The sequence below is a fragment of the Patella vulgata genome, chromosome 6 (assembly GCF_932274485.2).
Source record: "Patella vulgata chromosome 6, xgPatVulg1.2, whole genome shotgun sequence".
Taxonomy (NCBI): Eukaryota; Metazoa; Mollusca; class Gastropoda; family Patellidae; genus Patella; species Patella vulgata.
This window is the reverse complement of record NC_065884.2, coordinates 14,032,184-14,176,362: the sequence shown is the minus strand read 5'-3', so window position 1 is coordinate 14,176,362 and position 144,179 is coordinate 14,032,184. Positions and strand designations below refer to the sequence as shown.

General features: G+C 38.0%; 3 protein-coding genes and 1 long non-coding RNA gene across 6 annotated transcripts; 3 read left to right on the top strand and 1 right to left on the bottom strand.

Moving 5' to 3' along the window:
* Positions 1 to 10,682: 10,682 nt before the first annotated feature.
* Positions 10,683 to 52,012, top strand: LOC126823488 (potassium voltage-gated channel protein egl-36). 2 transcript variants are annotated; one of them, XM_050552361.2, is made up of 3 exons: positions 10,683 to 10,999; positions 11,839 to 13,652; positions 50,403 to 52,012. In XM_050552361.2, the coding sequence occupies exons 2-3, from the start codon at positions 13,140 to 13,142 to the stop codon at positions 51,264 to 51,266; spliced, it is 1,377 nt and encodes a 458-aa protein (XP_050408318.1). In that variant the 5' UTR covers positions 10,683 to 10,999; positions 11,839 to 13,139; the 3' UTR covers positions 51,267 to 52,012. The 2 variants fall into 2 exon arrangements, with proteins under 2 accessions (XP_050408318.1, XP_050408319.1); XM_050552362.2 differs by having other exon boundaries at positions 10,690 to 10,804.
* An 11,972-nt stretch (positions 52,013 to 63,984) lies between these two features.
* On the top strand, positions 63,985 to 78,553 carry LOC126823490 (uncharacterized). Its single transcript, XR_007681181.2, has 5 exons — positions 63,985 to 64,118; positions 71,759 to 71,918; positions 73,511 to 73,644; positions 74,073 to 74,227; positions 77,393 to 78,553. It is a non-coding gene; the product is annotated as an uncharacterized LOC126823490 (long non-coding RNA).
* Positions 78,554 to 86,600: 8,047 nt separating this feature from the next.
* LOC126823487 (toll-like receptor 2 type-1) lies at positions 86,601 to 88,751 on the top strand. The gene has a single exon (XM_050552360.2). It carries the CDS (start codon positions 86,669 to 86,671, stop codon positions 88,313 to 88,315), a length of 1,647 nt encoding a protein of 548 aa, XP_050408317.1. The 5' UTR covers positions 86,601 to 86,668; the 3' UTR covers positions 88,316 to 88,751.
* Positions 88,752 to 91,961: 3,210 nt separating this feature from the next.
* Positions 91,962 to 117,885, bottom strand: LOC126823489 (potassium voltage-gated channel protein egl-36). 2 transcript variants are annotated; one of them, XM_050552363.1, is made up of 5 exons: positions 117,767 to 117,885; positions 117,330 to 117,564; positions 102,111 to 102,350; positions 99,533 to 100,350; positions 91,962 to 93,657 (listed from the first exon to the last, which is right to left on the bottom strand). In XM_050552363.1, exons 4-5 carry the CDS (start codon positions 100,001 to 100,003, stop codon positions 92,821 to 92,823), a joined length of 1,308 nt encoding a protein of 435 aa, XP_050408320.1. In that variant the 5' UTR covers positions 100,004 to 100,350; positions 102,111 to 102,350; positions 117,330 to 117,564; positions 117,767 to 117,885; the 3' UTR covers positions 91,962 to 92,820. The 2 variants fall into 2 exon arrangements, with proteins under 2 accessions (XP_050408320.1, XP_055958052.1); XM_056102077.1 differs by lacking the exons at positions 102,111 to 102,350; positions 117,330 to 117,564; positions 117,767 to 117,885 and having other exon boundaries at positions 99,533 to 101,398.
* Between the last annotated feature and the right edge of the window lie 26,294 nt (positions 117,886 to 144,179).

The window sequence follows — 144,179 nt, the reverse complement described above, 5'->3', positions numbered from 1 at the left end:
TTCACTGATTTTCCCTGCCTTCACCTTGTTAACTTACATCTCGACCATTTGTCGCGGCTTTTTAGCTTCGCATTCGCACTGAAAGGTGGTCTTTGGGCGTACTAGAGAGAGAGAGAGAAATGGGGTTTAACGTCCACTCGACACAAACTAGGTCATTTCGGGACTAACATATGGTTTAATTTTATTTCAATAATTCGCTTGCGCGTAGGGGTCTTTAGCAGTGGGAGGAAACAGGAGGACCCGGAGAAAACCCACGAGGTTGGACAGGCGACCCTACTCCTTGTCGCGTACAACCGGGGATTCGAAACCACGCCAGTTGACTCAATGACAGGTCGTATGATACAGCACGCACGTGCTAACCATTCGGCCATCCAACCCCCCCTGGGCGTATTAACAGGATAACGGGAACCCCTATTTATAACTACGCATTTCTAGCATCCCTGATTTTATAGAATACTAATAAACCAATGCTGTCTGTCTAAAATTAGCTTCGCTAGAGAGCAGACAGTAAGCTGGATGACCGACATTTTAAGTGTAAAATCGACGATTTTATTCGAAAAGACTAAGTATACTTCGAGAATTTTGTGAAGTATTTATTCCACTTATTAATAAATTAATTGAAAATTTTTATTTATAGTTTTTGTGTGTATGACGGCCATTCTGGGTACATATCAATTCTCGAAATAAATAGTTCTCCGGGTGCAGAATACTTAATAATATTGTGACGTACAGTAACGTTTCCTCCAAGAAATGCAATGAAATGAAATGAAATGGGGTTTAAGGTCATACTGTTCTGGTCCTAACCTGGGCTAATGAAGACGGGCATACGCCATACAGTGTGCTATGAGGGAAATTTTGCCCTGGCAGCGGCGCTACGGCCTACTCTTATATCGAATTCCAACTGCCAAGGAATCTTTTCCGTCCCATCCGAACGACTAGACAGCTGTCCTTGTCACGTCCTTCGTCCTGTATCAATGACAAGGGGAATCCAGGCCGGAAAATCGGGATGAACCTTCTCGGCCAATGCAGGGATCGAACACCCGACCTGCAGGCTAGCGAGCCAGCGTCTCACCCACTTAGCCACGTGATCCCCTCCAAGAAATGCACTGTGGATTGAAAGTTTATAGGAGAATCCAGTGTTTCAGTACTGGACAATGCACTCGAGTTATATTCACTGTCTCAATATATCGTTTTTTATAGTGCATTTTGTATTTTTTTTAAAAAGAAGAAATTTAAACACCCAATTGTTGATACGAATAACCCTTTAATAATAAATTTAAATGTTGCGCTCAATTAAAAAAGCATCTGTACCGTCGTTTTCAAGGACAGCATATCTAATGATGATACTAATTAGAAAGAGAAATTTACGTAAACAAACCTCATCTCATTATTATTTTTTTTTTATTTAAAAAAAAAATCATTTCGATTCTTGAAACAACATTTTTATGCAAACAACATGAAGGAATATTAACTATTTTGAGAGTAATATTGTTTGTGTTTATGATTAGGTAAACTTTATGATCGGGGTTTCAATGACGATTGCCAATTGTATGGTCAATATTATCCACTGTCGACGAATCATATACACATCACTAGATTATATGTCATGCAAGAAGATCAATGTGTATTCGTTGGGGAGCCGCAGTGGCTCAGCGGGTAAGGCGCTGGCTCGCTACCCAGGAGGTCTTGGGGTCGCACCCACTGTTGGCCGAGAAAGAAAGTTCTTCATGATTTTCAGGCGTGGTTTCCCCTTGTCAGTGGTGCAAGACGGAGGGCCTGACAAGGAACAATATCTAGTCGTTCATAAAACTCAAAATACAATAGTGTAACAATAGTAACCTTTCATTAGGCGAGCACTAAACTCATATTGTTTTAGTTTCCTAAAATAAGGCTCCTTTTATGTCATTGTAATGTACACCGATCGATATATTTTGGTCACGAATACTAAACACGTCTCTTCTGATATCTTCAGAACCGAAAGAAGTCAAGTACCTTCGAGTATTTAAAGTAGCTAAGTCCGTAACTCAATATCATCCAAAATCTTCGACATTGAAAACACGATTTTTTTTGCAATTTAAATCTGCATTGGTGTTGTGATCTTACCTGGAAAAGATGGGCTTCTGATATCCAATATTTAAGACAAAATAAACATTTTACCATTGGTACACAAATCGTGTACCATAATGCGTTTCAGCGCCATTTGTAACAAGGTGCTCAAAGAATGAGGCTAGACATATTCCACAAGTCATGGCAAACGGTGATATCATGTTCATATTTGGAGAGCATGCGCAATAAATAATATCGGTGTTGACTGGAATAACCAGACGTCAGAAACTGACTTGCGGTTGAGACTTCTGGCGTATTTCGCTGAACATAACTGATGACAATTCACAGTAAAACGGACACGATTGAATGTAAAACAGTTTATATAAATTCATATTACATTATTATATGTGTTGCGACCCATTTGTGCCAATTTCTAGGTCCAAAATATTAGCGATTTAGCTCCTTTAAGTTAACTGTTAAAGTTAAGAAAGCAAAGCGATTATTGTGTAAAGACATCTGTATAGAAACGCGATACTTCTACTGTCTGATTAACCGGTTTCGTAAAGAATGGTGTGTCTCTGAATAAACGGCCAAGTGCCACAATTATAGTGTCAAGGCTGCTTTATAATAGTCAGTTCAGACGCTTATCGTTAAACCAGTTTAACTTTATCATCTGAACCGCAAATGTGGAGCAAATAAACCAGTTTAAAAACCCAGCTCGCGACCTGTCTTCGAGAAGGTTTTTTTTTATTTTAAACTGGTTCATCTTGGCCGTCTGAAGGGGTTGGTGTAAAAAAAACCGTCTCCAGCTTGCTTTGAGCATGCGCAGTACGCAGTAAGTTACATTCCTGGGAAATGAAATGAAATGAAATGGGGTTTAACGTCCTACTTTTCTGCACCTAACCTGGGCTAATTGAAGACGGGCATACGCCATACAGTGTGCTATGAGGGAAATTTTGCCCGGGCAGCGGCGCTACGGCCTACTCTTATATCGAATTCCAACTGCCAAGGGATCTTTTACGTGCACGCCAATGTGTACACGGGACCTCGGTTTTTCGTCCCATCCGAACGACTAGGCAGCTGTCCTTGTCAGGCCCTCCGTTCTGCATCACTGACATGGGGAAACCACGCCGGAAAATCGAGATGAACTTTCTCGGCCAATGCAGGGATCGAACACCCGACCTCCAGGCTAGCGAGCCAGCGCCTTACCCACTTAGCCACATTCCTGGGAAAATGGCGACGTAATGCAGTGCCAGTGTCATCGAAAGCGTGCCAGAACCAAATAAAGAATATGAAGCTACGCATGCGTACGTAGCTAACTCTAACCTCCGACGGAAGAGGTCAGAATAGTTAAACTGATGTGGCTTATAATATGCAACACCACCCTGTCTTAAAACTCCCGGCGATTTTGAACTGATTTAAAAATAAGCGTCTGAACGGTATATTAGTGTTTAACGTCCGTTTCCACCGATTGTGCTATTGCAGACACGTTGTCTTATTTCATTATGCTTAGTGCACTTGCAGGGGTCTTTCCTGTGGGAGGAAACCAGAGTACTCGGAGTAAACCCACGAGCTTGAGAAGGCGCAAACGCTTAGACCAGGGAGTGAGATCACGACCGCAAGCCAGCGGTGGCCGGCCAGCTAGAGTTGGAAGCTCGACACTCTAGACCACTAGACCATCCGACCCACCACCGGCGTCAAATATATTGTATTCTACAGACGTCTGTTCAGAAATCTTTGATAGAGCAATAAATAATAGAAAAAATAACTAATTATATAATAATATAAGAAACTTTAATGTCAAACACTTCCAGAAAAAACACCCAGGCTAATTACACAATTTTAACAGCTGTGTTCGACATTGATCAATTAATAACAAATCAATAATAAATTAATAACAAAGAACGGTAGAAGTGAAAATAGCCACGTGTGAATTATCCTTGAAAGCGCTGAACCGCTCAGAAAATTGGTTCTGTGTTTGACATATATACAAATCACGGTAAAGAGAACTGTGGCTGTGAGAATTACCAGTAATATATCCAAACTGGAATTATCCATGAAAGCTCTGAATCTCTAAGAAAATCTCTGTTCCGTTTGCTAACGCATTATCATTCTGCGCTTTCTGAATCACAATCAAAACTACATCACGCTAGAAGAGTGGAGGTAGTGCTATGATTTACCCTCCACTCAGTTAAAGAGATATTTTATTCCCTATAAATGAATAAGGAATGGAATAGGGTTTAACGTCCCACTTTTCAGCACCTTCTGAGCTTATTGACGATGACCATACACCCAACGGTGTGCAATGATGGAATTTTCCCAGGCCTACTTTATTTCGAATTCCCGCTGTAAACGAGAAAGAATTCTTTTATATACATGTCAATGTGTGCACAGGACCACGGTTTTTCGTCCCATTCGAACGAGTGGACACTGTCCTTGCCAGGGCATCCGCCCTGCACTCACTGACAAGGGGAATGTTCTCGGGCAACACCGGGATCGAACCTCGGGCCCTTTGTTTAATGAGCCAGAGTCTTACTCACTGAGCAACCATCGCTCCCTAAATGAATGTGTTTTGCCTAGTTGATCTTCATTACTTTCAATATTTTAATCATTTGATCGGGGGGGGGGGGGGGCTTATCGGTTCCGTGTCTAATTCTTGTACTTGCTTTGAATTAGTAAACCTTTGTAGCATACAACTCTGACAGTTTCATTCAAAGATACTTTTCCACGAGAATATACATAAGTTAGTTATGTCCAATAAAAGTACGACAATTTTGATAAAAATGGAAAGGAGACACACTAACCTTACTAGAAAAATACAGAATTCCCTACAAAACACCCACGGGGTGTGCACAAGACAATCCCTAAAAGACAGCCTGTCTCATAGAGTAACGTAAGGAACGCATCTTATGTGTTGATCTGATGGCTAATGGTTTCGGAAACAATGAGCGAGTTGAACTGAACAAAGCCAATGACCAAATTATTATCAAACTTATCAGAAGTTTTTCTGATATTCAGAGTTAATTCATTCCTGCTCCAGACGATACGTATTCGCTGGTAAGTTTTTGGACTTCTTGCTCGTCATACCGGGTTACAAGTAATACAGTTTTGATCGATCAGTAATGGTTATTGCCTCTGGGATAATAATTAACGAATGTAAGAAAATTATTGTCTAACATCTGCTTCATCACTAACTGGGTAATTTCAATATAATCTTGATTACCATATTTCACTTACACGCAGGTGTCTTTAACAGTCCGGGTAAACTGGGAATAACCCAAGAGGTTAAGCAAGTGACCCCGTTTCAAGCTAGTGACAGAAACCACGACACTCGCGTAAATCAAAGGCCCTATGATTACAAGAAAAAGAGATTACACGTTGGAAAATAAACTATTTATATTAAATTAATTATATCATGAGTAACAATTTATATTATTCCGATGAAACAATAACACGGGTTGTATTTTTTTATTTAACACAAAGTCACGATTTTAACCTCCGATAAATTTATATGTTGTTGTTGTTTATTACAAATTTAACGTCCAATACATAAGGCATGATATTATGGACAGGTTGATTTAATTAAATTATTTACATACGAATGGGTAATATATAGAAGATAGGCAAAATATTAAAAAATAAAAAGTTCTTGTATATCTAAAAGTCACTTTAAAACACAGTTTTAAAATCGCTGTTGTGAGAAAAGAGGGTGGGTCATCTTCTCACTTTGTCATAATGAAATCAAGAGAAATTTATTACTTTCTTTTAGTTTTTAACGCCTACATTTCTTTCGGCCAGTCTGCCTGCCAGCATTTGGCTTGTGAAAATGATAGAGGCCACGGTTTTTGGTGGATTCTTTTCAAATTGGATGTGAAGCATTGTGGTCACGAGAAGCGTTATCGATATTCAGCGTTCCGCGAAGTATGCTACTATATCAATAGTATGCTACTATATCAGAAAACGTTGTGTATGTGAAACAGGCTACAGCTTTTAACAAATTCTTTTCTACTTTATGGTCACGAGAGCACGAACTCTATAGATATTCTTTATTCCGTTCCAGAATTATATTCTTTGCTGAAAACCTTGTGAACGCAATCAAGACTATAATTTTTAGCTGATTTCTTTTTAGTCTCTTTCATCCAGAACAATATTCTACGAATATTAGTCTGGATGCGTTGTCACATTTCAGAAGAATAGGTCATTGGCTAGATTATCCAGTCTTTCACATTATCACAGACAAGGTCTAAGGGAGGTTACTAGTCCTAAACCAACATGTCGACGCCCATGAAATTAATTTAAGAATGCCATTCCCGAAAATCCATTTGATTGCATTGCCAGTTCAAAATCCAACACACTTAATTTTTTATTGTAAAATTTCTCTCTTCATGGGCCATATCTCTGTTTTTTTTAATCAACCCTTATTCGTCGTCACGATTCATGTTTATTTATACTCTCTAGAAAAAGTAGGCGATATTGAAATGCAAATACCTATGCAGGTTGCGATATGATAAATAGTCATGGACACTTGACATTCTTTGAGAGTATGTTCACAGATAAAGAACTTATCGCCCCAACAGAACCACTGAGCTGCACATACACGCAATAGCGCCATACACGTTGGATGGGTTCATTATCAAATTTGACACTTCAAGGAAGGGTTGATGAAAACTGCCGCGTGCTGGTTTATCTATCCATGTTAGCATTCCTATCGGTTCTTGCGTAAGATTTACTGTTTAGCGTATCTTTGCTTTAGTGTGTTACGTTTAATTTGATCGGGAAACGTGTTCGTCGACGTCAACGTCAACCGACAACACTGCAAGAATTGGCCGTGGCACTGCAAGAAGGTGGGTCAGATTGCACCAAATCGTGATTTGACGGTTGATTAGGAGTATGCCACGACGAATTGCTGACTGTCTGAGGATTGGTGGAGGAATTACTCATTATTAAGACAAAAATCAAAAACGTCAATTTTCACTTTTAACGGTGTATCTCTTTGCGAGTGAAATTGCGCCGTCAGATAAGCCGTCCATATGAAGCTGTTTATGTTTATGTGTAGGCAATTCGCCTGTTATTAACATACACTGGTTACCTCTAATAAAAACAGCAGTGCATTTCCACAGTTTTTAATTATTTTTGAATATCCCCTACTTTAATATAATAATGCAAGAATTGTGGGATTATCATTTATTGTGGCAAGGGACGCAACTCTTACTTGACTTGGCGAAAAATACTGGTTAATCAACCACATAAAAAACCAAACTCCCGGTTACGCATGGGCAATGGAACTTGGAGGGTCTGGGTGACCAAGACTAATTTCTTTTAAACATGGTGTGATGCACTTTGGCCTTTAGATATTCAGGAATCTGAGACGTCCAGTTCCGGACATAAACCCATTTTGCCGAAATATCAAATTTGTTCATCGTCAATGATTTCCTTTCGGATAAGCTGCTGTCGAAACATTTCTGCTTTGTGGGCGTTATTTCCACGCTTTGTGGGCGTATTTCCACGCATAAAATTCAACAAAAATACTTAGCAAAATGCTTGAAGTATTAGTGTTTTCGACTAAAATCGTCTATTTAGGACTGTCTGTTTTCAAGCCTAGCTAACTGTAGATAGATAGCCTAAGTTTAGTATGCTCACAATATCGAAGTCAATAGTGGGATCTAAGGCGTTATTTAATTTCCTTAAATGTTGTTACTGTTTCACCATAAAATGTTTAAAAATTAAATGAAATGGGCTTTTAGGTCCTACTGTTCAGCACCGACTGAGATAATGAACACGGGCATGTGTTATGAGGGACATTTTGCCCGAACAGCGGCCCTGCTGCCTACTCTAATATCGAATAGCAACTGTCAGGGGTTCTTTTGCATGCAGGCCAATGCGTACACCGGACCTCGGCTTTCCGTGCTGTCCATTGCCAGGCCCTCCTTCCTGCACTACGCCGGAAAATCCAGATGAACTTTCTCGGTCAATACAGGGATCGAACATGATACCTCTAGGTTAGCGAGCCAACGTCTTACTCACCGAACCACCGTGGCTAAATATAAAATACCGGATACATAGCTAATCGATCCTAAATGTAAAATAAATTTGCAACATTAATACCATGGTATATTGAGTTTAACTACGACGTGAAGTACAAAACGGTGAATGAACTATACAAACAGTAATAAAAAATAGATTAACATATTACAGTTTGCGTTGTTAAACTAAATCTGTTTATTTTGTGTCCATGCTACAGTGTAAAATAATTAATACTATTTAGTTCCGTCTATAATATTTGAATTAAACATAATGGATATCAAATAATATTGTGATGTAGTTAATGAGGCAAAACTGATAACAAATGGGATTTATTCATTTAATGCCAATGAAACTGTCACGTAAAGAATTCAGTGTCATGCAATGTGTCAAATGAGCTGTCCCAAATGACATGAATAGAGTTTAAAGTCCTACGTTTCTGGATCAACAGGGTTAAAGGGTTAATGTTGTAATGCTGTGAGGGATATTTTGAATTCTATCCGTCAAGGGTTCTTTGACGTGCACGCCAACGAGAACACGGGTCAACCTAGGATTTCCGTCGCTATGCAGGGCCCTTCCTTCTGCACCATTGATTAGAGAGGGAGAGAGAGAGAGGGGTATTTAACATCCACTCGACACAAACTAGGTCAATTCTATGTCAACAATTCGCTTGCGCGTTGCCGTCTTTAGCAGTGGGAGGAAACAGGAGGACCCGGAGAAACCCACGAGGTTGGACAGGCGACCATACCCGTTGTCACGTACAAGCGGAGAATCGAAACCACGCCAGTTGACTCAATGACAGACCTTATGATACAGCGCACACGTTCTAAGTGCTAATCATTCGGCCATCCAACTCCCAACCATTGATACGAGAAAGCAGGCCGGAAATTACAAAATAATGAACTTGCTCGGTCAATTCCAGATGGAATCAGGCACCACCACTTGCGTGAACCATCCCCACAGTAGGACCTTAAACCCCATCGTTCGTTCGTTCGTTCTAACAACCCCCCCCCACCCACCCCACCTAAAAAAAAAAACCCACCCACCCACCCCACCTAAAAAAAACCCAAAAACAAACAACAACATTTCATTTTATTTCATTTAATAGTGAGAGCTAATTATTTCGTTCTGATATCACCCCTCTCATCTCTTTCAGTGATAGTAGCGGCCAAACGATTATTTACTGCTGATCGGTTTGATGCTCGATAGCCTGGCTATATTCATGTCTTGATAAATATATCCATGATCTTGCTGAAATTACGAACTGTTCGTGACACATTTAAACAAATTTTAGGGTAAGGTATTAGGTCGTTCGCGAGGTGACAACAGTGGACATTTGTTGCTTAGCAACAAATCCCGTCCGAGTGGTAAACCAGCGAGCCTTAAATCCGCTGCGTGTAGAATTTATTTATTTATTTTCTTTGAACTCGTAAACACAGCATAATTCAGAGGCAAGGAATTAGACCCTTTCCTCTCTGTATGATTATTTCATTGGTCATTCTGTAAGATATAGCAAGCATTGCAATGAGATGAAGGCGGGGCAAGTTGAGGGGGCAGGGGGTATTTAGCGTTAATTAGCAACAAAAGCACAAAACGTTTCAACAATTAAACACATACAAATAAAAATAAATGGAGCTTTAAGTTTAACTTGCTACTGATATGCGCCAACCACACTAATGAAGACGAGCAGGGTGTTTGGTGGCCGAATGGTTAACGTGTGCGCCTTGGATCACAAGGTCTGTAATTGGCTTGGTTTTGATTTCCTGCTTGTACGTGACAAGGAGTAGGGTAGCCTGTCCAACGTCGGTTTTCTCCTGTCATGCGCTAGAGAATTATTGAAATTGAACCCATGTGTTAGTCCCGAAATGACCAAGTTTGTGTCGAGTGGACGTTAAACTCTGGCTAATAAAGATAGAGTGTGTGCTATAAGGATATTTTCTGCCTGAGCCATTATGGCCCTCAAAATAGATCTGTTATTTAACTTGAAGGGGGATTATGTATGATTAGATAAAGAGCTGACAGTTCTCGCTATAAGAGTTAATAGTTAAAAATAGATAATGAAAAGGGAATATGTTGACAATTTCAGTCAAATTACTTCGCTCTGAGACGAGTTATCGCCGAAACATACAGAGTAGCCTCGACTGTTATTGCTACCGTTGTTACCATAATGAACAGAGTCTCGATTATCCATTTTTACGTTAAATCATCAACCGCAAATCATATTTAAATCTATTGAAAATCTAGTGTATCCGATGTCATCGAGAGTTGATTATGGTCTTGGTAAGTTAATTAATAATTTCTATAACAGTTAAGGCATAAAGAAAGATCTGCCATGGGCAAATTTAGCTCTTGCATAATGCCTGTTTTATGTTTTCATAAATATAAAATAGATGAATTTTAAACTTACATATCAAGAAAGAAAAAAAAAGTTAGCATACCAAACAGAACACATACTGCGCAACACATACTGCACTACTATGGCATAAACAAATAATCTGTTTTCCAAATCAGGAAATGAATACAAATATATTCATAAAGCGACAACATGTTGTCGGATTTAATGATAACACAATATTACTTTCCACATATAAAATGATGCGAGGCTGGAATTGGTCTAAAAGAATTGCCTCTCAGCTACGAATATTCTCTATCAAATGTCAAACAGTTACCAGAAAATGGATAGACCACAAGTTAGACATATCGGCAGTTAATTATCAAAATATAAAACTATAAGAAGGTAAATATCAAAGTAGCTATATTTGTGAACGTTCTCAATAATCTAAAAATGGAAGCTGTTGTCCTAGAAAACGTGACCCATCACTCGTCATAGCTAAATGGAGCTTTGGTTCTGACATGGATCTACTGGAGAGAAAGAAGTTAACACGGTATCTCATTAACAAGCAGAATTGAATGTGCCACATCATGGTGAAAGGTAAACCATTGGGACTATATTTTGTATAAAGTGTGCTCATTTCAACGTTGACAACACGTTTGGACGAATGATGAATAAGAGAGATAGAAACCGGACTCAAAAAATAATAATCAATTGCCTCGAGTTATATCATAGTTAATAACAATGTACTACTATGTAATTAAATCAATCTAGTTGAATATCCTGCAGATATTCAATTCAAAATCGATTTAATTCTGTACATCATTTACAAAGATGCGATGAATTTGAAAATCCGCTGCGGTTTAACGTCCATTTCGGGATTAACATGGTTCAATTTTATTTCAATAATTCGCTTCTGCGTAGGGGTCTTTAGCAGTGGTAGGAAACCGGAGAACTCGGAGAAAACACGAAACACACGAGGAAGGGCAGGCAACCCTACTCCTTGTCACGTACAAGCGGGAATCGAAACCACGCCACTTGACTCAATGAGAGACCTTATATTGCAACGAACAGGCGTTAACCATTCGGCCACACTACCCCTTACCCCCCACCCACTGCAGACGATATGAACAAGCTAGGGTCACCTATACGTGTTGGGCGAAATAGGATTCCTTTTAATCGGATTGAATCAAAGCCGGGAGATTATCTATATCGGTTTAGTTTCTTAATTAAATGTTAAAAAATCGATTTGAGTCCATTTGTTTTTAGATCAAGTCGTTAGAATTGAGATATTATCCGAAAAATGCAAATGTCGTTCCGCGCCATTTGTTTCCTAGATACAAAATAAAACGTCACACATTTAAATGTATATATTATGACGATAAGTTCGGCTTCGCACCTTTATGTCTTTTAAATCTCATCTTTTCTGTAGTTTACAGGATTTTAAAATAGACTTGGCGATGAAAATGTGATGCTTGAGCACTATTTTATACACAGCAGACTAACAGTTTGATTTAGAATCCAGATTTGGGGAATATGATGCCAGCGAGGACATCGATTAGCCCACAATTTACTTCAAATTTATATATGTAAAATAATGTTAGTGGTTTAATGTATTCGTCGTGCACCATACACATGTCAATATAAATGACGCACAATGTTATTTATGAGACTATATATTGCAAGAAATCTATAAATTATATGAAACAGGACAAAATGGACCAATTCGAACATTACAGATACACAGATATTTGCATTAACGGCATAGATTTGTTTTCTTCGTGTAACACAATCGCCTGGGTTAGAACAGTATCAGTGTTTCAGTAGACGGTTAATACGAATACATATAGAAAGCGCCTCACACGTTGTAACTCTACTGGTTGAGATCTGGGATTAAGAAACTTCTGTATATCTACAGCTATTTATTTCAAACAGAAGGACTTCAAGTGTGTTTTATACAGAATTGAGTATATGAATACAGATTTGTGACGAGACAAATTTATTTCAAACTCTAGAAGTGAATTTTAGTGTACAGTACAGAATTAAGTTAGAACCGAGACTATTATTTTCAAACAGCAAAAGGACGCTAAGTGTGCATTGTACAGAATTGAGTATATGTATACAGATCTGAGACGAGACAAATTTATTTTAAACTGTAGAAGGACTTCAAGTGTAATTTTAGTATACAGTACAGAATTAAGTTAGAACCGAGACTTATTTTGATTCCAAACAGAAGAAGGACTTTGAGTATATATACGTATCTACTACAGAATTTAGTATATTCATTCAGATCTGAGACTACAAAAGTTGCGCGTATTCATAGCTACTTATTGCAGACAGTAGAAGGACATTAGTGTATCTAGTACCGAGTTGAGTATTTTAATTCTGATTCCAGACTAAGAAAGCTTCATAGCTATAGAAGTACTTCGAGTAGGTATATTTATTTGAACCAGTAGAAAGACATATATAGGTATATATATATAGAAGTTAATGTACTAATTCAGATCAATAGAGAATTGTGCCAGCGGTGAATTGAAACTGTGATTGGGAATAATAATCAACCCGATCATAACGTATATTATTCAGAGGAAACGCACGACAATTAACCGATTGCCTCTAACGGCTCGTTATTTATAACCGCTTCAAATACAATTGTCGCGCCTCACCGTGAAATCGCTTCATTGTTTTGAATCTGTCGTGGATTGAACATTATTGAAGCCGTGGTACTTGTAATATACCCATGAAATGGAGTAACAAGGGACAGGGAACCAACCTGCTTGCAAATTGGAACATGGATTTAATACAATTGAACATCGGTGGTAAAATATTTGTAACAACTCGATCAACATTATCAAGAATTCCGAACACAAAATTATCAGATCTAAAGGAAAGTTCTGTTCATTACCGAAGTGCCCACAAAGAATTTTTCTTTGATCGAGACCCCGAGGCCTTTGCGTGTATCCTGAATTATTACAGGACTTCCGAGTTACATTTGTCCCATAAACTCTGCGGAAATGCCATCCGAAGGGAATTGGAATTTTGGGGAATGGATATAAGCATAGTTTCAAGTTGTTGCTGGAAGCGCTTGTTCGAAGTTGACGAAGATGAAAAAGTTTTGAATAATTTAAAAGAAGGAATCGCGGATGAAAGTGGTCTGTTAGATAATAACAATTCTACTAAAAGTAAAAGACATCTTCTGAAACACAGAATCTGGTTACTGTTAGACAAGCCGAATTCATCAACCGCAGCTAAGGTAAGTTTATGAAGTGTTTAAACAGCGTTTAGTAATTGAACACGTTTTAAGAAAACACGGCAGCCGCGGTGACTCAGTGAGTAAGACGTTGTCTCGCTAGCCCGGAGGTTCCGTGTTCGGTCCCTGCGTTGGCCGAGAATGTTTATCTGGATTTTTCCTTGTCCGTGGGGTATATTCGTTCGGATGGGGCGAAAACCCAAGGTCCCGTGTAAACATTGGTGTGCGCGTTAAAGAACCCTTACCAGTCGGAATTGAAGATAAATAAGAGTAGGCCGTAGCACCGCTGTCCGGGCAAAAGTTCCCTCATAGTACACTGGATAGCGTGTGTCCGTCTTCATTAGCCCGGTCGAAGCAGATTAATAGGACGTTAAACCCCATTCGATTTTATTTCTATGAAAAACAATAATTTTAATCGGAGCTACTTTTCTACAATGATTCTCTTGTCGTGTTCTGGAGAATCATTGTAGTAACGTAGCTCCGATTACAATACAGTAATTTTTGTTCAAAGAACTGTTGTGTTTATTTTAAGTTTATGAGATCATTAATATAATTGCCATGTTATAAAAAGGGAAAGTGATTTAGTATCTCATCAACACTTGCGCAATTTTGAAATATAAAGATAGTTATTTTTGTATTTCCATGGCTACTTGTGCAATGTGAAGAAGGAGAATTTTGCCCGGACATTGGCATTTCCGCCCACTTTTATTCGAATTCTCACTATCAAGGATGCTTTAACATGTATCCAACGTGCACTCACTACCCCTGACAAGTGACGACCGGGTCTGAAAAATCTTGAAACCCGGAGACTCTTTATTTAAATTTAATTGAGCGAATGTAGATTTCATGCTGTTGTTTTAATGAATGATATTCGTTGTTTGTATTTTAAACCGAACTGAGTGCAATAAGGTGGACAAGTGCTGTTGATTTTAAAAATATCATTTGATTTTTTCAAATAAATCCATTTTTAGCAGATTTTCTTAACAACTTTGTATCATTTTATCATTTTTATCAAAGCATGTCAGTTTTAGTGTTCTGGTTTAAAAATATCCAAACATACTATTTTTGACAGATTTTATGAAATGAGACTGATCCACCTTATTGTACTAGCAGCCTAAATTGTGGAACAGCCACATCCTCTATAATCGTCTAGATTTTCATAGTTTAGATATGTCTTTAAAAAAAATAAAAACGATTTACAGACAAACAATCTGCCCATGGTGCCATAAAGTAGTTGATGGTTAAATTTATATTTTACAGTGTTTTATGAGTTAGATAATACAGTGTTTCATGAATTAGATAATACAGTGTTTCATGAGTTAGATAATGCAGTGTTTCATGAGTTAGATAATATAACGTTTCATGAGTTAGATAATACAGTGTTACATGAACTAGATAATACAATGTTTCATGAGTTAGATAATACAGTGTTTCACGAGTTAGATAATGCAATGTTTCACGAGTTAGATAATACAGTGTTTCATGGGTTAGATAATGCATTGTTTCATGAGTTAGATAATACCGTGTTTCATGAGTTAGATAATACAGTGTTTCATGAGTTAGATAATACAGTGTTTCATGGGTTAGATAATGCAATGTTTCATGAGTTAGATAATACCGTGTTTCATGAGTTAGATAATACAGTGTTTCATGAGTTAGATAATAGAGTGTTTCATGAGTTAGATAATAGAGTGTTTCATGAGTTAGATAAAACAGTGTTTCATGAGTTAGATAATACAGTGTTTCATGAGTTAGATGATACAATGTTTCATGGGTTAGATAAAACAGAGTTTCATGAGTATAACCATAGAAATATAAATTACCATTATAATTGCCACAAAATAACCAAATTATTCCGTTGACGATACCCAATATAGCACGCATAACCATAGAAATAAAAATTACCATTATTATTGTGACAAAATAACCAAATTATTCCGTTGGGGATACATTAACCACCCCACCCTTCCATACCTTTCCTATAGAATAACTGACTGTTTTATGCACTATTAGAAATGGCGTTGTAATCAATTTTCACATAGCATTAATTCCTTTTGTGTCTGTATTTTTTTATCCGCGTATAAATGCGCCTTTTTGCACCATTCTTTTAGATAATTGTTGCAATCACTTGTTTTTTTTTATTCTAGCGCCCTTTGTGAATCGTGTATTCTCATATAATTATGCATCTTTATTTTTTCTTTCTTTTAAATAATTGCCATTGCAATTAATTTTTTTTATATTCTAGTTCCCTTTGTTAATCGTTTATCCGCATAAAATACGCATTTTTGCGCCTTTTAAATATTGATCTAGAAATACAAATGTATGATTAATTCTAATATAATTATGTTACCTTGATCTAAAAAAATCGAACACCTTCCATATTTTTCATTCATAATACCGCTGTGTAGTTTTTAGTTTAGGTCAAAGTATATTGATCGCGGTTTGTATTATAACGATTAATTGAAAATCGTAATAGAAGTCAGTAACATAAAGAAGGAAAAACTAACACTTTCACGAAAAATTAACCCACTTTAGATTGAAAAGATATTGGATATCGATATACATATATAACGAAATGGCTAATTGTTATATATACCATTTCTTTCGGTAGCGTTAATATATTTTTTTATAAGGCAAAAAGTGATAGCGCTGAGGAAGAACATAATTATAGCCGTGTGTTTGACGTTGACACTGGCATGACTCTAATGACAAAATAATCCGCAGTATTCGCCAGACGGTAGAACTACTTAATGTCAATACATATAGGAGTAATTAAGAGAGAATAAGGTTAATGTAGAAACCCTATTTCCTGGTTCATACACTTTGAGCACTAAATCATGCCAGACTTCGAAACTGAACAAAATAGGGTTTAATGTTGGGTTCCCACTGTCGTGTGATGCATTACGATAGGATTGTCTCTATTGAGTTCACGATCTATACGCGCAGATACGTTCCGATACGGCCAACACGATTGTTACACTGAACTCAATATGTGATAAGACCTGATAGGATCACCACGATTACTCCAGAATTAAAACTACGATTTCAATTGTAGCACGAATTGTGATAGTGTGAACCTAACATTAGGTCCTAATTTTCTGCTCTGACTGGGATAATGAAGGCGGACGTACGCCATACGGAGCCGGTGGGGCCGATTGAATAACGCGTGCGTGTTGCATCATAAGGTCTGTCATTGAATCAAATGCCGTGGTTTCGACTCCCTGCTTGTACGTGACAAGGATTAGGGTCGTATGAAATGAAGTTGATCCATATATTAGTCCCGAAATGGAACTGGTTTGTGCGAGTGGACGTTAAACACCATTTCTCTCTATCTCTCGTACGCCACACAGTGCTTTGAGAGAAATTTGGCCCAGACAGCGGCTCTATGGCCTATTCTTATTTCGAAATCGATTATGTTCACGAGACCTCGGTTTTACTCCGCTGTGTTTAAAACGCGCCTTTTTCGTCTTCTAATCACCGGGTGGAGGGGTCTCAGAACTAGAATAGCCCCGGGCTTCTCTACACCTGTATCCGATACTGAGTGGAATAGGTATAAGTACGGGAAACCCTTTATGCATGTTCTCTTCGCATATATGCTCTTTTGGGGTCCATGTTCGTTCGTGGTGAAAGATGGGACCCATGTTCGTTGGCCGCTTCTTTCAGTAGACTAAACATGGTTTAACGTTCTACATTTCGGCACCGACTGGGCTAATTAAGACGGAAATACGCCATACAGTGTGCTATGGGGGACATTTTGCCCAGATCTGGGTTTTATGTCCCATTAGATGTTACCCCTGCAACACTGACACGGTGGTACCACGACGGAAAATCCCGATTAACTTTCTTAGCCAACACAGGGATCGAACACCGGGCCCCAGTTTCACAAAGCATTCTCATGGTTTAACGTTCTACATTTCTGCACCGACTGGGCTAATGAAGACGGAAATACGCCATACAGTGTGCTATGGGGGACATTTTGCCCAGATCTGGGTTTTATGTCCCATTAGATGTTACCCCTGCAACACTGACACGTTGGTACCACGACGGAAAATCCCGATTAACTTTCTTAGCCAACACAGGGATCGAACACCGGGCCCCAGTTTCACAAAGCATTCTCAGACTTAAGTTAAGAATTTACTCAACTTCAATCACTGTTTATGAAAAATATCTTTGATCCAGAAACACAAACATTTTCGCATAGTTTCTTATTCATGGATTTCAAACATTCAAACATTATATACCTCGTTGGCGTATATGCAAATACAATTTCAGAAATGCATAAATCAATATTGTGCTTCCGTAACAGGTTTAATTTAATCAATATAAATGAATTCCCAATAATGTTGAGAGTATACTCTTCCAAAAGTCGCCCAAATACATTAGTAATATTGTCCTTCCATAAGTATGTGTTCTAGTTTATTCATTCATAACCTTGTTGACAATATTGAATGAATGGATAAAATGGATGAATGAAATGAAGTTTTTCGTCCTAGTTTTCTGTTCCAACCTGCCAACTGTGTGACGCGTGACCTTCTCCATTAATCTTCTCCATTTCATTTCTTGATAAACCAAAGCCAGATATATTTTTTTTTATCTGTGCGAACCAACATCCAGATAAGTGCCCAGATGAGGTGTTGAGGTGAGGATACAAATATTCACGCCAATTAGATTATTTAGCAGAGAGTTTGGACAGAAAACATAATTCAAATTAACTTTTTATATGGCGAGATATGATAAAAATATTTCACATTTTAATAGTCACACCAATTAGATTATTTAGCAGAGAGTTTGGACAGAGAACATATTTCATACTAACCTTTAAACATATGGCGAGATATTTAAAAAATATTTCACATTTATATCTGGAAATGATTTGAAAATAAGAAAAAAATAACTACCATTCTCGTTTTATAGATGTGGGTGCGGCGTATCTGATCAGTTCGCGGATAATATATCATGTTTTGTTTTATTGATAAGGTCTGAAAAATTACATCTAGTCAATTTTTATATGTTCTGTGCTGATTCTGCATTTACTATTAACATTACTAGCGGATCCGGAGGATTCTATTTACCAAACTGCCCAATTACCAAGAATGTGTCTTTTTGATCGATATTGAAGCCTTCGTACATATTTAGTAAATTATTTTATTGCTTCGAGTCACGATATCTCTATGAGTATGGCACTGGCTCACTAGCCGGGGTTATCGGGTTCGATCCCGGTGGTGGTCGAGAAATTTATCAGCCTGGGTTCCCCTTTATCAGTGGCCCAGGTGAATCGGACAAAAAGGGGGTCCCGTGTGTATAATTGCCTATACCTTAAAGATACATTATGGGAGATAAGATAAAAGAGATGGCAGTTCTCGCTATAATAGTTAAAAACTAGATAGTGTAAAGGGAATTTGCTGAAAATTTCAGTCAAATTGATCCACTATGAGCCGAGAAAGAAGCGGGTGAAATTTTTGCATAGTCTCGGTCATCATTACTAAAATCATTAATATAAACAGCATAGTCTCGATTATCCACTTTTTAAAAATTTAATAATCAATGACCGTTAGCGGCATATAGGAATCTAATCCAGCCAACATCGAAGGCTATCCTTGACATCAAGAGTTTATTATGGTCTGGATAAGTTAATTAATGTCTAATTGATAATTTAGATAACATTTCAGGCCTAAAGAAAGACTTGTAATAAGCAGATTTTGCTCTTGCATAATGCATGTTTAATCACCTAAAAGTTGGAAATCGAAATAAGAATAGGCCCCAGCGCCACTGCCCGGGCAAAAGCCTCCCCACAGCAGGTTGCTTGCCATATGTCTGTCTTCAATAGCCCAATTGGTGTAAGATGTTAAACCTCATCTCTGTTCATTCCATTTTATCTCCTGATCTAAAAGAGAGAAAAAACATGTTACATGTACATAATTAGTTTCACAGTATGACATGATTTAGTACTGTATTAAGGAGCTATGTGTTAACCCTGATCTCTTTTAATTACAGTAAAATTGATTTACAGTTCGACGAATGCTGTAGTCCATAAACTCATAAACAATATATTGGACGCTATAATTGTTTTACAGGTTACAGAATACTACAGACCATAATATCATTAATAAAGAGAGAGAGAGAGAGAGAGAGAGAGAGAGAGGGCGTAACATCCACTCGACACAAACTAGTTTATTTCAGGACTAACACATGGTTCAATTTTGTTTCAATATTTCGCTGGCGTTAAGCGGTCTCTCTACTCCCCCCCCCCCTCTCTCTCTCGCTCGCTCTTAAAATTAGATAATATCATTAATAATGTGAGAGAGAGAGAGAGAGAGAGAGAGAGAGAGGGGCGTAACATCCACTCGACACAAACTAGTTTATTTCAGGACTAACACATGGTTCAATTTTGTTTCAATAATTTGCTTGCGTTTAGGGGTCTATCTACCCCCCCCCCTCTATCTCTCGGTCTTAAAATTAGATCAAATTCCGTTCGACATGACAGTGTTAAGCGTCAGTACCGAGTAGTGTTGAATGGTACTGAATGCTTGTGTTATCGAGTGTGTCTTTCTCTCTTCCGGTTCCTTCATTGACAATGCTGGGTTATTAAACATTCATCTTTAACTTGGTTGTTATTTGAGTGTTCGTGCAGCATTATTGGCTGGCGAAGTTTCATTTTTAAATTTTTCTAACTTAAAAGCATCGATATATGTCACTTTCTCTCTTCCGGTTCCTTTATTGACAATGCTGGGTTATTAAATATTTGTCTTTAACTTGGTTGTTCTTTAAGTGTTCGTGCAGCATTATTGACGGGTGAAGTTTCATTTTTAAATTTTCCTAACTTAAAAGCATTGAAATAGGTCACAGTGAAAAAAATAAAATGTAACTGATTGTCACCCACTTTAAAGGCTCAATACCACTCTTGTTGTAACTGAATAATATGTCCTAATCTTTATTCTGGTCAACAAATTGTACTATTTTACAATATTCCAATTAATTGATGATGCAAATTTCATCTTAACACACCTAATTTAAAAATTTGGAAAAATTCAATTAAATGATTTGAAAAGCCTGACGTAAAGCTTTTCAAATGTGACTTGGATTGAAAAATATTTTTGAAACCTTTGGACAAGTAAAATATGATTTAATGGATAATTTACACAACAGGTAGGACACTAACACATCTAGTACTTAGAATAAGGCTATGTTTTATTTTCTGGAGCTGTCAAGCCAGCAAGAGTGTTATTGTCCCTTTAAGATTAACACCAGTGCAAACTAAAAAGTAAATAACGCCCAGGACCAACGCGACACGTAACCCTGATTCTTGTTTTAACATCATCTAAGCTTAAACGTGTACACGTATTTCATAAATTTTAGGGTTTCATTTTTTTTTATAGTTTCCAATTTCCGAAGTTCTCTTACTATTTACTCTAACTTAATCCTGAACACATATTGTGTATAGTATTTGTGTTAATGAAGACGTACCACTGATCGCTTTACAAATAACGTTCACGTGTCAGTGTATGTTTACGTATACCAGAATTTGTAATATTCGCATTAGTGGGCGGATCTTACTATATTCTGCACCCAGAGAACTAACTACTTCGAGAATCGATCTCTGCCCTGAATGACCACCATATCGAAAGTTTGGTATGCTATTTTGTAATGCGAGTTTACTCCGTTTCACATCTGTCACTCACACACACAAAGACTAGGTAAGCCTTCTTTATTTTATTAAATGGAAACGAAATAAATACATCTCACAATTCGCAAAGTACTTCGTGTTTTCGACCAAAATCGTCGAGTTAGAAATTAGAGCGTCGGCCAACTAGCTTAGTTTCTGTTCTCAAGCGGAGCTAGTTGTAGACAGACAGCGTAAGTTTAGTATGATCAGATCATAATAACCTTGTCTGCCAGAGTCCTACATATTTGGCAGTCAAAATTCAAATGGTTTGGAATGTCATAAAATATGGTATGAACGTTACATCCGTTTCAGTCCATCGTCATGTATTCAAAATGGTCGCCAGATGATTTTGTTTCGACCGCTTAAATATTAATATTCCATTTGAAATCAGTGTTGGCCATTACAGAGGTGAGAACTCAAGTCTCACCATAAATATTTATTGTGATTCGAGGGAGACACAGTACTTGTCTTTACTACACTAGGACCTGGAAGAGTTGTTATCATTGACGTGTTCTGAATGGTGTGAGGAATTTGCCAATGAAACGGTCTGTTACGGCGAGCTTTAGGCGTGTTTTGCACGCAACTTTGGGTAATCCAATATAAACATCAATGCTGATTGGTTAATCAAATGTCTGATGTCATAGGGTCAAAAGTCGCCCGTATGACCTCAGATCTTCATGTAGTGTAGGCCATCGAAAGTAAAAAAAAAAAAAAAAAAACGAAATATAGATCTGTATTTTAATCAGATCAATCTGGTTAAAACACAGATCCTATTTCGTTTCGTTTTTATAGTTTAAAATTTCGTTTTACTTGTCTTTACTACACTTGGATCTGGAAGAGTTGTTATTTAACTCGCGTTCTGAATGGTGTCAGGGATAAGCCAATGAAACGGTCTGTGGGTAATCCACTAGTAACATCAATGCTGATTGGTTAATCAAATGTCTGACGTCATAGGGTCATAAGTCGGTCTTTTGACCCCTGACGTGACCTACCGCTATAACTTGTCAGATCTTCATGTAGTGTAGGCCATCGAAAGTATAAAAAAACGAAACGAAATATATAGATCTGTATTTTAATCAGATTGAACGACTAGACAGCTGTCCTTGTCAGGCCCTCCGTCCTGCATCACTGACAACCACGCCGGAAAATCTGGATGAACTTTCTCGGCTAATGCAGGGAGCGAACACCCGACCTCCAGGCTAGCGAGCCAGCGTCTTACCCACTCAACCACCGTGACCCCCTTTTAAATACGTGGCGTAAATTAAATGTGCTATTGATTTCTGAATATTGATAGTTTATGTTTGCCTCAAAATAAATTAAAATGCATTTGTTTAATAGTGTAATGTTATTATATACCGATAACATTAGTCACCAAGGCATAATTATTCCTTGCATTTCAATATTCCAATAAAAAAAATCTTAAATACGAGGCGTGCATTAAATGTGATATTGGTTTATCAATTTTAATAGTTTGTTTACTTAAAAGTAAATTAAAAATGCATTTGCTTAATGTCATTCTACACCATCAATCGTTATGTATGTGTATGTGTCTTTCATTTTCAAAAGAGGGTCACGGTGACCATTATGTATTTGTTTTCAAAAGGGTGTCACGGTGGCTTAGTGGGTAAGACGCTGGCTCGCTAGCCTGTAGGTCGGGTGTTCGATCCCTGCACTGGCCGAGAAAGTTCATCCAGTCTGGTATGGTTCCTCCTTGTCAGTGATGCAGGACGGAGGGATTGACAAGGGCAGCGAGAGAGAGAAATGGAGTTTAACGTCCACTCGACACAAACTAGGTCATTTCGGGACTAACATATGGTTTTTAATTTTATTTCAATAATTCGCTTGCGCGTAGGGGTCTTTAGCAGTGGGAGGAAACCGGATGACCCGGAGAAAACCCACGAGGTTGGACAGGCGACCCTACTCCTTGTCACGTACAACCGGGATTCGAAACCAAGCCAGTCGACTCAATGACAGACTTTATGATACAGCGCGCGCACGCTAACCATTCAGCCATCCAACCCCCCGACAAGGGCAGCTGTCTAGTCGTTCGGATGGGACCAAAACCCGAGGTCTTGTGTACACATTGTCCAGCACGTAAAGATCCCTTGTCAGTTGGAATTCGATATAATAGTAGGCCGTAGTGACGCTGCCCGGGTAAAATCTCCCTCATATCACACTGTATGGCGTATGTCCGTCTTCATTAGCCCTGTCGGAGCAGAACAGTAGGACGTTAAACCCCATTTCATTTCATTTTCAAAAAGTCGACCCTCCGCCCATATCAATGTTACAACGAGGTTGGTGAAGTAGAACCCAATATCTAAAATATTTATTCATATATAATTTAAAATTCTTATACTTTTGTTTATGTTTATCCAGTTGAGGTTGTACATGATGTGTTCTTCCAGCCCATATCTAATCAATATTGCAATATTACTCTTTATTATATTTGTAAATGGAAATGGGAATTCGATATTTTCAACAAAAGAATAATCCTGCGGGTACTTTTTTTTTCTAAACATATATCTGTGAAATATGCTATTAAATAAATAATTATAGCTTTACGAATTTCTATTACTGGTTTTATATGTATTTACATATTTATCAGAGAGTGAAATGGTGAAATGGGCTTTAACGTCCACTCGACGTCATTTCGAGAGCCACCTGTATAGGAAGTGTGTTTGAATATTAAATATGCACATAATATTACTGGAGTCTAATTAATATTGCCAGTTCATACAAAATTTTTAATGAAATAAAGACCCGGGTGATTAAATTGTTATATCAATCGGCTGTGTTAAAAAGAGATAGTGTTTAAGTTCCTCTTATCATTGCTAGGTTATTTCAGGACGTGGATCAGGTAGTAAGGCTTAGTGGTGCAGGACGGCGGGTCTGACATAGACTGCGTCTAGTCTTTCGGATGGGACAAAAATACCCGAGGTTCCGTGTGCACGTTCGCATTTAGGTATCAGAGCCCTTTGATGGTTGGTATTCAAATGTTGTCGGGGAAAAATTTCCATTATAGCACACTGTACGGCGCATGTCCGTCTTTATTTGCTCTGCAAGGTAAGTGTTAATTGAACGGCCACTAGAAATCTGTTTATACGCGATTACGTTACATTTGTCAATAGAAAACATCTTTAATTAATAAAAACGTGTTCGAGTTATTGATTTTTTACTACTTGTGTTTTGAAACACTTAAACGCAATATGAGACTGTCAGTTAAAGGAGCCAAATCTTTATTCTTTGGCAGCTAGAAATTGGCACAAATGGGTCGCAACGCATACAATAATGTAATATGAATGTATATAAACTGATTAACATTTAATCGTTTATGTTTTTACTGTAATACGCGCAGAGTCCAAATTGAATGGCGGTCTTTGGCGTCTGGTTATTCGAGTCTAGGTCGTTAGTATTTTCCCATGGTGCATGTTTAGCCTCGTTCAGTGATATCGCTTCATTACAAATGGCGCTCGAAAGCATTTTGGCACGCTAATCGTGTGAAAATTTGAAAATGTAAATTTCGTCTTACAAATAACAATTGTAACATCAATGTTGATTTAAATTGACCAATAAGTTATGTTTGCAATGTCGATGACTGGGGATGAGACTTTCCATCTTTAAATTTTAAAAAAAATCTGTATTTACAGACAAGTTTGAGTTGCCAGTTGGGGGCCCAGTTTCTCGAAGTCTTAACTAAAGATAAAATCCAAATTTTAGTAGATACTTCAATTTTGATTGGCTAAGCACTAAAATCAATCTAATAGTATCCAATCAAATTACCACCAAATAACCACACCCACCTCCACAACTGTTGTCACCAGCACTGAACAAGTGCTGGATTAACCGTTAAGCAAAATAATAACGTGCTTATGGCATTATGGGAAGGGAGGCATCACAGAATTTCTGCTTGTTAGATGATGAATTCAAAATATTTAATTTAAAAATTAAGACCTTTTAGTTAGTTTTTCATTGTTTTTTTGTCTTTTCTTGCTGCTATCCTTTTTCTCATAATAATGACGTATATAAAACTCCAGAAAAACGTGTTTGGCGGATTGTTTATGGTTTACATTTTGAATTGTATACTGTATGGGGCACCATAATCTTCTTAGTACTTAGAGGCTCTATAGGTCTTAATCCAGCCCTGCACCCTACACACAATCTGATTAAAATACAGACTTATATTTCGTTTCGTTTTTTTTTATACTTGCGATTCCCCCCACTACATGAAGATCTGACCGGCTGTAGTGGAAGATCACGTCAGGAGTCATACGAGGGGCTTTTGACCCTATGACGTCAGGCATTTGGTTAACCAATCAGTATTGACTTCTAGTGGGATACCCACAGTTCCGTGCACTGCACGCCAAGAACTCGCTTTATTGGCTAATCCCTCACATCAACCAGAATGCGGGTTACATAACAACTCTTCCAGAACTTAGTGTAGTAAAAAAAACGAAACGAAATAGGATCTGTGTTTCAATCAGATTACCCTAATTCATCAAATTCCAACTGTCAAGACGTTCTTTCCCAGGTCATGTCAAGGGAGAGAGAGAGAGAAATGGGGTTTAACGTCCACTCGACACAAACTAGGTCATTTCGCGACTAACATATGTTTTTTTAAATTTTATTTACATAATTCGCTTGCAGGGGTCTTTAGCAGTGGGAGGAAACCGGAGGCCCCGGAGAAAACCCACGAGGTTGGACAGGGGACCCTACTCCTTGCCACGTACAACCGGGGATTCGAAACCACGCCAGTCGACTCAATGACAGACTTTATGATACAGCGCGCGCACGCTAACCATTCAGTCATCCAACCCCCCTCATGTCAAGGGAACGTCGCGCTGAAAAATTCGAAGGAAATATCTGTTAACTGACGCCCCCCCCCCCCTACACACACCGCCACTTCTACTTGAAGGCTAAATATGAATATAATGACGTATGAATTCTAAGAATCACGTCAAATCTTTTATATCCTTTATCGATAGTTAGACGAGAAGGTAAATATAATTAACGACCTGCTTTTTACAAAAAGAAATATCACCTGCATTTAATCAATTAACTTTATCTTTGATCACCGGAACTTTTCCTAGATTAAAAACTAAGCCAGTATTACGATCTGTTTTATAAAGCTATTTTAGATGTCAAATAACACGCTTTACTAGAGTTAAAATGTAAAACGATCATTAGAGGCTCTCAAAGCTAAGACTGTGCTTAATAATTTATAGTTTGCGCCTGACAGATCCATTGAAAGAAACCAAAGGCGGAATAAACTGAAATGAGGTTGGATAAATATAGGTATACGCCATGCAGTGAGCTATGATGGAGATTTGGTCCGATGAGCGGCGGGGCTCACGGTGGCTAAGTGGGTAAGACGCTGGCTCGCTAGCCTGGAGGTCGGGTGTTCGATCCCTACATTTTCCGAGAAAGTTCATCCAGATTTTCCGGCGTGGTTCTCCCTCGTCAGTTATGCAGGACAGAGGGCCTGACAAGAACAGCTGTCTAGTCGTTCGGATGGTACGAAAAACATAAAAGATCCCTTGACAGTTGGAATTCGATATAAGAGTAGACCGTAGTCCCTCATAGCACACTGTATGGAGTATGCCCGTCTTCATTAGCCCAGTTCGGAGCAGAACAGTAGGACGTTAAACCCCATTTCATTTCATTACATTTCCGATCAGCGGCGTTACGACCTACTTATCATTATCCCGGTTGGTGCAGCACAATAGGAAAAAATGAAATGAAATGGGGTTTAACGACCTTCTGTTCTGCCCGACTATTGCTTATAAAACTGACCTTCTTATCAGGCTTTTTCATCTGTACATCACTACGACGTGAATGAGGAAAGTTCAGTCACGGAATCGCACGTGCACTGAAGGCAGCAAACATTCACGTGACAATATTCATTCATATTTTTTATCAATGAAAACATGATAAAAAATATTCTTCTTTACATGTTGGACTTTTTGAAAATTCGTTGTTACGAACTTGACTAAAACTCGGCGATTTTATTTCTAATTTAGTTGATAACCAATGACGTATATATTGTACCGGTTATAGGTTCAGAGTCAATTCATGTAGTTTCGTCCTTTTTTAAACTCCCTCTCGCCTCAACTTACCGACACGGCAAGACTGTGAAATTTACTTTTATTTAACCGTGAAACCCTCTGGTTAGTTGCCGCCTCGGTGAAATTAGAAGTTAGCTGTTGCAAGCTCTAAATACGCAGAAAAAGTCTGAGACTGGAAATTAAAGTAGCTAAGTCTCTAACTCAATATCATCCAAAGTCTTACACGTTGAAAACACGGATTATTTGTCAATTCAAATCAACATTGATGTTGTAATCTTACCGGGAAAAGGTAGGCCTCTGATATGCAATATTTAAGACAAAATAAACATTTTACCATTGGTACACGAATCGTGTACCATAGTGCGTTTCCTCGTCATCTGTAACAAGTGACCAGAAAGAGCGAGGCTAGACATATTCCACAACTCATGTCATACGGCGACGCCATAACTTGTCTGGAGAGAAGGCGCAATAGACTGGAATAACCAGACGCTAGAAATGTCTATGCGGTTGAGACTCATGCCGTATTTCCCTGGACCTAACTGATTTGAAATTAGAGGCAAAACGGAAACAATTGAATGTAAAACAGTTCATATACAATCAGATTACATTATTATATGCGTTGTTACCCAATTTCTAGGTCCCAAATATTAGTGATTTAGCTCCTTTAACTGGCCGAAATGTATTTTACGCAGATTGATTAAGCAAACTTATTAAAATAGAGTAAATAGTCACGGGACTCGAATTCTAATTAGTTTTTAGGGCGCCCCTTTTTGGACTCCGTGTGTTTGGTCAAAAATTTAGGGGCATCAAGGTCATTGATGGGGGTGGGGGGCAATTTTGAGGGGCAGGACATAGAGGTCAAAATGTTTGTTTTTTTTTTCTCACTGGCTTCAATCTAGGACCAGGATGTGGTGTACAAAAGGGCTATGGTACTAATCGTGTTTAGTATGCCTTTATGCATTCGCGCATAAAAACTGCATTTGCAATTTATAATTTTCTTGTTACGGCTTTTATTTTTCTTTAGATGTGTTTTTATTTTTATATTTGTCTGTGATAATTATTGGAAATATAATAGAAATGTTATAAAGGATATTTAACATCTACAATATGAGTACGGTAAGCACTTTCTGCACTTTCCACGTTTCCTCCCTCTCTCAAAAACTAAGGGTAGCGCATGCGTATAAACCTTAAATTCAATTGTCATTTGTACGTACGTAAAAAGCCAAAACATCCCGAATTAAGTATGTGTTTCAGAGCAAAGGTTAAAATTTTAATGTCATCAAGAACCATAACTTGGATGAGGGGAATTTTGCCCGGACTCTTATATCGAAGTCCATCTGACAAGGGATCTTTTACGTACACGTCATTGGGTTTTCGCCCCATCCGAACGACTATACGTTGACCCTTGTCAGGCCCACTGTCATGCTCCACTTACGTTGGGGAACCAAGCAGGAAAATCTCGATGAACTTTCTCGGTCATATAGGGATCGAACACGTGTTAACGAGCCAACTTCTTACTCACTGGGCCACCGTGGTGCCTGAGCAAACTAGAATGTTCAACCTCATTTGATTTTTTTAAATTAAACATCTATCATACACCTATTACATTTGTATTTCACTTGACGATGCTTCTGCACAAATTTGATTATTTTATACACCCACCGCTATTAAAACCAAGCGAGCGGGGAATTCGAAGAGATGAAGCCATTTCTTTATTTGCAGACATGTTCAAAGTCTCTAATGGATTTTGAATCCAGATAAAACGTGATAAAAGTGACATTAATTAATTAAGAGTTGAAGCTATTCCCTTGCTTTGTATATCAGATAAAGCGACAATATAGAGAATTGTACTCAGAGCCTCGGGTGTCGTACACTCGTACAGTTTAGAACAATACATAGAGGATATTTGTCGTTTTAGAGTGAATAACATATTTTATTTCATCGAGAAGCAAGAAAACTTATATTTTCACGAATGCGTAGCATGAGTGAAAATATAAACGTTTTCTTGCTTAGAGATGAAATAAAACATGTTATTCACGACAAAACGACAAATGTTCTATTTATTTTATGATTTTACAATCATTTTAGGTAAAAACAACTAGCCAGTGGAATAACACTTTTATTTCACTGATAAAACGCGGTATTCCACTACTGATCATAAAATAATCATGTATATTTCATACAGTGATCGAGACAATCATAAAAGCGAGATGGACTATATTTTGTCAATACATCTGAAAGTACACAAAACATATTAAATGTTCAAATAAGAGTTATTGTTTCTTTGACTGGGAAACAACCTTTAACGCCCTTTCTGCCATACCTCAACAAAGATACCGTATGGTCGTTGCCTTGAAACGCCATACTAATTCGGTTGCTTACAACAACATCAGGGTTTTCAGAATTTTGTTTTAAAGGAATTTAATCCCTAACTCAATATTTCTTATAATATTTAAAATTTAAAAACACGAATTAGAATACAATGTTGGTCTCTTTCAGTCAATATTAATGTTGTTATCCTGTCATGAAAATATTGGAACACAATTTTTAATATTTAAGAAAATAATTAGGAATGGCTGATTCACAAACGAAAAAAAAATCTGAGAATGGATCAATAAGGCATAAACAACTGCCGTTCGATTTGGTCACTTCAAGTATTTCACCCAACATAATAGATTAGAAATTACTCTTGTTTTTAAAAATGGAATATAAACACTTTATATATACATTCATATTACATTTATATGTGCATTTAGGACCATTTTCGTATATTTTAAAGTTACAATTTCATATTTTCTAAGAAAGTCAAAACATAATTATTTCTATGTCTTTTGCTTAATAGGTTGTCAACTCACTATTATACGATCATAGGTGTCATTCTCACACTTAAAACTCATTTACACCGGAAATAATAACACAATTAGCTCCCTTGTTTTCTATTCTCCACCATGGAGTAGCTAACTTCAAACGTTTGAATTTGTCGATGAAAATGATATTTTTGCCAATTTCTCAACTGGCAATAGTGAATTATAGGATTAATAAGATTATTCTTTAACAAGGTAGGACTGTTTATAGATACCATCTATTTTAAGGCTTTATTTTAATAAATTTTAAAAATATAATTTAAAAATATGAAATTGCAACTTTAAGCTTCCACAGAATAGAGCCATTTAAGATTGTTCGGCTGGTCACTGCACGTTATAGCAACAGAATGTGTTCAGGATTTTGTTTTCAGAATGTTCAGCTGGTCACATCCATTAATCTTTATACTATTACTGTTGACTGTCGAGATAATCGATTGAAGATATTGTATCTTAATGATTTCAGTACATAAAAAACCTAGAGAAATAATTATCAGGAAATGTCCTATCGTAATTTGTAGTGTTCCTACTTTTACTAAAAGTTAATGTGTTATACAATCTAAAAGTACGTGCACATGAAAGTACGGCCTTTCGGCCACATAGATCTATCTTAAACCGTAACCCGCTATCCCTAGAGTTATGCGATAGCTCAGTGGTAGATCTTAGAATGGGTGTCTCCATGATTGAAAGCGAGTACATATAGTTAGGACTACGTCTAATGTTTTCTGGCGGGTGGAGGGGTCTCTGAGGGTGGGGGGGGGGGGCTAGTAAAAACCTTCTCCCTCCTACGAAACCTCTATTTTTGTGTGTGATAGCTCAGCGGTAAAGTGTAGAAACGCCAACGGCGAGGCGAGTGGTTACTTCTGGGTGCAAGGGATTAGTTAGAAGACCCCCCTTTCTCTCTCTCTCTCTGTCTGTCTCTCTCTCATTAACCCTTTACCCATAGGGTTGCGCGATAGTTCAGTGATAGATTTTAGAACTGTAAACTAAGAGTGTTGTCACGAGTTCGAAGTCTTCTGGGTGCAAGATAATACACCCACGGTCAGTACATTTATGTGGAGGACTCTAGTACCCTTCCCTCCTACTCACCACTAACCCTAAATAGTTACCACCGATTTAACCTCTTTGGCATACATAATCCGTCTTCCATGTAATATGTTGATTATGTTGTAGAAACGCCAATTGCGAGGTGAAACGGTGCTGTCACGAGTTTGAAGTCTTCTGGGTGCAAGGTAATACACCACCCACGGCCAGTACTTTCTGTGGAGAACTCTAGTATGACCCCCTCTTCACCCCCCCCCCCCTCACACCACTAACCATAAATAATTAGCACCGATTTAACCTGTTTAGTCTGCATAATCCGTCTTCCATATAAGGTGCTGATTATGTTTTAGTTCTAAGATCTGCACAGAGCGTTACTTTATTAACTTGCACCTTCATGCAAACCAAAAATAATCCACTGCCGGCGTTGCATATTCTGAAAGAGTTTTAATGCGATATACATAATTATACATTTGAACATAAACTTTAAGTGGCATTTAGCGATCGGTAAACACATTAACAGAACACAGTTTTTTTATGGGATACAATCACTAGTTTTATTCTATAATTTAATATCCTTTACCTCTTAAGACTCTTTTTGTTACTGTTATTTTAATCCATGTTGATGGTTTCATTATGAATTTTGTTTATATTGACCTCGAGTTTACTAAATGTCATTGTACTTGATAACGATAAGAGGATACTTGTCCTCGTGCTTTTAAAATAAAACTAGTGATTGTATCCCATAAAAACCGTGTTCTGTTATACATTTGAAGATATATCAAATTCGCACAAGAAAAAACATTTAGATTTACGTTAATTTGTCCAAGTTGTAGATCTGTCAGTATTCAAAACGCGTTGATTCACTACCAATGGATGCTTTTAACGTCGCTAAACTGGATTATACCATAATGGAAGTATCATTCTCGGTATCTGAAATACGTTTGATCGATCTTGTTACATTCTGTCTGTGTCTTGGAGCTTTCAGTCGAGTTTCTGAGGAGATAAAGTGTCCAACAAATGATCACAGTACACATAAAAAGTTTTTTTTTATTTAAGACAGATAAGTAGCCGAAAGCGAAGGATTTCCATTCGATGCCCTAATAATAAGAATTCAGAAACAACTATGAATGGCAGATTCGACACAGAACTATGGCAGTTTATTAGATTCAAAATTCTAAAAATGTTATGTCGCGCTATCGTTTAATTTCTTAATTAATAATAGAAATAAGATGAAATAGTAGTAAAATTTACGCTGAACAAGTAAAGAAATGGGACTATACATAGTGTTAATGTGGAAATTACACGAATAGATGTTAGAAATCAGACAATAGTACGAAATTAACAAATTTAGAATTTGGACTCTACTATACCGCCATAAAGAACACCAGTCTGGTTAGAGTTTCGCTTCAGGCCGTAGTTAATAGAATCTGGTTATAACCCAAGATCACGGAATTGATGTAATATGAGAATTGTCTGTGCTAAAGACATTGTTAATGACTCGCTAATTTACGTCGATAAGAGACGTAACAGCCAATGTTAAAGGAATGGGGTATAACGTCCTACTTTTCAAAACGAAGCGGAGTAAAATTACTGTTCTTCAAAAGACAAGAGAGATAGAGAGAGAGAGAGAGAGAGAGTTTAATGTCCACTCGATACAAACTAACATATATGGTTCAATTTTATTTCAATAATTCGCTTGCGCCTAGGGGTCTTTAACAATGGGAGGAAACCTGAGGACCCGGAGAAAACCCACATGGTTGGACAGGCGATACTACTCATTATCACGTACTGCTGGGGAATCGAAACCATGACAGATCTTATGATACAGCGCGCACGCGCTAACCATTCGGCTATCCAACCCCAAAGCATGTGCCAACTTTCGGCCCATTGTCACTGTATGCAATAGGCGTCATGCCTTAGATATAGAGCAGGAGCCCAGGGGGTTAACCTAGCTGAAAAGTGTACCAATTTTCTCCTATATGGTATCAATGTATGTATATCTGGTATCATCAGAATGTAAGTCTGCCGGGTTTCTGGTGGTGGGTGGGGTATTCCACGCCCAAAATGTCGTGCCCCCCAACTAGTCTAGATTAGCTCAAAAGTGTACCACATGAAAAATCGCACAGCAATGTACCGTACATCTTCAGGTATTAGAAAAACACTCTGACAGACATTTCTAGTGGTGGGGTGCCCCTGACAGAGCTATGTAATTGCCAGACATTTGCAGTGATGGAGTATCCCTGACAAGAGTTATCTAATTTCCAGACCAAAGCTAGGCTAGATTAGCTCAAATCTGTACCACCTAAAAATGGGCCAGGATGCGTAGAATACTAATACCTAGCACATATGGAAGAGGCGATAAACTGCGGTTGCGGGAACAATTTTATTTTTCAAAAACGCATTTTTAGCCCCATAAAATGTTTTTTGCCCAAAAATCAATTTCTTGCAATCTCATTTTATCGCCTCTTCCATACGTGCTAGGTATTAGTATCCTACGCATCCTGGCTAAATATGTAATTTTTTAGAACACGGGAACAGTGCCTGCGAAGCTAGCCTTGTTGGGGGCGTGGCATTTTGGGGCGTGTCTGTTAGGGGTAACCCACCGCACAAACTGTCTGGCAGTGGTCATTCATGACTCCTGTGGTGGTACTGAACAACTCCAAAGCTGTTTTAGGTGGTACAGATTTCAGCTAATCTAGCCTAGCTTTGGTCTATATATTAGATAACTCTTGTCAGGGATACTCCACCACTACAAATGTCTGGCAATTACATAGCTCTGTCAGGGGTACCCCACCACTAGAAATGTCTGTCAGAGTGTTTTTATAATACCTGAAGATGTACGGTACACTGCAGTAAGATTTTCGTGTGGTACACTTTTGAGCTAATCTAGCCTAGTTGGGGATCATGGCATTTAGGGCGTGGAATACCACACCAACCACCAGAAACCCGGCAGACTTACATTCTGATGATACCAGATATACATACATTGATACCATATAGGAGAAAATTGGTACACTTTTCAGCTAGGTTGACCCCCTGGGCTCCCGGTCTAATAGGGCATGCGTACTCGGTCCGGAACACCTAATGCCACTTTACTTATCTATGAGACTCCGATTGTCTTGGGTTCAGCACTCTTCGGCCTTCTTGCAATCATTGGAACAATGGCTACAATAGTATTAATGTGTTGTTCGATCTGTGCATGCTTGACTGACCAGGTTTCCTGAAAAAAAGAAAAGGGTACCGTATTGTTACGTATTCATATTTGAAAGGGGAACAACCAGTATAGAAATGGATAATCAACGAAACATTTTAAATAATTAACTCAGTACTTATAACAGTAAACAAACAATGCGAATAATTATGACAACATTTTGAAAATACTGCAAGAAACCAAAAAAGGGTAGTGTTGTTATGTATTCATATTGGAAAGGAGAAGATCCGTTATAGAAAAGAGAAATCAACTATGAATTATTAATAATTGAATCAATACTTAGAACAGTGCGAATATGACAATATTTTGAAAATAAAGTAAGCAAGCTAAAAGAGAAACAGATAATTGTCTAACTAACTGTTAGACATCATAATAGAAGAATCAAACAGAATATCTGTGAACAATTTCCTTGGAGGATTGTTGTACAGGGTTTGAGAGCAATCAATTCAAATAAATAACTGGATTGTAGTTTAGCTAGTAGATGATCTGTTACTTAGTTCTACGCCGTTTTAAATTTATGGGCATCTATCCACAACTAAACATTGAATCAGCATTACAAAAATACTTTGTGGTTTATTGCTTACAATGTTAGGGTGTCCCACCATAAATAAATATCTCCAAATATCTTGACAATTACACCACAATATTTATATATATATACCAAGCCTTAAACCAGTTTCGCACATTTATAGTCACTAAATAAACGGCCATGTTGTACTTAATAAGCTATGACCATTTAACTATCCATAAATAATAGACTGAAAAATGGTTACAAGTGTCGGTCATAACATCCGGGTACTTTTGAGGAAAAAATAGGTTACGTGCTCTTGTTTAGAAAATAGTCTCGCTTAACCAGTATACCGACCATTCTCCACTGATTGACAGGTCGTGATAATCAAGACTACTTTTTACGAAACATACCAGAAAGCTGGGACAAGAAATGAAATTTAGAAATACGGCCCTGGAGAAATCCTGAAATTGTATATAGCTTGTTTTCTTGTAAAAGTCTCCAGAATAGAAACATATCTCCCACTACACATACAATATGGAAGGGTATCGCTGCCAATATTAAATGCTCTGCGACAATGTCGTTTCCATTGATTATATGTAAAAAGTACAATGTACAAAGTCCTAATACCGATATTGATAAAGTCAAAATACATCTAAGGCAAGAGTTGAATGTAAAACGTCAAATGTTAAGTGTTAAATGACAAATGTTTTGTGGGAAAATGCTTTTTTTGACGTGTCTACATTTTACATTTTTCTCATTACATTTTACATTTGCGCTCTGCCACATCCCATTTGTCCTTCACGCTTTCTACATAGCAACTTTCGCACAGCATCAATTTGCATATGCAAATGTAGGATATCACGTGACTTATTAACATATATGGAAACCCGGCACAGGCACACTATAAGGATATTCACCGCACGACAAAATAAATCAAGCTTGCACACCACAAGAAACTATCTAGACGACCGTGCGTAATTTTGAATGTGCCAGGAAATAATTGATAGATTCAAGCAGCCAAAGAAACATACTTTCCAGTAATTTATAACACAATAACTGGAATTTCGTATTAATACCCGTATTTTTATATTTTAAACACCCCCATACTTTCCGGTGTCTCTATAAACAGAGTTGAATAGCCTACTTTGATCCATTAAAAAACAGCAATATAAAAGCATTGTGCCCAACAAATAAATAATATATTTAAAGAGAGGAATGACTATACATCTTTTAGTATGGACATAGAAAATTTTTGATTAAGCCCTGTATCTTTATTTTAGTTTAGTTTAGCCCCCCCCCCCCCCCTCACTTCAACTTTAATCTTATTTTGTAAAGTTAAGCAAATATGAATGTGCCAGAAAATTATTTGCATATTTGAAAAGAGCAATCAGTTATACTTAAAGGAGCTAAATCGCTAATATTTGGGACGTAGAAATTGACACAAATGGGTCACAACGCATATAATAATGTAATATGAATGTATATAAACTGATTTACATTCAATCATTTCCGTCTTTACTCTCATTTCAAATCAGTTATGTTCGGCGAAATACGCCTGAAGTCTCAATCGAAAGTAAATCTCTAGCGTCTGGTTATTCTAGTCTACATAGCATGTATTGCGTATGCTCTCCTGGTAAGAATTATGCGTCACCGTCTAGCCTCGTTCTTCAAGTCCCTTGTTAAAAATGGGCCTGGTATTTTTTTTTATTTTGTCTTAAATATTGGATATTAGAAGCCCATCTTTTCCCGGTAATATCACAACATCAATGTTGATTTAAATTGACAAATAATTTGTATTTCATTGTCGAAGATTTTGGATGATATTGAGTTTGAGACTTAGCTCTTTTAACATGATATCTGGAATTTCGTATTTAGACCAGTATTTTTACTTGAATACCCCTTTAATAGTGTAATATTTATTGGATTTAGATTATGAAAATACGATTGTACCAGAAAACTATTTACATATTTACAAACAGAAATGAATGTGATTTTCTCTAATATGTAACATGATACCTGAAATTTCGTATTTGGACATTGCACAGCCCCCCCCCCCCGTAATCATCATAAAGTGCCATCCAAAGTGTCAAGGTGAGTAAATTTTTATTGTGTGCTAGGCTGATTTCCTGTTATAGTGTCGTGAATATCCTTGTTCTGGCTTATAGTGTGCCAGGTTTCCGTATTATGTTAATAAGTCACGTGATATCCTACATTTGCATATGCAAGGTGATGCTGTGCGAAACATGCTATGTAGAATGCGTGATGGACAAATGAGATGTGGTAGAGAGCAAATGTAAAATGTAATGAGAGAAAAAAAAGCAGTTTCCCTTAAAAACATTTGTCATTTAACACTTAACATTTGACGTTTTACATTTAACTCTTGCCTTAGATGTATTTTGACTTTATCATTACCGGTATTATGACTTTGTACATTGAACTTTTTACATATAATAAATAGAAAAGACATTGTAGCAGAGCATTTAATATTGGCAGCGATACCCTTCCATAATACAATGATGAAAATGCAATCACTTAAATGACGGGTCGATGGAAACGGGAATTAATATATCTGCTTTTACCTCTGTCCAATAACATGACATTTGTCGCGTGAACTTAAATTGAATCAGTACCCATGACTTCGTGTCGTGTCAGCAATTTTAATGGCCAAAACTGGGAGAAGTGAGAGGTTATATTTTCTGTGTTTAGTTTCGGCATGCTATTTTTTTTTTAAAAAAAGGAACTATATAATATGTATAAAAATAGAAATGCGAGCTACTGTTTCTAAAATAGTTGGGTACAAATTTAATACGCCCTTTCCACACGAAATAATATACACTATATATTTAAGTTCCTAAATTATTGTATAACCTGAAACCCGCCTTCATTAGCACAGTCGGAGCAGAACAGTCGGGCTTTAAAGCCCATTTCATTTCAATTCGTTTCGTATTACCTGATAAATAATGTAAATAAATAACAGGTAATGATAAATAAATAGTCATTTAAAATAATATAAAAAAAACTTTGGATAAACCCGAGAAAAGAATCAATAACACCCTTAATGGACATTATGTTAACATTAAAAGTGGTATATATTGAACTACACTGGTAAGCTGATAACGTTAAATTTTTGTCATTAAATGACACAAGTGATCATTGTTTTAAACTAATGTTTAGTGGTTAGAAATTATACAGTTGGCATTAATTAGCAGGTGTGTAACTATAGCTGTAAAAGATGTCGCTCTTAGTAGCAGATACGTGACTATTTATAACACCCATCACTATCGAATACACAAACCTGGCCAATAGTCATTCAATGGTCACAGTTTTAACGCCTTAGTGACATAACACCTACTTAATGACTACTGCCTGCTCACTAACACTTTTAATGACCTAATAAACATTATGCATATAAAATGACGTCTTTGATCTGCTAGTGTTGTATAGATTCATTTATAAAAGTTATTTTTTGCTTAGTCAACGATATCAACTTTTGAATAACCCGCCCTTATCTGTAGACGTAAGTAGGGTTTGGATTATTTTCGTCTTTTGAACATGAAATGAAATGGGGTTTAACTTCCTATTTTTTGTCTCGACTGGGCTAATGAAGACGGGCTTACGTCATACTCTTATTTCGAATTCCAACTGTCAACGGTTCGTTTACGTGCACGCCGTGCGGCACCATTCACAAGGGGAATCCACGCCCGAAAACCCCGGGGAACTTTCTCACCCAACACCGGAAATCACCGCGCCAGTCGTCTTTCATTATCTTCAATAGAAGGCTTGATCTCGCTTTAACTACGTACATCTTATCAAGGCCTTCACGTAATACCCTGCATCTTTCGGCACTAATATCGATTGGGTACAAGCCCAGCTTGTGAGCCTATCAAAGTCCTTCATCGTCGTGAATACCAAGTTTGGCGCTTTTAAGCTAAAATGTCTACATGTCATGGTTTCCGTGAGGACGTTATGTCACAACCTCTGATTGGACGCTACTGTTCACGTGTTTGTAGATAACGTAGCTATAAGTTCGGGAATTGTGAAGTAATCTAGCAACGGCCAGATGTTGTAAAACTCACAGTCGTTGCTTCAGGAACATGCGTATCCATTAGCCAAGTCGGATCAGAATAGTGGGACTGTAAACCCCATTTCATTTCACAATATGGGCAATATGCTCCAACTAATAGCATCTACAGACACGGTTATAATTTAGACAGAGAGGTATGTTATTTAATTTTCTAAAATAAACAGTTTCAAAATTAGCTAGACTATAATATAATTAAGAGTTATAAATAGCTTTCATAACTACAAGGAATTTACATTTATTAATGAGACCGTGATGACTGTTATTAAAGAACGTACGCCCTATACCTCTATTCTTTGGTGGGGGTTGGATGGCCGAATGGTTAGCATGTGCGCGCTGTATCATAAGGCCTGTAAAAGATTCAACTGGCGTGTTTTCGAATCGCTAGTTGTACGTGACAAGGAGTCGGTCGCCTGTCCAACCCCGTGGGTTTTCTCCGGGTCCTCCGGTTTCCTCCCACTAACTAGAGACCCCTACGCGCAAGCGAATTATGGAAATAAATTAAACCATATGTTAGTCACGAAATGACCTAGTTTGAGTGGACGTTAAACCCCATCTCTCTCTCTCCCTCTATTCTTTGGAACCTTAATATAGACGAAATGGTGCTAAAGCCACATATTGATGTAATGTGAGTGTATGTATATAAAATTGTTACATTCAATTAAAAAACAATTAAATCAATATGTCTGGTTAAATACGTGAGCAGTCCAAATTGAACGGCAGTGCTTTTTGCCTGCGTAGTAAACTCTATGCGTTTTGTTAATATTATTATTTTGTCGTTTGTGAATCGGCCATTTTTAGTTACCCCACCGTTATCTTATGGGGCGTGATTATCTTTCTTCATTGCAAATGGCGTTAAAAACCAACGAATACATGACGGCGTGTATTGATTCTGAAGTGTTCAATGTTTCTTAATTATTGGCAAGATAACAACATCTATATTGATTGACATATACCAATATTTAACTCTAATCGGTGTTAGAGGTTTAATCCCTTTAACGCTAGCTGTTTCAGTGAATTAATGTTTTGAAATTCAATTTTATAATGCCATTATATCTATTATATACACATTACCTTGCGTTTATAATGTTTGCATATTATCGGCAGCCTTGGGATTCTGATATTGCCCTATTTAATACTTTGGATTCACATAATAGGCTACGTGCACTTTGGTTTACATTATTATAAGAAAAACGACAATTACTCGAACAATGTTGTGCCAATTATATCTTTTATCTAGATGTCTTAAAAAGTAAACTTAAGTTGTTATTTTGGGGGCATTAGGACATAATTTTGCAATTAGCACTTCCACAGTGAAAGCAATAATGTTAATCGTTGAATGGCATTTAGCGATTGAACATAATATAACACAACAGCCACCATAATACACACGACGTTGGTATGATTGATAACGATCAGTTAAATATTGTTGTTTGAACATACGTAACTAACGTTCGAAAACTAAATAGTAGCTACACGTCTGTAGGTAGGATGGGTCTGTTGTGTTATCAATAGAACCGTGCTGTTCATTTATAAATTCAAAAGCATTTACCCAACCAGACTGCAATAAACTAAATTATGACTTTAAGAGGGTCACGTGGATATTTTTTAAATAGTCATCGTAGACTCAATTGTCTACCTTTCGAAATTTAGTGAGTATTGCCACTGGTTAACGGAATCTAGAGTAGTGAACTTTGTTCCCAATTATTTAAACCCAATTCGTTTCTCACCTTGGTATTATTATATCTACTGAAAAAGAATCGGTTTAAGACGAGTTATTTGCCCCTGAGTTAGAAATTGGAATCAGACCAGTTATTTGATAATCTCGCTTGCGGACATGGACGTAACAGACTTTAGACATTATACTTAGTCATAGCTTAATGTTATTTTTACTGCGTTTTGAACCTGTATATTACAAATTGTTGACACGTATCTTCAATCCCGTTTGTTAAATTGTAAGAGAAAGAAACTGGGATTAACATCCACTCAACACGAACTAGCACAATTGTATTTAAATTATTAGCTTGCGCGTAGGAATCTTGATCATCGAGAGGAAACCGGGGGACACAGGGAAAACCCACGAGGTTAGACAGGCGATCCTAATCCTTGTCATGCACAAGCTTGATGTAGACAATTATAAGTAGCATGTGGAGTTGCACACACTTTATTTTCGTACTTAATAATTAATCCAGTCTGTGGACAAAAGTAAGACGTTAGGTCTCATTTCATTTCATTTCATTTCATATTTAGGCATTGTGGAAGCAATATTTACATTTCATTGTGCAATCAGTCGTTACAGGTCCCTGTGGGAAGATTGATCAGAGCTTATTTAGTGCTTTCTCGTTGTCAATAAAGTTTGTACTTAAAGTAATGATGCGCCATTTACATTAATCTTTAGATATTTACATTTGACATGGTTCAATTCGCGCTAATATGTACTCAGATTGATTATTAACATTTAATTACGAAAACACAAACAAAATACCAACGCCAGACAATCTCCCGGCTGGGATTCAATCGGATTTTAAAAAAAGGCCCATCAATAAATGGACACAGCTCACCAAATATTCCTACGCCATCACCAAGGAATGAAGGGCGAAAGCTTTAGTCTTTCTCGCCCGTTCTGTTTTGCTCCGCTTTTCCTGACGATTTTTGTTGACTTTTTGGTGTAGAATCGAAGAAAGGGGACCACACAGCATACGAACAATACATTCATCATCTTTTAATACATTTAATCAACTGTCCGAAGTTTTGGGGATGAGCCCAGATCAAAGAGGACTATTAAACAGTGTTATGTATTGTGTTTCAACAAACTGGCTAGAAATACGGATAGTTTCAGCGACGTCCAAATTTACCGATGCGAATATCTATGTTGGCTCACGATGCACCCAACCTTAAAATTTTACTTGATAAACAACCACTGAGATTGTTTAAAGTTGTCACCTCCGTTAAACGGCCAGCCATGAAACTTTCCTTGAGGGTGGCAGCTGAATCCAGTTTCTACTGCAATACCCAGGAGAGACTTGATTGGACGATAAAAATAGACATAATTCGTCAAAAATCCAAGGTTACCGTCTTAGTATAGCAATGGCTAGAGAGGGATTTCTCGGGCCATTGCTTCAGGAATATGATTTTGCCTGGACAATGGCGTTGCCACCTACTCTTTATCAAAGGGTTCTTTTACGTACACTGTGACGTATACACGAGACAATGGAAATTTGTCCCATCTGAACGACTATACTATACACCACGCTGATAAAATCCTGGAACCTGGTAAGTGAGTCAGCGCATTAAATACCGTATCATCATGGCTCACAAAATTACTGTAATAGCGGGGGGGGGGGGAGGGGGATGACCGAATGGTTAGCACGTGCGCGCTGTATCATATGGCCTTTCATTGAGTCAACTGGCGTGGTTTCGAATCCCCGGTTGTACGTGACAAGGAGTAGGGTCGCATGTCCAACCTCGTGGGTTTTCTCCGGGTCCTCCGGTTTCCTCCCATTGCTAAAGACCCCTACGCGCAAGCGAATTATTGAAATAAAATTAAACCATATGTTAGTCCCGAAATGACCTAGTTTGTGTCGAGTGGACGTTAAACCCAATTTTCTCTCTCTCTCTCTACTGTAATAGCGAATATAACATTTCTTCCTAATAATAGCAAGCCAGACGATCGACATAATGTCGGGAAGTTTATTTGCATTAAAAGTTTATTCTGGTATATATTTGACAAAATGAAAGCTAAATAATTATATCGAGTTTTGAAGGTAGAAGATTGCGAAAGATAAATTAATTAATATTAATTCCAGAAATTGTATAAATATTTATTTCTGATCACAAGAAAACGCCTTTTGGTAATTGAACATAAGTAATGTTTATTTACCCGAAAAACTGCACATTTCAATTTTAAAGGCCCCTAATATTATGATATAATATATAGTCTTGATCCAGTCTGTCGACCATTTTTCAATTAGGAGGTGACCGATCGCCAGGACAGGCGTAACCACGACTCTATAAATAAACAAATTTTGGAGAGAGAGAGAGATTCTACACCGTCTGATCTAAATAACACGGGTATACGCCATATAGTGAGCTATGGGGATATTTTACCAGGACAGCGATACTACGACCCACTCTTATTCCAACTGGGTCATCCCATGTCAAGTGGACCAAATTCTCAGAAAGTTGAAAAGTTACCCCTCAGAAAATTTTGAAAAAATTATATGTAATACAGTCTTATGAAAAACTGCAAAGTTATATGACTCGGGCTATAATATTGGGGGGTTGGATGGCTGAATGGTTAGCGTGCGCGCGCGCGCTGTATCATAAAGTCTGTCATTGAGTCGACTGGCGTGGTTTCGAATCCTCGGTTGTACGTGACAAGGAGTGGGGTCGCCGGTCCAACCTCGTGGGTTTTCTCCGGGTCCTCCGGTTTCCTCCCACTGCTAAAGACCCCTATGCGCAAGCGAATTAGTGAAATAAAATTAAACCATATGTTAGTCCCGAAATGACCTAGTTTGTGTCGAGTGGACGTTAAACCCCATTTCTCTCTCTCTCTCTCTCTCTCTCTCTCTCTCTCTCTCTCGCTATAATATTGACTGGAATGTGACCATTTGAATCGCGGTACCCTTTCGTAAGTTTTGAAACTACTCTTATATAACTCGATTTTTGTGATTTGATTTTATTCCTTCTAGTCAGTTTAAATTCTTGAAATTGTGGGGTTTGTAAGAGAATGTTATATAGATTAAGAATTTATCATCACATTTTACAGAACAAGTACCGTCAACTGTGTATGGAGTGCCTAAGTGCCAAAAATTGATACTCGTGCAAACGAAATTAATATTTTGATACACTGTAGAATACACTATGTTAGAAGTTGTTACTTATCACATGTGAAATGTATCAATGGGTATTGTTTGAACAAACATTATTAAAAGCCATATCTTTGTCGGTTTCTTGTAAAATTAGCTTTGAAAATCGACTTACACAGAAAAATAGCTAAAATCACTTTTTTTCAAACGCTAACCCTATATAAGAGCCTTTCACTGTTGCATGTACACGTGTCTATCAATAATGAAAGGCCCATCTTTGATGTTTTACTACTCTATTTTTTATTTTCATTAAATTTGAACAGTAAGGTTTTGTGATAATTCCAAACTGAGAACGCAACGTACACCCGCGTAAAATCATACTGCATAAAGAAAATCTAATGTCATGATACGAAATTAAAGACAGCAGTTCCGTTTTTTTCCTAAATATCAACAAAGTTTATGATTAATAGATGAGATGAAGTCTAAAATTAAATATCCGTGATCTAAGGAAAATATTGTTCAACACAGTATTCTCTATATGGAACATCGATTTCATTTGAATTTCAAGAGAACAATGAACACCACTATGTTATTGAATTCCTTATTAAAGAGATCAGGAACACCACTATGTTATTGAATTCCTTATTAAAGAGAACGGGAAACCCATTATGTTATTGAATTCCTTATAAAAAATAACAGGAACACCATTCAATTTTATAATGCCATTATATCTATTATATACACATTACCTTGCGTTTATAATGTTTGCATATTATCGGCAGCCTTGGGATTCTGATATTGCCCTATTTAATACTTTGGATTCACATAATAGGCTGCGTGCACTTTGGTTTACATTATTATAAGAAAAACGACAATTACCCGAACAATGTTGTGCCAATTATATCTTTTATCTAGATGTCTTAAAAAGTAAACTTAAGTTGTTATTTTGGGGGCATTAGGACATAATTTTGCAATTAGCACTTCCACAGTGAAAGCAATAATGTTAATCGTTGAATGGCATTTAGCGATTGAACATAATATAACACAACAGCCACCATAATACACACGACGTTGGTATGATTGATAACGATCAGTTAAATATTGTTGTGTGAACATACGTAACTAACGTTCGAAAACTAAATAGTAGCTACACGTCTGTAGGTAGGATGGGTCTGTTGTGTTATCAATAGAACCGCGCTGTTCATTTATAAATTCGAAAGCATTTACCCAACCAGACTGCAATAAACTAAATTATGACTTTAAGAGGGTCACGTAGATATTTTTTAAATAGTCATCGTAGACTCAATTGTCTACCTTTCGAAATTTAGTGAGTATTGCCACTGGTTAACGGAATCTAGAGTAGTGAACTTTGTTCCCAATTATTTAAACCCACCTTGGTATTATTATATCTACTGAAAAAGAATCGGTTTAAGACGAGTTATTTGCCCCTGAGTTAGAAATTGGAATCAGACCAGTTATTTGATAATCTCGCTTGCGGACATGGACGTAACAGACTTTAGACATTATACTTAGTCATAGCTTAATGTTATTTTTACTGCGTTTTGAACCTGTATATTACAAATTGTTGACACGTATCTTCAATCCCGTTTGTTAAATTGTAAGAGAAAGAAACTGGGATTAACATCCACTCAACACGAACTAGCACAATTGTATTTAAATTATTAGCTTGCGCGTAGGAATCTTGATCATCGAGAGGAAACCGGGGGACACAGGGAAAACCCACGAGGTTAGACAGGCGACCCTAATCCTTGTCATGCACAAGCTTGATGTAGACAATTATAAGTAGCATGTGGAGTTGCACACACTTTATTTTCGTACTAAATAATTAATCCAGTCTGTGGACAAAAGTAAGACGTTAGGTCTCATTTCATTTCATTTCATATTTACGCATTGTGGAAGCAATATTTACATTTCATTGTGCAATCAGTCGTTACAGGTCCCTGTGGGATTTAATATATCTAAAGATTGATCAGAGCTTATTTAGTGCTTTCTCGTTGTCAATAAAGTTTGTACTTAAAGTAATGATGCGCCATTTACATTAATCTTTAGATATTTACATTTGACATGGTTCAATTCGCGCTAATATGTACTCAGATTGATTATTAACATTTAATTACGAAAACACAAACAAAATACCAACGCCAGACAATCTCCCGGCTGGGATTCAATCGGATTTTAAAAAAAGTCCCATCAATAAATGGACACAGCTTTTTGGTGTAGAATCGAAGAAAGGGGACCACACAGCATACGAACAATACCTTCATCATCTTTTAATACATTTAATCAACTGTCCGAAGTTTTGGGAATGCGCCCAGATCAAAGAGGACTATTAAACAGTGTTATGTATTGTGTTTCAACAAACTGGGTAGAAATACGGATAGTTTCAGCGACGTCCAAATTTACCGATGCGAATATCTATGTTGGCTCACGATGCACCCAACCGTAAAATTTTACTTGATAAACAACCTCTGAGATTGTTTAAAGTTGTCACCTCCGTTAAACGGCCAGCCATGAAACTTTCCTTGAGGGTGGCAGCTGAATCCAGTTTCTACTGCAATACCCAGGAGAGACTTGATTGGACGATAAAAATAGACATAATTCGTCAAAAATCCAAGATTACCGTCTGGGTATAGCAATGGCTAGAGAGGGATTTCTCGGGCCATTGCTTCAGGAATATGATTTTGCCTGGACAATGGCGTTGCCACCTACTCTTTATCAAAGGGTTCTTTTACGTACACTGTGACGTATACACGAGACTATACTATACACCACGCTGATAAAATCCTGGAACCTGGTAAGTGAGTCAGCGCCTTAAATACCGTATCATCATGGCTCAAAAAATTACTGTAATAGGGGGGGGGGGGGAGGGGGGATGACCGAATGGTTAGCGCGTGCGCGCTGTATCATATGGCCTTTCATTGAGTCAACTGGCGTGGTTTCGAATCCCCGGTTGTACGTGACAAGGAGTAGGGTCGCATGTCCAACCTCGTGGGTTTTCTCCGGGTCCTCCGGTTTCCTCCCACTGCTAAAGACCCCTACGCGCAAGCGAATTATTGAAATAAAATTAAACCATATGTTAGTCCCGAAATGACCTAGTTTGTGTCGAGTGGACGTTAAACCCAATTTTCTCTCTCTCTCTCTCTCTCTCTCTCTACTGTAATAGCGAATATAACATTTCTTCCTAATAATAGCAAGCCAGACGATCGACATAATGTCGGGAAGTTTATTTGAATTAAAAGTTTATTCTGGTATATAATTGACAAAATGAAAGCTAATTAATTATATCGAGTTTTGAAGGTCGAAGATTGCGAAAGATAAATTAATTAATATTAATTCCAGAAATTGTATAAATATTTATTTCTGATCACAAGAAAACGCCTTTTGGTAATTGAACATAAGTAATGTTCATTTAACCGAAAGACTGCACATTTCAATTTTAAAGGCCCATAATATTATGATATAATATATAGTCTTGATCCAGTCTGTCGACCATTTTTCAATTAGGAGGTGACCGATCGCCAGGACAGGCGTTACCACGACTCTATAAATAAACAAAATTTGGAGAGAGAGAGAGAGAGAGAGAGAGATTCTACACCGTCTGATGTAAATAACACGGGTATACGCCATATAGTGAGCTATGGGGATATTTTACCAGGACTGCGATACTACGACCCACTCTTATTCCAACTGGGTCATCCCATGTCAAGTGGACCAAATTCTCAGAAAGTTGAAAAGTTACCCCTCAGAAAATTTTGAAAAAATTATATGTAATACAGTCTTATGAAAAACTGCAAAGTTATATGACTCAGGCTATAATATTGGGGGGTTGGATGGCTGAATGGTTAGCGTGCGCGCGCTGTATCATAAAGTCTGTCATTGAGTCGACTGGCGTGGTTTCGAATCCTCGGTTGTACGTGACAAGGAGTGGGGTCGCCGGTCCAACCTCGTGGGTTTTCTCCGGGTCCTCCGGTTTCCTCCCACTGCTAAAGACCCCTATGCGCAAGCGAATTAGTGAAATAAAATTAAACCATATGTTAGTCCCGAAATGACCTAGTTTGTGTCGAGTGGACGTTAAACCCCATTTCTCTCTCTCTCTCTCTCTCTCTCTCTCTCGCTATAATATTGACTGGAATGTGACCATTTGAATCGGGGTACCCTTTCGTAAGTTTTGAAACTACTCTTATATAACTCGATTTTTGTGATTTGATTTTATTCCTTCTAGTCAGTTTAAATTCTTGAAATTGTGGGGTTTGTAAGAGAATGTTATATAGATTAAGAATTTATCATCACATTTTACAGAACAAGTACCGTCAACTGTGTATGGAGTGCCTAAGTGCCAAAAATTGATATTGTGCAAACGAAATTAAAATTTTGATACACTGTAGAATACACTATGTTAGAAGTTGTTACTTATCACATGTGAAATGTATCAATGGGTATTGTTTGAACAAACATTATTAAAAGCCATATCTTTGTCGGTTTCTTGTAAAATTAGCTTTGAAAATCAACTTACACAGAAAAATAGCTAAAATCACTTTTTTTCAAACGCTAACCCTATATAAGAGCCTTTCACTGTTGCATGTACACGTGTCTATCAATAATGAAAGGCCCATCTTTGATGTTTTACTACTCTATTTTTTATTTTCATTAAATTTGAACAGTAAGGTTTTGTGATAATTCCAAACTGAGAACGCAACGTACACCCGCCTTAAATCATACTGCATAAAGAAAATCTAATGTCATGATACGAAATTAAAGACAGCAGTTCCGTTTTTTTCCTAAATATCAACAAAGTTTATGATTAATAGATGAGATGAAGTCTAAAATTAAATATCCGTGATCTAAGGAAAATATTGTTCAACACAGTATTCTCTATATGGAACATCGATTTCATTTGAATTTCAAGAGAACAATGAACACCACTATGTTATTGAATTCCTTATTAAAGAGATCAGGAACACCACTATGTTATTGAATTCCTTATTAAAGAGAACGGGAACCCCATTATGTTATTGAATTCCTTATAAAAAATAACAGGAACACCATTCAATTTTATAATGCCATTATATCTATTATATACACATTACCTTGCGTTTATAATGTTTGCATATTATCGGCAGCCTTGGGATTCTGATATTGCCCTATTTAATACTTTGGATTCACATAATAGGCTACGTGCACTTTGGTTTACATTATTATAAGAAAAACGACAATTACCCGAACAATGTTGTGCCAATTATATCTTTTATCTAGATGTCTTAAAAAGTAAACTTAAGTTGTAATTTTGGGGGCATTAGGACAGAATTTTGCAATTAGCTCTTCCACAGTGAAAGCAATAATGTTAATCGTTGAATGGCATTTAGCGATTGAACATAATATAACACAACAGCCACCATAATACACACGACGTTGGTATGATTGATAACGATCAGTTAAATATTGTTGTGTGAACATACGTAACTACCGTTCGAAAACTAAATAGTAGCTACACGTCTGTAGGTAGGATGGGTCTGTTGTGTTATCAATAGAACCGCGCTGTTCATTTATAAATTCGAAAGCATTTACCCAACCAGACTGCAATAAACTAAATTATGACTTTAAGAGGGTCACGTGGATATTTTTTAAATAGTCATCGTAGACTCAATTGTCTACCTTTCGAAATTTAGTGAGTATTGCCACTGGTTAACGGAATCTAGAGTAGTGAACTTTGTTCCCAATTATTTAAACCCACCTTGGTATTATTATATCTACTGAAAAAGAATCGGTTTAAGACGATTTATTTGCCCCTGAGTTAGAAATTGGAATCAGACCAGTTATTTGATAATCTCGCTTGCGGACATGGACGTAACAGACTTTAGACATTATACTTAGTCATAGCTTAATGTTATTTTTACTGCGTTTTGAACCTGTATATTACAAATTGTTGACACGTATCTTCAATCCCGTTTGTTAAATTGTAAGAGAAAGAAACTGGGATTAACATCCACTCAACACGAACTAGCACAATTGTATTTAAATTATTAGCTTGCGCGTAGGAATCTTGATCATCGAGAGGAAACCGGGGGACACAGGGAAAACCCACGAGGTTAGACAGGCGACCCTAATCCTTGTCATGCACAAGCTTGATGTAGACAATTATAAGTAGCATGTGGAGTTGCACACACTTTATTTTCGTACTAAATAATTAATCCAGTCTGTGGACAAAAGTAAGACGTTAGGTCTCATTTCATTTCATTTCATTTCATATTTACGCATTGTGGAAGCAATATTTACATTTCATTGTGCAATCAGTCGTTACAGAACCCTGTGGGATTTAATATATCTAAAGATTGATCAGAGCTTATTTAGTGCTTTCTCGTTGTCAATAAAGTTTGTACTTAAAGTAATGATGCGCCATTTACATTAATCTTTAGATATTTACATTTGACATGGTTCAATTCGCGCTAATATGTACTCAGATTGAGTATATATATGTCTTTTTATATTTTCAGATATGGAATTGGATATTTCTGGTATTGGTGTTTCTATCAGCAGGTATATTCTGTCTGGAAACTATTACATCTTTTAGATTACCAAAAGACACAGACAAGTACCATACTGATTTCAACGTGACGAATCCCAAAGTCCGGGAATTCATATCTACCCAACTTCACCCAGCTTTAATGATCACTGAAGTCATTTGTTTAATGGTTTTCACGATTGAGATAGCTCTCAGGTGGTTTTGTTGTCCCGCACCTCTGAAATTTGTGATGTCGTTTCTGAACGTCGTTGATATCATAACAGTTTGCGTGGGCTGGATGGCAGTGACTATAGAACTGTATTACTTTTTGACTGGTAACACAGAGACGATGACGATCGCGTACGTTTCGTTTGGGTTAAGATGTTGTTATATTCTTCGCTTGTTCCGTTTCTTCCGATTGAAAGAAAAATACACAGGGTTGAAGGTCATGTGGCTCGCCATTGTACAGAGTAAAGACGAACTTGTGTTGCTGGTCATCTCCTTTCTTATCCTATCCACTATTTTGGGCTCAACCACCTATTATTGTGAACTGGAAAACTCGGCATTTTCGTCCATTCCGCAAGCAATATGGTGGGCTGTTGTTACCATGACGACGGTGGGATACGGTGATATATATCCTGTTAGTGCTCCCGGGAAGATTGTGGGCACCGTGTGTAGCTTATGTGGTCTATTGATCATATCGATGCCTATAGCGATAATCGCTGCCAATTTCAACCAGTACCACAATCACAACAAACAGTTTCAGAGGATTATGGGGGAAAAGAAGAGGTCAAAAATAAAGTATGCATCATCGCGAGGAATCAACACGCAGCAGACTAATCTTACTAGCTACTGAACCTATGAGTACCGTGTACTTATAAAGATTAAATTGAACAGCTTGTATTTCTAAAACAACCAAATAATGGTAATGATGTCTGGATCTTTAACTTTTCCCTTGAACTAGCATTAAGCACCATTAGCCTTCCAAAGATATTTGTTAGACTTATATATTGTTTGGGTTTGCATTACAGGACCAAAATAGTATCCACAGAGAACTATCTGAGTTGAGAATAGATCTCTGCACTGAACGGCTGCCATATTAGTATTCTGTGTTGTAATGCGGTACTGACCCCCTTTTACAACTTTCATACACACACAATGACTAAATTAACATTTTAAATTTATTAAATGGAAGCAGAAAAAGTACTACCCAAAATTCCCGAAGTATACTTATTGGTGGAATTGAAATGTCAGTCAACATCTTCATGTCTGTTCTCAATCGAAACCAATTCTACACAGACAGCCTAACTCTCGTATGCCATACATGTTCATCTAACTTTTGCAGCACTGAGAAAAATTTGACAAAATCACTAATTATACGAGAAGAAAAAAAAAGAATTGTGATAGACGACTCTGCAAAATATGAACGCCTTATTATTTATTTGCGAATATTCGTAGCTTTCTATGGCTTGTCGTTGAAGACAGAGTCACTTGAACTCAGATTAAAGTTACTATATTTTAGAAAAATAATTATTTGTAATTACTATATAATGCACTGTAATTATACGATTAAAATCAAAATAAAGTCACGTAAAAGTTGTATTCTCTTAGAAATAATTATACCGTGTGTAATAGATGGGTCGATTGACGCGATTAATGTAACGGTGACCAAGCGCCACATAAGAAGTACTGCTATCCATTCTATCTCGCGCTCTACGAATCACAGCCACCCCTTTGTCACTGCTTATGTCTATGTCTTGCACTCACCCTCCTTCACTACTTGAAATGAAATGGGGTCCCACTGTTCTGCTCCGACTAGGCTAATGAAGATGAACATACGTCATTCAGTGTGCTATTAGTCCAGTCAGTTTATTGCAAATAGTTCATCAGACTATCATGGAGAGCATCTTAAAAATGTAGATAAATATATGCGAGGGGAAATTTTTAAATGGCATAAATCCAAGATGGCCGCCTTTCGTCATATTTGCAGTCAGTTTTACTCTGTATACTTTATATCTTGGGCATAATTGCTCAAATTAAGCACTACAAATTAATGAAGACCTTCAGAAAATTTTACACTAATAATATTTATAGATATTTTCACCAAGTTAAAATCCCAAATGGCTGTCATTTTCACGATGGCCGCCTATTATACAGTTAGATACCATTTCTAAACTCATTACAATTCCTCACTGTTCATTTGTATGACACGTTCATGATTGTTGCCCCCATGTACATTACAGTTCTTTTAAATAACAGAAAATATTATATAGTAGTTAAATAGCAGTGAATAATTAAGACATGAAAATTTAGCTTCAAAAGCGGTCGGCAGGTGTCTCAGTTTACATCAGTGGTACTCAACTCTTTTTGCCAACGGCACACCTTGAAAAAATAGCGGCACACCTGGCTAAATATATATGAAAAATATTTGAATTTTGCAAAATAAAAACATGGCAAGTCATAGACGACATACTAAAACACAGCTATGAACTTATTAGTAGACACCAGTGAATACCTAATTGGGATCACATGGGTTTTCACATTTTGTTAGTGTGCCGTTCAAAATTTTGCGGCACACATAGGAAGATATCGCGGCACAACTGTTGTGTGCCGCGGCACACTGGTTGAGAATCACTGGCCTACATATTCAAGATCCTCGTGCGTATCGTCATTAGAGGCCATGCAAGAATGAGTTTGTGTAGCTCACCTCCTGCATGCATTCTCCACATGCAACCGAACAGTCCAGGCGATTTTTCCTGCGGGTGCATCGTCGCGTATCGCAATCTGCTTTACAGTTATATCTGATGACTCTCGGGAGATCCTATTATGCTGGTGGTAAATCAGTTGTTCGGGGCTCAAGACGATTCCCTACTAGAAGCCACCTCACTCTTCTGAATCCCAGTTATCTAATTTACCCATCCACTTGGTAATATACACGAGCGCTATGATAGCAGGCAGCTGCTTGTGTGTGTGCGGGTGTGGGTGTGCGTGTGTGTGTGTGTGGTGGGGGGAATATGCACGGACACGCTTGTGTTGCTTGGCAACACCCTTTCACAAAAACGTCTGTAACGCAAAACATCTAAATCCTCATCAGAACGACCACCATACAAACAAGTATGGGTCTTCTCGCCAGCACAGATGACGTCTTTCTTGGTCACTATTCAACTTACGGTGAGCCTTTCCCTTCCCAATCCCATACAAGCCTGATGTGGTATATCGAATTCGAACTGCCAAGGGATAGTTTACGTGTGTTGGGGGGGGGGGGCATCACAGGGATCAAACAAGTGACCTAAAGGTTAGAAAGCCAACGTCCTACTGATTGAACCACACAAAGAGAAATATCATCATGTCGAGTGGACGTTAAACCTCATTTCTCTCTCTTTAAGGCATAAAGAAACCTGCTATATACAGATTTATCTCTTGCATAATGCACGCTTTCTTGTAATGTGACATGCTATGATGGATTTTTTTGGCTGTGGACCAGGAACCAATAATATGACCTAGATTAACTGAACTATTTCACCCATTACACTCCACGACCAATCGCCTTATCTGATTGAGCTAATGAATTCCGCTAAAGACCTATATTATATTTTATTCATCCATTCTTTTATAAATAAATTCGTGATTCATTTGATAAAATAAAACAGAAAATACATTTCTAGATCATTAATTCCGTTGCCGATATTTTTTTAGTTTTATTTTCAAATATTTGTCATTCACTTCATATAGAAAGGTAAAGAAAAGTTGATTCTGTGTGAATTTCAAGAACAATGGAACCCAGACATCAAATTTGAAGAATGGAATTAAAAAAAATATGGTTAATTCAATAAATACTGAGAAAAAAAACTTATTTAAAGATACGTTATGGGAGATAAGAAAAAGAGATGGCAGTTCTCGCTATAATAGTTAAAATCTAGATAGTGTTAAGGTAATTTGCTGAAATGTTCAGTCAAATTGATCCACTATGAGCCGAGAAAGAAGCGGGTGAAATTTTTGCATAGTCTCGGTCATCATTACTAAAATCATTAATATAAACAGCATAGTCTCAATCAATGGCCGTTAGCGGCATTTAGGAATCTAATCCAGTCAACATCGAAGGCTAGCTTTGACATCGAGAGTTTATTATGGTCTGGATAAGTTAATTAATGTCTAATTGATAATTTAGATAACATTTCAGGCCTAAAGAAAGACTTGTAATCAGCAGATTTTGCTCTTGCATAATGCATGTTTAAATATATTCTTGATAGGTAGAATCAATAAAAATGATTTAACGCCTTACCTGTCTGCACCAACCGAGGCTAACGAGGACTGGTGTACGTAATGCATTATGCTATAGCGGGACATTTTCTCCTGGGTTCGCGAATATTGCCCTTTCATTTCAAGTACATAGAGTTATCCAATTATTTTAATGTTATCTATCAAACTTTATTATGTTCAAAATTGATTAAAAGATCAAGAGAGAGACGCAAAACTGACTTAATACATAATATTCATATTCAGACAGTGACCTATCAGTTTCGTTGAAATGTATAGATCATAAACGCTATATTGTCTTATGCTCCTAGCTACCACGCGAAGTCTTTTTATTATTCAAACAATTTTGTGAATTGAATGAATGAAATACAAATTATGTTTAACGTCCTACTTTTCTACTCCTAGCGGGCTAATTAATACGGACAATAATTGCATTCCAAGGGTTCTTTTCCGTGCAATGAAATGAAATGGGGTTTAACGTCCTACTGTTCTGCTCCGAACTGGGCTAATGAAGACGGGCATACCCCATACAGTGTGCCATGAGGGAACTTTTGCCCGGACAGCGGCACTACGATCTACTTTTATATCGAATTCCAACTGTCAAGGGATCTTTTACATGCACGCCAATATGTACACGGGACCACGGTTGTTCGTCCCATCCGAAAGACTAAACAGCTGTCCCTGTCAGGTTCTCCGTCCTGGATCACTGGTAAGGGGGAACCACTCCGGAAAATCTGTATGGACTTTCTTGGCGAATGCAAGGATCGAACACTAGACCTCCAGGCTAGCGAGCCAGCGTCTTAACCCCTTATTGTAAGATAGGGCCATATAGAATCCTTCACTTAAAACACGGGCCGTGGGTCTAAAATTTCTTGTACCAAGCGGGAATGGAACTCATGACGGCACCCATCCGAGCACCATTGAGCTATCGCACAACCTCATCGACCCAGAACTTATATTTACTTGTTTTGTTTCTAACCATTACCAGCCCAATACGGTAGTACACATCCAGAGGAACGTATCCAGCTGGAAAGCGGCGGTGGGGATCCGAGTAGAAATAATTATGGCATTATTTCGGTTTGTTTTTTACGCGTGGCACATCATTAGTGACGTCACCGATAAACCAATTTCTTAAACCCAGTATTCGATTCAGTCCATAATCGATATGAAACGAAGTTCACGAGTTTCTATATCGATCTGCAATTCTAGAAAATCCAATCCGATATCGATTAGTAATGAACCATGAACGACTCAAGTTGTTTACTTCAACCGTCATAAGAAAGAAAAGGTCTCTTTTGGAATCTCCATTGGTTTATAAATACGTTTTTATTCGGAAACGAACTTGTCAGAAAAATGTGGAACGGGAGAATCTTTCCCACCCTCCCATGGACGCGTCCGTATATTTGATCTACGGATATCCGGTTAGAACTACATAAGAGTAAGTCAAACATGGTGAAGTCGGTGTTGTGTTGATCCGTTCATCCATTCTGTAATGTATGGATATTCCTGTATTTAAATACAATCCCAGAAACAAATGACACATTTTGAAGGCATTATCTGATTCCATATCTCTAACAGCTTGTTGATTTATGAACCATTATTTTAAATTTTATTTATAAATTATGAAATTTGGGAACACGCCATGGTTATCTAAATAGATGAAGTCACGATGTCTGGAAATAACAACAATAAAGGATTAGATCATTGGATTAAGTGATTATAACGGTATTGTAGCATCATTTAGATTTATATCTAGATTGTGTTACTTTCTGTATCATATTATGGCCTCCAGGCAACAATGACTCCGAATAAATAACACAGTTATCGCTATTTGAATTAATGAAGTAAAAGTTGGAATTAATTGAAAAACAAAAATAAATACATGTATTATAATATGATTTAGATTAGAATCTAGATTATACCAGGGTTGAAAAAGGAAACTTTTGCAAACTACAAGTACAATCATTGAACGAATCATAGGTCAGTCATAAAGTACCTGTAACCGAAAGGACTGACCCCAACACAGATACATGCCGACATGGTCTCCACTTTAGGGATGACGCCCCTCCATTATCCACAGTAAAGGAGTGGGCTGCAATACCGTTGGCCAAAGGTTGTACATGTACTCCTCGAAGGGGACTATGTTGAAAAATAAATAGAAACCATCGATTTTGTACATGTTTTTCACAGATGAATTTTCTAAACTGATACGGCTCGTTTTTAAGGCAACTATCGGTGTGGGTCTATAGGAAGCAATAAAGACCAGTATATGTATATTTAAATATTTTCATTATTATAGAAGTATATTTTTGTCTTCTTAGACTGCAGGACACACCATTTGATATTAATTTTCATTGTATTAAAAGATCCATAAAAATTCAGTCAGTTTTGTTTTCTTAGGCTGACGAACGACCATTTTGATGGGGTCCAAAGCTGTGGCCATAATTGCAAATATTATAAAAATGCTCTCAATTTTTTTTTTCTTAGACTGAATGGAGGACCATTTGGGTTGAGCCATGAGTCATGATTTGTACATATAGAGATAAGTTGTTTACATGATGGCACCTAAAGGATAACGATTTCCTGTGATCTCACGAGTAGCCGTGTTCCTTCATCTCTATCGGTAGCGGTGTGATTAATTAAGACATGATAAACATGTTCACATTATGTATGAATGTAAGAATATATTATGGAACTATGTTAATTATGTAGAACTGCACTTAACAGATTAGCACACCCAGATTAGACAGCCCGGTTTCTGGGTGTATTCCAGTTCAGATTCTGAATTCACTCCTGAAGGGTCGTCACGGAGTTGGATTATTAGGTCCATGGTACAAGAGATATATTAAGTATAGGTACAAGAGGTATAGAAAGTATAGGTCCATGGTACAAGAGGTATAGAAAGTATAGGTCCATGGTACAAGAGATATATTAAGTATAGGTACAAGAGGTATAGAAAGTATAGGTCCATGGTACAAGAGATATAGAAAGTATTTCATTAGTATAACTTGTTCTTATTCCCAATGTAAAAACAACGCTGGTCGTCTGTATAAATATGCTAGTGAAACATGGCCTTAATTGTCTATAGACATGCATTTATTAAAAAATACAAAAAAATATTAACAACCTGATTGTAGCCAGTCGTCTATTCACCAGAATATGACTGAACACGATAAATTATGTGTTGGCGTGTTAAAAATTCTCATTTGCTACTTTTTAGCATGTTTATTACACACAGTAAATACCTAGACAGCTGCTGTCAACATTATATCATATGGTAAGAATGGATGTTAATTTCACGTGTAACTCCAATGAATGACAAAATAACACTGCACTATTTTGGTTTAAAATGGCGTCATTCAAGGTCGTCCCCTTATATAGATAAACACAGCCATATCCTACTGAAACGTATGTAGATTTCAAGGCTATTTCGATTGTTTTATCTGGGATGTGTAGTTATCTCAAATCACTCAAAGACAATTGGACGTATGTGAAGTAATGTCCAGACTAACCCAGTCTATGTTGAGTGGGCTTAAAATCACCACTGCACTCTCTAGTGGTTTCAAAACCCATTTAAATTAATTAAATACCGGAAAGGTTTGAAAACGCAATACGCCCGGTCCCACTTCACTCTTTTTTCAAAACCTATTTAAATTAATTAATAACCGGAAAGGTTCGAAACCGCAGTACGCCCGGTTCCTCTTCTCTCTTTGGTGGTTTCAAAACCTATTTAAATTCATTAAATACCGGAAAGATTTTCTTTATCAAACATTGTGAAACAGATCAACCCATTAATAAGCCTTAAATGCCATCCCGATTTCTTTTAAATTACAATTGGCAACCTGTTCATAAAGCCTTTGTGCATATAGCGTTCTTTGTATGCATAGTATGCTTGTTGTTAACCCATTAGTGTTTGTATTCCCTTCTTGTTTTCCAAACAAAGAAAATCCATTAATTCTGTGATTTCCCAGAACACCATGTGTATTGAAAATTTTTGTATTTCAACCATTATAAAATGTGCTGTTATTGTAATTATGTAACACTTTAGAAACTTCTAGTTTTTTTCTATCTATGTCAATTGTCAAAGCCCTTTAGACCATGCATATTGTTGCGATCTTATTTATAATGCAGGATATAATGATTTCATTTAATGCAGGGTATAATGCTTTCATATAATGATCTCATTAATAGCGACAGTGTATGGAAATGTTTTAATACACAATAGATACATGCATTACATATATCGTAAAAACAGCGTTCACTTTATTACATCACATATATATTTCATAATTTGAGAGTGACGATGGCTAAGTAAGTAAGGCGCTGGCTCGCTAGTCAGGAGGTCGCGGTGTTGGCGGAGAAAGTTCATCAGGATTTTACCGCGAGGTTTCCCCTTGTCAGAATTGCAGGACGGAAGGCCTGACAAGGACATCTGCCTAGTCGTGCCGGTGCACGTAAAATAATCCTTGTCATATGGAATTTAATTTAAGAGTAGCACGTAGCGCCGCTGCCCGGACAAAATGTCCTTCATAGCCTGTCTTCAATAGCCCAGCCAGAGAAGAGCAGTAGGACGTTAAACCCCATTTCATTTTATTTATTTCGTAAATGGGTGAGGGGGGTGCGGCGGGTAAACACAGCAAGTCAAAGTAGGTCGGTATCATTTCAATTTAGACATTTCTCTTGAATTTTATTGACTCTGTATTTCTTCTGTACGGGTATCATTAATTTTTGTCAGTGTTCAGGGATGGGAACCCGACAAGGGCAGTGGTTATTCGTCCGGGTAGTACGAACAACATTGACATGCGCGCAAAAGAAACATTAAATTTTAATCCATTCTATATTTCTCTCTGCGCCATGAAGAATTAATGATAATTACCACAGTAAGTGGAAGTCCATTTTCTACTCCGTAATTGATTTCCAATAATTAGGGAATTAAAGTCCGCCATAGTGACATTAGGACTAATTAAAAAATAATCACATCAATGTTTTACTAATGTGAAGTAAAAAAAACTATTATAGCTAGACTCTACCTTTTTTTCAAAGGAGCTGTGGTAACTCAGTGAGTAAGACGTTGGCTCGCTAAATTGCAGGTCCCATTTTCGATCCCGGTGTTGGCCAATAAAGTTCACCGGAAGTTTTCGGCGTGGTTGTCCCATTTACCTTTTTACAGAATGACAATCCCATTTGTAGTGGTAGTCAATGAGGGCGACGAAAATTTATTTTAGTTTTTGACTTGGGTGTGATGGATTATTATGCTGCTGTTAGAAGTCGAATAAATGATCTAATTAACTTGCGCTTTGTGTTGTACAAGACTCTATAGAGCCTGTGTTATCCTGTCATAATAATTCATACATCACAACTGCTAATAGTTGACACTCGAGAATATTTGTTAACGAAACAGCTGATCCATTGAATTAATGATTGTGGCATGAGTGGAACCAGCACATATTGGGGAGCATAATAATCTTTAAATTGAAAAAATCAGTTGAGAACTTTTGGAGATATTCACCATTTTGTTGAAGGAAATGACATATTCTTTAGAAAAGTAAAAGTGGGGAAAATGCAGTTTAAACATAAATATTTATATTTCATACTTTCTGAGCAGTTAAAGGATCTAAATCAGTAATATATGGGACCTAGAAATTGACACAAATGGGTCGCAACGCATATAATACTGTAATATGAATGTATATAAACTGATTTACATTCAATCGTTTCTGTTTTTACTGCAATTTCTAATCCGTTATGTTTCGTTGAAATACGTCAAAAGTCTCAATAGAATGACGATCTCTAGAATCTGGTTATTCTAGTCTACACCGATTGTATTTATTGCGCATGCTCTCTAGATATGGAGTCACCGTTTGGCCGGACTTGTGGAATATGTCTAGCCTCGTTCTTCGAGTCCCTTGGTACAAATGGCACTGAAACGCATTATGGTACACGATTCCCGTACCAGTGGTAAAATGTTTATTTTGTCTTAAATATTGGATATCAAAGCCCATCTTTTCCCGCTAAGATCACAACATCAATGTTGATTAAAGCTGACAAATAATTCGTGTTTTCAATGTAGAAGGGTTTGAATGATACTGAATTAGAGACTTAGCTACTTTAACAGTTCTAATTTGTACACATTCTCAAACTATGTACTACATGTATTTATGATAAAAATAGAAAATTAACATTTATTCTGACAAATATTTACAATTTATAATAAAAATAGAAAATTAACATTTATTCTGACAAATATTTACAATTTATAATAAAAATAGAAAATTAACATTTATTCTGACAAATATTTACAATTTATAATAAAAATAGAAAATTAACATTTATTCTGACAAATATTTACAATTTATAATAAAAATAGAAAATTAACATTTATTCTGACAAATATGTACAATTTGTAGGGCCTTTCGGTTACGGTGAATTTTAATTTCGAGCCCTCTTCGAAATCGGCATATGTTCTTCGATTTCTGTGTCAGAACTTGGTGTAGTTGGTTGATCAGGCAGTGGTGTAACAACATCCTGGAATTCTTCTTTAACAAATTGTCTTATTTCGTCATACAAATACCATTGCCTTATCAAGTCCTTTTGCCCTAATCATATTGGGCATAGCGTCAGGTTGTGGTAAATCTGTCTTCCTTAAATTCATACGGACACATTTGTATCTAATTCTTTGATACATTCATGATGATGATATTTCTCAATTCCTTTAATTTTTGGCCTAAGTACATTGGTTCTATCATGGAACCTTCTATACACAATTTGGCAATGTCCACATTCTCTGAAGACTGCTCCACACCCTCTACAATGCCGACCAAGCAATTCACTTCTGTCTTCTTGTACACCCTTTTAACAAGACCAAAACACAAATCTGGGCTAAATTTAGTGTGGTCGGTTAACAGAAAAGACATCTTAATCGACATGTGTCGACCAGTCGAAACGCGCCACATAAGATAACGTCATCATGCAAGAATTTTTGTTTTGACCGGGACAATTATCCGCATGTAAGTGGGAATGTGTTTCCCATAGGCCATAATTTTCTAGGAAAAAGTGTGAAAATGAAACTACACAATTCGCACCCTTTGCAGTCTGTACACTCTCATCCAATAAAAAGTTGACTTGTTTGGGCATGGTCTCGCAACAGATGCCGAAGAGCCCACAATTCCTTGGCGTTTTAAACAATATTGGACCGGGCTGTTGAGGGATGCTCGGGAAATGTATTTGCTGAGCAAAATCCATGCTGTAATGTTTCCCTGTCTATTTTGAAGCCGTTAAAAAATAGTTTATCCTCTGCGCTTTTCGGACTGATTGTTCTCTTTGTCTTTGTCTTGAACGTGATGTCATTGCGGATATGTGGATTCCACAACAAATCTTTGTATTCGATCTTAGGTGAATTTTGTTTTGCAGGCTCTCCCATTGTTGTGTTTACTACTGCAAGTAAAAGCTTTATCGGGATTCACTTGTAAACCAATGTTATCTGTCAAATTATCTATAAAAGGAATTGCATGGTCTTCATCGCTTTCATCTAAAATATACAAACACAAGCATCATTTTAGTGGAAAGATCGAAAGGACAACTTCTTCCCCATTATGGTACATATAAACACCAAGACTGTAAATACTTTCTCTGAAGTGATCATACATTTCATTCTATAAAACATTTAAAAATACTACCACTAAACCAGATCAAATCACACAAGGAGACAGGACCCCCTCACCCACGTGAATAAAGAATCCACTTAAGACATCAGTGTTAAGAAAGATCCCGTCTAGAAATATACAAATCGTTACAACCATCATGTAAACAACAAAAGAGAAATACGACACATTGTCACAACCCATATGTCTAAACCCCCCGATCATGACTGATGAAACTCACTACAATTCAATACAAACACAAATAAGACGCTCAGTTAGTCTGTTGTGCCTTCACTTTCTCTTAATTAATCGATTGCGTCGATCTAAGATAATACTGCTACAATTAACATTCACCAATAAATTTCTCCACTGAAAATTACTAATTCTGCCACAAATAATTCCACGCCACCAAGGCTTTACTATTTTCATCAGGACATCATAAGTTGAATACCACCAAGGTACAACCCGAAGCCGCCAAGGCTATTGGCTACCTTAGCCAAAATCAATAGGCTACCAGGGCCAAATCGACAGCATTGCCATTGCAGTAGAGTGAGGCGGAATTCACTCATGTCAGAGGTGGTGGGAGTAGAGTCGTAACGTAATTAAACACACCGGGGATATATGATTGAACGTTCCTCATTTAAAAGTCTCCCAATCGCAAAAATGATGACAATCGAGTGAAAAGTGATTTTCGGACTACAACGCATACGCCGACTGCTTAAGAAAACATCTCAGCCAACGATGACAGTTGAAAAGAACAATTTTCACTGTATTTAATTTCGTCACGATTTATTCACACCACCTCTGTTGTCGGGACTGACGGGACTTAATTCCACCTCACACGATTGCGAGAGAGAGAGAGAAATGGAGTTTAACGTCCACTCGACACAAACTAGGTCATTTCGGGACTATCATATGGTTTAATTTTATTTCAATAATTCGCTTGCGCGTAGGGGTCTTTAGCAGTGGGAGGACCCGGAGTAAACCCACGAGGTTGGACAGGCGACCCTACTCCTTGTCACGTACAACCGGGGATTCGAAACCACGCCAGTCGACTCAATGACAAACTTTATGATACAGCGCGCGCAAGCTAACCATTCACTCATCCAACCCCCCCTCACACGATTGCAATACTGTCAATTCGTGGACGTTCCACACTAGCAATCGAGCATATTATGTTTCAGCTGTTATGGGGGGTTAAAACATTTTCTTACGCGCGCATTCAGACAATGGTTAACCTCGTCTACTTTAGTGATCAAATTTGATTTTAGTCCGAACTAAGCCAGAGTGGGTTACACTGGGGCAGTACTCCTTCATCACCCGATTTAAACCTGACAGCTAAGAAAGTGTTACTTAACAAAGATTATTTCAGTTATGTTTATTATTATTTATACTTGATTTACTTGCGATGGAATACAGATATTTTTCCGATGTTTTGGCGTTAATGCGTTTGAAGGGGGTTCCGGAGTTAGAATATTTTATCGCATTATAGCTCCGAGATACTTAATCCTTCCGGAAGTTGGAGGAATTGACATGCTGGGGATTGGTGCATTTCCCCACCGGCAATCGAGCATCTCCTATACGGTGGAAGGGGAGCAACTCTTTTGTTTTGGACTTTGACCGTAGTTTATAGTTTTTATTAACGTCTATGTTAGAAGTTATTAGTGGCCTTTAATCTCCTTTAACCCCCAAAGACCAATACATTTGTGTGTTACCCTATATTTAGATTTCAATGGCTTCTGCCAAGCCGTTTACCAGAAGGGGATGTATTGTTAACAGCTTATGGTGTGGTACATACGGACTCTAGTGAGGTAAGTAAGGTCTTATTTTCTCACTAAAATATTCCTTTATATTGTACAGGCATTCACAGAGATTTGAAACGCGGCCGTTTGAAAGTAAAAAGTTGCCCAGTAAAATTGACTGGGGTCCGAAACTTTTTCGACAAGGGCGGTTTCTGAACTACAGGGCGAGTGTAGTGAGACCTACGTTTAGAGCTGAACTAAATATATTCTGTCGGTAAGGTGGCAGTCCTAATTCCGTTTCCATTTTGACACAGTCACGGGATATGTCGGGATGGTTTACATCCCAAATGGAACAACATTGGCAACAGATAAAAAAAAATCAATTGAACGAGTGCGTAGACCGATTTGTTTCCAACAACTAATGGTTGTCAGCATTTGCTCGCACATTACTTAGATCTAGTTTGGTCTATACTACAGGCGTAATATTTCACGGTCTTGGGTGGACTTTCATGGTCTTTTAACCGATTTATTCAAGCACTGGGGTGATGATAAAGCTTATAGCTTTTCAACCGATCTCCTCAAAATATGAATCCAAGTGCTAACTAACTGCCGAAATCTCTAATTCCGGGAACTTAGATAAATGTCCTTTCCGGTCGGACTCGACCAATATTGTCACTTTTTAAATAACAATCTATATAAATCTTGACAATTTTGATATTTTAAACGACACTGTTTACATGTGGATACGATCTTGACAGACGCGGAACACCAGATGTTTTTATACGCCCACATTTTCACCGACCCTGTCCGCCCGTTCGTCCACAATTTGTTTGTGAACACTCTACAGGTCACAATTTTTAACCGATTTTGACGAAACTTTAAATATAGGTTTATCTCCAACAGATCTCGGTAACTTTATAGATTATGGCCCTTGATTGTGCGAAATATCACGTTTTTAGATTGTGGACACTCGAGAGGTCAGCATTTGTGTCCGAATTGGATGAAACTTGAAGTATAGGTTTATCTCCATACGATCTCGGTTCCTTTCGATATTCGCTAATACACGAAAAATCATGTTTTAAGCTTGTGGTCCCTCTAGGGTTCATAATTTTTATCCTGGATTATGGCCCCTGATTGTGGGCCCTCTAGAGTCACACTTTTGAGTCAATTTTTAAAAGAAATGTTTAATGTATCACCGTTGCACCTCAGTTTAAGTGGAGTAGAATTTCATAAAAATCGGACCAAAAGTGCTGGACAAAATGGCCGCTCCTTCTACGCAAATAGTCTAAAAGTATGTAATGCCAAGATTGCGGACCCTCTAGAAGTCATAATGTTTATTTGATCTTGATGAAAATTGAAATGTGTGTTTATAATCTTCTGATCTTGGCGCTTATCGGACCGTAATTTCCTGGCCCCTAGCTTTTAGAACCCATAGAGGTCACAATGTTTATCTGGTTAAAAAAAACTGTTTAAATATATCACCGTTACACACTTATGTTGGCTAAGTTCAAATCTTGTGAAAATCGGACCGACACAGCTTATGACTGCTACTTGTACGCAAATAGTGTAAAAGTATGTAATACCAAGTTTTTATCCGATCTTGATGAAACTTAAAATATATGTTCACAGTGGCGGAGTGGGTCTGAAAATATTGGTTGCCAGGAGACAAAGGGGCTCACCCACCAATACAATTCTATCATTTAATTTTTAAAATGAATAAATTAAATTTTCCAAAAAGATGTAATTAGAATTTTCATGCTAATAACTTTTTTCTAACTTATATTTTAAATATATTGTCGAATGTCTAAGGGGTTCCACTTGCCACTGGGCAAGCTGACAACCTGGCCAGTCCACCGCTGTATGTTTATATCAAACTTTCGATATTCAAGCATATCGGACCGCAACTTGATTATGGCCCCTGATTGTACAAAAAAATCGCGTTTTTGTTTAGCTTGTTCTAAGTCCAACTCCTTCAAAATGTGGTTGTATCTTGCCTAGCAACCGCTGGTTGAAATTCTCGATTGATGAAATCAGGTATAGAGCTTGTCACTGTCTCAATGTGAAGGTGAAAAATACATTTCATACATAATAATAAAATGTACCTTTAATATAATCCATGTTATCAGTGTATTAATCATTAGCTGTAAATTAGTCCCATTTGCTAATGTTGAATTCACCGGATGGTAGTTTGACAACTATATCCTTATCATTATCTATGACATTTAACGAGGATGTGTCTATCCATTTATTACTTCAGCTTATCCAGATCAAAGAATTGACAAATTGTTTAAATTGGCACGTATTTGAACCTTGATATTATAATATCTGTGACGTTTTAGGTTGTTATTATGTAAAGATTTATCAACCAATAACCCATTCTACGGTAGATATCGCGTGTGTAGTCCGGTCGCCAAGCCCAATTTTTCGAGTGAACCTAGAAATTGTATACAAAGTTTTTTTAGTAGCCTAGAGTATCCTCTTTCAGAATCTGTCGGGTGAACCTCGGTCACCCTTGAGCGTTTTGAGAAATTCAAGATGGCGTCCAAGACGGCCGCCACATCAAATAATCCCCTATAGCTCCCATAGTATTTATTCTATGATGATAACTTTTGTGTCTAACCGTATATTTCTGGGGCCAAAGAATACACTGAAATCATTTATTATGTTGTAGGGTGATTAGATGGTAGTAAAATCAAACATGCCAGACAATATGGCCCTTTAACTAGTTAGCGGCGGTTGGGGGCGATTATTTCACCGAACCAAACTACATCTACAGACAAACTATATATTTCTGGACATAGAAGAGTATGAGTGATAGGATAACACCACATACATCCCTGTCAGGGGCTTCAGGGCCACATGGGTCGGTCCTGAAAAGGGAGGCACAAGCTGATTGTTGAACATTTAAAAAAAACAAATTCTACCCGCAAAACAGGAACATAACCTCCACAAAACTAGGTAATATCCAGTTTAATCCTTTAGTCGTGTTTCTGGCTGCAACCTGTAATGTTTTCAATTTAGTGGCCTTCTCCCAGCAATACAGTTCCGTATAAAGTTCTGGCGGATTCCGATCTTCCAGTGAACGCCACTCAATGGCTTTGCGATGTCATACGTTTTCGATCCAATAATATTGTTGGGAAAAGGAGAGACACCCATTTTTACTAGAAAATATTGGGTGACGTAGTTGAACATATTAGTAATTGAATATTAACACAAGGTACAATTTTATGGATACACAATTACTGAGTTTATTACTATGCAACGTTTTGATGAGGAAACTCTCGTCTTTATCAAGCAAATGATACAGGTATGTGAATAGTAGGCAAATATATACAGAATATGCAACAAAGATAAGAATCAAATAGAAATGAAATGAAATGGGGTTTAACGTCCTACTGTTCTGCTCAGGAAGAATCAAATACAATTAAAGCTTAACACCTTTGGTTAGGGGGCCATTTACAACTAAACCTACACGGAAACTCTTACTTACAGGGATTAAAAGGAGGGGCATCCTATTATTTATAAAGATCAATGTATTAAAGGACAATATTGGTGCCAGTCATTATCACATATGTGATAGAGCTGGTTAAACACATTCCAAATATAATTTTAACACAGAGATCATTGCTACGATAGCTGAGTAATACAGGTTTCCTGAATCGGAAGTGACGAACGCCAAAGGAAAAAACGAGTTATCCCTCTATATAACTGACTGATGTGACCAAAAGTTGTTATATGGGACTGTAAGAGGATACCTGACAATTCAATAAAGTAATTGAATGTCATTAGAGAAGAGAACACGAGAAAAATAGAAATAGTCCGTACATTCCCTTGTTCATATTCATTCTATACCTTATAAAAACATGGTAATGCACGGACCTTTTCTGTTTTTCTTTCGTGTTCTCTTATCTAGTGAGAGTCAATTCTTTGTATAAATTGTCAGATATCCTCTCACAGTCTCACAACAACTTTTGGTCTTGGAAGGAATTATTAGTGAGCAGAAATTTGGAATGTGTTTAACCAGCTCTATCACATATGTGATAATGACTGGCACCAATTGGTAGCAAATCAACAAGACCACAAACACAGTGGATTTTAAATTAATGTTAAATTTGTAACTCTTTAAAAATAAATCAAAACAGCTTCCTCATAAATTCCTATTGGAGTTTGATTTGAGCAATGGTTCGAGCCATTATTTCACAAGACAATTGGCTAGATGGGAAGCCAGGTTAATTGAACACAGTCTGTACTAGAATATATACTATTCCAAAAAAGTAGGGGATATTTGATTTTGGGGGCATAATACTAAAATATGCAAATGACTACGAAAAAAGTCACTATAAAACCTTACAGAAGAAACATTTCCAGTTACATGTGACGCCCAAACGCACCAATAGCTACCGCATGGAATGCAGGTGATGCTTGGGATCATCATGGGGGTCCAACCGAAGATTTGCACGACTCTGACTTTGAATGTTACAGTCATTGTGGCATTGAATTCCAGGGTGGAAACATCAGTTTAATTGTTTTAGTGACCAGAAAACAAATTTTGATATGCGTCGGCTTACCCAAAATGAAAGGTTACGTGCCCTTGGCATGCTACAGATCGGCACAACACAGGCGGTTGTGGCGCGGACGATGAATGTTTCTCAGTCTGTCATAAGCAGGCTATGGTCCAGATACCGTGATACACAATCTGTACAGGACAGACCACGCTCAGGTCGACAACTCAAGCCCAGGATCGATTTATCCGTACCTTGGCCTTGAGAAATCGTGTCATCACAGCAAATCAGATCAGCGCTCGTCTTCAAACAGACACTGGTGTGAGAGTGAGTGGCCAGACGATTCGGAATCGACTGCATAGGGGTCACCTTCGCGCCCGACGTCCTCGCGTGATCCCTTGTTTGAGAGATCATCACATTCAGGCAAGACGTCGTTGGTGTAGGGATAGTCAACACTGGGATAATCGACGCTGGAGCAATGTGATGTTTTCAGATGAGTCAAGGTTCACTGTTGATTTTTTGGACAGACGTAGGAGGGTGTGGCGTCGTCGAAACGAGCGCTTCCAAGACGTTAACGTCATCAGACATGATCGATTTGGGGGTGGTTCTGATATGGTGTGGGGAGGCATCACTGTTGCTGGAAGAACGGCTTTACATGTTGTTGCAGGGCGTGTTACAGGCCAGTACTACCGGGACAACATCTTGGCAGTCCATGTTGTGCCGTTCGCACGACGTCATGGCCGCCGTTTCATCTTCCAGGATGACAACGCAAGATGTCACAGGGCCAGGATCGTTACAGGTTACCTCCAACAACAGAACATCATCACATTACCTTGGCCAGCACTGAGTCCCGACCTCTCCCCCATCGAGCATGTCTGGGACATGCTTGGACAGAGATTATGTCAACGTCAACAACGTCCTGCCAATGTCCAAGAACTTGCTGCTGCGTTGCAACAGGAATGGGACAATCTGGACCAAAATGACCATAGACGTCTCATTAGGAGTATGCCACGTCGGATCAATGCTTGTTTGGCAAACAGAGGAGGATTTACCCGTTACTGACTTGGTTGTGATGCTGTGGTAACTTTGCTGTTTGACCCCGGGTATCATTTTACCCTTATAATGGTCAGTCTGTGCCTTACTTAGTCTAACGATCATTTGGAATAAATCGATGAATGTGAACTTCATTTCATTTTGTCATTTGTTTCTTCGTCAGTTTCATTAGGTGACTTTAATAACACTTAAAAATCAAATATCCCCTACTTTTTTTGAATAGTATACATGTTGGGAGTGTCAAACTGGTCTAATGTCAAGCGTTTAATCGCACGATGCGCGTAGCAAGGAGTAGTTTCGCATGCCTACCCGCGAACATTTCCTTCCTTAAGCCACACCGAACCGTTCCGTTACAGCTTATGGAACTTTTAGAGGGTGCTTACAATCGCTGACGGCAATATTGGGCCTATAGTTTCAATCATCTAGGCCTAGATTTCATAAGTGAATATTTGTTTTACGAATCAGATATTTGTCATAAAATATTTGTGAAATGTTGATTGGTTTAATTTAATTTTGGTTATATAAAGATAAAATGTTTATGGAGAAATATTTTTAAAGATTTGTATTTGGAAATTTGTTGTTCGAGATTTGTGTTCCGTTGTATGTATCTGATGAAATGTAAATGTAGGCTATATAATTTTTTGATTGTCTAAAATAAATTTAACTAAAATTAAATTAAACAAAAATACAATTTACAAATCTTGTATGACAAATATCTGATTTGTAAAACAAATATTGATTTTAAGATACAAATCTCGGAATACGACAATTAAGAACTATGAATTAAGAACTAAGAATTAAGAACATTGAATAAAGAGCTGTTTGTTTTCCATAGACACAAACTAGGTGATTTCGGGACTAACACATGGTTGAATTTTATTGGCTTGCGCGTAGGGGTCTTTAGCAGTTGGAGGAAACCGGAGGACTCGGAGAAAACCCACGAGGTTGGACAGGCGACCCTACTTCTTGTCACGTACAACCGGGGGAATCGAAACCCCGCCAGTTGACTCAATGACAGACCGTATGATACAGCGCAGCGCGCACGTGCTAACCATTCGGCCATCCAACCCCCATTTTCCATAGAGAACTATTACATCTGAAAATTGTTGACATTTCTACAGGTAAAAAAAACAGTCAAGTTAAAGTTCAAAAAACAACTTAAAATGCGAGCCAGCATTTATATTGATATCATTATTTTTGATCTTTAACTTGACCTGCCCCCAAAACAAAATGTAAATTAGATTCAGAAAATGGAAAAAAACAAAATAATGGATTGAATATAAGTGCATTTAAAGACGCATTGTCTGAAAGCTAAATCTGTCTATTTTGGGTCTTTATTTATGTTTATAAACTATTATTTAGACATCTATTCACGTGACAAGCCTAAACTTAACTCTCTAGACCACCGGACTGCGGAGATTTAAATGAATGGAAACATTGCCATTTAATAATTTAATTTAAAAGTGGCGAATCTAGACGGTTGCTACGATAATAAGCAGTCAATGTTACATATTGTCAAAACTTCAAACACTGATAACATCGTTCAGAATAAAGTAATTTTCACCTTCTCACTACGCGTACACCACGCCCATGCGCCTCCGCTACTCTATTGCCATACCCCTTCACGCCACACAGTCACGTTGTGGTGCAAAAGCGTGGCGACGGCATAAATCGACATGCGCAATTCTGTACAGCTGAAATCTGTACCACCTAAAACAGCTTTGGAGTTGTTCAGTACCACCACAGGAATCATGAAGGATCACTGCCAAACAGTTTGTGCGGTGGGTTACCCCTAAAAGACACGCCCCAAAATGCTACGCCCCAACTAGACTAGGTTAGCGGGCACTGTTCCCGGTCCAAGAAATTAAAAAAAATTGCCAGAATGCGTAGAATACTAGTACCTAGCACGCATGGAAGATACGATAAACTGCGTTTGCCATAAATTGATATTTGGCCAAGAAACGTTTTATGGGCCTAAAAATACGATTTTGAAAAAAAAACTGTTCCTGCAATTTGTAAGTAGCAAATGGTTTAATGTCAAAGCAAACAAATGTGATATTAACCTTTCGTATAGATAATTTTACAATTATCTGTGGCACATAGATTAAGGGTTCTATGGTAATCATTTTTTTGTTTTTTAAATTTTTTATTCAGCATGTCTGGATGGGATTGGGGAACAGACTTAGCCTGTGTGAGTATAAATTGCAGCGAACGGGGGGACTTCAATGTCATTAACGGAAGAATAGGAGAAGTGCAGATCACAAAATGAAGAAAGATATACTTTTCTGTGCAATGCTTATGTTAGCAGCTCAAGGTAAGAATCTTTGAGGCATGATAATAGAATATGTCTTATCACTCGCATACCTGATATTGGACAAGCAGGAAACAATGATTAAAGTAGTGATGCGGCTTTGGCATTTGTCGTTAAAATATCAAGTTTCTCACGGCTTAATCCACGCTAATATGTAATAGTTTATCTAACATTTCATTAAGAAAACTAAACCGAAATAGCAACGGGAGATTATGTCCCGGCTTGGATTCAATCGAGTTTTTAAAAAAGGCTTATCATTAAATTTTGTGGACAACAAAATTGCGGTGGGCTTATTGCCTATAGCGAGCAGCACACTGAACGAAACTGGGTTATTATTGGACTAATACATTCCTATTAGGGGAGCCAGGGTGGCTAAGTAAGACGCGTGTTCGATCCCTGTATTGGCGGAGAACGTTCATCGGGATATTCCGACGTGGTTTCCCCTTGTCAGTGGTGCAGGACTGAGGGATTTACAAGGACAGCTGTTTAATCGTTCGGGTGGTACGAAAAACCAAGGTCCCGTGGATACATTGGCAGATATGAGTGGGCCAGAGTTCCGCTGCCCGGGCAAAATTTCCCTCATAGCACACTGTATATGGCGTATGCCCGTCTTTATGATCCCAGTCGAAGCAGAACAATAGGACGTTAAACCCCATTTCATTTCATTTATTCCTATATATTGTAGTTTCCATGTGATTTCATATTTATTAAAATGATGCATCAGGATTTTAAGCTTATGGTCTGGTTTCATTTTGGAACAGAGCTATATATCTCTACTACACATGTGTCATGTACGGTCGCCAGCAAGCACTGAAGATTTTAAAAACTACTCTGCCGCAAACGCCCTTTAAGTACTGCAATTAGAAACTGGTGCAATAATATAACCGTATTAATGTAGTTTTGCGATTGGAATTCCCGATCGACCGAGATTGCCGAATACGCGAAGCGTGGCTACTTAGTGGATATGAGGCCACCACCAGAAAATTCTGAAATTATACGATCGAAAACGCGTTTTCCTGCTTTCCAATGCCGGGTTTTCAGCTACCGAAACGTGGTCCACCCAAGGGGCATCAGAAATATTATTGAAAATCATAGTCAATTTAAAGAAATTTCCATTTCCGAAAAATTTATGAAACTAGTAAGTATCAATAAAATAAAACCAAGTACGAACAATCCAAACCATGACAAAATTCGAAGTCCTAAAAAAACGGTATAGGCAAAATAGTGTAATAAGCATATGGACTGTTCACCGTGTACGAAAATGTTGCTCAACGCAGAGCGGTACCAGAAAAAAGGGTAATCAATATTCAATTCAGTACAAATTCTCTGCATTTGATTTAAAGTGTTATATTATCATATCAATTGGGTGTCGGGCAAAATATTATTTTCGCCAAAATACTGTATTATTTCCCCGAAAGAGGGGGGGGGGGCATGCCCGGACACCTTTGTTCCCTTTATATCCTTGAAGTTGGTAATTGTGATCGGGATTGGGGAATCAATATAATTAAATATATACTACTAAATGTACACGCATTTCACCAACAGGTGGCAATCGACATCTGTTGAGTAGTTTCAAGATTGTTTAATGATTTCAGCCTCTTGTCAAAGACGTGGATTGGAAGCTGATATAACGGCAATAGCTAACGCAGCAACAGGGGTCATTTCAGATAACCCAGATGAAACGACCTTCGTGAAAATAGTGCTCATGCTCAAAAATATTGTTGATTATGTAAGTAGTACCTAATTAGAATGAAAAAGTGCTAATTCCCCTTATGTTTGGCAACATTGTTGTACTGTTGCATTTGCGCCAGACAATGACTTCTGGGGTTAAAGAGACTTGGCAATAATTGTAGTGAATAAACGTACTGGAATACTATATTACAATAAGGATTTGTTGCAAACAGCTAATTATTGCCATCGTATGTTGTCATCTAAATATAAACGCTAAATATAGCAATCAACGCCAAATAACATTGATATAACCACTTATGTCACAAACCATATCTAATTATTAAATATATCTTAACGTCACAAACCATCTCTAATTATTAAATATATCTTCACAAAACTCGGTCATATAGTTGCTAAATATAACCTACAAACTTTTTATAACCCTGTAATGATTACCTGCTATACTGGGTTTATTATTTTAACAAGGATCCAAAGAGTAACATTTTCGAAATCACAGCTTGGTTCCAGACAACATGGACTGATAGTAGATTTGCATGGAAACCATCTGATTATGGTAATATAACTAAAATAAGTATACCGTGTGCCGGTGTTGCGAAACCAGATATTAAACTCCACAACGGGTAAGTTATAATTCCAGATGAACAGTTTGTTGAAATATCGAGATATGACGACAGAGTGAAGTTAGTGTGCAGATCATAGTGTAAACTGGATTCTATAAATTATATTTTTTTTTATCGGAACACGTGTACCATTTTGCTTGGTTATTGCTTCTTTCAAGTGAAGAGCCCCGGGGAAGAACGATCTAAGTCACCTTTTCAACGAACCGCATTTAATGACGCCATCTGTTAGCAAAATGTAAAAGATTTCTATAGAAAAATCAATTTCAGGTTAAAACGACCGGAGTTACATCGCACCAAGGCCCTTCTGAAATGGCCTCCCGGACAAATACAAGTCCATCGTACTCTTTATTTAACCTTAATTTGCCTGAAAAGTATAAGTCAGTTGTATTGGTAATAATGATTCGTATTAAACATCATTTTGGAGTTGTAATTAAAGCCACTCGTTGGTCTGTTCGCGTCAAACATTCTCGTCCAAAAGTCTGTTTTGCCTTTTATGCTAAAAGACAAAAATGTGAATTAGATCGTTTTTCCTCTGGACTCTTCAAGTATTTGCATGGTCAGATGTCACACAAATATAAAAGGCATAACGAGCAATGGTTAAAATTCTTTCAAACCTATACTCATTAAAATACGTAATAGTTAGCCAAGTCTGGATTCGAATTCAGTATTCAAGTTTTTTTTATTCAAAGTCAAGTATCTCATACACACCCCATTTATACAATATAGCCACTCCTTCATGCTTTTCGAAACCCCTGACATAATAACTTCTTATTAGAAGAGTTCAAATAGTTACAACAGTTATGTATACTTTTGTATTGTGAGAACTGGCCCCGAGTTTACAAAGCATTCTCAGACTTAAGAATTTACTCAAAATTGTTCGCCTTTATAAAAATTTTGTTGTTCTGGTGTATCAAATACATCAATAAGAAATATGCGCGAGGTTTTGTGTTTCTGGATCAAAGATATTTCTCATAAACAGTGACTGAAAGTTGGGTAAATTCTTAAGTTAAGTCTGAGACTGCTTGTGATCTCGGGGCCAGGGGTAATGACTTAGTCTATGTTGATAGCCTCTGGCAACGGTCTTGGGATCTTGCAGGCACAAACAAACTTCATCACATTAAGCCTCTCTTGGGAGACTGGCCCAACTCCTATAGTTCACGTGACTCCGGCCACACAAAAAATCCCAATTTTTCTTATTTCTTCGGGGAAATACTAATTTAAGAACAAAACGTACTTTCTGGCTTTTCTCAAAGACTTAGTTCAAATTTGCAAGTTTTGAACAACACACCGTACATAAAACTTAAGTGGCTATATATGTATCAAGGGCTCGAAGAACTAAACATATTGGTTTGTCCTACTAAACATTATATTGGTTTGGCCTAACTAAATATTATATTGGTTTGTTCTTATATTGGTTTTTCCTAACTAAACATTATATTGGCTTGTCCCACTAAACATTATATTGGTTGACTAAACATTATATTGGTTTGTATAATGTTTAGTCGACTAAACATTATATTGGCTTGTCCCACTAAACATTATATTGGCTTGTCCCATACTATTCAAAAAAAGTAGGGGATATTTGATTTTGGGGGCATAATACTAAAATATGCAAATGACTACGAAAAAAGTCACTATAGAACCTAACAGAAGAAACATTTCCAGTTACATGTGACGCCCAAACGCACCAATAGCTACCGCATGGAATTCAGGTGATGCTTGGGATCATCATGGGGGTCCAACCCAAGATTTGCACGACTCTGACTTTGAATGTTACAGTCATTGTGGCATTGAATTCCAGGGTGGAAACATCAGTTTAATTGTTTTAGTGACCAGAAAACAAATTTTGATATGCGTCGGCTTACCCAAAATGAAAGGTTACGTGCCCTTGGCATGCTACAGATCGGCACAACACAGGCGGTTGTGGCGCGGACGATGAATGTTTCTCAGTCTGTCATAAGCAGGCTATGGTCCAGATACCGTGATACACAATCTGTACAGGACAGACCACGCTCAGGTCGACCAAGGGCGACAACTCAAGCCCATGATCGATTTATCCGTACCTTGGCCTTGAGAAATCGTGTCATCACAGCAAATCAGATCAGCGCTCGTCTTCAAACAGACACTGGTGTGAGAGTGAGTGGCCAGACGATTCGGAATCGACTGCATAGGGGTCACCTTCGCGCCCGACGTCCTCGCGTGATCCCTTGTTTGAGAGATCATCACATTCAGGCAAGACGTCGTTGGTGTAGGGATCGTCAACACTGGGATAATCGACGCTGGAGCAATGTGATGTTTTCAGATGAGTCAAGGTTCACTGTTGATTTTTTGGAGGGTGTGGCGTCGTCGAAACGAGCGCTTCCAAGACGTTAACGTCATCAGACATGATCGATTTGGGGGTGGTTCGGTTATGGTGTAGGGAGGCATCACTGTTGCTGGAAGAACGGCTTTACATGTTGTTGCAGGGCGTGTTACAGGCCAGTACTACCGGGACAACATCTTGGCAGTCCATGTTGTGCCGTTCGCACGACGTCATGGCCGCCGTTTCATCTTCCAGGATGACAACGCAAGATGTCACAGGGCCAGGATCGTTACAGGTTACCTCCAACAACAGAACATCACCACATTACCTTGGCCAGCACTGAGTCCCGACCTCTCCCCCATCGAGCATGTCTGGGACATGCTTGGACAGAGGTTACGTCAACGTCAACAACGTCCTGCCAATGTCCAAGAACTTGCTGCTGCGTTGCAACAGGAATGGGACAATCTGGACCAAAATGACCTTAGACGTCTCATTAGGAGTATGCCACGTCGGATCAATGCTTGTTTGGCAAACAGAGGAGGATTTACCCGTTACTGACTTGGTTGTGATGCTGTGGTAACTTTGCTGTTTGACCCCGGGTATCATTTTACCCTTATAATGGTCAGTCTGTGCCTTACTTAGTCTAACGATCATTTGGAGTAAATCGATGAATGTGAACTTCATTTCATTTTGTCATTTGTTTCTTCGTCAGTTTCATTAGGTGACTTTAATAACACTTAAAAATCAAATATCCCCTACTTTTTTTGAATAGTATATTAGTCGACTAAACATTATATTGGTTTGTTCTAACTCATTTGTCTACAACCTTTGTATGCCACAGTGTCTTATTCTCTCTATTTTAGTGTACGATCTGGTTTAACGGTTGATGTAGATGTCAACTGTGTTATTAGTCATACTGGCGAAGTAGCATACATACCCATAGCAAATATTAAAGTCTACTGTACCGGCGATCCTACAGATGACACGCATATATGTCCCATAATACTTGGATCTTGGACACACGATTGCGATGAATTGAATATTTCCCGAGTTGATGATATGCTTGTTCTGACTGAATACAACCTTGGTTGGAGATTTAGGATATTAGAACATTCATCAGAGGTTGTCGAAGAAAAATATGAGTGCTGTCCTGAACTGTACTGTGAGGCTGTCATTAAATTGAAATTCCAAGACAGAACGAGAACACCAGGTTCAAAATGGTACTCCGCACATGACTTAAAATAGACCCATGGAATGTATTTCGCAATAAGTAATTGACAGTTGTTTAAATTGTTTTTAAATTTTGAAAATCAGAAGATGGACAAGCATACATGAAGATTTTCCTTCGAAGCCTCCGAAACTTTATTTTGTATCTTAAGTATGATATTATTTGTCACATAGTCACTAAACTAGGTTATGTAATTAAGGTGTCGCGTGCGCCTTAGATCGTAAGTTCTGTCAAGTGGTTTGTACGTGACAACTTGTGTCGAGTGGACGTTTAACCATCTCTCTTCAACATACCAAGTTTGACATTTCTTATAAGTTTATAACCCACAACATATGGAATAACGATCTAATTTAATATTTATTTTAAATTTTCTGTAGTTTCCTAATCCTATCTGGATTATTGTCCTTATTTTATGTCTTTATAAATACACTTTCACAGTAAGATGTCTTCAGCATACCTGTTTTGCATTTCTTGTAGGGGTATTACGTATTCTATTTTGTGTAATTACATAGCTTAATAATTCCGATTAGTTCCTAAATCGATATTTTATTAACCTTTTGGCGTTATCTTGTCCGGATTATCGCCCTTTTTATTGCATTGTCAAATTTTGACGTCAGCAGACACTGGCTTTCCAGAGGGTTTACATTTTCTCATTTGCTTTTTTGACTTCAGTATTGTTTGTTTTTTACTCTTTTTTTGGTAAATGGAACATATACCATAACTATATTCAATGTACCATAACTATATTCAATATACCTCGATTCTATTGAATACTAATAAAATGTTTCTCAATTGACGTAGAACAATTTATTATTCTGAGCAGACTAAAACTAAATTGAACACGGTGACAAAATGAGGCGCGAACTTACTCGGGGGTTTGGAGGGGGGGGGTACGATTTTAATTGCTAAATAATAAAAGGAATTATGGATGGAATACAATAAAAATCATTAGCTACAAGATAACAATTGGTTAATAAGGGGCTCCTATTTTAGTCGTCGTCATTCATTTTGCTCAATAACTCTGTAACAGAAGCTGGTAGAAATATTTCCTCTAATCTCCTAGTAAGATAACTACATGTTTCATTTAGGACGCTTGATACCTCGCATACAGATTTGCCTTCCATTTCTGTTTATCAATATATCCTTATTGAATAGTAACATTTGGGATTGTAAGAATAATAAATATGCCTTGGCAATTGGACTTTCAAAAAACTTAACGAAAATTTTAGGTAGAAGTTCATGTGAGAGAAAATATAATTTCACTCCATCATAAACCCCCAAAATATGTAGTAAGAAAAGAGTGAATGGGTCATACGTTGGTCCGTTCTCCACGTCTGACAGTCGACCCATGGTACTACACCGCCCGTGACAATAAGATCCCATGGCAGCTGGGTGAGTGGAGTGTCCGAACAGTAGGGTGATGGTGGCGTTACATCTTTGGTTGACTGCACTGAAAAAACCACCAGAGCACGGCGCCACAGATTCTAGGTACGCCTCTATTCAACCCCAAGTTATAAATTAGAATTTAGAAACCACATCGGCATTATACTGACAGTTACTGTTATGAATGTCCATTTCCGTATAGTTAGCCATAGAAGATGTGGTATAATTGGCGGATATTAACTTTAAGCAAAATTTTAGTTCCCGATCCGCATTCAAATGATATCTTAGATACCAGATTTCACATAAATATACCTAACTTCCTGTAAGTTAAGGGTAAGTGGTCTTCAAAGGCAAATTTTCCCTTAAAGTAACGCTGGCTTACCTATAAGTGTTTAGTCTTTTGGTTTTCAAAGACCGTTTAAAGTTAGAAAAATCCGCATTACTTTTAAGTGACCTATGGGAGGTGAGTTAAGCGAGATTATAATGATCTCTTTTAACCGGGATACGATGCAGGAGCAGGTCCGTAATGGCGATTTTGAAAGTTAGGAGATCGAAACTGAAACAAAAACAATGTGGCGGAGTGTAGATGGCCTAATACTTTTTTTTTCATTATCAGCTTTGATTTTGTAGTGCCATAATCGTGTATAAGGTTACTACCACGGAGATGGTCAAGGTTTTTTTCCCCGATCATTTGTCATGTTCGTATTGTTTAATCATGCTTTCTACGAATGTCATATAATAAACTTTATTGTGTTAAATACATTTACAATTTGACAGCGATGACAGTCGATTGTAGATATCAGCAAGTATTTATTCTGGCCCGAGAACCAAGGCATGATTTATTTTTTACAATTCATTCCCTTATACATATTTGAAGTCTTCAATTTACAAATATATGGTGATAACTGCTGACCGAAACGTGCAACCAAGGATTTACAATTAATTTCTTGTGTTACCTATTGCGTTGTAATCGGTAGTATTTATGTACCGTCATGGAAGACCTTTGGGATTCTGAAGTGTAGGCATTGATACAATGATAGATTATAATAAGCAACACCCAATGATTTGTTCAGTCTAACTTTAAAGCTAAAAACCCTGCGTATTGCCAGTATGTTGATTTCTATTCGTTAAAGATAGTTAAAATAATAAAGTTTACAATATCCATCATTATACTCCCTAACTGGTCATTCCATTCTGGGTGGCATAACCAATGGGTCTTTTTGGGTGTATGGTGATTGAATGCCGGGTGTTCTTACATTAGTTGATCGTCCCTTTGGTCGGGCAGGGACGGGTTCTGACTTCTTTCGTACCTTGCTATATACTGAAGCTCTCCCGACCGCAGACCTTCGATCATCTGGGCTACAGATGTCCCACTTTTTTCTAAGGTGTGAGGAGGCATGGATATATTGGCCTCACTAATGGTACCTTTGTGATGTACAGTGCCCCGAGTTACAGCCACGGATGAAACCGGTTATAGATACGGGCTGTTAAAAATCTCGAAAATTATTTACAGTTATTGCACAATATCTATAGAACAACCCCCAGATGATCCTCTATTATAAACTATCAAGACATTGTACCTACGTGCTGTATTTCCTAAGATATATCACAGGAGTCTGATCTTCTATCCGTATATATATGCATACACCATGTCCAACCAGACAATATATAATAAAAAAAACAGGAATGCAATGCCTGTCGAAGACTCGATTTTACCTGCTTTCGCTTCGGCTCGTTTTTTTCTCAGATATGTTTTTTCTTCAATCTAGTCGTTTTGATTTGCATAAATACTCCCACAAAATGATATCATAGTCACTTGTTTCCAATAATTACATTACCTTCGTCCATTTCCATTTGGCCCGTTTTGCTAGAATGAAATGTTTTCTTTCCTTTTAACGGATTGTAGTAATTACATTGGGGATAGTTACAGGTGGATTCTAAAAAAATTGTAACTTTTCCCACTTGCTTGAGGCAAGGGTGCGGGGTCTTTTATACTTTCTGAAGTTAAAAGATCTTTTAGAGACGGGTTGCGTCTATAAGCTGTAAGACAGGGTTGCTGAAAATTAATCCGACAATCGTTCGAACTATGGAGGGTGTGCCAGTTATTCCTGGTGATTTTGCTGATGTGGATCGAAGTTGAAGAGGGGAGCTCAGCCATGGTCGCTGACACCCTCCAACTAGCCATAGATAAGACCATTGGAGAGCTCGATCAAGACACTACAACCACCACCTGCTCGACTGCCACAGTCGTAGCCACGGGGGCTTCATCCTTTTAAGACACCACTACCAGTGAAGCCATACCAAGTTCCATCCAGAGCCCCGCGGACATCCAGGTCGCTCCATTTCCTTCCCTTCACAATTGGGATTTTGAAACTTCCCCACACCTCATTCTCGGGAAACCTGCAATACCATCACAACCATCAGGAGTGACATCTGGAAAAACCGAGACCCGCACTTAAACCAACTTTTCCGAGTCCCGATAGAAACTACCCTGATGGATGCCATCGTAGAGGACCTCAGACCTAAGTTATCCGACCATGATCTTTTAAACTCATCCTTCATTTCGGGTTTGGGTTTTGATTAATAAATCTTTATAAACCTCTTTTTCTCGCTATGTCTTTTTACTCCTTTATCTTTGGTCTCACATAGACCCTCCCCTTCCCCTAACATATTCATACCCCATCTAGTTTTGGTCAATGGTAATATCATGCCTTCAACTCAACCCTACTCTAACCTCGCCTTTTTCCTAAACCCCGGTAAGGCTTTTTTTGTAAACCCCGGTATAATTCTAAACCCCGGTAAACCCCACCAAAACTCAAATCCCGGTGAAATATAAAGAAACCCGCCAAGTGAGATAAATCAGTCCGAAGAGTTCAATTAGAACGAAACTAGTCACTGCTAAAAGGGATAACTGGCCAAATCGCCCATCCTTATCTACCTATTGTTTTATGTAATTGGATCCGCCCCTGCACTACGTATTTCACCTGAAGACATGTCCACGTTGGACATGGGATTTATTAAGTCTTTAATTATAACACAGCGAGTACGTGTTTAGAAGAAGTTTATATAAAATATATATATGTTATCAAAACCAACTGGGGGTCAGTAAGTTCATTGTATTTAAGTTATTGTTCGTATTTTATAATATAGTAAATTATATGAAAGTTATGGAACACTTTGTCACATGAGTCGTAAAAGGCAATACAAGGTTATCGCTAAGTTATCATTTAAGTTTAGGAGCCTATACTGATGGATTATGAAATGAAATGAAATGGGGTTTAACGTCTTACTGTTCTGGTCCTAACCTGGGCTAATGAAGACGGGCATACGCCATACAGTGTGCTATGAGGGAAATTTTGCCCGGGCAGCGGCGCTACGGCCTACTCTTATATCGAATTCCAAATGACAAGGGATATTTTACGTGCAAACCAATGTGTACACGGGACGTCGGTTTTTCGTGCCATCCGAACGACTAGACAGCTGTGCTTGTCAGGCCCTCCGTCCTGCATCACTGACAAGGGGAAACCACGCTGGAAAATCGGGATGACCTTTCTCGGCCAATGCAGGGATCGAACACCCGACCTCCAGGCTAGCGAGCCAGCGTCTTACCCACTTAGCCACCGCGATCCCCTGATGGATTATGATAACTTGGAAGGTATGGGCCGTGCTGACTTGATTGTCATTACGATATAGGTTTGTCAGTCCTATGGACGCTTCTCATTCTGACTTTGTGGGCAAAGGTCATGACATCCTCGGTATTTCCCAGATAATTTGAATACGCGTCTCCCTTATGGATGAACACAGGGGTTAGTGGAATGAGATCACTATTAAATTGTTCTTTAATACTTTGTGGGGGGGGGGGGCGTCCTTAAGATTAATTTGAACATAGTAGGTGATGTCCTAGGACTAATTTCAACATAATTTATTTAAGATTAAATATATGCACCTACTTGAAACGCCTCTTCAATTTAATCTTTAATCTACGGTATATAGATCCGTCTTAATTCTGCTATATGGAATTTTACGGATGTCACTGTTCGTTGCTTTTCTTATCCTGACTAGAAATGTTTCCTGTTTATGGTATGCAACACCACTTGTTTAATGGAAGATTCGGTTGAGCAGAGGTTTGTATACAGAGTTCATATTATGGAATTTGTTTTGTTATTTATTTTGGGATTTTTACTTTATTGTTTGCTTTGCTTCTCTTGCTTTCTTATATTATTTGGTTCAATGAATATCTTTTTGGGATGATTTAAAACAGTGATTCTCAACCAGTGTGCCGCTAAATTTTGAACGGCACACAAAGAAAATGCGAAAAACCACGTGATTCAAATTTACTATTCAATGGTGTCTACTGATAAGTTCATAGTGATGCTTTTCTTTATTTAGTTTGTGTCTATAACTAGTCTGTGTCTACGGTTGTATGGTGTCTATGACTTACCATGTTGTTATTTGGCAAAATTCAAATAGTTTTCATATATATTTAGCCAGGTGTGCCGCTATTTTTTCATGTGTTCCATGTGCCGTTTGCAAAAAAAAAAGGTTGAGAACCACTGATTTAAAATATAGAATTTGGGTGAAGTGTGGTTTACCATGCCAGTAAAACGTCAAAAACTAAGATAATAAAATGTTCACACATGGCGACGATAAGAAAAAGAACGCAAATATGGCTGACTCGAGACCAGGCAAATTCTAGCAAGCTCAGTTTTATGGGGGAGACTGTGAGAGATTGGTCACACGCTCGACGCACCGTATAACAACAAAACAACGATTTCTAACTCAGATTCAATTTTTTAAAAAAAATATAGATTTGGTACAATGATAGGCCTGCCCAAATTGATATTTTCTTAGAGCACGTTTTTTTTATTTCTCAGAGCACTGTTTTAGTTTTCGCTCATCAGAGCACTGCCGCGCTTCAAGGTACGTTACCATGGGCTCTGTGTGTCGCTGTTTAGTTAAAGATACATTAGGGGAGATTCGATAAAGAGTTGGCAGTTCTGGCTATACTAGTTAAAAACTAGATAACGTAAAGGCCATTTGCTGAAAATTTCATTCGAATTGATCCACTATGAACCGAGAACTAAGCGAATGAAATTTCTGCCTAGCCTCGATCATCATTACTAAAGTCAGTACGATAAACAGCATAGTCTCGATTATCCATTTAATCGTTAAATCGAGAAGGAAAGTTATGCAGTAAATCGGCTCACAATCCACTAACGATCGCAGGCTAGCGATGCCATCGGGAGTTGATTATGGTCTGGATAAGTTAATTAATGTCTAATTAATAATTTAGATAACATTTCAGGCCTAAAGAAAGACCTGCAATAGACAGATTTAGCTCTTGCATAATGTTTGTTTAAGTGTTCGGTCATACAATGATTGGGTCTACCAAGCCAAACATCGTGACCTCTTTCAAAAATTTAAACAAATAATCTCTGTTACAACAGCTTGCATTTGGAAATCGCATTTAACATCTACGATGGTTTGTCGCCTACGAACGGTCCGAAAGTGCAATTTATCGAAGAGCAATGGCCATTCGTCGGTCCGTATTGAAAAATCAACGTCGTCTTGTATGCCGGTCTCACGTTTTACCTTTCTTCGTTTAAGATATGAAAGTGTCCATTAAAACTAGTTTTACATAAATATTTCTGTGATATAAGATTATTGAATGGAATTAGCTAGCTTATAAAGCTAATTTCACTTATCGTGGCAGACAGCATAACACGTATTTCATAAATGGTTATTTTGTTTTCAATAACTGAAATAAATAAAGGTGGTTTTTTTTCTCAGAGTTAATGATAGAACCAAGAGATTATGGCAAACAGATTGAATTAATATCAGAGTAACAGTCTGTGTATGTTGAAATGTAAATATATTATTTAACTCAGTTTTGTTTCCCGGGCTTCACGACGTGGCCAGGGGGATCACGTGGCTAAGTGGGTAAGACGCTAGCTCGCTAGCCTGGAGGTCGGGTGTTCGATCCCTGCATTGGCCGAGAAAGTTCATCCAGATTTTCCGGCGTGGTTCTCCTTTGTCAGTGATGCAGGACGGAGGGGTTGACATGGAAAGCTGTCTAGTCGTTCGGATGGGACGAAAAACCGAGGTCCCGTGTACACATTGGCGTGCACGTAAAAGATCCCTTGGCAGTTGGAATTCGATATAAGAGTAGGCCGTAGTGCCTGTATGGCACACTGTATGGCGTATGCCCGTCTTCATTAGCCCAGGTTAGGAGCAGAACAGTAGGACGTTAAACTCCATTTCATTTCATTTCATTTCACGACGTGGCCAGGGACTATTAATTGCGGTCTGTCTGTCTTTCACATTTCTTTCCATAATCCAATTCCAACCACATGTTGCATATAAAGATAACATGTCCCGACAATGTTCTGATAATCAGAACACACAGAACAAAGCTACGAGAATTGTGTGCAAGACCGATTTAAGATTATTCACTGACTACCCGTTTTAAATGTCATCACCAAGCTGCTAGAATTGTGTGCAAAACCAATTTAAGGCCAGTTGTTTCTGAACGTCACTGACTACCGGTTTTAAAGTGTCATTATCAACTTTGACAAGAAATAAGAAGTAATTATAATTTAAGGGGGTCGCCTGTGACCGCAGATATTTTGATTTTTTAATTATACGGTAAATTATCAACTTTTTTATTCTGGCGTATGGGGGGGGGGGGGGTGAGGCCGAATACTTAGCACGTGCGCACTGTATCATAAGGCCTGTCATTGAGGCAACTGGCGTGGTTTCGAATCCCCGGTTGTACGTGACAAGGAGTAGTCGCCTGTCCAACCTCGTTGGTTTTCTCCGGGTCCTCCGGTTTCCTCCCACTGCTAAAGATTCCTACGCGCAAGCGAATTATTGAAATGAAATTGGACCATATGTTAGTCCCGAAATGACCTAGTTTGTGTCGAGTGGACGTTAACACCCCCCTCTCTCTCTCCCTCTATTCTGGCGTATTGACTGTTTAATTGCGGAACCCTAACTTTAATTATGTCCTTACAGATAGTGATGAAGACTTGTGTTTTTCTGCTACTCGCTTTGTACCCTGTTTATACCAGGGCAAGACCCGGTGGATGATGGATTGGTGGACTCGGGCGTATCTAAGAAGAAACATAAATGGACAGTATGTGGAGACAACATGTGTAAGTGTAATGAAATAGGACAAGCCTTCTGTGTAAATCAAGGACATCGACTGAATTATATTCCACGATTCAACCAAAACATAGTATATCTGAATTTCACTGGCAATTATTTAGCAAGTATAGATAGCAAAACGTTTGTTAACATTACTAATTTTAAGCTGAATTATCTACAATTAGAGAACAATTTACTACAGAATTGTTCTACATCTACCCTTACAGGGCTGACATATTTACGAGTCTTAATTATAACGCATGATGTCATTTCCGCGACTGAATTATTGAAATGTTTGTCGGGGGTATCAAGGGGTTTGAAATATCTTAAATTAGCTTACTTAAAAAACATAAAACCTTTCGAGCTGAATTTTTCCAGCAGTATGGAAAGTTCCATGATTAACGAACTTGAGATCCGAAATATTCACTTGAGGGAGTTTGATCAGTCTATGTTTTTAGCTTTCAAGAACGTAAGAATAATGCGTGTGACAGACAACAAAATCCGTTCCACTAAATTTCAGCATTCGTTTACAACAAAAAATTTATCTTTAGCATTTAATCAAATAAAAGAATTTCCAACATTCTGTGTAAATGGCAGTGCGTTTTTTACAAATCTGCAACATTTGCATTTAGATGATAACAGAATATGGAATATTCCTGCCGAAAAAATCGCTTGTATGAAATCCCTCTCTTTCTTTTCGATTGACGACAACCCGATTATAAAGATAGATGGCAACACCTTTTCAACCTTACCAAACCTCCACGTTGTGTCAATTACATATACTGGAAATACTGTGTTACTGTTGAACGCATTCGCTTTTAACAGTTCGTCCATAAAACAACTCTATCTGGAAGACGACCACTTTAGTGTTGGTGACACATATAAGCATGTACATTTGAATGCTTTCAAATATTGTAATCAATTGGAGATTTTAAGATTAGGATCAAACTACCTAAGTAATGCTACCGACGACATGTTTGATGAATTATTTAGTACTTTGGTTAATTTAAAGTCGTTGTCGCTCTCTGACTGCGAACTTCGTTACCTTCCAAGTTTTATTCCACAATATCTGAAAAAATTGGAAGTATTATACATTGATCGTAATAGCATTATTTCCATACCTGAAACTTATTTCAAAAACCTGAATTCCCTTTATAACGAAGACCTCAGTAGAAACAAAATAACCAATATTAGAAAGAACACATTTTCATTAAAATTCCTTATAAATATGAAAGTGATTGATCTTTCTAGAAATCCATTTTCTTGTTCCTGTGAACTACTTTGGTTTATCAAGTTTATGACAATGAGCCCCCACAAAAAGTTTGTTCATTTTCCTGAGGCGTACACATGCTATTCGCCAACGATTTTACAAGGGAAGCAACTCAAACACGTCAATATTTCTAAACATGCATGCGCTAAAACGAAACAGGTTCGTGTAATTATTATATCTGTATCGACAGGAATTCTTCTCTTGCTTTTAACTATTTCTGTTGTTTACCGTTATCGATGGTACTTACGATATATAATATACATTGCGCGATTTCAACGCATGCGCTCACAAAGGCTTTTAAATGGTGGCGTAAATTACAAATACGATGCATATCTAAGTTCTTGTGATGCAGATTTTGATGACGTAATATATGATAAACTTGTGCCTATATTAGAGAATAACATGGGTCTGCGACTTTATATCCCCCAAAGAGATGGCCAGGGAAATAAAATTGATCAAATAATATCCAATATGGATGTCAGTCGTAAAGTCATATTATTTATATCTGATAATTATGTTGAAGACGGTTATTGTGAATTTGAAGCTAGTTTTGCCTATAATAAAACTATCAATGAAAGACGTGATTTAATGATTGCAGTAGTATTGAGTGAACTTCGGGCCAAGAACGTAACAAAAACCAAACATGAAGTACTGGCTGTAAATAATTATATTAAATGGGGCTGGGATGAAGAAAGTGTGGAATTATTCTGGTTAAAGATAACTATTGTTATTAATAACATGAATGATCTAATACCTTAAAGTCAACAAAGGGAAAGTGTTGTCAGAAATGAACATATCAGAACTCATAAGGACATGGCGTCTGAACTTTTATGTTACGAAAATACAGTCCACGTGGTGTCAGACATGAAAATATCTGAACCTGTTGTTATTATGCAAATACTTCCCAGGGCTTTTTGACGGGAATGGCACTATGTATATACTTGTAAAGTAAATCTATGTTTATATTTAGTGTAGACATAATGATACATGTAAATAACATGATTCGTGTTTGGGTATTGAACTGAAGAATTACTCTTTGATTTTCCTTCATATATTTTGTTATTGGATTGTCTTAACGAATATTTATTTTCGGTATTATGTGTAAATTTTGATTTGATAGCCATTACTAGATTGTTATACACTCGCACATAGTACGGTTGTATAATGCAGTTGCGGTGTCCGTCGGTACGTCCACACATGCATGCGCATGCGATAAGATAGATTGCTGTCTATTTTTTTCGGGACAAAGCTGTTGTCTGGGCGTATTTCCTTTGTTTATTTGTATAGAATGCTTAACTTTTGCTGTATTTTATTAGAGCGAGATGTTATTATTATTAATATTTTTATGAAACCAATTATCGTTATAAATATATCTTGTTACAGCATGAAAAAACAATTTATTATATAATTATAAATAAAACGAACTGTCAAACCTTGTGTGTTCTCTCCGGTTTCCTCCCACTGCTAAAATTGAACCATATGTTAGTCCCGAAATGACCTAGCTTCTGTCGAGTGGACGTTAAACCTCTGAACTTCAATTGCAAATTCGCGGACTATTGTAGCAATACTCCTTGATACAGTCGTGAATCGAATAAATACCAAGTGGCACTATTAACCACGGACTCCAAAACAAACTGCAAAGTGACACCAAATCAAATCAATATTCTAGTTCACGAGCTCATCAAATCAGAATATGTAATACTGTCGTGAGTTACGTCGAGCAAATCAGATTTCTAACAGCAGTTTCGCAGCTGCATATGTATGCCTTCAATGTGGACGTCACGTTGTGTTCAATTTGTGCTTCAGGACTTCAATATCATGCCTCCACGTTGTGTTATTTTACTATTACAATTCGGGGAAAACACCGTTGTTATAAATACGTGTTTATATAGTAGAATACATGGCAAGTACACAACCTACAACCAGCTGTGATACTGCGTACATAAACATAAGCCCAATATGGTGGCTGATTGGTATCATGTCGTGATGAAAGGCGACAACCCGACATCACGACATTTTAACCCGACACTACGACTACCCGACATCACGACATTTTAACCCAACAATACATTTTCATCCGACACCACGACATTAAAAATGTCGCGTAAAAATGTCGTATTGTCGGGTTAAAATGTAATGTCGTGTTATCGGCCATATTTCTGTCAATACTGTATGTGATTATGTACACCGGAAGTTCCTCGGGATTTTGCAGCGTGGTTTCTCCATGTCGGCAGAGCAGGACAAAGTAATGGCAAAGAACAATATCTAGTATTGTGGATGGGACAACCCCTTCCCCTCCCCCCCAAAAAAACCAACAACCTCCAGTGTACACACTGGCGTGCACATAAAAAAATCCTTCACAGTTGAAATTCGATGAAGAAATGCCATGGTCCATTGAAAATTTCCGTCATATCACTCTGTATAGCGTATGCCTATCTTCAATAGTCCGATTGGTTCGGAAAAGTAGGAAAGTAAAATGAAATGAAATGTTGTTTAACGTCTGGGAGCCTAAGCAGGTAAGACGCAGACTCGATAGCTTGGAGGTCGCGGGTTCGCCCCCGGTGTTGGCCGAGAAAGTTAATCAATATTTTCCGGCATGGTTTCCCCTTGTCAGTGATGCAGGAAGGAGGGCCTGGCAAGGACAGTTGTTCGGATGGGACGAAAATCCGAGGTCCCGTGTATACATTGGTGTGCACGTAAAAGATCCCTTGGCAATTGGAATTCGATATAAGAGTAGGCCGTAGCGCCGCTGTCCGCGCAAAATGTCCCTCATAACACGCTGAATGGCGTAAGCCCGTCTTCATTAGCCTAGTCAGAGCAGAACAGTAGGACGTTAAAGTTAATCAATATTTTCCGACGTGGTTTCCCCCTTGTCAGTTGTGCAGGAAGGAGGGACTGACAAGGACAGCTATCTAGTCGTTCGGACTGGACGAAAAACCGAGGTCCCGTGTATACATTGGCGTGCACGTAAAAGATCCCTTGGCAACTGGAATTCGATATAAGAGTAGGCCGTAGCGCCGCTGTCCGGCCAAAATGTCCCTCATAACACGCTGAATAGCGTTAGCCTGTCTCCATTCATTTCATTTCGTTCTGCCCCGACTGTGCTAATGAAGACGGAAAATATACCCCGAATGTTTCACTCACCTCATTGATTAAATCAATTATATTTCCACATCAACATGAATAAATTAATCATGCAAATATAAAATGTTTTTTGTCAACTTGTGTCGTTTTGATTATCTTTCATCAATTATATTTTGACATGTCAATCGTTAATTATGTTTTGACATATCAATCGTTAAAGATACATTATGGGAGATTAGATAACGAGTTGGCAGTTCTCGCTATAATGAAATGAAATGGAGTTTAACGTCCTACTGTTCTGCTCCTAACCTGGGCTAATGAAGACGGGCATACGCCATACAGTGTGCTATGAGGGAAATTTTGCCCGGACAGCGGCACTACGGCCTACTCTTATATCGAATTCCAACTGCCAAGGGATCTTTTACGTGCCTCGCTATAATAGTGAAAAACTAGATAATGTAAAGACAATTTGCTGAAAATGTCATTCAAATTTGCTGAAAATGTCATTCAAATTTGCTGAAAATTTCATTCAAATTGGTCCACTGTGAACAGAGAACGAAGCGGTTGAAATTTCCGCCTAGCCTCGATCATCATTACTAAAATCAGTACGATAAACAGCATAGTCTCGATTATCTATTTAATCGTTAAATCGTGAAGGAAAGTTATGCAGTAAATCGGCTCACAATCCACTAAAGATCGCAATCTAGCGCTGCCATCTAGAGTTGATTATGGTCTGGATAGGTTAATTAATGTCTAATTGATAATTTAGATAACATTTCAGGCCTAAGGAAGACCTGCAATAGACAGATTTAGCTCCTGCATAATGTACGTTTAATTATATTTTGGTAATGGGGCACAATCATCTTAAGAAAGGTGTTTTATATTTTATTTATCATCTGTAATCCATGACAATCTTCATATGGGAAATTTAATGTCTTCATACTCCCCGAGGACATTTCGTCTGGACTTTTGGTAAATAAACTTTTCTTGGTTGCATTAATTGGCCCTACCCGTGCAACACATATATTCATTATAAATTCACCAAAATAGGGGGAGAGTAATGCGACATGAGGTGTTTGTGCGTATCTGCGTGTGATCTTTTGTTCTTGATTTTGTTGGCTTGTTATTATTAGTATCAGGAATTATGGAGTGGGGGTTGTGTCAAAGTGCGAGTAATATAGCAACTCATTTTGTACAAATTCTCATCAGCCTTAGTGGTGCAACTAACACCTCATTTAGATTACATTCATAACAAGAAACTTAAGTCAAGTTCAATTTGCTGTTTTAATAACAATAGTATTACAATTATTTTATACAGTAATAAAAATTAGTTTAAATAGTAATAAAAAAATAGTTTAATAACAATAATAAAAGGGTAGGGTGTGGTCATCGGGTTTCTCCCGCAAGCGAATTATTGAAATAAAATTCTACCATATGATAGTCTTTAAATGACCTAGTTTGTCTAAACTGGATGTTGAACCCCATTTTTCTCTCTCATAATTTTACAGCAATACATAATTAGTCCGATATCTCAACCTGAATTATCAGTCAAATAGGTCTACAAAAGATAGTAGTAAATGAGGCGTTAACTTTTGAGATAAACGATAAAAAAAGAGTGTAGAAGTAGGTCTGGTCTACTCCAGTCTACTTGGCCCCTATTATTCACATTGATTGGGTGGGTCTAAGTAGGAACTTCTCTAGGCCTACCCTCACTCGTGTTAATGTCCTCATTAACAGGGGTACATTACTTGGTGACAGTAGCAGACGCAGGATATTTGGTGGGAGTGGGGCGTCCATTGGTGAAAAATATGCGCCCCCCCCCCCACATCACCCCAAAGCTAAAAAGTTACAAGACTGATAATTAATGTCAATAATATTAATGCACTGGGTCTATGATACAAACATACATATATTGTGGCCTAGATAATCACACGACGACAAAGATGCAGATTCATGGCTTACGATAGAAATAGAAATATAAAAAAAAAATCACTCTTGTCATTTCGATCTCCGGGCAGTACTGTTCCGTTTACTTTATTTATCGGAATAGCCTTGAATGTTTTCTCGTTTTTTTAAAGCCACTTGTATCACTTTCATTACGTTGTTTAAAAGTTTTAAATAATTTCATAAATTACATATTTACACAGAATGAGTAGGTACGTAATAGAGACAAGATGTCGTTACAAGTCGGGCTTTTCAGAGTTATTTCCCTTTTCCCATATTATTCTCCTCTCACGTTCTTTGTCTCGCGTGTAATATTCATTAAAATTTGAAGCAATGATTGCAATTGGCATTGATAATGCTAACAAACCGGTAATAGCACAACAAGATGCAACAAATCTGCCCAAGGCCGTTTTTGGATATATATCCCCATAACCAACAGTTGTCATAGTGACGATTGCCCACCAAATGCCTAATGGAATATCCGTAACTGTTTCTTCCTCAACTTCAGCTAAATACAGAGCACATCCAAACAAAGTTGCGATGATAAATACGCACACTGTCATCATTGTCAACTCTCTAATACTCTTTCTAACCGACAACAACATTATATGAAGGGATGGGAACCTTTCCGCTAATTTAAAGAATCGCAAAATTCTCATCACTGAGATGTATTTAAGTCTGATGTAAGAAATGTATACGAAAGAAGTGGGATGAAACATTATGAATCCGTCGTCAAAAGCCATGTCTATGATAAGCGTCGCCCAATTACATATGATCACCAAAACGTCAATGATATTCAGAGCATTTTTCATAAACTTGAACTTACAAGGAGTAGTAAAGAAGGAAAGCAGCCATTCTAACGTAAAGAAAATAGCACAGATCACGTCGACATAAACAAGCGATGGGTGCGGAACAGTATTATAAAACATCAAATATATAGAATTGTTAATATTGATATAAGGCTGGGGGTTGGTAAAGTTGAAGATGCGTTCAATTCTAAAAGCTGGATGAGTATTGCTGACAAAAACAAAAACAGATACCAGTACCATCAGTAGATATAAGCTGTTAAATATCTGAAATTATATAATGTAATATAAAACTTCATTGTGCATATTAATATCTTAGATTATGAAAAGAAAACTAAATGGTGTCTTTTGAGTACTAGGAACAGATGCCCGTTTGAAAATTATTTGTTCCCTAACCGAGACAGATCCCAAGGATTCGCAAATATGGTTTCAACTTTTCGTTGGTGCAGGATGGAAGGCCTGGCCAGGAACAGTGTCTAATCGTTGGAATGGGACTCAAAAACTGAAAATAATTATCGAACTGGCTTATTTCCGCTTAGCCTAATACCCCCATTTCACTGAGCTGCGGAAAGCTGCGGTACTCACGGACGTCCGCGAAATGGCTTCTACGGAAGAGCTTCGGCATTTTTACGCGGGAAAGTGGAAAAAAATTCCACGGAAAATGTCCATTTCACACGCTCTCGGAATACCTTCGGAACAGTCACGGTATCTTCGGAACGCATACGGGTAAACTACGGTACAAATCACGGCGAAGCGGCGGAGAAACTGCGGCACACTTAGGAATGCGCTCGGATCGTCACGGAAGATATTCGGACAACTTGCGGGATACACTCGGCAATGGCGGAAAATACGCGGGATAACTGCGGTAGCAAAGAACGTTTGCGGAAAAATTTGTTCGTGCTCATCCGCAGTTAAACCGGGAACGATCCGTAACATTCGCAAGTTTTTCGCTTTTATTGCGTATACAAACGCAGTTGCCGCAAGTTGTCCGCATGTATACCGCAGACATTCCGTCACTTTCCGCGGGTGTCAAATAGTCACGGATTACATGCGTTCGTGTAAGGAAAAATGCGAAATAAAAGTGCGGTATGTTCAAGAAATGTTACGGATTAGACGCGGACGAGATACTGAAGTGGCGTAAATAGCATGACACCATGGATAATGATGCATTACAGAGCGGTGTGATTACGGGTTAGTCACGGATTAGGCGCGGTTAATATACGACTCGTTTGCGGACTACTTGCGGAAGCCGCGAATCACTTGCGGACTGTTTGCGGACTTCCCGCGGAAGAATTTGCTGGGTATAAAATCCATGCAAAGTCATCCTTCATTCATAGATATTTCTACCTCGTCATCGACAACAGGTATTGCAAACAATTGTTTTAAGATGCACTGAATGAGTTTACATTATGTCCAGGATGTGATAATGATGTAATTAATTTTGTTTGTCTTTAAATAAATTTCTTAATTACTTCAGTATTTTATTGTTTATTATGTTTGCCCCGAGTTTAGATGTTAAAACAGCGAATGTTTCAGATAATTTAATAACAATTTAATAACATTTCGCACAATTGTTAAGAACAATTTGGGGGCACAGAAAATGCAGGTCTGTTTAACTGTCATAATGGTCACTTGCAGTTCACTCAGTGTTAATCTGTGTGTTCTTGGTGTAGGGTTGCCAAGAGACCTGTCCGACTCCGCTGTTGAAATAAAGCTTGAGGTACTCCCGCTGCTTCTTGACCTCTACAGAGTCTCTGTTGGGACCAACCACTCCTGCAAGATCATGCATCTTGGCTGTCTGACGCCACTGCCCCGGGATAATATTGTGGTCCTCGTCTTCTCTGTCGATAACGGAATCGTGAAGTCTAGTGTATCTTGTCCTCATTATGTTGTGAAGACAGATAGAAGCTTAAACCATAGTTCTGACGACATCTGGGCCCTGCTGCAATGTTGTGAGAAGGAACTGCCAGCGATTTGCTAAGGTGCCAAAGGCGTTCTCTTCGACTCGTCGTGCTCTGGATATCCTGTAGTTGTAAGCTAATTATTCTGCTGTGAGTCCCCGTCTGGGGTATGGCTTCATGAGGTACTTTCTCAGGGCAAAAGCATCGTCCCCCAGAAGGAAGTATGGATTGTTGACATCATCGTATGGGGAGAACGTCTGGTGTTGGAAAGTTGAGAATACCATCTTCGAGGCATTCTTTCAGTTCTGAGGTGTTATATATTTGAGCGTCGGACATGTGCCCCATACCACCAACGTCTACCCACAAGAATCTGTAATTGGCGTCTACCAATGCAAACAAAATAATAGAGAAAAATCCTTTGTAGTTGTGGTAGAGGCTTCCAGAAGATGGTGGTTTTCTATTGGCAGCGTACTTCCCATCTAAAGCACCCACCGCACGAGGAAGGTTCCATCTATCTTGGAAGTCCCAACTGAGGGATCTCCATTCCTACTCAGTATGTGGACACTGTATCACTTCGTCTTTGTAATGGTCGATTATAGCCTGACAAACCTCGGGTAGGAAGCTTGTGATAGTGTGACGAGATACCCTGAAGTTGTATGCCAGAGAAGGATACTTGTCACCAGAAGTTTGAGACCTGGCGTGAGGGCGGCTCTAAAGTTGGTGTCCTGCTTGGTAAGTCTAGGAGATAAGGCGGTCAGCAACTCATCAAAACGGTTGGGTGGCACCCTGGGGTAGTTGAAGAACGACTGCTTGTCTTTAAAACGGAGCTTTTCAAACAGATTGCCAAAGTTACAGGGACCTATTCTTCGTTCCACTCTCAACCATGAACGCAACCAAAAGCGTTTAAGCGTGTCTGCCCTTCTTCTTGGTTGCTTTTTTTTCTTGGAGTTCAACTTCTCGTTTCAAACTGCTGTATTCATAAAGCAGCAGCAAGGCGTTGAGCAGTTCGATGTCGTCGTTAGGGTCCTGAATGGTATAATGTGCTTTCCTCTTCAAAACAGCAATTTTATAGGCGAAATCACGTGCAAATCATGTGCTCTTTACCAATTTTTCCACAGGTACGCCGTGATTGATCCGAGACCAAACGCTGTTGTCGAAGATCGTCCGCACTTGTTGCGCATTTATTCCGCGTAGAAAGCAAGTACTCAGCGATTATTCCGCAGCTCTACCGTGCCAAACGGATTAGTATCGCCAGATACCGCAGTTATTCCGCTACTGCCGAGTGTGACCCGCAAATTATCCTTATGTCTTCCGTGCTCATTCCCATGTGGTCCGTGATTTTTCCGTGATTTATTCCACGGATTCTATACCCTGAAATTTTTTTCCGCGGGAAGACCGCAAACAAACCGCGATTGATTCGCCGCTTCTGCAAGTAGTCCTCGCATACAGTACGCAAATGACCCGTATATTAACCGCGCATAATCCGTAACTAAACTGTCGTCAGGCCGGCTATCCCTCGTTCTTGTGCGTCTCGTCCGCATCTTTTCCGTAAACATTCCGTGATATACCGCGCTTTCCTTTCGCAGGCGAAGGTCTTCCGTATTCTTCCTTACATGAACGAAGGTCATCCCTAACCATTTAAAACCCGCGGAAAGTGACGGAATGCCTGCGGTATACATGCGGATAACTTGAGGCAACTCCGTTTGTATACGGAAAAACAGCGGAGGACTCTCGGATCGATCCCGGTTTAATTGCGGAAGAGCACGGAAATTTTTTCCGCAAACGATATTTAAAGGAACGTTCGCGGAACAATTTGGGCTCGCACAAGTCTGTGGACGACGAGGAAGGACTACGGATTCACTGCGCTTCCTGTCGGAGCCATACGGAGTGAGAGGAAAGACTTACGGACTTTGCAGTACACTTGCGGATTTCCTTCCGCAAGTCTTCCGTGGCTCAGTGAAATGGGGGTATAAGCATGGTATACCCATCTTCGAACCCTAATCAAGGCATTCACCTAATGTACACTGACACCATGTGCGGGGAAGAGAGTTGGGTGGCAGTCCCTCCCAGTTCCACCGGCTAATATTGGGCTGTGTGGAACATGCTAAGAGTCGATTTGTTGCATATCTGACCCACGGTATATGTTTGGCACTGGTTGAGCATTATGATTATAATATTGAAAAACGCATGATGTTTTTGCCATTTGCGAGGGGGCGCAAACACTCAAGGCGAAACAAACTCTAAGCCATGACGCAAAGCTCGTCATTGCGTCCCTCTCACTTAGCCCCTCCGGCAGATTCGACTAACCAAGCTAGCAACCCCTTCGTTTAGCTGCAGATTCGACCGATCAAGCTAGCAACCTTTTCGTTGGCAACCTATTCAGAAAAAAACCCACCAGAATGGACTAAACTCATCTAGATTTATCAACCAATACAATCCAACGAATAGTTTGCCAAATTGTGTTCGGTTTTATAACATGCAAGGTACCGCTGACTGTGTACGTGTGACTGACAGGTAGTAGGCGTGATTAAGTTGTCGCCTAAGCTGGCCGGTCACCTCTGGCTTGTACATTTAATACTACAAGTAAAATGTTTACGACCATACGGTATGTAAATCCCAATACCGAATATTTAAAGCGGCCGTTTATCGATTACTTTACTTACTGTTCTATATACAAATGTAGTTCTTATAACACACATTAAAATCACGGAAGTCTCATACAGTATCTGCTAGCACAGTAATATCGGTTAGTGTATAAACAAAAGCTTCAGCCATTTAGTTTTTAATGCTTATACAACTGCCAACTAGAATTGTAAAGTAATACGCACCCTTCGCCTAATGGTAATTATAGATTTTATTTCATGTCAGTGTAGGTTTAAAAAAAAAAAAAAATTGTCACAAAACACATATCAAGGTTAAACTTGCATTCAAACAAACAACTGATATCCGATGGATTCGTTTTGCTAAATTGCAGACTATAGATTTACAAAAGGGCTCATCTCAGACTTTTTTATTTCAAAGTAAAAAGATGAAATTTGTTCTTGAGATAGAATAGTTGGTAAATGATATGTACTCTCACGCAATTTAACATATATTTTTCGATTATCTGGGCTTGTTTAGAAAGACTTTACGTTGCTCCAGCCTACAGGCCTAAACTTCATAGCTTGTCACTTAGTAGAAGAATAAATTGTATATCGTAAGTCTTCAATATCGATTAAACAGACGCGTTTGTCAATTTGGCAAACCGATCCCACCGTGATATATCCCATTTGGTGTACTCAGGAATTTTTAAAACAATCCCATTCCTCCAGTGCGCAAGCCACCAGTCACCCAATGAGGTGCCAATTGAAATGAATATCAGCTAATATCTCAATCTGATTAAAACATAGATCATATTTCGTTTCGTTTTTTATAGTTCAAAATTTCGTTTTACTGTCTTTACTACTCTGGGATCTGGAAGATGTGTTATATAACCCGAGTTCTGGATGAAGTGAGAGATTATCCAATGAAACGGAACTGTAGGTAACCCACTACAAAACATCAACGCTGATTGATTAATCAAATGTCTGACATCAAAGGGTCAAAAGCCGCTCGTGTGATCTTTGACGCGACCTTCCACAACAACCGGTCAGATCTTCGTGTAGTTGAGGCCATCGAAAATATAAAAAAACGAAACGAAATATAGATCTGTATTTTAATCAGATTGCTAATATCTTTACTAAATTACCTACTTCGACTTATCATGGAGTCAAACCAACATATTTTCTCCCAGTTTAACAGGGGTTACGGTGGGTAAGACACTGGCTCGCTAGCCTCGAGTTCGGGTGTTCGATCCCTGCATTGGCTGCGAAAGTTCGTCCAGATTTTCCGGCGTGGTCCCCCCTTGTCAGTCATGCAGGACGGAGGGCCTGACAAGGACAGCTGTCTAGTCGTTCGGATGGGACAAAAAACCGAGGTCCCGTGTACACGTTGGCGTTTGCGTAAAAGATCCCTTGACGGTTAGAATTCGATATAAGAGTAGGCCACAGTGCCGCTGTCCGGGCAAAATTTCCCTCATAGCACACTGTATGGCGTATGTCCGTCTTCATTAGCCCAGTTCGGAGCAGAACAGTAGGACGCTAAACCCCATTTCATTTCATTTTCCTATTAAACAATATTTATTTCCATATAGTTATTTTGCTTTCAAGGATATCGAATTAACAATTATCATACTATACTCAAAGAATCTAAATTATACTCACCTTTCCTGGAAATGATGATCGTGGTCTAGAGAGAAGCATCCACATAGCATGCTTCCATCTACAATATCGTCTTTGTGCATCGCTAGGTGAAAGACACGCAAATTTTGCGGAATCTGCCATCTTTTGCATTGCTTCAGCCAGATTTTCATTACGTTCAACCTTATACAGAACCTTCCAACAACATTCTGACACAAGTTCTTCGGGTATCTCCCAAAACTGTAATTCTTGTAGCATGTAGCTACCACATACATGTTTAGGTAGATGGAGCCCGTGATTTCGATACAGATTCATTATGGGGCTAAACAATGCGGGATCTCTGTCAAAATAATACTCTCCACTCTCTTCCTCGAACTCATCTGAGTCCTTGTTTAAACGAGATAATCTCGAACCCGGAAACTTATTAAGACGTGACTGTCTTGTAACGAATAATTGTCCTCCTATATTTATCCGTACTTTCGATCGTTCACTCATTTTGAAATAACCAACTGTAATCACGTGTAATACTGGACAGACCGTGTGCTGCAATTAATTATTCACAACATTGAGCTACACGTAGTCTTGCGACTAACGATTTATGTTAATAACAGTTTCGTGATCATCTCCAATGAGTCCGTTGGCAATAGAAGAAGTCTGTTTATTTAAAGTATGTTCAAGTAAAGTATACACAATAGACCAGATCACGGATAATTAGATCCCCTGGTATTCAACTGTCATCACAGTTGTAAGTGCACAAAAAGACAGGATTTCGCGACATTTAATAGGACTCAAGCAGTTCAAGAAAAAGATCAACAGCGAGCATGATGTTCCCCGCCTCAATCCTAAAATAAATAGATAACCCTCATTAATAATAAAAACATATTTATATTTTTTTAAAAAGCATCGAACAATCAAATTGTGTATCATCTGCTTAACTTGAGCAGAAAAATGGCCAGTGTCAAACTTAGTCAAGATATTAGGGACCTTTCGCATCGGTACGAAAGCGAACACGCGTTCGTTAATACCCCGTCAGACCTGGTTGGCGTCCTTATTGTGCTGATACGGAGACGGAAAATCGTGCTATGATCGCCGAGTCACGGCGTTTGTTTTGAGCATGTTCAAAACAAACGCGAAGGTTCTGCAAACTGACCTGGACAGCTGTGAGAACGCGACTTTTTTCAAGTTTGGGACATTTTCTTGCGTTGTGTTCACGTTTGCCGGCGACCTTGTGCATTTTCTAGTCGCCGTATGGTCGCAGTATTACGTATCCACAAACACGCGGTTTCGCAATCCGAAGTATGACGTTCTTAACTGGCCGAACACTCATGTACGGATTGACGTCACAAGTACACACGAATCGGTGACGTTTTCGTACCAATGCGAAAGGTCGCTATTGATGTGATGTAACACAGACAGCTGCTCAACCTAAGCAGAAAGTGTTCATCATCGAACTCAAACAAGTCATCCGCCCATTGAACATCTACACCAAGTTGGAATATTTATCTCAATTATAAGCAGAGGTTTTTTGTCCCAAACCCTGTGACATACAGATGTGGTGTCGAACACGTGTTGATCGTCCCCAGTTTTCTTAGAAAGACGGGGACGAAAAGAAATGAAATAAAATTGGGTTTAACTAACTAACTACTTGTCTTCACCGTCATAGCTAAAGAAGACTGGTATACGTTTTACGGTGGGCTGTGAGAGTAAACTGTGCCCGCATATTGATACTACTGTCTACTCTTATTTCGAATTCCAACTGTCAAGGTTTCTTTTACGTGCACGCCAATGTGTACGTGGGACATCGGTTTTACGTCCCATCCGAACGACTACCAGTATTTCTCTATGTAGCCATAAAATGTCACCAACCAACGATCTATAATTCATGTCCAAGTATTCAAATGCTAAAAGCTACAATTTCATATTTTTAAGTTATATTTTTAAAATTTATTAAAATAAAGCCCTAAAATAGATGGTATCCATAAAACGTCCTACCTTGTTAAAGAATAATCCTATTAATCCTATAATGCACTATTGCCAGCTGAGAAATTGGCAAAAATATCATTTTCAACTTCAAATTCCAACGTTTGAAGGTAGCTAATGCTAATCCTATAATTCACTATTGCCAGCTGAGAAATTGGCAAAAATATCATTTTCAACTTCAAATTCCAACGTTTGAAGGTAGCTAATGCATGGAGGCAATAGGAAAACAAGAGAGGTAATTGTGTTATTATTTCCTGTGTCAATGATTTTTAAGGGTGGTAAATAATGCCCATTTTCGTATAATAGTGAGTTGATAGCCTATTGAGCAAAAGACATAGAAATAATTATGTTTTCACTTTCTTAGAAAATATGAAATTCTCGCTTTAATTGAAATATCTACTAGTCTGGCGAAGATCAGAAATCCGACTAGTTATTATTAAGTGCTACATTTCAATGGGCTGGAAAGTACAAGAGGAATGGAGCACAAATAACCACGAACTAGACGGTGCATGATGGCATACACTCGCAGACTCAGACATTAACTACGAAGGCACAAGACAAACACACAGAATGGACAAAACACAACATACAAAGTACATGACAGACATGTAATGTAGCATACTTATCTATTCTAGTCCATTGGTTCTAGTCGTTGCAGAATAGTAGCACGATGAACCACATTTCATTTCATGTCATTTCCATTGGTTCCAAGTTATTGGGTTCCTTCACAGACCAACTTCACACAGTTATAGTATCCACATTAATTTTGTAGACCCTGGTCGTATTGAAATAGCCCAACTAGATCAATACCATAATGACTCAGCGATGTTTTTATGTAGAGTAACTGTTATAGAAACAGATTCTGAAATATATTGTCAGGACATAATACCAAATACATTACCCAACCAGGATTGAGCCTCCTACCTATTCATAAGGTAATAAATATATAACTGTCTATAAAAATGGATTTTACGATGAAATGGATAAACGCCATAAAAGAATTATACAATTAGAGAGCAACAGAAAAAACATCTAACATAACATTCAAATGTATATAGCGCAATCAATACTCGTATATTGAAAAGTTGTATATTTTGGTCCCATTGTATCCAAAGTGTAGATGGTGGGAACTCGAACCAGGCACTCGAGTCCGACTTAAAGATGCCTTCCAACATAAAGAAATGAAATGAAATAGTGTTTAACGTCCTACTGTTCTGCGCCTGGAATTCCAACTGTCAAGGGATATTTTACGTGCACACCAAGGTGTACACGGGACCTCTATATTTCGTCCCATCCGAACGACTAGACAGCTGTCCTTGTCATGCCCTCCGCCCTGTCACTGACAAGGGGGGACCACGCCGGAAAATCTGGATGAAGTTTCTCGGCCAATGCAGGGATCGAACACCCGACCTCCAGTCTAGCGAGCCAGCGTCTAACCCACTTAGCCACCGTGAACCCCCTCCAACGTAGACTAAGCGATTTGATGATATACTTGAACTAAAACCATACTCAAATTAATTTATCTAGCAAACGTTTGCGTTCAATCACTCTTTTAAATTGGAAAAATATATTTTGTTGTTTGTCATGTAACTTGATTGAGGGAGGACCCATTTACAGGTTGTATTTTTCGTTACTTGTCCATTTACCATACATAACGAAGCTTAAGTAAATCTTGGATTATCGTCTGTCAACCTCTTTTTTTCGCTGCTTAATAGCCGAGGCTGTCGTAGTACGTTTAAACCCTAACTGTTTCCACAATGGGGGGCGGGGGATGGATGGCCGAATGGTTAGCACGTGTGCGCTGTATCATAAGGTCTGTCATTGAGTCAAATGGCGTGGTTTCGAATCTCCGGTTGTACGTGACATGGAGTAGGGTCGCCTGTCCAACCTCGTGGGTTTTCTCCGGGTCCCCCGGTTTACTCCCACTGCAAAAGGCCCCTACGCAAACGAATTATTGAAATAAAATTAAAAACCATATGTTAGTCCCGACATGACCTGGTTTGTGTCGAGTGGACGTTAAACCCCATCTCTCTCTCTCTCTCTCTCTCTCTCTCTCTCTCTGTTTCCGCAATGACTTACCATTCGATCAAGAAATAACAAGCGCCCAATAACACATTCTACAGTAGATATCGCTTGTCTGACAACTTTCATAATCTACTGAATTTGATTGGTCAATGAAAAAGGCACTACTTTCTTTAACAAAAAGGAACTACGTTTTGGATTCAGTAACATTGTTAGGGTGACCCATGTACTCACAGAAATACAGTCCACCGCTGATAGTTCGAGACTACCACTGAAGCGTGCACATTCGCCGTGCCGAGACCAACTTTCTGACAGTATGATACTATAAATAGCCATGGCACGTGCAATTCTTTACAAATCTATCAACTATTACAGCCGTAAAAAAATTATTGTTGACGATTTTGAATAGCAGTAAAATTAAGCTTCTTGGTTATTACAGCAGATTTAGAAATTACGTTCGTTTCATTTTTTAAATCGCTTTATCATTAACTGTACCGTTAAGAGCGGCATCTTTTGGTTTAGTACAAATAATATCTCTGAATCACTCGGGTTAGACAGGAACATGATACTAGCAGTAGTTTCATTTTACTTTTACAAGCTTCTTAAAACGATTGTTGAACTGCCTAACGTGCTTATTTCTAAATTCAATTTCTTGTTCTAGCTTTCTGTTATGTTTCGTAAAAAAGTAGTCTTGATTATCCCGACCTGTCAATTAGACGTAGAATGGTCGATAGACTGGTTAAGCGAGACTAATTTCAAAACAAGGGCACGTAACCTATATTTTACTCAAAAGTGTCTGGATGTTATGGACGACTCTTGGAACCAGTTTTCAGTCTATTATTTACACATGATTAATGGTCATAGCTTATTAAGTACAACATGAACATTTATTTAGTGACTATAATTGTGTGAAACTGATATATATAAATATTGTGGCGTAATTGTCGAGATATATGGAGATATTTATTTCTGGTGGGTCACCCTAACATTGTTCTAGGAATGTTCCCATTTACCATAAACGCGTTCGCTTCGTAGTGGCTTTGACCTTAAAGGAAACCCCGAATCAATACATAGCACGTTGCAACGGGCGACTCGCTGTCAAAAAATGTTGTATCACTAAGCCGTAATGTAATCTAATCTAATCAAGTTCAGTAAAATTAAATCTATACCAAAGAATTATATTTATTTATTTGTGCGCGTAAGAAATGGTTGGGTGATAAATAAAATCTCCTACTCGTCCGTTTTGATCTCAAAAAATACTCTTAGGAGATTCTCTATATATCACTGAATCATGGCGTCTGCTTCTGTCCTTGCTGATTCTCGTGTTACAAAACTAATGAAACAAGTCTTGGCAGACTGAAGCCTAGGGCCTCCAGATATAGGAGCATCTTGCCAAGATGCACATAATGGCATCAATATGGATTGAAATGGACCACCCATACAGAATTCTAATTTATATTTTTAATTTTGAATATTATGGAAAACACTTGAGTTAGAGACTTGGCTTCTTTATGTCGGGAAAGGGGGAGGGGACGTTACCACATATTTGTTCTTTTATATCGATAAATGACTTCTCGTGTTTAGCAATGCCAGACAATTCAAAGAGAGCCTTATATACAGTGAGGTAAGGATTACAAAAGGATCAGACTGATTCTCAAGTCGATTATCTAAAAAAAAAAAAAAAAAAAAAACACCTCCCCGTTTTTTTCGCATGGGTTGAGCGACCAACTATTCAGGCTTTCGGGTAAAGATCACAGATTGTCTTTACATCCCCTCACCCACAATAGAAACCAGACATAATAATAATGAGCGGAACGAAGGTCGACATCGGAACCCAAAATCTTTAGACACACAAACTGAAAGGATATTACTATTAATCGTGTATATTACACGCTCTACCTTAAAAACGTTACCGAGGACTTAACTGTCATCCTTCCGCCTCCAATTAATGAATGTGCACAGAAATGTCAACAGAAATCGACATGAAAAGGGGAGAGAAAGACTGAATAGTACCAATTGATTTTAATCTTTTCTTTAGCACTGGCGGTAATAGAATAAAGGCTGCCACACTATGCTTAGCAATTTGGTTGCTTTGATTTCCCTGTAATTGGATTTTATATTAGAACCTCGGGTGCCAAAGCAATACGATATCATACGCACTCTATCAAATTTAACTCAAACGCACCTGTTTCCGTGATTATCTAGTAAATTTAAAATTACTAAAGATGCATTACCTTAGAGCTAAATCTGTTGCATGTCTTTTTTCTTGTTTCAACTAGAATATACTCTTCAAAAAAAGTAGGGGATATTGATATGCAAATAGCTATGCGGATTGTGATATGATAAATAGTCATGGACACTTGACATGTTTTGAGAGTATGTTCACAGATGAAGAACTTATCGCCCGTTGAGTTGCATGTGAGACACGCAATAGCGCCGTACACGTGGGAGGGGTTCATTGTCAAATTTGACACTTCAAGGAAGGGTTGATGTAAACTGCCGCTTGCTGGTTTATCCTATCCATGTTTGCTTTCCTACTGGTTCTTGCACAAGATTTACTGTTTAGTGTATCTTTGCTTTAGTGTGTTTCGGAGCAAAACAGTAGGACGTTAAACCCCATTTCATTTAATTTGATCGAGAGACATGTTCGTCAACGTCAACGTCAACCGACAACACTGCAAGAGAAGTGGGTTAGATTGCCCCAAATCGTGATTGGACGGTTGATTAAGAGCATGCCACGACCAATTGCTGAATGTTTGAGGATTGGTGGAGCAATTACTCATTATTAAGACAAAAATCAAAAACGTCCATTTTCACTTTTGACATTGTAACTCTTTGCGAGTGAAATAGGGCCGCCAGATAAGCCGGCGATATAGACTGTTCATGTGTAGGGAATTGGCCTGTTATTAACATACACTGGTTACTTCTAATAAAAACAGCAGTGCATTTCCGCAGTTTTGTATTGTTTCTGAATATCCCCTACTTTTTTTGAAGAGTATATCATATTATAACCTATAATCAACTCCTTGGCTACTGGATGACCGAGATTTGAACATCAGCGAGATTTTTTGAAATACGATACATTGGAAAATCTACGCAACAACTTCAGACACTCATAGCTTTGCTCAGAATAATGCAAGCAATTTAAATGAGATTTATATTAACAGGGGCGGATACAGGATATTTTAAAAGTGGGTTGCAAAAGCGCGTGTGCAAACTTAAGCCTTTAAGATTGAAGCCAGGCCAGCTACTTGTATATTTTAGACATAATTTGGATAAAAAGAATTTTTTGGGAAAAGGTAACGTCGACCAAAAAGAGCAGTTTGTAACATACTTCTTTACATATCACATGTTCGAATAATATTGTCGGGTTTTGAGGCATAGCCATGATTTCGATTTAAGAAAAGAAACAGGCGATTGAACCGGGTCAAATATATTCTTGCTCTTTGAAGCCAGATAAATACAAATATTACTTTTACGTTTCCTATAATAAAGGATATATACCTATCTGCCGGGGGGGGGGGGGGGCATTTTATACGATATATTATTTCAGTAGTACGAAAGTGGAATATTTCTAGTGTCCCAGCAGGTTTTAAAAAGTTAGTGTATACTTTGGAAGTCAATTAAACCTTTCAAACTATGTTATGTTTTATGTATTAATGACCTGAAGTATAGATCCTAAAAGTAATTGTTGCATTTTAGTCTGCGAAGGATCGCGCCGTGCCGTTTTTTGAGTCTTACGTAGAATGCCCAAACCCGAAAAAAAAAATCCCCATGAGGAATAGAAATATTGAAAATTAATAAAGAAAAGACAGATAGATTGGAAATAACAATTATAACAATAACAGTATAAACAGGACCCCACCCCACCCCACCCCACCCCGACCCCTGATATATGTCATCGGTGTATTTAGCTGTCCCATAGAATTATGAACGATTTGCTAATGTTGAATTTCCCTGATGGTTGTATGACAAATATATCATTATCATTATCTATGGCATTTAACCAGGATTATGAAGCCATTTATTGCTTCGACTCATTATGTCCGACTTCACGCGGATATCATAATTCATCGCCGATATGACAAATTGTTTAAATTGGCACGTATAAACTTGACAGTACAATATCTGTGACATTTTAGGCTGTCATGATACAAAGTTATGTTGCCCTGACTAGAATGTGGAACTTACGAATGCGATATTTTAACATATTTCCATTAGCAGCTAACATAAAAAATGGAGTTCGTTTAGTTGCAATTGCTGTTAGACGTGTCTCACACGTGTGCGTCACCTAGTGTAAGTCAAGAGGCGCTGTGTGAGACAAGGTAGCGAATAAAGGCATATACGTAGTTGGGTGACGTATTGCAGCAATGTCGCAAAAGGCGCCTCGTTTTTTGCCGAAATCTGCGTCACCGTATATAGTAAAGGTAGTGTTGGGAGATATGACGCATGGGCTACCTCAGTACCTATGTCAGGAATGCGTAGTTTTTACACTCTGGGATGAACCTCATCGCTCAACCATCCGTGTTTCAATATAAGAGATGGTGCTATGTAAAAACGACGCTTCGTTAATTTAAACGCGAATATTTGGGGTTAGGAGATAGTTGTGTCACTACATTGGCTTATGTATGTTTAATTAGTCATAATAGTATAAAATTACCTTATTTTTAAGATTTAACATGTATTGTATTAATAAAACAAACTGAGTTTGTCAGGTGACACTGACGACACACAATTGTAGCTAAAGACAAACACATACAGTATATCCGGGGGCGCCGGAACCCGGGTACCAGGGTATACAAATGGTACCCTGCCCTTTTCTGGGGTATACATGTATACCCATGCCCCAATTATGAAAGTTTTCAACCTTTTTACTAGTCTATTAATTTTAAATGATAGATATGTAATTGCTCTCTGGTCGGTCGCGAACCGTCTCTCAGACTTTTGCTTCTTTCATTATCATATATTTTAAAGGTTTTATGTTGGAATTTGGAATGCTAGAGGCGTTCTAAACAGCGTTCTTCGAATTGACAAATTTCAAAGTTTTCTAGAGGCCGGGGAGAGAGATTCCCCCCACAGTCCCACCGACCCCCCCCCCCCCCTATCTTTTGGTACCCTTGCCCTCGCGCCGTTTCGGCACCCTTGAGTATATCTCAACTTTTTTAGCTACGTTCTCGTTACGCTGCGTCACGGTGTATTCGGTTTGTGACGTCTACAATAGTACAAGGAAGGCGCATTTTCGGCATCTAATGACAACATAATATTGAATCATCAGATATCCTCTGACAGCCTCACATAACAATTTTTAGTCTTCGAAGATATTATTAGTGAGCAGAAATTCGCCCGTGTATCAGTTATCACTCGTCACTTAAGTCAGTTATATAGAAGGATAACTCGTGTTTTCCTTTTGCGTTCGTCACTTCAATTTCCTTTTTTTAAAGCTTCACAGCGCATCTACCGTAGCAATGGTCCCTATTAAAATTATATTTGGAACGTATTTAACCAGTTCTATCACATATGTGATAATGACTGACACCAATGTTGTCCTTTAAACTATAGACATGTGCAATCAATATTCTTTGGCGGTTACGTTCGGCGAAATACGCGACGAGTTCAAATTGAATGGCAGTCTTTGGCGTCTGGTTATTCCAGTCTACGCCGGTAGTAATCTCCTGTGGGGTATGTTTAGCCTCGTTCATCGAGTCGATTCATTACAAATAGCGTTCGAAAGCATCATGGCACGCGATTCGTGTGCTAATTTTAAAATATTCATTTTGTCCTAAATATTGGATATCAATGTTGATTTAAATTGACCAATAAGTCGTGTTTGCAATGTTGGAGACTGTGGATGATATTGAGTTAGCGACGACTTGCCTCTTGATAGTTACTAAAAAAAATCATATCATTTCATTACTTGGTTGGTAGTTTAGTAAGTGGATCGTACATAGGCCTATCACAGTCTTGCTATCCGTTACATGTCACGCGAGTGATTGAAATACTAGGCGGAACAATACAATATAAGGTCATCATAATTAGGATTTTTATAATACGGCACCAAATATCAGAAAAAAAGAGAAATTGAGCTGCTACAGCACCACGACTGTTCTTTGTCATATGGTCATATAGACCGGAGGCTCAGCGCGGGGGGGGGGGGGGGGGGGGGGTCCATCAAATGGGTACAAAACCAGACCCAACTTTTCTAGAGTGAAATTTTGCGTAGAATACGATGCCGAGTGGTAATCAGTCCGCCGTTTGGGCGTTTTCGAGATATTCGGGGTCAAAGATCAAATGGGTTCATTTGCACTGAAAGTGAATGCGCAGTCATTCTTGTATTATGAAAAGAGGCTTAAAATGATCTTAGTGACCCTGCAGGTCAAAAGGTGAAATTTTCCGTTTTTGCACTAGGAAGATTTAAGGCAATAAAATGTCAACGTAAAATATAAAAACTAAAGCGAAACCTGTTCTAATTAATAATAGGAACATTTAAAATTTATCTTCAGGTGGTCTTTGCACCAAACTTTTACTTTGGAACGTCGAAAAAGATCTTGCATATTTTACGCTGACATTTGTTACTTTAAATCGTCCTAGTGCTAAAACGGAAAATGTGACCTTTTGACCTCTGAGGTCACAAAGAACAAAAGTGAATTTAGCAAGTTTACATTTTTATTGATAGTGTGATTACTTTCGATCATTTTCAGCCTATTTTCATGATACAGGAATGACCGCGCATTCACTTTCAGTGCAAATGAAATCATTTGACCTTTGACCCCGAATATCTCGAAAACGCCCCAACGGCGGACTGATTACCACTCGGCATCGTATTCTACGCAAAATTTTACTCTAGAAAAGTCGGGTCTGGTTTTGTGCCAATTGGATGGACCCCGCCCCCCCCCCCAACCGCGCTGAGCCTCCAGACTAATAGTTATATCCCGGAGTTCGCGAATATTTTATGTTAGAAATGAATCCCATTCATTTGGTTATGCCTTAACTGCGCAATTCCAGTCGAATTTGTATTGTGTACATCGGTAATCATTATTCCTATCAACCTATACCGCTAATGAATGAAAATTAAAGACATTAACACTTGAATTGCTCTAGCGTAAAGGGGCATTCTGGCGTTAAGCAAGGAAAAATCAATATTTAATATGATACAGTGACATGGTCAGAAGCCGTGTCGTACTACAACATTTCTAATAGGAATATCAGACCAAACATGGATCAATTTAATTCGATATGAAGATAAGAAGAAGCGAAATTCCTTTGATCTATTCTGCCTCTTGAGCAAATGATAGACTTTATTGTGTCTTTTTTCTTCTCCCTTTTCTTGACAGGTCTACATTTCTTCGAAGTTGAACTTCCGCCCCTTTTCAATCCACGGTCGGACATGTTTTTGTGTTGTCCGCCGCCATCTTAACATATTCGTGAATCTAATTGTTGGGCACGGGAGAATACATAGCGTTGCTATTTTGATGTCTTAATTAAAATGTTAAATAATTACACATTAAACAATGTCTTTTTATAATATAAAATTTGATGAAATGCAAATCATGCAACCATTACTTTAAAGCATGTCACAAATAAAGTTTACCGAAAAAGAAGTACGGTGGTCATTGTTGATGGGTAGATTTCGTTTGTAGAAAATATTCAGTGTGGACAATTACCGAAAGGGTTATTTTAGGATGTGTCTTACCTGTTTTAAACATATAATATAGGCGATTTTCATGTTCAGCGAACACTTTCAGTAAAGCTGTCAAGTCATTTTGAAATGGATATGTTGTACACGACATAATATATACTATTCAAAAAAAGTAGGGGATATTTGATTTTTAAGTGTTATTAAAGTCACCTAATGAAACTGACGAAGAAACAAATGACAAAATGAAATGAAGTTCACATTCATCGATTTATTCCAAATGATCGTTAGACTAAGTAAGGCACAGACTGACCATTATAAGGGTAAAATGATACCCGGGGTCAAACAGCAAAGTTACCACAGCATCACAATCAAGTCAGTAACGGGTAAATCCTCCCCTGTTTGCCAAACAAGCATTGATTCGACGTGGCATACTCCTAATGAGACGTCTAAGGTCATTTTGGTCCAGATTGTCCCATTCCTGTTGCAACGCAGCAGCAAGTTCTTGGACATTGGCAGGATGTTGTTGACGTTGACGTAACCTCTGTCCAAGCATGTCCCAGACATGCTCGATGGGGGAGAGGTCGGGACTCAGTGCTGGCCAAGGTAATGTGGTGATGTTCTGTTGTTGGAGGTAACCTGTAACGAGCCTGGCCCTGTGACATCTTGCGTTGTCATCCTGGAAGATGAAACGGCGGCCATGACGTCGTGCGAACGGCACAACATGGACTGCCAAGATGTTGTCCCGGTAGTACTGGCCTGTTACACGCCCTGCAACAACATGTAAAGCCGTTCTTCCAGCAACAGTGATGCCTCCCCACACCATAACAGAACCACCCCCAAATCGATCATGTCTGATGACGTTAACGTCTTGGAAGCGCTCGTTTCGACGACGCCACACCCTCCTACGTCTGTCCAAAAAATCAACAGTGAACCTTGACTCATCTGAAAACATCACATTGCTCCAGCGTCGATTATCCCAGTGTTGACGATCCCTACACCAACGACGTCTTGCCTGAATGTGATGATCTCTCAAACAAGGGATCACGCGAGGACGTCGGGCGCGAAGGTGACCCCTATGCAGTCGATTCCGAATCGTCTGGCCACTCACTCTCACACCAGTGTCTGTTTGAAGACGAGCGCTGATCTGATTTGCTGTGATGACACGATTTCTCAAGGCCAAGGTAAGGATAAATCGATCCTGGGCTTGAGTTGTCGCCCTTGGTCGACCTGAGCGTGGTCTGTCCTGTACAGATTGTGTATCACGGTATCTGGACCATAGCCTGCTTATGACAGACTGAGAAACATTCATCGTCCGCGCCACAACCGCCTGTGTTGTGCCGATCTGTAGCATGCCAAGGGCACGTAACCTTTCATTTTGGGTAAGCCGACGCATATCAAAATTTGTTTTCTGGTCACTAAAACAATTAAACTGATGTTTCCACCCTGGAATTCAATGCCACAATGACTGTAACGTGCAAATCTTGGGTTGGACCCCCATGATGATCCCAAGCATCACCTGCATTCCATGCGGTAGCTATTGGTTCGTTTGGGCGTCACATGTAACTGGAAATGTTTCTTCTGTTAGGTTCTATAGTGACTTTTTTCGTAGTCATTTGCATATTTTAGTATTATGCCCCCAAAATCAAATATCCCCTACTTTTTTTGAATAGTATATAATATTTATATCGAGCATGAAGCGATCTTTCATATGTTTCAATAAAATATAAGCCCACTAAAATTCGTGTATGGTTTAAAAGATATCACATGGGAATTCTTCATTTAATCGATCATCCGAACTGAAGAACAGGATAATTAACGACCATTGTGTTTTGTTCTGAAACTAATTTGTATTTTAATATGCATCGTGTAAGATTTATGGAATTCGCATCCAAGTTACTTTTATATGAACAGCGTTATGAATGTTTGAAGTTTTGACAAGAAAGTCGTGAATAGCCTCGATAGTTAAAGCGGCATTATGGAAGATTAGATAAAGAGCTGACAGTTCTCGCTATAATTGTTAAACAATAGATAATGTAAAGGGAATATGCTGAAAATTTCAGTCAAATTACTTCACTCTGAGCCGAGAAATCATTTCAATAACACTAGCACTAGCCACGATTGTCATTGTTACTGTTTTTACAATAAGAAAGTCTCGATTATCCATTTGTACGATTTTTCATCAACCGCAGATCGGGTTCAAATCTGTTGAAAATCGGACCCATCAGATGGCATCTAGAGTTGATTATGGTCTTGTCATATTAATAAATGTCTAATTAATAATTTATATAACATTTAAGGCCCAAAAAAGACCTGCAAAAGACAGATTTAGCTCTTGCATAATGCATGTTTAAGTACCATTACCATTGATTTTCCATTTTGATGTTTCACGAAAATATTGCAGACATTATCTAATCCACTTAAAAGCCCAGCCATCCGATTGTCTAGATAGTTCTAGATGACACGTGAATTAACGTATAAATATTATATATAACAGTAGAAGGTAGAAAAGAGATCCGCAATAGTCAGATATAGCTCTTATATAAAACATCTTAAAGTTAATAATTATAATCTGGGTAGTACACATATGGAATAAAAACGGGTAAATAAAAAAAGTTGAGAAAATAAGCGCTTCTGACGACCACATTTCGAAGGAGATGGACGGAGAACATAGCCTATTCCCTCATTGTAAAAAAAACTATAGCGTATATCGCGTTCACAAGATTTTCGGAACGGGGTGGGGGGGCATTATTCCAGATCGAAGGTCCCATGTGCATGAAAATTAAACTCACCCGCGATCTGTTGATCCCTGACGGAGAGTAGAGCCTATCCCCTCAATGTAAAGAACTATAGCATATATCGCGTTCACAATATTTTCGGAAAAGTTGTCATTATTCCAGATCGAAGGTCTCATGTGCATCAAAATTAAACTCATCCGAGATCTGTTGATGTCTGACATATATCTTAAGTTTCATGTACATCGAGCAAAAATTATGGGATCTAGCGGGTCCGCAAGTAAGTCAACGTACGAAGAGGACATGGACGACGGCATAATACATCCGCATGAAAATGTGGGCGTATAAACCCAATAAATTGTATTATAGAACCACTACAGTTAACACAAATAAGCAGAAACTGTATCATTTGCATTAAACCCCTTGAGGAGATATGGCAGGGACTATCAAATCACAAAATAGAAACAATCCAATATGTCTGATGCAATTTTAATAATTAAAGCAGCGATGCAGTATCGAGATAGTTTGACAATTAACTAAATTGTCCCAACTCTATTCCAGCGAGGAGCTAATTTTACGCTTATCAGTGTTAGGAAACAGATCCATTAATTGATCTACCACAAACGTTTGTGAAATTCATCCAAAAGCCCTTTGCTATCTTGCACGACTCTTAAATGTTTGTCTTAACTTTGTATAAAATCTAATTTCAAAATGCTAAATTGGAATTTGTCTCAAATAGTTGAAATCTGTTGTGACCAAAGGTAGTTATACGAAATTAAATAGGGTTTAACTTTTCTGCAACGACTGGGCTAATGCAGTGACCTGCGAGAAAATATTTGCCAGCAGCTCTACGGCCTACTCTTGACTTAGAATTCCAACTGTAAAGGATTATTTTATCTGAACGCCAATGTGTAAACACAACCTCGGTTTTTCGTCCCACCCGAATGACTATACGTTGTCTCTTGATATGCCCTCCGTCATTCTGTCCTACATCACTGACAAGGGTAGACCACGGTGGAAAATTCGAATGAACTTTCTCGCCCAACACGGGGGTGGAACACGGGTCCCAAGCTTACTGAGCCAATGCCTTGCCCACCGCGGTTGTTGTAAAAAAAACTGTGTTAGGATATCCTTTCGAAAGCGACTATTCAAAAGTCGTAATTTGCAAAAAAAAATTGATAAAAGTGAGAATAATACAAAGCAATCAGCGCATCACGGATTGGATTAATTTTGTAAAGCAAGTCGCAGCTGGTACCTGACCAAGCTGAACGCGATTGCCGAACTGCATCAAAGGCAATTCATGATGAGGGAGTGAGTGGTCGGGTTAGGCAAAACAGCTACACACATATAAATCTACCATTTTTAAAATATTTATTCAAATGCAGACCGAACAACGAAATCGGCTAGAAGCGGTGTTCATTACTATTTGGTATATTTGGAAAGTATAGACGCCCAATCGTATTAGACAAATACTGGATTACCCCCCCCCCCCAAAAAAAAAAACACACACACACACAAAAACATGGTAAGCACAGGGCAAAAATGTCAGGGTATCACTAACTGGCAACCCGACGGCTTGTCAGATGGCTTATTATTGTATGCTAGTTTGACTGAGAGAGCGGTTGTTATTTCTTGATCGAATGGTTATGCGGTTTTGGGAACATTGAGGGGTGTATATGTATAACAGACTCTGCAATGAAACGGCAGAAAAAAAGTTGACATAAAACAATTCAAGAACTTACTTAGGCCTCAGTATTGTATGGTAAATGGACAGTAAGTATTGACATACATTCTGAAAAATGGACCATCCGTCAATCAATTTAATTTACAAACATGGCTTCAAAAACCAGATTAAAGTCTTTAACTTAGTATCATCCAAAGTCTTCGAAAACACGAATTATTTGTCAGTTTAAATCAACATTGGTGTCGTTATCTTATCTTTAAAGAATGGGCGTCTGATATCCAATATTTAAGACAAAATAAACATTTTACCATTAGTACACGAACCGTGAACCATAATATGTTTCAGCGCCATTTGTAACAAGGGACTCGAAGAACGGGGCTAGACATATTCCACAAGTCATGTCAAACGATGCGCAATAAATACTACCGGTGTAGACTGGAATAACTGCATACTCCATTGAGGAACAAGGGATCAAAATAAATTAGATTATGATTTCTTTTTCACAAGACAATATCTGCCATAGGTCAGAAATGGAGAATACCGCAAAAAGACACGACTTTACCAAATCTATGAAAGTTCTTAAACACGAATAAACTGTACCATTGACACATAATGTTCTAAAGGACCAGATTAACAATTGCGACGACCCTTGCCACAGTGCAGTGGACATATTGTTTACCCATACGTGCATTTTTGATTATGTCCGAAATGTTAAGTAAGGCATGTAAGATGTAAGTGGAATAGAAATAAAAAATAGACACGCAAGGTGTGGAAATACGCCCACACAGCAGCTTATCCGAAAGGAAAACGTAATATTGATGCCTTCGTGATATCCGATCTTTGTTGTGTTTACAAGCTTGAAAAAATCCGTTAAAAATTATTGCCTCCATCGACACTATGTGTGTGTGTGGGGGGGGGGGGTACTCCGGAAGGGGAGATCAGGGAACAAAAGATCACAGAATGATGGTGATCATCAGGGTTTATCCTTTCATAGCCACAATACATCCCCAGTAGACAGTAAAAATTATAGCATATATATCACGTTTACAAGTTTTTTTTTTTTAACAAAGTGTGGGTTACGGCGAAACGGATTGTCGCGGAACGCTGATTATCGACAGGGTTCGTTCGTCCTCTCATGGGGGGGGGGGACTGAAGGGTTAGCGTGCGCGCGCTGTATCATAAAGTCTGTCATTGAGTCGACTGGCGTGGTTTCGAATCCCCGGTTGTACGTGACAAGGAGTGGGGTCGCCTGTCCAACCTCGTGGTTTTCTCCGGGTCCTCCTCTTTCCTCCCACTGCTAAAGACCCCTATGCGCAAGCGAATTATTGAAATAAAATTAAACCATATGTTAGTCCCGAAATGACCTAGTTTGTGTCGAGTGGACGTTAAACCCCATCTCTCTCTCTCTCTCTCTCTCTCGTCCTCTCATGAACAGCACAATGATGATTATGAATATAGGGTCCATCCTCTCATTACCACAATGCTTTCCCAGTAAAACATTGTAGCATCTATCACGTTTACAAGGTTTTCAGCAAAGTGTGGATTACTACGAAACGGAAAGTTGCAAAACGCTGATTATCGACAGGGTTGGTTCGTCCGTCCTCACATGACCCTAATGCTTAATCCCATTATTGAGTTCGCAGGGTCTTCTGCAAAGGGGTGGGGGACTCAAGTTCCATAAATATCTATTAAAAGGGGGGCATAACTCCAGAACTAAATACCGTTCTACCCCTCACCTCCGTTCTAAGCCTATTTTGGAGTCCTTACCTTCTATTTTTCACCGTATTTCTTCTTTTTTTTTCGTCAAAAGGAATCAAGTCTCGCCACATCGGGCACAAATTTGTGATAATATCTTCTAGTAGAATTTTGCAGTTTGTTTAGCAGTGCCCAGTCACAATTCTGAGTTGTACCTGTTTGTACCTCTAATGCTTGATCTAGCTAAACATGTGGGACCTTTAATGTGAGTCACACACACAAGGGGGTTCTCGGCAAACATCCAAATCTGAAAATGTAAGGTTAAATAATAGATGCTCTGGGCTGCAAGTCTAAACATAATATAGAAACAAAAATATGTTTACTTTACATTCGTTCGATCCGTCAGATTTCCACACATAGTAAACTTTACTGAAAAGCACATCAAGTACCGCATATCAAAATAGCAAGATTCGTCCAAATCAATAACATAGAAACAAAAATGTGTTTACATTCGTTCTATCCTTCCGATTTCCACATACAGTAGGTCTTCTTAATGTAAACCTAACTGGACAGCACATTGAGTATCGCATAGAACAATAGCATGCTTCGAAGAACTCGTTGTTCTCAATGTATAAACCTATGTTTATTGATTTTAACACCAAAAGCTATCATGCATATACAGATAAATCTCTATATAATTTGAATGTATTATTGATTTCATCAAAACTTATCATGCATACCGCGATTAGGTGTTTATGGTTATATTTACTATTAAACAAGAACGTGTGTTAAATCGATATTGTTTTTCATGGTTATCAGATTATTATGATATATCTTATATATATATATTCAAATCTCTAACTCAATATCATCCACAGTCTTTACACTGCAAACACGACTCCTTTGTCAATTTAAAGCAACATCGATGTTGTTATCTTACCGTGAAAAGATAGGCTTCTGATATCCAATATTTAACACGAATCGCGTGCCAGAATGCTTTAGAGCGCAATTTGAAATGAATGAGGTTAACAATGCCTCACAGGAGAATACTACAGGCGAAGACTGCAATAACCAGATGCAAAAGACTACCATTCAATTTTGACTCTTCTGGTTTGCAATTACAGTAAAAAAAAAAGAAACGATTGAATGTAAATCACTTAATATACATTCATAATACATTATTATATGCGTTTCGACCCACTGGTGTCGATGTCTAGATGCCATGGAAAGAATGGAGATTGAGCTCCTTATAAATAATATGAATGCAAATAAAGTGATAATATTTTTTCAAATGTCATTTATGTTTGGTGAAATATGTGATTGATCGGTACCGAATAAATAACAGTCATTTGGACCTGTTTAGTCTTGTCAATAATACGTTCATATCTTTTTTCTTCGTTTGTGAACCACCCTTTTTTAATTTATTCGGTATTGACTTGGGGGATATCATTTGCTTTGTTCATCAAGCCTTCTCATTACAAACCGTAAAGAACCCGACGCCGGAAGCTGGCTTTAAAAGATGTTCTTCCTGTCTTTAATGTTGGATTACATGAGCCCATATTTACACGGTAAAATAATATCAATATTGTTGGAAAAGTCCAACATTGAATTCTAACATTCGTGTTTTTTAATGTACAATATTATGGATAATATTGACTTATACGCCATTTAAAAAATACGTTAAATATCAGTTATTTATTTTTGATACTTAAATGGCCCATTAGAAATCGTTGCCACCCTACAACACGCGTGTTTATCACAGGAATTAACGGAATGACATTTAAAGGCCCGTCAAAAAAATACTTCGACAATTATTGCACCTTGTATACATAACATGTTATTGTCTGCGATATCACCTCGGTGGAAGCGGACGTAAAATACAACTAACAACAAATACTTCGAGCATTATGCTACTTTTATTTCAACAGAGTTATATCACAAATTACTTGACTATTCAAATTGAAATATGATTAACCGTCCTACTGTTCGAGGAAATATTACCCCAGCAGTGACGCTACCGCCTACTCTTTTTCCGAATTCTAACTGTCAAGGGTTATTGTATGTGCATGCCAGCGTGTACACAGGACCTCGGGGTTTTTGTACCTTCCGATGACTAGACGCTGTCTTTGTCCGGCGCTCCGTCCTGTGTGTGTATTTGTTACTCTACTCTACAACGTAGGTTTCCAGTTTGTATACTGTGTAACAAGATTAAGAAAGATTAGTCTCATCATTTGGGAATGGGGAACACGGTGGGTAAGTCGGTAAGACGCTGGCTCGCTAGCCTGGAGGTCGGGTGTTCGATCCCTGCATTGGCCGAAAAAGTTTATACAGATTTTCCGGCGTGGTTCCCCCTTGTCAGTGATACAGGACGGAGGGCCCGACAAGGACCGCTTTCTAATCGTTCGGATGGGACGAAAAACCGAGGTCCCGTGTATACATTGGCGAGCACATCAAGATCCCTTGACAGTTGGAATTCGATATAAGAGTAGGCCGTAGTGCCGCTGTCACAGGCAAAATTTCTGTCACACAACACTGTATGGCGTATGCCCGTCCTCATTACACCAGTTCGGAGCAGAACAGTAGGACGTTAAATCCCATTTCATTTCACTTCCTTTCGGAAAGAATCTGTCTGTAATTGAGTCGACATTACTAAAAATAACATCAAAAAAGCAAAACAACAATATGTCTTCTTTTTAATAATGTTTTATAGTGTTGAGAATATAAGCTTTAGTGTATCAAAGCATAAATCTTAAGTACTGTCATTAAATGACATGTGAAGTGTTTGAATTGGCATTCCACCTTTACAATCAGTCCATACAAATGAACCCCAATAACCTTCCAGCTGGTTCTTCTTCCAAACAGCTGGTACAGGAAGAGTAGGACGTTAAACTCCATTTCAACTTCCAATCCGCAAGCTTAACCCCTTCATATGACTATTTAAAACTGACAGCTGCACTTCTGTTTCAAACCTGGACTTGCCCGGGAAGGAAAAAATATCGAGCAATTAATATTGTAAAGAATAGTTGTCATACATAGTTGCTTTTCTTTCTCTCAACAGATTAGATTTTAAACTAATTATTTGATGTTTATTCTGATATGTTAAAAACGTCCAGGGACGGCTATTTCGTTAATGAAAAATAACCTTTTTTAAAAGATTAATTACATTTCATCAATTACTTAGTTTTATAATTGCACACAAGAGGCACTCCTTATCATAGAACACCTGGCAGGTGCGACAAATACAACAAGCCATGAGAAATTAATCTCAACACCCTGTCGTGAAATTCAAACGACGTAGCTCACTTGAAGCCACAAGATTGTTCTGGAAGTAGTCGAAGCTGTTTTATACATGAGGCCTCAAGTGCAATGTGACCCGAGCTTTTCAAAATTCATGAGTTATTGAGCTCATATCAACATTTGTTCGGAGTTACGCTATCAACACCAGTGTTGGAATAGTTCAATCTCTTCTCCCAGAGTGAACCTAACGACAAACTTCTTTCTGGGGGCCGAGATTGGGAATATTGATTATTATGAAGTTGCTTTGACCTGTTTCTATTGATTTTAGTTCAAAATCAGATCCATTTAGTTCAAAACTGTAAATCATTTCAATTAAATGTTCACATACACTCCTGAAAAGTACCAACTTAGAGAGCCAAATTTAGTTAAACAAATTTGTTAAGACACAGAATTCTACTTAACATTCACCCTAGTAAAAAAAATAGCAATCAATCTACGTGACAGAAACTAGAAAATAACTACAAACAGATAGGGTTCTGCATATTCTCCATCTTTAATCAAAAAATAATAATTAAAATCTGACAAGCCGTGATCAATAATATCTGAATTTATTGAGCAATTCAACCTACACTATAACCGTTTGCTGTTACCAATAAATATCAAGTGCCTTTTAAATATACAATCCGCCCTTTCGTGAAATCGGTCAATATGGCTGAAAGAGAGGGAAATGGGGTTTAACGTCCACTCGACACAAACTAGTTCATTTCGGAACTAACATATAGTTCAATTTTACTTCAATAATTCGCTTGCGCATGGAAAGAAAACCGGAGGACCTGGAGAAAACCCACGAGGTTGGACAGGCGACCCTACTCCTTGTCACGTACAACCGGATAATCGAAACCACGCCAGTTGACTCAATTACAGACCTTATGATACAGCGCGCACGTGCTAACCATTCGGCCATCCAAATCCCAATATGGCTGACATACACCTACCCATTTCAATATGGGCGTGTTATGTCGCAATCCTATAAGCCCATCCGTTAATAAATGGCTTGGGAACGCGATAGAGGCTACATTTATTAACGAATTCTTTTCAAATGTGGGGTTAGAGAAGTATGCCCCTTTTCGGAAAACCTTGTGAAGACGATAACAGCTATAGTTTTTAGCTCATTCTTTTTAAATTTGGTGTGATGCATTGTGTCATGATAGGACTACAGTTATTAATGGATTCTTTTCAAATTTTGTTGTGAGAGAATTTTTCAGGAAATTTTGTGAACGCGATAAGGGCTATTGTTTTTAACAGATTCTTTTAACATTTAATGCGAAGCATTGGGTCATGAGAGGACGAACCCTATGGATAATCACCGGCCACACCCTTCCAATCCAGAGTTACCCCCCGCCCCCCTCTTTGCCGTGTTAGAGACTATAATTTTAACTAAAAAAAATCAATTTGATGTGAGTCCATAGAGGAGCACTGTAAATATTCGCGTTCTGTGACCTTCCGTTCCTAGGTTATCACCCTTTTCCGTGATCGCGATGGACAGAAGGACAACCTTTATATTCCTGCATTTGACATATTAAGAGACATAACATACCATTTCCATAACCAAATTGTGACTTAGCAACCATTAACTCACCACTGTGCGGTGTTGCGTGTTGATCAACGATTTGTAAGATGAATCTTATCAAATATTTATCCATGCAAATATTTATCGCAAATGAATTGATGATAGAAGAAGCGCACTTTTCACAAAATAAACGTTGGTGTATTGCCAGGCAATGCATGAATAATGCACGCGTTAAGATAGTCTATCTAGAAACATACATTTCCGTTCTCAATAAATGTACTAAACATTATCGCCGACCCTAAACGCCCCCCCCCCCCCCCGCATATGCCCCATTAAAAAGCGGTCTAGGCATTATATTAATACAGAAATCTTCATTTGAAATTACACCCAACCTAGTCTCCTAATCGTTTTGCTGAGAAAACAAACACACCCCCTACACTTAATTCTACAACTAACACCAACCCATCCTGTCCCAATTGCACTAACCAAATTATTTTACCCTGAACGGTCCCTAAGCTGGTATCACACTTCGTCTGGCACCTCGGATTTTACGTCTAACAATGATGGTTCCATTGTTCTGCGTTACTCTTTTCTGGCGCTACCAACAAGCCTTCGTCACCCCTCTCCCAGATGGCTAAATAAAATTACGAAAATAAAATTAACGGAGTAAATAGCCCAGATCCTTTTAGTTCGGACACTGCAAATTATCATTTACTACAGCGCCAAAAGCCTAACCGGCTAATTTTACCAATTTTTGTCTGCTTACCAAGTCTTTACCTTCGAATATATTGGATGATTTAGCTTCTTTCAGTTATCTAGGACCTTCGATTCGAGCATATATTGATTATTTATTACCCTTTGTATTGGACGTGTCACTATCAGTTATCTCCTGCGTCGTTTAACCCGATATTGTGAAATTTCTTGTCATGGGCGTGTTATACTTCTCTTAATTGTACCGAACATGTTATATAGTAGAGTAATCTTTGTTGACTAGCGTAACTGGTTTGTTAATGATGAGGGGTTTCGACACTGTCTCCTTCAAAACTGTTTCAGAACTAATGTTCTGTAATGAGGTACCGACAGATTTCAACCGGAAGCTAGGTAGCGCTCAAAGAAAGTCTAACACGCAAGTGCCAGTCTCGTCTGCTCTTAGCTAATAGTCTGCTGCATCTTTCCACCGACATCATTTTCATTCAGCGCTCGTTTCGGTTTCCTGAATTAATTAAATCATGCCAGCTCGTTGTTGCGTGTGTAATGGAAAAGGTGGGCATACATTTCCGCTGAACTCGGTTGAGAAGCGGCGATGGATTCAGGCCGTAAAAAAGAGGAAAAACTGACACCGTTTAATTGGAGTACTGTATGTCAATCACATTTTGATTCTTCCGACTACATTTACGAAACCGTGGAAAGTAAGTTGACAAAATACATTTTTATATTTTAACTTTTTAAGGTATTAGTTTAAGAAAAAAATTGCGATGTATTGAGAGTTTTAAGGATTACAATTTCCACGTCCGCCGCAAACACACCGAGGCTCATATCCCCGACCTTGTGTTATTACTGACCTCATTTATGACCAATCACCATTTAGTATTATTTAGCTCCCTATCTTAAAAATAAATACTATAAGCTTATAACTGTGCTCCTTTTATCAACGCATCGTTCATAGAGTTTTACCTCCACTTCCACCATGGGTGATATCGCAGACAAGATCAACGTATAAATTAAAATACGTTATATAGGGTTAGCAGTCTGCGATATAACTTATGTGGAAGTAGGGGTAAAGAACCAAGGTACTACTATAGGGTTAGCAGAGTACAGCTGTTGACATTAATAGGTACAGCATCAATCTAGGCCTACATAAAAAAAACAACAAGCAAAACGATGTATATTTTCAAAATTCCACCTACACACAGGAATGAATATTCTTATTTATATTATTTCTGTAGAGTAGTCTATCGGTATTGATTGTATTTTTAAATATTATTCCAGGGGACAAAATGGTCGGTAATATATTAGCCAGGGACAATTCCTAATTATTTGCTTGAAAAAGAAAGCGTTTGTCGGGTTTAAGGCGCAGAGAAAGGGACCTGCGTAAAAAATTACTGAGAAAATGTAGAGGCAGGAATACATGTCAATGAAGTTGATATAGAATACATCGAATAGGACTTTAGTCCTATCGAACTCGAAGGTAGGATTAACTTACAATATTTGGATAAGAGAACAAAAATGATGGGAAATTTGTGTATGGAGTAGAATTAAAATATTTGGTTAATTTGTCTAAATTACTGTAATGAAAGAAAGTTTTAAACTATATAGTCCGGTAAATACAATAAATGAACTAGAACAAATTGCGACAGAATTTGTCTCGGTGTCTCCCAAGCGAAAACCCTCTAAAATAAAGAACAATAGGTTTTCGAGTAATTAGTATAAATCCATTATGGCCGCCATTTGAACCTTAAAACTCCGATATCTCGGGAATGGTTGTGTTTGGAGGGTGTAAACGTATTACGGGTAGATAGGAAAGAGGTATCGATGAATCAGGAAAACAGCTAAATGACGTCCCTGTGAAGCCACAACTTTATATGGCCAACAATTATATGGCCATAAATCCAATATGGCTTTGAAAGCCTTAAAACTCCAATATTTCGGGAATGGTTGAGTTTAGAGTGTGTAAATGCATTCCAAAGGATGAGAAAAATGACGCCACAACGCCATACGACCAACAATTAGCATAAATCCAATATGGTCGTTATTGAAATCTTAAAACTGCAGTATCTCGGAAATGTTTAGAAGCAGGCATGGAAAAGGACCATGTGATGGTTGTGTGGGGGCTGGCTAGTCTTTTGTAAGAAATGCTGTTAAGGCGGTAGTAGCGAATATCCTCGATACAAAGCGAACATGTGTTCTTTCTAGTAAATAAAATTGACTGACATTGCGTCAACAGTGAATGGCACAAGATTACTACACTGTGTCGAGACAGTAGAAAAAATGGTAATCAGAACATGAAATCTGATTTGTTTGAGTCAAAACTGTAAGACCCGGCAACAATGAATGTGTCAATTGTCAATTCCACAAGACTACGCTAGACTAATTCGAAGATTGCATTTAAAGATACATTGTGAGAGATTCGATAACGAGTTGGCAGTTACACTGTAACAATTAGCCAATCACACCCTTTCAATCCACCGGTAAAACGACCGTTCTAGAACAGGGGCACCTCCCGGTCCAAGTTTTCGGGTTGAGTAGGTTCGGGAACGACAGGCTCATAGCATAAGAAATTTTTTAAATCGGGTTCTCTGTCCTGGAGTGACGGGATTCAGTAAGATTATTAGGCAGTGCCAATAAATTAACCCAGCTGAAGAGTTTAAGGGGACCACAGTATAATGGTCTTTTTCCGGCCACCGGCATAGTTTAGAAATTTCCGTTATAAAGCACCTTTCATTAAAGCGGTACGCCATACTAAAGGGTTTACACCCAACCATATGGCATAAAAAATTGCAATGCCTTGACTTGTTTCCCAATCACTTTATCATCCATGGTGGTCTCTTGAGGGAAATATCGGGACAGGTGTTCTTGGAAACAATGGTGCTTAATTTTTCTATCCACCCTGTTGCAGCCACCGACCGGGCAATTTTGATTCTGTCTCTGGGAGCGATGTATCCTGTCAGCTGGGGGTATCCACCCCTGATGGTTAGGGGTATAATTAACTGACTGTATCCCTGAAGTACTGGGTCTAGCATTTGTTGGCTTACAAGAGAAGTCCCCATCCCCTATCTGCACGACGTACCCCTCCTGTAAGTTAGTTCGACGGGTCCGGTTATCCAGTCGGTGTAGCCTTATTCCGACATTATGTCAATTTAAAGACAGTTGGGGCAATAATATTGATTATCGTCCCAATCCGAATCCTGATCTACATGTATATGGACCCAACGGCAGTGAAACCAATCATCACATCTGTCATAACATTTCATCGGACTGCCGTCATCTGTTTTTTTGGGTTTTTTTGCAATACTATAAGCGATAACTCGTTCTTGACCATTTTGTATCTGCACGACCTGCAGTATGTAACTGTACATCTACACCATCTGAAATCAACAAATCCCGAGATATTGCAGTTTTAATGGTTCCAATGGCGGCCATATTGGAATAATGCTAATTGTGGGCTTTAACAAGTTATGGCGACACAGGGGCGTCATTTAGCTATGCTTTTCTGATTCATCTGTTTTCTCATTTCTTATGTCAAAGGATCATTTTCATAAGTTTTTTTTAGTAATTTAGACAGTATCTACAATAGTATAAACCACTTGCGAAATTAGTACAGAAACCACCAATGAAGTGACTAATATGTTTGTCCCCCAAGACACAAACAAGAATTGCTATAACTAAACTATCATTAATACGTAAACCAATTGAACGCTCCGGAATTTCCTTAACTAAACGTTATAGAAATGTTTTACCATAATTAAAATATTGTTCGTTGCAGATGGAAAATCGTGGACCCATTATATGGATCGATATCAAGTAAACTGAAATAAAATCCAGTAAGTTTAAAAGTTGTTTTGTTTTATTTTTTAGCAGAGCCCAGAAGATTAACAATTTCAAATGCATTATGTTACATTTACATATTAAGTTTAGTGCCAATGATAATCTCTTACAATAAAAAGCTTAAATTAATGAGCAAAACTGGCATATGTAAGCTACCTACCATCTTGCCTAACGAATGCTTAGTTTATCTAAATATGTTCAAAGCTGCAAATAATTGGCCTTTCTTGACACTTTTGTTTTCGGTTTCCTTGAGCCTGTTTCTGTGTTAATTTCAATGAGAGCTCTGAAATAAACATTACACAGAAATTAATATCAAATTCAATTTTTCCCATTTCTTCCTGGATAAGAAGCACTTCATCTAAACTAAAATGTTATCAATTTGGCTTGAACCAGAAAAAAGAACAGTCTCGGCCATCTTGAATTTGTTGCAAGTGAGGGGAATTATGGGATACTTGGTTGCATGGTTAAATATTAACCATATGGTTAAATTATAACCATATGGTTACATAACAATGTCGTTAAATATAGTAACAACTCAAATTTAACCACAGGTTAGGTTACGACAAGTTAAATATTTAACGTAGGGTTATTAAGTTGAACAACTGGCTAAGATACTGAGTTGAATAAAACAGTTTCCTCTTTATCTTTGTTAAACGTTAACTGAAGGACTGAAAATCAAAACTTTATTGTCGTGGCAATGTTACATGCAGCTGACAAATACGACTAATTCGGTTACCTTTTGTTTGAATTTCAAACATTCCTAACTTAGTGCAGAATTAAGTAATTTTAACTAATATATAGCATGCATGGTGTCAAAATCTTCTTACATAATGATCTTTGGGCTACACAAACAAAATGAGTAGGTTCCCTGCCAATTTGATGCTGAGAAAAATGGAGCAAAGGACGGTATTATTAAAAAGAGAATGTCGTTGTTCAGTTATTGAAATTAGCAAACATATTTAGCTGTTGAAAGCGGGCTGTCATAGTTTACAGCTCGTGCTTTTTCCAACGACTGATATTGGTCTATTATTGAAATTTTTAAACACTTAAATATTATCTCAGCTAGCTCCTTTCAAGTTTCTGTTCAACTTAGTAGCTAAATCCGTAACTCAATATCATCCAAAATCTTTAACATTGGTGTTGTGATCTTACCTGGAAAAGATGGGCTTCTGATATCCAATATTTAAGACAAAATAAACATTTTACCATTGGTACACGAATCGTGTACCATAATGCGTTTCAGCGCCATTTGTAACAAGGTGCTCAAAGAATGAGGCTAGACATATTCAACAAGTCATGTCAAACGGTGATATCATATTCTTATTTGAAGAGCATGCGCAATAAATAATATCGGTGTTGACTGGAATAACCAGACGCTAGAAACTGACTTGCGGTTGAGACTTCTGGCGTATTTCGCCGAACATAACTGATGACAATTCACAGTAAAGCGGACACGATTGAATGTAAAACAGTTTATATAAATTCATATTACATTATTATATGTGCCAATTTCTAGGTCCAAAATATTAGCGATTTAGCTCCTTTAACATAAAACATAACCTTGGAAACATGCTCAATTCAACCCAAATACATAGATACCTTTGTATGAATTCTAAAGTTTTAAGTTGCTTTCGGATGATATTCCAAATTAAATATTTAGAAATTCCCAAAAGTCATCATCACGGCATCATCTATTGTATTGACTATTTTTTGTAACGGATAAGATGATAAAGACCAAACTTTCTTTTACCTTGTGGTTTTTCATCATCATCGCATGATACCGTCTCAACAAAATCTGAGAAGAATGTCTGTGACGATAAATAAACAGAGTAAATTATTAAATAGTGGCACATATCAAAATAAGAAAAAAAACAAGAGTTGAGCCTAATAGCACTGAATAATTACGAACGCCACAATATTTACATTATAAGACATTAAAATATTGTTATATGTTATCGGGCATTTAGGTTTTAAGAGCAAATGGGAAATATTTTTATTCATAACTTTACCTCCATCATCCCGTCTAATTTGAAAAAATAACTGACCACTTCTATTATTCCATGCACGTCTGTATTATGCCGGAAGTCAGGTCTACCCACTTCTCTTCGTGCAGGCGCTGCACAACATAATACAACGTCATAACGCTAATATCTTCGCGTTGACATCCCGTCTGTACATATTGCTATGGTTCCACTTGTTAGCCTCCCTAATAATTTTCCTGTATATGTACACCTATTCTAAATTATAGCATCGCATGGCTGTGTTCCGAAACGTTCATTCCTGCATTAGAATAGTCCTTGGTGATACCTAGGGAAGACGAGCGTATTTTTTTGCCGGATCGCGCCTATTGAAAAAATATGGTAGAACTATACGCAATAATTTGTCGCCATTATGACTGTGTTAACTATATGTAACGGCAAGGCTTTCGATGAAATGTAAACGCTATCTCACACCACACCGGACACCAATATTTGATATTAGCTTGAACGATCTATAACCAGAGATGTACTCTTTTATGTATTGTTATTATTAATGTTATATAATACTAGGCCTTGCCTTGAAAATAAAGAGGGTGGGTAAGACGCTGACTCACTAGCCTGGCGTTCGCTCCCGGTGTTTGCCGAGAAAATTCATCGAGATTTTCCGGCGTGGTTTCCCCTTGCCAGTGGTGCCGGTGGGAGGGACTGACAAGGACAGCTGTCTAGTCGTTCGGATGGGACGAAAAACCAAGGTACACATTGGAGTACATGTAAAGATATAAAAGTTGGCCGTAGCGCCGCTATCTGGTCAGAATTAGCGTATGCTTGTCTTCATTAGCCCAGTTGGAGCAGAACAGTAGTACGTTAAACCTTTTTTCAATTTTGAAAATAAAGGAACTGGTATATTGAACGTATTATTTGCCCTAGTCGTTACTTGCGGGAGAAACGGTAGAGTTATCTCCCCGGAATCGTTTGGGATAGTTCCCATGGATCTTGCATATTAAAGGTTTGGGTTGGGTGTTATACAAAAGGAGAGGGGTGGAAACGGACAGAATCGGAAATTAAAGGAGGAAAACGCAACGCCAGAGCTGGGAGCCTGGTAAGTCCCGCTATTTGACGCTCTTCCCCTCGCATATTTTTTTCTATAACAGGCGCCGATACGGAGAAAGTGTCGATTTCTTTACGGTATCTTTCATTTGGCAGAAGATATAGATCACGGTGGTGACCTAAAGGGGTATTCACAATATTGTGGCTGGGCAGATAGATATACGGTCTTAACTAATGTGTTGTAGCATTCAGTCTGTATTCAGTGATGTTCGAGTCAATATATGAATCCCGTGACGTTTGGATTGGTTCTGTATGGAGCTTTATATATTGACTAGAGTGTGTTGTGTTCACGTGCTCCCCCCCCCCACCATTGACGTAACGGTAAGGTCGTGGGCCGTTACTCGAGACCGGTCGCCATGTTTCAACCGGCTAAAAACGATGGAAGTGCTCGGATGATCGCTATGTAATCGAAGGGAAATAGACTGACGGAGAGGGGGGGGGGGTGAATAAGTCCATTAAAAAAGCAGTTCTAATTCAACAATGTCAACCAAAAAATTGATGATTGAAAAGTCTTACCTTACTGCCCTAAAAACAAAACCGTTTTGGTCAAGTGGGGTCTTTCGGGAGTTTTATTATTAAGAATAAATGATACGGAAGACCATTAGGGTCAATCAAATGAAAAAAAAAAGAAATACTGATTATCTTGTAATCTTGTATGTTATTTGTTTAACCCTAATGGTTTTTCGTATAATGACACCCGTGAACATGGTGTACATGATTTATTGTAGAACTGGCGAAATCATGTTTAATTTACTAATTAAGCGGAGTGACCATCCCCGAATGTCCAGATCCATAAATTTTTAAACAAAGCTCCTCGTAGTTCACATAAAACTTCATTTTTGATACTTCCAATCAATTTGTTGGACGATTAGAAATGAAGGTAACACTTGATTGACAGATAACTATAACGTCATCCAGATGACAAATAAAGAAATAAAATAGATTTTAAAAATATAGACAGGGCTAGAAAGGCCTTCGACTTAGGCTTAGTTTTCAATTCCCTTGATATGTTGTCTGGTTTTTTTGATTGAAAAATTCGGCGGTAAATTGAATTCTACAAAAAAGTTGATTAACTTCGTGAGATTTTCGCAGTAGGATCGATTAAAAAAATATATGGCCTAATGTTTTAACAAAATCTGACTGGGAATGAAGTTTTCACGACTTATACCGATACTTATTACCTATTTTTTTTAAAACTAGTTCGGGGTTTTGAAGAAGGAATCTGATGAATAAGAAATAGTTTTAATGTCCATATAATAATAGGATATGTGTAGACAGACCACGCTACATGTGGTGGGGATGATAATGGAATTAATCACAGCTTGTTTATATAGAGGCATCAATCCACAATAACGGTGAATTGTTAACTTTATCATTGTTGTAGTTTCATTTAAATCTTTGACGTTACATTAGTATAAGTGTAAGATAAACTGTTGGAATCACGATGTATTCTGTCATGAAAGGATTGTAGCACAGACAAATAGCATAATAATACACCAGCAAAACAACATTTAGAGCATTATTCGAACATATTCCCGATAATTGCTACATTAAAGATACATTCCAACGAAAGTATTTATAGGGTAGTTACTTTCAATAAAATTATGGCAAATCTTACTTGAAATAAAATTGCAGTTCTCTGAAAAACACCCATGGCCCAAGCACTGAGCAAATATGTCAGGGTGTCACTAACTGTCAGCCCTACGGCTTATTGTCTGGCAGCTTGATTTAGGGAGCGGTTGGTATTTCTAGGGGAACATTGAAGGGTTGAAACGCAAAACAGACTCGCAATTAAAAGTGGACAAAATAAGTTGGAGGAAGATAACTTGGGCTTTAATATGTATGGTAAATGGACAGTAAGTAATAACAAATACCTTCTGAAAATGGGTCCTCCCTCAATCAGGTTACATAACATGACAAACACCACACTGATCAGAAGTGAAAATTTCTCTAGGCCTCTACAATCACTGATAAGGATGACATCAATGTGTGACACTATGGTGTCGTTAAATAGATCAATTATGAATTACTTCCCTTTTGTGATACGGCCCGTGATACTAGGGTGACACTATCGTCTAGGCCTTTCCTCGATTTCACGTTGTGATAACTATTTCCAATGTTAAATTAAGACTGGAACACTTTTTACGTTAACTATGTTTTTATATCTTTACAACATCCATAATACAGGAAACTAGACACACATCAATGACATTAAATATAAGCTACATATAAGTTCTCTTTCCCCAGCTTGTGTTTACTAGATTACGATTAACATCATTCTCTTTACCCCACCATTTCGTAGGACAAGTTTACTGAAGTACCCCCTTACACCATATGGCTCTCCTGCGACTTAACAGGGTGCTCTAATCCGAATGATGTTTATTTCGCAGCCTCTAAGCCAAGGAGGCTGTGGTGTTCCCAGCTCCCCAATGATATCTAAAAAAACTTCAACCGCGCACGTTCGTTATAAAGAGGTTACGTCAGCTGCACAGACGCTACTCTGGATTTCAACACAGTATACTTATATGGGCACCTCGGATGGCGGCTAACCACGTTCCTAACACATGAGACTACCATATTTGGATTATCAGACTATGATGTCATTGCCCGACATTAGACCACCAGTGTTGTTAGGCTATTTCTTGTTGTCAGTGGTACTAGCTAACGACGACGAAACATTAACCAGAACCTCTCTACAAAACTTAGGTAACTCCACTGTATATAGACCCCATAGTGTTATAAATGCAACTTAATGAGTCTCAAATATTAACTTTTTTCCACCGACAAATTAAATTCTCAAACATTTTTTTGATGTATTAGAAAAATAAATAAAGACGTTTGACGTATTTGTAGGTAAAAAATATTTCCTATTTATTGTAAAATGACTAAAAGGCAGCATTCTGCCCGAAACAGCAACGTCTTATGTAAACAATGCACGCGACATTCAGCCAATGATTGACGCCGCGTGCTGTGACGGCACGTGTGGCAGTCATCTTTTACAGAGATATTAGAAGACTCATAATTCTCTGTGAAACAGATTGGACAAACACTGCTTCTAAAAATAGACGTTTTATATCTTGGGGTATTACCTCGAGCATATAATGTTTTGAGACATTTGAAGCAAATTTTTGATAGACTAATTAGTTTGAATATGTGTTTAGTCCACATATATCATCATCTTTAAGCAATAAAACCATATACACAACTTTACTGAAAAAAATGTCTGGAGCTTTCTTTTTTTTCAGTTTATGCATCTACATTTCATAATTATTTTCCATGAGTTACAACCAGGTTGTGTGTACTTGTGTATATCATATCTCATGTAGAGCTATTACAGATGCATTATTTGAGATTTAGATAAAGACCTAACAGTTCTAGCTATATTAGTTCAAATAAGAGAGAGATTGGGTTTACCGTCCTCTCACACAAACTAGGCCATTTCGGGACTAACATATGGTTCAATTTTATTTCAATAATTCGCCTGTGCGTAGGGTCTTTAGAAGTTGGGGGAAACCGGGGGCCTGAAGAAAAAGCATGAGGTTGAACAGGTGTAACACTACAGATAACAGAAGATCAGCATAATTGATAAGACATTTATTAAGAACATGAAATAGACATAATTTGGTTGGAGCTCTATTCCAAGTCTGACTTACTGTCCGTAAACGCCTACTTATATGGCGTTCAACTATTAGAGTATGGACAAGAGTGATCATCATATATGGTATTGTTTATTTATCAAATTATGGTGTCTGTAATTACACTGCATATTTCCTGGAATGCGATTGTCAGGTCATAGTATGATACACTGACCGCAACTACATTCTCTTTGAAGTTCTGCAGTGTTATACACAGATCATGTGTAGCTTGTAAAGGACATATTAAATTAATTAGATGTTTAATACGATCGTAGGCAGTCCGTGTCTTAACAGAAGGTAATACAGAGGTGAAACGTCAATATCATATATTATCAAAATTATGCAGAGGTCATAAAGTTAAATGATCGTTTAATTTGATGAAAGGTAAAGATCACTTTGTCACACAGGCGACCCTACACCTTGTCACGTACAACCGGGGGATTATTACTTTCTATTCCAGGTCACACCCAGACTAGACCAGCGGCTGCCAGGCAGGATACGCCCACATTTTCGAGAGATGGATAGAGAACAAGCTAACAAGAAAGTGGTTTTTCCTACTATCAAGGGCCATAATTCAGGAAATTACAATTCAATATGCGCGAATATCGAAAGGAACTGAGATCTTTGTGTTTTAAACTTACATTTCAAGTTTCAACAAAATCGGATAAAAGGATAAAAATTGTGACCTCTATAGGGTCCACAACCTTGATATACCATATTTTTACGCTATGTGAGAACGAACGGCGGCCATTTTGTTTGTCAATTTTGGGCCGATTTTCACGAAATTTGAACTCAGTCGTCCTTAGGGTGTAACGGTAATATAATAATACGGTTTTTTAATCGGATAAAAATTATGACTTCTATAGGGTCCACAAGCTAAAAACGCGATTTTTCGTAGAATCAGGGGCCATAATTCAGGAAGTTATGGTCCGATATGCGCGAATATCTACAGGAACCGAAATCTTTGGGTTATAAACTTACATTTCAAGTTTCAACAAAATCGGATAAAAATTGTGACCTGTATAGGGTCCACAACCTTGATATACCATATTCTTACGCTATTTGAGAACGAACGGCGGCCATTTTGTCTGTCAATTTTGGACCGATTTTCACGAAATTCGAACTCATTCGGCCTTAGGGTGTAACGGTGATATAATAATACGGGTTTTTAAATCGGATAAAAATTATAACTTCCATAGGGTCCACAAGCTAAAAACGCGATTTTTCGTACAATCAGGGGCCATAATTCAGGAAGTTATAATCCGATATGCGCGAATATCGAAATGAACCGAGATCTTTGGGTTATAGACTTACATTTCAAGTTTCAACAAAATTGGATAACAATTGTGACCTCTATAGGGTCCACAAGCTAAAAACGTGATTTTTCTTACAAACAGGGGCCATAATCCATGAAGTTTCGATCCGATACATGCCAATATCGAAAGCAGCCGAGATCTTTTGAAGATAAACATATATTTCAAGTTTCGTCAAAATCGGATAAGAATTGTGACCTCTAGAGTGTCCACAAACAAATTGTGGACGGACGGACGGACAGGGGCGACGGCATAATACGTCCACATGAAAATGTGGGCGTATAAAAATTGCTTGCCATTTCTTCATGATACCTTATATAACATTTTTAAGGCCTAACCAGTTAAGGCCTAAACAAAGACCTAAATAAATTAAGACATATAAACAATAATAGGATGAAGACACAGTGTAAGCACTAAACAATACAATCAAAGAACTGGAACTGGGGCCAGGAGTGAGTAATACGTTAGTATCGTGGGTGTTTCATATGCATGTGTTATTGTTTGTTGTCAGTAAAGAGGTTACGTTTCCCAGAATCTCCAAACACCTTTCTCCAGTTCCGTCAGGTTTAAACTGCACTGCTACAATAAAATATGTCAGAATTGTACCAAATATCTGAAAATACAGAAAGTATATATTCGATAATTCGTATCGCAAAACGTGACGCAATTAGTTCATTATTTTTTTTTTAGTGGCAAGGATAACTTTATGCACACAGAGAACTATGTACTTCGAGAATAGATCTTGGCCATTAATGGCCGCCATATCCAAAGTTAGTATATATGTATATTATTTTGTAATATGGTTCTGCTCCGTTCAAATCTTCTGTCATTTACACATAAACTAAATAAACCCTTTTTCAATTTTAATAAATGGAAGCGGAATAAATACTTCTAGAAGTGTATTTATGCTTTCGACTAGAATCTGGGGCCGCTTTGGAAAACTAAAAAGATATACATTGCACGGCTCAAGAGAACAAGGAAATAAAATCAACGAATTCCGGTTTCATCCATAAGAGTGAATAGACATACCGCTAATATACTTGATTTCTGTATAGTAAACATGCCATATATATCATAGCCTATTGTTGATCCACTTAACTTGGTAGTAAATATATCTATCTGAAATAAAGAATGTAGTTTAAAAGTATATAATATAGTACCATTGGATCAGCCAGTAGCTTGCACACAAAATTCCCCAGTTGTCAGAAGTAAGCATTTGATTTATAAGAAAGGAAATGCTTCATATCGTGTACATAAAATCTATATTAGGCCTACACTGCTTAGTCCCTTCTATACGTTAAAGTAGCTAAGTCCGTAACTCAATATCATCCAAAATCTTCGACATTGAAAACACGAATTTTTTTGCAATTTAAATCAGCATTGGTGTTGTGATCTTACCTGGAAAAGATGGGCTTCCGATATCTAATATTTAAGACAAAATAAACATTTTACCATTGGTCCATTGGTACACGAATCGTGTACCATAATGCGTTTCAGCGCCATTTGTAACAAGAAGCTCAATGAATGAGACTAGACATATTCCACAAGTCATGTCAAACGGTGATATCATGTTGTTATTTGGAGAGCATGCGCAATAAATAATATCGGTGTTGACTGGAATAACCAGACGCTAGAAACTGACTTGCGGTTGAGACTTCTGACGTATTTCGACGAACATAACTGATGACAATTCACAGTAAAACGGACACGATTGAATGTAAAACAGTTTATATACATTAATATTACATTATTATATGTGTTGCGACCCATTTGTGCCAATTTCAAGGTCCAAAATATTAGCGATTTAGCTCCTTTAAATCATTTTGTAGTTTGTGACTCATGCAATCGTTATTACTTCTGCATTGTCTATACGATATAATTTCTTTTTCCATTACCACTTGAAACCAAGTGTGCCGATTTTAAAATGCCCACTGTGTCTTAAATATTGGATATTAGTATCCCATATTTCCATGGTAAGATAACATCATTATTGATTGAAATGGGTTAATACTGATTTTTTAATTTCGAAAATTATGGGTAATATTAAGTTACAGATTTGGCTTCTTTAATATGTCCATTACGAAATAAATGGTCTATATTTCAACATATCGTATACGAAACAAAGTCAAACAGAAAGAATAATATGCCTACCATTTTCAGACCTTTAACCGACAAACAAGACAAATCTATCTTCCATAATACATCTGACATTTTGTGAGCCTGAAATTTATAATTATGTTTGGTTGGTTTACTGGAGATCTAAAGTTGTGTCTCAAAGCATCATCCAATCAAATTGCTTATCTCTGTTTACCCTAAGTAGAAAATGCTCATCTTCGAACTCCATCAAGGAATCGACCTAGTAAATACCTAAACTAAGTCTGAACATTATAGGCTCAAATTAGGAGAGTTATTGTGTACCAAAGGCTTGGGACAAATATCAAACTGGACGTTTGCAGTAACTATAAAATACAGCTGCCAGGATAGTTACTAGGTCGAAGCCATCTGAGAATATCAGGCCAATTTTGAAAGAACTTCAGTGGCTCCCAATCAACCACAGAATCGAAATCAAGATTTTATCCATGAAATATTCAACTTTAAACTTCGAATTTGTCCCAGAATACCTTAAAGCCCCCTAGAACACCTAAAAGTAATTTGCTAGTTAAGTTAAACTAACAAATAAGACAATCGCAAAAACAAGAGCCTTTTGCTATGCTACTCCTGAATTATGGAACAATTTGAGTGAATCTCTGAAAAATCCATTATCATTAACTACGTTTTGAAAACACCTTAAAACCATCCTTCAAGTGTTGATTTATATATTGAGTGTTTATATATGCTACAATCAATGTCTGTGTGTAAAATGTAGTTTGTTTATTTTATTAGTTTTTATAAAACTATTGTTTTAGTGAAGACTATTATTATTATTATTTAACTCTTTTTGGGAAAGAGTACAGATTCTACAGAATTATACTCTATATTGTCTGAAAGGTATTTACTGGGAATAAATAATGAATAAATAAAAGTTATCAGGAAAGGGCGTCATCGAAGAAAATAGACAAATATGAGACATCAAAGGAAACTTTTTTGTTTTCCAACCAATTTGAATGCGGGTGTCACCAATTTGTAGCTGTTTGTATTTCGGACATTGTGGCAACTACGACGCATAATCGTGGCATAATTTTAAGCTCAAAAGTGAAAATTCTGAGCCTAACTTTTTTTCCGTTTGAAACTCTCAGAATACATTACAAATGGGTGGGGATGAAGCCAAAAATGTCAACAAATTTTTTTCAATTATCTCCCCTTTGAAGATGAAGTCATATTTTCAACTTCTTTAATTTTGCACTATTTAAAAATATTTGTCAATAGGAGTCGTCTATCAACTTTTTAGAGTTATCTCATAAAGTTAAAATTCACCGAAATTCAAGCAGAAGTACATATGCTATGCAGTGGCTATGCGGGTAATTTTACCCGGACAGCGGCACTCTGGCCTGATTTTATTTCTAATTCCGTCATTGATTCTTTTACACGAATGCCATTGTGAACGCGGTACCTCTGGACGCCCTATCATGCAGTGTACTAAACGGGTATTTTTTACCCGGACAGTGACGCTACTGTCTACTCGTATTTCGAATTCAAAATGCCAAGGGTTCCTTTTGTTGCATGGCAGTGTGTACATGGCACCGCAGTTTTTGTCCCATGTGAACGACTAACATTGTACCTTGCCAGGGCCTCCAATCTGCACCAGGGACAAGAGGAAACCGCAGAGAAATGTATTTGAGCAATACCCGTAGCGACCCTCCTGGTTGGACAGGCGGCCTTAATCCATAGTATAGTTCCTGTGAAGCCGGCATTGTGTACGCATGTAACAAAAAATAACTCACCGTTGTATTGACGTGTGCTGCAATGAAATATACACCAAAGGATGACAAGAAAAGCATCAGGACCATGAACGACACAATAACGAAATATATTTTCGTGAAAGACGTATAATTGGTTAATGTAACCAATAGGAAACACTGAGCGGGAAGATTAGAGACCATACCTGCAGCCAAAAAGTGTTTGCTAATCTGATTAACTGCTGATAAGAGATCACAGACTGCTTCATGTTGCTTTATGACCGTGTTCAGTTTTAAAATAGTCATCGAATCCACGTCTGACCTGGTTAATCTGACAATTTTTTCAAATTCCTTGACTAAAATATAAGTACATATCATAAAGAGCAGGGTTACTGCGGTATATTGCATTATGGTAGGGACTGTTGAAAGAATGATGAAAAAACAACTGGCGGTTAATTTCCATCCAGTAAAGTCATTAAACGGATAGTAGAGCGCTTTCATGTTTGGAAAAATATAAAATGTTAAAACCGTAAAAACGGCCAATCCAATCATTGTCCACGCTATTAAACTGATCAGCATATATTTCAATATTCTTGGTCTCTTCTCGATGAATACCGGCATTGATAAATTGTAATTAACTTCGTAACGTAAAAACTCCTCCTTCAGAAAGGTGTAATGTTTGTGGAAACCAAACCAATAAATAATGTTCAAAAACAGTAACTGAAGTTGCGTACAACCTAAAGCAATATAGGTGGCCAGATAGTCTTCTAATGTAAGAGGCTGCAGAAAAAAGCCAACCATTCTACAAGTATGAAACAACGCAAAACAAGTGACAAGCACACAGTACATCATATGTAGCTTAGATTGGATGTTCTTCGTTACTGCCATGTATGTTCCAGATATCATGAAAGATACATCGAGAGTTTCAAATATCCGTTCTGTTACAGATGTCGCGATTGCTGCCATGTTGACGTCTGTAATCTTACTCGTGTTGTTTCTAATCTTATTTATTGTTTCAAGTAAATAAACTTCAAAGTCGCATTTACGATGTTGTCGTGGTTACCTCCGTGTGGCTTTCTTTGACTACTGCAATTTTACTTCTAATTTATCTTTTAATTGATTAAACTTACAAAACGATTACACAATCCAAATGAGGAAACGATATTCCATAAGCGAACTAGACTGTGTAGTTTAAACTGTAAAGAAACCTTCTAAATTGTGAGCATGCAGTTTGAATAATGTCTGGATCGAAGTGTCTTTTAAACGATTAAACTTCCCATTACACAATCCAAATAGGGAAACGATATCCCATAAGCGAACTAGACGGTGTAGATTCAACTTAATGGGAACTGGCTAAATTGTGAACACTGTTTGGACCGAAGTGTATTTTAAACGATTAAACTACTCAAGTGGACTTTACTTCAAAATGGATTACATTATGTAGATTCAATATTCCATAAACTAACTAGACTATGTGGCATAAACTGTACAGAAACCTGCTAAAATTGTGAACAGTTTGCAAGATGTCTGGAAAGCGCCACAACACGATGATAGATAATGGTACACTGCGTCATAGAATAATCCAATAGATAAGAGTACTTGAACATTCCACGGACGATCAATGATTATAATTAATGGTAGCATGTATTTTATGATATATCCGATAAAGTATACTATTATTGTATTTTGATACAACTAAAGCTAAAACCAGCATTTTTGCTCGACAAAGGGGTATTGCATCAGGACATCGGATTAAAGCGTAATTATAGAAATTAGATAAAGAGCCGACGGTTCTCGCTATAATAGTTTAAAATATAGTAAATGTAACGGGAATATGCTGACAATTTCAGTCAAATTACTTCACTCTGTGTCAAGAAGTACTCTTATAATTAATAACACTGTAGCCTCGATTGTCATTGATTTCGTTGTTACCATAGTAAAAAAGGTCCCAATTATCCAATTATATGGTTAATCATCGACGGCCGTTGAACGGCAGATAGGATTCACATCTAATGAAAATCGAACCCATCAGATGGCATCGAGAGTTCCCGTCTTCATTAGCCAGCAGGAGCAGAACATTAGGACGTTAAACCCCGTTTCATTTCATTTTATTGCATCGAGAGTTGATTATGGTATTGTCATGTTCATAAATGTCTAATTAAGGCCTAAAGAAAGGCCTGCAATAGGCAGATTTAGCTTTTGCATAATGCATGTTTAATAAAGGTTGTTCAAACTTGGTGTAAATGTGATTAGGTGCATGATGTGCCCCAGTTTTATGATGACCATTTTCACCTTAGTCTGAGCTCAGAGTAGCGTATGTTCTATGCATGATTTATAAAATAAATTTATTCCACGTATGATTTATAAAATAAATGTACTCCATGTATGTTTTACAAAATAAATTTATAAAATAAATCTATTCCATGCATGTTTTATAAAATAAATGAAAATCCGACTGAGGTTATTTTTTCATCAAATGAATATGCCCTTTGTTATAAATCGTTGTTTTCCTTTTATCCCATGATATTTGTTTCTAAATAAAATAAGATTATAGAGTGAATTGACGTCAGTGGTCTATCATTCTAATAACCTGTCCTCGAGTCCGAAACGTCGAGACCATATTTGTTTAGTCCGAAATGCCGCGGTTCCGAAATTACATGGAATCGAGCTCAGATTAGCATTGATTCTAATAGCAAGTGATGATACCTGATGTATAGTTTCATTAGGCTACATGTCTACCTTGACTAAATTCGTTAATCGCATTTTACGACCGAATTAAGCAGAATAAGTAATTTAATTGCTCTATGAAAAGATAAATGAATGTACATGTAATTAATAAATGCAATCTATTTTTGTTTACTTTGTTAAATGAATGTAAATCACTATTTTAGAGAAGGTGGACGGAGTATTTTCTTCGACAAGTTAAGTAAATACAGATAACAAAACATACACCAAGAATAGTTTGTATGTAGATAATAAAACGAGCGGTTGCCACAGATGGACGGAGAATTGCGAAATAGGGCTCATCTTCTCATTGTTATTTTTCACGTCGAATTAGGAATACATCTGTTAACCAGCGGTTTCCAGGCAAGATAGATAGAGGTCTTATTCCAGAAAGTTACGGTCCTATATATGCGCGAATATCTAAAGGAACCGAGATCGTTGAATTATAAACATATATTTCAAGTTTCATCAATATCGGATATAAATTGTGACCTCTGGGGTGTCCACAAGCTAAAAACGTGATTTTTCGTACAACCAGAGGCCATAATCCACGAAGTTATGACCCGATACATGCCAATGTCGAAAGGAACCGGGATCTTTGGGAGATACACCCATATGTCAAATTTTGCCCAAATCTGATAGATATTGCGACATGTTGAGTGTCCACAAGTAAATTGCGGACGGACGGACAGGGGCGACGGTGGGCGCATAAAAACTTTAGCCTCTATCGCGTACACAGGGTTTTCGGTTTGTCCTCCCATGACTAAAGCAACACGCCAAATTTGAAATAAACCTTTTAAAAACTAGCCTTTATCGTATTCAGAATATTTTTGGCAAAAATAGAGAGAGAAATGGGGTTTAACGTCCACTCGACACAAACTAGGTCATTTCGGGACTAACACATGGTCTAAGTTTATTTCTATAAATCGCTTGCGCGTAGGGGTTTTTAACAGTGGGAGAAAACCCACGAGTTTGGGCAGGCGACCTACTCCTTGTCACGTACAACCGGGGATTCGAAACCACGCCAGTTGACTCAGTGACAGACATTATGATACAGCACGCACGTGCTAACCATTCGGCTTTTCGGCAAAAGGTTGCAGAAACCTGAATATCGATAGGGTTCGTCTTCTCATAAAGCTAATGCTTCACACCCAATTCGACAAAGATCGGTCAAAAGCGCTGACCACCAACAGTTTTCGAGTAAGGGGGCATAACTCTGGAACAAAATGTCGCGGAACACATTTCTTCAAACCAATTTTGAAAAAAAAAATCTGTTAAAAGACAGGGCCTTCATTGTTCACAAGTTTTCCGGAAAGGGTACATAACTCTGGATCGGAAGGTCCTATGCACACCAAAATCTGATATAAAAAAATATAATCGTTAGTTAGAGGGTCCACTAGTTAGAAACGGCCAGGGGCGACGTGTGACAAAGTATTCTATAATTTTCATCAAATAGAACTATCATTTAAGTGCATAGAACTTATTGACCCCAGCTGTTTTTTGATAATATATGATATTGACTTTTCAACTCTGTAGGGGGGTCACGCTGACTAAGTGGGTTAAGACGCTGGCTCGCTAGCCTGGAGGTCGGGTGTTCGATCCCTGCAGAAAGTTCATCCAGATTTTCCGGCGTGGTTCCCTCATGTCAGTGATGCAGGACGGAGGGCCTGACAAGGACAGCTGTCTAGTCGTTCGGATGGGACGAAAAAACCGAGGTCCCGTGTACACATTGGCGTGCACGTAAAAGATCTCTTGGCAGTTGGAATTCGATATAAAAGAGTAAGCCATATTGCCGCTGTCCGGGCAAAATTTCCCCCATCGCACACTGTATGGCGTATGCCCGTCTTCGTTAGCCCTGTTCATTCAACTCTGTATATACTTCTGTTAGCCACGTTCTAATTAAACATGTAATTAATCCCATGTCATTTACAAGCTACATATGTTCTGTGTTCCTGTATTATTTATGTAGCTGTGTTATATTCTGTTCTGATGTAAATGAACTCTATATGTACGAAACTGATATTAGAAGACCACAGGGGAAAAACTGGTGATGCCCACATTTATGCTTTTGTTCGATTACTTCCCCATGAATTTACCGCTTGGTCCCTTCTTTCTTCTCCATAAATATTGTGTGGAACAACTGGACATGTCACTCTTTACAGTGGTTTTTTTTGAAAGGCATAAAAGGGAAAAACTGGTGATGTCCAAACCATGGTCAGTCAAATCAAATGCCAAAAATACACCATAGGAATATGACGGGCGGATGCGGTCACAATGGGCCATTTATATGACTTACTAATTCCATTTATATGACTTACTAATTCCATTTATAAAGCTTTATAATTAATTACTTACTTAGGCACGTGCGAATGCTGAAACCCCTCGAAGCGTGTGACTGAAATGAATATTATTTTCATAGCTTGATAAATGATTTATAAAGTCTTATAAATAATATAGTAGCTATATAAATCTATTTTCTAAGTCTTATAAATGAATTATCTAACGAACTAAATATTCGGGAAAGTTCGTACATCTGCCCGGAAATTCCCGAGGATGCTTCGGCCAGCCAATCACAGGTCGTCTTACTGAATGGCAAGCCCCTCCCACTCCCGTCCGCGGTTTTCGAGTTGTGTGCGTCGGTGTCATAGGGCCTACATCATTTTATTCGTACATTTTTTCCTTTAATGGAATTCGGACGCACTAATCTTCCTGCAGAGGTTGACCATGGTCAGGATGAGGGTATGTTGTCTTCAAGGGCTTGGACCCACGCGTGCCGCACGGCACGTTCAGAAAACTTCCCTCGTGGCCCACGCGTCCCGTACGGCACGTTGTACACCCTCTCATACGAAACCTTCATTTTTTCGCCTAATGCTCCAAGTCCGAAAATTATAAAAAACACAGTTATCTTCTCCTACTTCCTGTTTACATTTTCGCTATTTATAGCTAAGCGATCAAAATAAAAACAAAACTACAAAT

Coding starts and splice junctions, on each gene's coding strand:
- LOC126823488 (XM_050552361.2), top strand. CDS start 13,140: ATGAAATGGAGTAACAAGGGACAGGGAACCAACCTGCTTGCAAATTGG. Junction 13,653..50,402: donor ATTCATCAACCGCAGCTAAG/GTAAGTTTATGA, acceptor TTATATTTTCAG/ATATGGAATTGGATATTTCT.
- LOC126823487 (XM_050552360.2), top strand. CDS start 86,669: ATGGAAAGTTCCATGATTAACGAACTTGAGATCCGAAATATTCACTTG.
- LOC126823489 (XM_050552363.1), bottom strand. CDS start 100,003: ATGAGTGAACGATCGAAAGTACGGATAAATATAGGAGGACAATTATTC. Junction 93,658..99,532: donor GATCATCATTTCCAGGAAAG/GTGAGTATAATT, acceptor ATATAATTTCAG/ATATTTAACAGCTTATATCT.